Genomic DNA, 101,784 nt, shown 5'->3' on the forward strand with positions numbered 1-101,784 from the left:
GTACTTTAACAACTAGCAACGTTCTTCATCAATACATGGTGTTTCTAAATAAGTGCGACAAACTTTAAGGGGTAATTGTGCATGAAAAAATAATGACCGTTTGATTTATAAACATATGTCTGCAAATGCTTCGTTTCCGAGATACGGGATGTTGAATTTTTTCGTACAAACTGACGATTTATTTATTGCTCGAAAACCGGTTGAGATATGCAAATGAAATTTAGTAAGTTTTAAGAGGTAGTTATTCCGCATTTTTTGGCATACAATTGAGAATTTTATATGCACCATTGGCGTGCATACGGGTAATATGACCCGTATGTATGCCAATTGTGAATATAAAATTCTTAATTGTATGTTAAAAATGCGCAATAACTACCTCTTAAAACCTACTAAATTTCATTTGCATATCTCAACCGGTTTTAGATAAATAAATCGTCAGTTTGTAAGAAAAAATTCAAATTTCCGTTTCACGGAAACGAAGCATTTGCGGACATATGTTTATAAAACAAACGGTCATTATTTCTTCATGCAGAATTACCCCTTAAAGTTTGTTGCACTTATTTAGAAACACCCTGTATTGATGAAGAACGCTGCTAGTTGTTAAAATACCTAACTTTTTTATTATCCAACATAAGCGAATGAATCAAAAAGCAAAATATTAAGAAAGCCCAAGGCTACAGTTTAGTTTTAATTTCAATATTTTGTATACGATAGAATATTCCACATGGTGTTCCAAACTTTGAGGAAAAAACACACTATCATTGTTACACCCGGTATATAATGACACTTATCTGTTTAGTAAGAATATTATTACATCGATATTCTTGAAGAATAAAACTATAACATATTAAAAAAATCACTAAAATCGGACTAATAAAGCTATAACAGGTTTAGGAAATACGAGACATCAAAAATGTCAAATTTTTAAATGCTTAGTATATTTCTGTTAGCAAAAAATGTGATCATTCACAAAGTTGAGCGTATATAGTATATTATACCATAGTATTAATGAGTGGTATCCTCATTGTTTTACATTTTTGTTTCCATCTGTTAAAGCACTTTCGAGGTATATTTTAAATAAAGTGGGGTACAGGCAACATTATTGCTTCAATCCATTTGATATTACAAATCCTGTTTTTATTTATGTCCTTGTTTTTATTTTTGTTATCGGTTGATCGTACAGTATTTTGACGGCTCGTACAGTATTTTGACGGCTTTTGTTAATTATATATTAATATTCGTGCTTTCCATTTATTGACAATGCTTCTTCAGTGAAACGCTATCGTAAGCTTTCCATAGGTCAACGAACAACATATGAATTTCTTGATTCTGTGCCATCTTTTTTTTTTTTCTATTTTCTGAGTTAGGAGAAAATATGGTCAATAGTGGATAGACCCGCACGAAATCCTGTTTGTTCTTTTGCTTATTATCTTACGATTCATTTTTGTTTTCGGCTGCTGAGATAATATTACATAAACTAATTACAAATACTTTAGAACAATTCTTTATTACTTATTGACACAGGTGGTATATAAAAGTATTCCTACTATATTATTTTGGTAAAAACTAATAAATTCTCTCAAAATCTGTGTTGAATTTAAAAGGCATAACTTAATTTAAAATACATTCTAACTTGGTTTCATTTATTAGACACTAAAACTAAGTATTAATCAGTATTCTAAATCTAAAATAAAAATACATGTAATAGAGAGTGTGTTTAAGATTTTGATTAATTTCCATCACCTATCAAACACATATCAGTTTCAGGACCTGGTATACTTAGAGTTATTAGACAAAAGTGGTAATGGTACATAAAACTACTTGGAGCGCTTGCTGGAATGGTACCATTGAACGTTGTAATATCAAAATTAGGCAAATTGGTGTTTAGAGTTACATTGGCAAAGCAAGGCATCTCTACGTTGACAAACTTTTTCTCTTCTTTGATAACTAGTTCTTCTTCTGTTTTGTTTTGGCACAAAATGTCTTGTTCGATGTTTTCCTGACACTCTATTTGGCTCGTCTGGCATGTAGTATTGTACTGCTCGCAATAAGTTGTAGCTGTTAGAGGTTTTATACACATGACTTCACCGAAGCCGGTACAGATAGTGACTAGCTCTGGAGCACATACTACTGTCGCATTATCAATACACGGTATCAGGGCTGTTAATGGTAGATTCAATTCACCAGATGGAGTTTGGGTTGGATTGTCGTAATTGTATGATTGATATTTACGCATCATGGGTATAACTGTAAGGTTCCAGATATAGTTTCCTGTAAACAAAATATAATGTTATAAACGTTCAGGTAAATTTCTTTGGTTTCTAGGAAATTTAAAAGTATTTGAATTTTTATTTCTCTTTTTTTTAAGAATAGCGAATAAAAACTAATAACAAAAATCACTTCAATAGACGAAAGTTAAGCATTACTGATACTGTACAGGATTTATATTAGCATCCAAAAAATAAGAGTAATCCATATCGATTTAATTTTTAAAGTCTCAAATATTATTTACATGTACTGTTTACATTACGTAAATGGGTGACATTGTTTCTGCAATGTAGTCCACTCGTTTTAAAAACAACGGAGTCAGCAATTATGTTACTATTAGTATTTTCACGGTCACATTCAGGTGGAGTCGATCATAACAAAACAATTACGATTTATTTATAGATACGGAGAAAGTAAAGAAGAGATTATTCATTATTCAGACAGCGACGTGGTTAGATCAGATACGTTGTCCGCCAACTAGTTACTGTCGTATTTAGTGTTCTAAATAAATATATGCTGGTAAATAGTGTTTTAACAAATCAACCAGAATAGCTTTTCAAGGATGATGTCAATAGCGTTTTCAGGTTTAACACCGGACAAAGCATTTCTTTACATGGACGATATAGTAGTAATAGGAATATCAGAAAAACATCACTTAGACAACCTAAAAAGGACATTTGAGACATGTCGAAACCTCAATTTGAAACTTAACCCAGGAAAATATCAATTTTTTAGAAGAGAAGTCATATTTAGGACATGATCTTTCTCAGGAAGGAGTATCACCAGATAAAGCAAAATATGCAACGATTGAACAATACCCGACGCCTAAGACAGCAGAAGAGACAAAAAGATTCGTAGCATTTTGTAATTGGTATAGACGTTTTATTCAAAATTTTGCTGAAATATGCAGACCACTAAACAGATTATCGAGAAAAGGAGTAGAATTTTTTTGGTCAAAGGAATGTGAAGAAGCATTCAATAAGCTCAAATTACCTTTGATGAAACCACCAATCTTAAAATATCCAGATTTCAATAAACAATTATTCCTAACGACGGACGCATCCAACGAGAGTTGTTCAGCAATTTTAAGTCAAGATTATAACGGAATAGATCTACCGATAGCATACGCATCAAGAAGTTTTAGTAAAGGAGAATGTAATAAACCTATAATCATTAAGGAATTACTAGCGATTCATTGGGGAATTAATCATTTTAAATGTTATTTATATGGAGCACCAACATTTTTGGTAAAAACGGATCATAAACCATTAACACATTTATTTTCAATGAAGGAATAAACCTCAAAACTTACAAGGATCAGATTAGATTTAGAGGAATACGATTTCGAAATAGAGTATATAACAGGGAAAAATAACTACGCAGACAGTCTTTCAAGAATAACATTGCATCAACTAAAGAACTTATATACTAGCTATAACACGAGCTCAATCAAGAGAAAAGGAAAAAGAAGCAAAGCAAACGGAAGCAGAAACTAAATTTACATTACAGGCAGAAGCCCCCAAACAAACAGTAAGAAAGGTACTAAATAATTTAGAGGCGCATAGACTACCAATTTTGCCCTTTGGAGCAGAACTGATCTCACCGAGACTGAGCATCAGGGCCAAAAACAAAATTAAGTGCAGCAAGAGCATGGCCACAGGATTCAATCACTTCGATTTAAATCAAATGTTGGCACAGCTGGATAGGCTGGCGGTAGAGAATGCAGTACGTAAAGTAAAGATATACGTAAATGATATTATTTTTATATTGTGCACAATTGATGAATTTATAAAGGAAGGAAACAAAATATTGAAAAATGTAGAAATATACATATGTGAAGTACCAGAAACAATAGAAGATGGCAAAGAAAAACGTAGATTAATAGAGGCATATCATAATCACCCGATGTTTGGCGGACACGTAGGGAATAATAGACTAATAAAGAATCTAAAAGCAAGATTCAGATGAAACAATTTGGAAAAAGTCGTAAGGAAATACGTTAAACAATGTCATAAATGTCAAATTAACAAACCGAAAAGAACACATGTCGAAGAATTCGTGATATCGGACACTTACAATCGGACACTACAAAACCATGGGACATAGTGTACATAGATACGATAGGTCCATTCACTAAAAGTAATGAAGGCAATAGATACTGTATCACAATGTTGTGTGAACTGACAAAATACGCAGTAAGTATACCAGTGTGCAATAAAGAAGCCGAGACAATAGCCCGAGGAATTTTTGATCATTTTATACCAACATACGAACTCATGAAACAAATAAGAACAGACCAAGGCACAGAGTACAAAAACGAAGTAATGAATGAACTAACAAAGCTGTTAAAGATAGAGCACAACTTTTCAACGGCATACCATCCACAGTCCATTGGAAGTTGTGAGAAACTGCACAGAACATTAAACGAGTACGTAGGAGCATTCATAGATGAAGACAGAGAAAATTTTGATGTGTGTTGCTGAATGTTCACATACTGTTACAATACAACCCCTAACGCGTATCATGGTTACACGCCGTTTGAATTGCTGTTTGGCAGGAAAGTTAACTTACCAGAAGACCTTACACGAGAGGTTCAACCATGTTACAATATAGATGCCTACTGCAATGAGTTACGATACAAGCTACAATGCGCACACGAGAGAGCTAGAACCTGCTTACTAAAGCACAAACAAGAGCTGCAAGAAAAGAGTAAGCTCAAAGCGACGCCACAACACTTTAAAATAGGAGACCTAGTCCTGGTAAAAAGAGAAGATAATGGTAAGTTTGATAGTCTGTATGTAGGCCCCTTCACAATAACAGAGGTAAATAACGTTAATTGTAAAATTAAAATGGAAAATAATAAGATCAAGGAAATACATAAGAACAGACTATATTTATGCTTACAGTCCAAGGACACAGTGAGTGACAGGTGAAAACGGGAACAATGTTGATATCGAATATTTATTTTTCTTTGCTTTTAGTTATTAGTTATACGGAATAGATATTTAATTTTGTATTGTTTGAAACACAGTAATCAGTTGGTGACGTTGTCTAGAAAAATTTTCTTCTTTGTCGGAAGGGCAGAGAAAATAATGTACATCTCTCAGAAAATTTTTCTTGTAAGGGATAGGAATGTACAGGATTTATATTAGCATCCAAAAAATAAGAGTAATCCATATCGATTTAATTTTTAAAGTCTCAAACAAATATTATTTACATGTAGTGTTTACATTACGTAAATGGGTGACATTGCTTCTGCAATGTAGGCCACTCGTTTTGAAAACAACGGAGTCAGCAATTATGTTACTATTAGTATTTTCACGGTCACATTCAGGTGGAGTCAATCATAACAAAACAATTACGATTTATTTATAGATACGGAGAAACTAAAGAAGAGATTATTCATTATTCAGACAGCGACGTGGTTAGATCAGATATGTTGTCCACCAACTAGTTACTGTCGTATTTAGTGTTCTAAATAAATATATTCTGGTAAATAGTGTTTAACAAATCAACCACATCATCGGGGGTAACAACCCCCAGTACCAAGATATTTTTTTATAAATTTCATTATAGTTTTTCTTTAGTTCAATGTTTTGGGTCAAATCTTTAGACGTTCATTTGACTGCCTTTTCTTCAATAGACCAGGGCGCATCTGTAAAAATATTAGTACATTTGGACGTTGAGAGGTGACTCAAATTTTTTTGCAGAAATTGCTTAAAAATAACTCCGATAATAATATTTGAGTTCTCCTCCCTCTCAAAAAGGTCCGGAACATTGTTTAAATAATCAGAATGTCAAAAAATGAAGGAAAAATTCGATTTTTTTCTTCGTTTTTGATTATAACTTTAAAAGTATTCATTTCCGAGAAAAGTTGTACTGACATAAAAGTTTCGTAATTAAATGTCCTACAATATGGAATTGGTTAAAAATTTAAAAAATAGTCACCCTTGTTGCAAAATTGCAATAATTGCGAAAAAACCATACAAAAACAAGTATTCGCATTTTACGTTTTTCAACCATTTATGCTACACTTAGGACCTTCATATTTCACCCAGAAAAACTTTATGATACAGTAAAACAATACTGTAAATTTCATTAAGATCGGTTTAATAGATTTTGCAAAATAAATTCTGCAATCCAGCTTTCGCAAAAAAGAATTATTTTTTCAAAATGTTACAGGACTGAAAATAAAGCAGATAGCAAGTTGAATTTTTTTTGCGTATAGAAATGTACTGTACCTTTCATTTGCAATTTGCAAAATTAAAAGCGATTAACTACCACGGCGTCAGGAATCTTTTTAAATAAATATTAATTATTGGTGCTACGCGCAGGACAGCGGATAGTTTGCTCTGATTGGGCATTCCAAAGACCTTTGATAATGATTGATACATTTTAATTTTTATTACATTTTGATATAAATAAATCAATTTGTTTATTGCAAAATAAAAACACATACTCTATCCTTTGAAATATCACTTTTTTTAGCAAAAACTTTCTTTGTTCATATATTTTAACTTAGAGAATAAAAGTTTATTATTTTTAAACATGTTCAATTGTTTAAACTATATTTCACAAGCAATAATAAAATTAGTTTGATTTTTGTGGAATTAAAATATTAAAATACAACAAAATATAGAGCAAGAAAATAATATATTAGATAAAGATTGGAAGAAATTTTTGTGGAAATCAACTGGTGTGAATCGAACACCGCTGTCCTGCGCGTAGCACCAAAAATGAATGTTTATTTAAAAAAATTTCCTGGCGTGGTAATTAATCGATTTTAATTTTGTAAATTTCAAATGAAAGGTACAGTACACTTCTATAAGCAAAAAAAAATTCAACTTGCTATCTGCTTTATTTTCAGTCCTGCAACATTTTAAAAAAATAACTTTTTTTTTGCGAAAGCTGGATTGCAAAATCTATTAAAGCGATCTTAATGAAATTTACAGTGTTGTTTAACTATAAAAATTTTCTGGGTAAAATGCGAATACTTGTTTTTGTATGTTTTTTTCGCAATTGTTGCTATTTTCCAACAAGGGTAACTATTTTTTAAATGTTTAACCAATTCTATATTGTAGGAAATTTAATTACGCAACTTTTATATCAGTACAACTTTTATCAGAAATGAATAGTTTTAAAGTTATAATCAAAAAGCCAATAAAAAAATCGAATTTTTCCTTCAAATTTTGACATTTTGATTATTTAAACAATGTTCCGGACCATTTTGAGTGGGAGGATAACTCAAATATTATTATTTGAGTTATTTTCAAGCAATTTCTGCAAAAAAATTTGAGTCACCTCTCAACGTCCATCTCAAAACAGATGCGCCCTGGACTACAATGCAAGTGAATGAAAATTTGCAGACATATGCCTTCGCGGGAATAATACACGAATAGTCAATAAAAAAATTTTTTGTTTGTTAATTGTTTAAATAAAAAAAACGATTTTAATGAAAAATGCTTAAATTCTCTTGTTTTTTACAACGAAGAAACTTGAAACTTTTACAGATTGTAGCTGATTATATGAATTACACATAGTTTCACTTTTTACGTTAATTGTTTACGTTATGCTTCATAAATAAACAATATACTTTCAAATTTTTTGCCGATTCCGACTACTTTCATGTTTGTACATCATATGTTTTATACATATATTTTAATAAACGTGACGATATATTTTAATAAATATGAATAAAAATGGTATACATTTTTATTTTATATTATTATATATTTTAATGTTTGAAAAGTGTAAGACTTATAGAATAATAATAAGTAAAAAATAAAAAAATATGAAAAAAAAATTTAAGAAACTCTTTTTTTTAATTACGATTGACTAAAATTAAAAATATTACAAAAAATTCAACTAAAAAGCAAAAAATAAAAAAATTCAAACTTGAAGGATTATTCGAAAAAAAAAAACTGACAGATTAAATATACAAAAATCTCACATATTCGTTAAAAATAACTAACACATTCATTAAAGAAAAGCGTAGGACGAAAACCGTTTATTCGATGAAGACGCGCCCCATGCTTTTCTTTAACGAATGTGTTAGATATTTTTTATTTTTTAATGAATATGTGAGCTTTTTGAATATTTAATCTGTCTAACATTTTTTTTTTTCGAATAATCCTTCGAGTTTGAATTTTTTTTTATTTTTTTCTCTAGAATATTTGTGCATAACAATTATATTAGATGCTATCATATTATTATGTAATTATTCGATATTGTACATAAATAATTTAATATAAATATTAACTGTACCTACATCTTGTACGAAAATAATATGTATAATCTTTTTATACAAAATTTATAATAAATGAGAAGATACTAACCTGCCAAAATATTCCTATAATTAAATTTCTCCAAAATGCTCTCATCTGAACACTTGCTGTATTCTGGTCCCGCTACAGCCATAGTAGTTACACAGTACTGATAATCATCACCTGTCTTTGCAGCTCCAGGTTCATTTAATAGATTAATATCAACACTGAGATTTGTATAACACGGCAAATTAACTGTTGTTTCTGTTTGTTGTTGCGTAGTATTTTGACAAAGTGGATCAGATTTGTCTGCGCAAGGTATAGTAGTATTGATACACATTGCTTTTTCATCAGCACAAGGGGCAGCTTGCGACATGGTGACAACACACAAAACTGTATTGTTTGTAGTACAGATAGCAGTTGCTCCTAAACAATAAACATAATTAGTATATAACTAAACTAAGAAAAAGAACTAAACTAAAGAAAACTAAATTAAAATAACTTAGAAAAAGAACAAAACTTGAGAAAATAATTGCAACAATATAAATGCATAGATAGGTGGTAGAAGAAGCACTGAAGGCCGGAAATTAATAAAGAACATACGGAAAGAAAAAGGGAGGCACATCATATTACAAATAACAACAGAAAAATAGGAAAATTCTTCGAAAATCTACCAGAATGCTGAAAAGATTTAAATGCTGCTTATTATACAGCATATTTGTTTGGTAACCGGTGTGAATTGCTCGAACGCAATTGCTTGAAATCAATTACTCGAAATCAATTGCTCGAAAACTAATTGCTTGACATGAAAATTGTTCGAAATACAAATTGCTCGAATAAAAAAGAAAATTATATAAGTATCTAAATATTTATACATAATACAAAATATAGACATAAGAAAGATATGGACAAATTATGGGATATTCCACGTATATAATCGTATATTAATATTTATGCTGAAATAATAGTTATTACAAATCTAAAATAACTTTGAACTTTGGAAATAAAAAGGAAAATAACGGTTTTGATTTAGTCTCATTATGATAATTAGGAATTATGATAATTCCAGGTATTAGGGAAGGATTAAAATCATTACCTTAATTTTATCGAAGATTGGCATCGCGGATGCCAAAATGCAAATAAGCGCTGATAGGTTATTGCGTTTAATGAATAATTATTATGAACAACAAAAATAGTATATTGTACAACAAGTGAGAAAAAAAAAACATATTTCTCACGAGCGAAGAAGTTTGTTGGCACGAGCCGAGACACGAGGCGAGGGAGAAATATGTCATTTTCTCATGTGTTGTACACTGTACTTTTCCTATGGATGCGGTTTTGCCAAGAGTTCAAACTTCAAAATTAAATAATTTAGGTGCTTTTAAGTATATTATATGCATAAATTGACATCTATATATATAAAATTCTAATTCGCAGGCTTTGCTACCGTACTCCTCCGAAACCGCTTGACCGATTTTCATGAAATTTGGCAGGTGGACTCGACTGAACATGGAGTAGGTTGTTATCTATATTTCATGTCCGTACGTCATAAGGGGGCTTTTATATCTTTAGCCGTTATTTTTTTAAAAAAATTTCGTGGTTTAACATCTATATATATAAAATTCTAATTCGCAGGCTTTGTTACCGTACTCCTCCGAAACCGCTTGACCGATTTTCATGAAATTTGGCAGGTGGACTCCTTGCTTAATTGCGAAAAGAACGGCGTATAAATCGTCTCTCTAGCTCAATTAGTTTCCGAGATAGCAAAACGAGGCCGTAGGATAACACGAGAGCACTAGAGACAACACTAAGCACACGAAACGAATGAGCGAAAATTGTACTAAAATCCGTGAAAATATAAAGTTTTTAACTTTACGATTACTATTTTTAATGTACAAAAAATATTTTAAAATTTTGCCGAAGGACCAGATCTCTGGTATAACAATCAAATTTTGGCGGAGGTGCAAATCTGGTATAATCGAAATTTTGGCGGATGCTTTTGGTGGAGGTTCGTAGTTGCCAAATTTAGTCGCGTGTTGGCTGCTGTACGATACGTGACGATACGATATCTGAAAGTTATGACGATTTGTCTTTTGTAATAAATGCAAGTTTATTTTATCTTATATTAAAGAAAAAAAGAAACACAGATATTGGATACATCCCATCATAAAGGAACGAAATTATAAGGAATTTTGTTACACATTATATAACGAAATTAATATAATAAAGGCCCAGAGAAGTTTTTTAATTTTACAAGAATGTCTAAAAAATATTTTCAGGAGTTATTAGTAAGTATAAAAGAGCCGTTTTCAAGAAATAACACCATTATGAGGGAAAGCATATCACCTAAGAAAAACTATTTATAACGCTAAGAGGCTGTCCATTCAATGGTACGCCACTGAGCAAATACAGGTGTTAAATTGATGCCCCTCTATTATACCCAATTTATTGGGCTACACATAGTGATGTTTCACAAATTATTATTAACAAAAAAATTATTCAAATTAAAGGCACAGTACTTATCGAGAAAGACGAAAACCAGAATATACAAAACCGTAATAAGAGCAACAGTCACCTGCCGGATGTGACACATGGGTGCTAAATAAAACAGAAGGAGAAATGATAAAGAGTTGAGAACGGGCTGAGAGCTATTTTCAGGGAAAATAATACAGATACGGAAGACGGCTGGCATAGAAGCAGCAATCAAGAATTAAGGATACATTACAAGGAACCAAGTATAACAAGATAAACAAAGTCATAAAGAATCAGATGGGCAGGTCATTTTGAGGGGATGGATAAGGAAAGAATGCCAAAGATGGTACTGCTAAGAAGACCAGTTGGGACTAGGGACGAGGTAGACTAGGACTGCAAAAAAGTTTCAGGAATATAATAGTATCGATGAAAATTACACACTGGAAAGGAAAGGCGAAAAATAGGATATAGTGGAGAACTAGAGAACTGGAGAAATATTTTACATACCTAGACATCAAATAAAATTATATATAAGTTATTAGTATAAACTGTATTGTGTAAAATTTGAAAAAAAAATTATTTTTAGTAGATTACTTTTTTCCAGATAGAAATATTGTACCTAATTAAGTTGCTCTTTAAGCTATAAGATAAAAAATTAAAAATAAAATGAGTCCCATATAAAAATAATTTGATATGGGAGTAAAAAATTCAAGGCAAAATATAGTTCAAGTCTGTAATTTCCATCATTAAACAAGCTTTGGCAACACTCACAACAAAATTCGCTAGAAAACAGCTCAAACGTCTGTGTTATACCACGATACACGCATTTATGATATGCCGTCGAAGTCGTAAAACCGATTGGCGACATTAGGGCGAGATATGGTTTCTAGGATGGGTCGCGGTAACGCCGCTGCAACGAAAATTTTAAGAGCGCCTGGTGTGTGTCACTGCATCAAAGTATAGTAAGGGATGCGTTGCTTTCGACATTTTAGCGGGGGTTCAGTCGACGTACGCCGTTCCGTCTGTGTTAGCGCATACTCCCTACTGAATTTCGAACATAATGGTACTATTTTTTTTGTCTCTAGCGCCGTCCGTTTCCGAAATAGCGAACCGTAAGCAGTAGAAAAATTCTGAGCACAGAAGAAGAACGAGCGGGAAATTTTATAAAAGAAAAGTGCAACAGTTTAACTTTTGAACTCAAATTGAACAAAATATGAATTTCACATAATTTGTCCTATTAAATGTACCTTTCCGTCTAATTTTTTTCTAATTTCCAAATATCATATAATTGTCCTATTAAATGTACCTTTTCTTATATACCTACAAATTTTGCATTATTGTGAATAAATATTTAGACATATAATTTTATTTTTAATTCGAGGAATTTGTATTTCAATCAATTGTTATGTCGAGCAATTCATTTTCGAGCAGTTGATTTTGAGTAAAATTATGACACATTATCTAATTATGACACACTATCTAAGGTGCAACGAAGTTCACCGGGTCATCTAGTAAAATATATATGCATGTAGGTCTTTAACATTCTTAAAATTGATATACTTTATTTAGTTAAAATTCTAATTAACAGTTATTTTTAAACAGTTCTGAAAGGTAATTCCTGGTAAGTCTTGCACACATTTTGTTTGACAACATTAATTGTGTTTGTATTATGCATGTTACCATGGAAACTGCTATCATAATATGTATGACGAACCGGCGGAGAACCCGTGAGAAAAATTATTTCTCACTGCGTGAGAAATGTTTCATTTTGAATGTATATAAGTAGTGAGAGAAGTTGCATATTGTATAGCATCTATAGAAAAATAATATTTATGTTACCTGGAATATTACATAATTCGTCATATTAAAAGTATCTTTCTGTACATTTACGCATATGTACCGGATGTCACAATAAGAATGGCTCTCGGCCATATCTCAGGAACCGTTTATAGTACAGCTTTGAGAAAAAATATTTATAACAAAAGTTGCCTCAAGAAAAGCCTGGAAAATATTTTCATACCACCGCTAGAGGGCGTAATTGAATATCAAAAATTCAAAAACCAAAATTTTACAAAATTTACCTAATGAAAGGGCACTGAAAATCCAATCATCGTTTTCTTCATAAAATTCTGCGCAAATTTGATTTCACAAGTTTAAGTCTACCTTTGCAAATAAGAGGCGGGGGTGAGTGGGAACCTTCTTATGAAAAATGGCTGTAAGTCCGGTTTTGCTAAATCGAATTTTGCATACTTGGTCTTGTTGAAATCAGCTCTTTTTCGTCAATGTAAGTGTCTTATTTTCTAAATAGCGTAATAAGTAAAATGCATGCTAGGAGGCGGTTTTTAATTATTTTCAGAAATCTAGATTACAAAATCTGTAATCTGTATTACAAAATTAGACCAAATTAGCAACATAATACCGAAAACCGCATGTCGATACCTATTTTCTATCTCGAGATATCATAAGAAACGTGTAAATTTTAAACAAAACTGTTAATGTCATCGGTAAACGAAGTTAAGGAAAAGTAGTGTACTATGGAAAAAACAAAGAAACATTTTCCAGATGTAAACGTATATAATTAATTAAAACAACAATAAGACAAACAACACTATAAAATATAACAAAGAAATAAAAGCAACTACTTACTTAGTGACGACCTAAATGTTCAAATTGTTGCTCATAATTTTCGATGATGCATTTACTCATTTACCGCTCAGCATTTACTCTTTCAAGAGTAGATTGAACAGCAGTCTCAATTTCTGCTTTCGCAATGCTTTGAATGGCGTTTCGTATTCTCTAGATTCTAGATCATATTTTCTCGAGTAGTGAGCCTAGCGGCAAAAACAAGGTCTTTAATCCGTCCCCATAAATAAAAGTCTAAAGGCTGTATGACACTATGCATTTTCTTGTATCATTTCTAATATCGTTTCTGATATCGTTTCTTGTATACACTTGTATCATTTCTTGTACGTACATTTGTGCCCTGTATGACACTATGCAAGTTCTTGTATCGAAAATTGTATGAAATTCGGCACGTGATTGGTCGAAATTCTGTTTGTCACCCTGTGTCACGTCACGTTACATTGATATGGTAGAGTACTGCGTCTACAGCTGATTTTAAGAATTTTATAAAATTTATAAACTTTTAATTAACATTTTAATAAATGTTAACCAGAATTTTACGTTGACTGTTTGAGGTTTATTATTTGTGTTTTTATTTTGTTTTGATATTTGTGCTAAAATATTTGCATTAGAATTATCTTCAGTTTGATCCACATTAGGAACTATTGTATTTTCGTCTATTAAAAAATTATGCACCATGAAACCTAAATTTATAGTTTGAACTTTACTAGGAGCTAAATATATGGTTATTAGTAGAACAGTAGTCCATACCAAACGGTATATTAAGTATGAATAAAATATTTATAAATAATACCTACAAAAACACAAATAAATTCATCAATACATGATCCCATTTTCATTTCAGCCGCCATTATGAGTAAGTAATTATGACATTTTAGATGTTTTACCAGCAGGTTTTACGTTTTTGCTCTTTGCGCAGAAATTGGCGCAGTTCTTGTACAAGAATCTGTGCCTGACACAAATTCTTGTATCGTTTCTGATATCGTTTCTTGTATCTGTGTATGACACTATGCATTTTTTTGACATATCAGAAACGATATTAGAAATGATACAAGAAAATGTATAGTGTCATACAGCCTTAAAACAGTTAAATCTGCTGCTATTTAATCTACTCTTGAAAGAGTAAATGCTTGAATCGAAAATGATGGGCAACAATTTGAACATTTAGGCAGTCACTAAGACTAAGCAAGTAGTTGCTTTTGTTTCTTTGTTATATTTTATAGTGTTGTTTGTCTTATTGTTGTTTTAATTAATTATATATGTTTACATCTGGAAAATGTTTATTTGTTTTTTTCATAGCACACTACTTTTCCTTAATCTCGTTTACCGGTGACAGTAACAGTTATGTTTAGAATTTACACATTTCTTAAGATATCTCGAGATATAAAAAAGGTATCGACATGCGCTTTTCGGTATTATGTTGCTAATTTGTTCTAATTTTGTAATACATGATTAAAAATGCATACTTGTATTTAATATTTTCCAAAGAAAACTAGATTTCTGAAAATAATTAAATAACGCCTCCTAGCTTGCATATTACTTATTAGGCTTTTTCGAAAATAAGACACTTACATTGACGAAAAAGAGCTGATTTCAACAAGACTTTAAACTTGTGAAATCAAATATGCGCAGAATTTTATGAAGAATACGATGATTGGATTTACAGTGCCCTTTCATTATGTAAATTTTGTAACATTTTGATTTTTTAATTTTTGATATTCAATTACGCCCTCTAGCGGTGAACCTACAATTATGAAAATAATTTCTAGGCTTTTGCCGAGGCAACTTTTGTTATAAATATTTTTTTCTCAAAGCTGGACTATAAACGGTTCCTGAGATATGGCCGAGAGCCATTCTTATTGGGACACCCTGTACATTTAGGTATATATTTTGAATTATTGTGAATAAATATTTGGATGAATATATAACTATATTTTTTATTCGAGCAATTTGTATTTCGAGCAATTCTCATGTCGAGCAATTAGTTTCCGAGCAATTGATTTCGAGCAATTGCGTTCGAGCAATTGACCTAGAATCTATTTGTTTACTGTGATGTTTGTAAAGTCGAAATCTGATAGATTCAATATTTACTAACGGGAGAAATTTTAATCTCTATTTTTCTGTTGATAGTAGTTATATAAATGTGAATATCAACCCTAATAATATTTATATTAGCATATTTTTTCACTTTATATCATTACCTGTACAGACTGTTGTTAAATTTCCTTCGCACATAGTTAAGAGATTAGAGGGTAGCTTGATTTCCTCTCTAGCTTCTGGTGGTTGATTGTAGTAATTATACACATTGTATGGTCTTTTCTGTCCCACACCAAAGATCCCTTTCACCAAACTAGAAGTTACGTGGTAAATGGCCATACCAGTTAAAATGTTGCCAAAGGTGCTACCGCCACTAAAGAAGCCGGATTTCCTTTGCATACCTATAAAATTATTGGTTATATCAATGTTATGAAGAAAATCTATAAACGCATTCATTGCGCATGACTTGGATCGGTAGCGCTTAACTTTTTATGCTAGTGATTCAGATTCGAGTTGAGGTTAAGACCTGAATTAAAAACATCAGTACGCTCTTAGCACTGGAATAGGTGCCAATTTTTGACGAGCGTGTCAATAAAATATTGTAGGTATGTTTAAAAATCAGAAAAGTAATCAAACAACCAGAGACCGAGACAGATTCATCAGAAACAAGACCCGATAAAACCACAACACAAATACTACTGGAAACGACAGAGATGAGAATAATGAGAAAAATTACAGGAAATACGCCGAGATCGAAATAGCAGTGACGACAGAAGAAAATGTAACGTACAGTGTATAAACGAATAGGCACTAAATAGAAAAAATAATGGATTAACCACATAAGCAGAATAGGAGAGACACGTGTGACGTGTGATCAAAATAGCAAGAGACAAATCATAAATACGTAGAAGAATCCGCAAGTAAACAAGCAGAATTGTTTATTAAGAGGAGAAGGAAGAAGAAGATGTTTAAAAAGTGTTTCTCGTTTAGTTTCGGCCAGTTCGTTGGTTGGTAATTTCGTTTACGAGTAACGATCAAAATCAACCTGGCCCTTCAGAAATCAAAACAAATTAAATTGCATGACAAAAAACATGTGTTTTATATATCCATTGAGTTTCCACATAAACAAAGGATAACCTTAACTAACATTACTGTTTAAATAAGTTAACATTTTTGGAATAAAGCTGCCACTAGAGTCGGCTAGTAGTGTGTATATTAGTAGATTATTATTAAAGACTAAAACAAATATTGTTTTCCACCTACCTCTACCGAAAGTATACTTTTCCGGACCTGATTGTAGGGAGCAAAATTGTACTTTTCCTCCCTAGGGAGGAAAATATTTTTCCTCCCTAGGGAGGAAAAGTAAAAGTGACGTCATTGTATTTAATTCATGAAATATAACTTATTGACGCCCTGTACAATATATATTTTCTATTACGTAAGTATCTATATATTTTAACGTTTATTTAAAAACACTCTGTATTTTGCAGAATGGTAAAAAACAGTAAATTGTTATTCTGATTTAACAATGTTTACATTAATAATTTGACTTATATTTGACAGTTGACAGTTATATTGTACCTACTTGTTACTTTTAGTTCTAATAAATTTTGTTGGTTAGTTACATAAATAAATTAAGTAAAAATGAAAAAAATACTTGTTATTTGAGGAAGGTGGAAAAACCATATGTATAACATGGGAGTAAAGTGCCTTTTCCTCCCTTGAATGATTACTGCCCTCCGCTACGCGTCGGGCAGTAAACTTCATTCTCGGGAGGAAAAGTAGCACTTTCCTCCCTTGTTATACAAATAGCTATTGTTACATTTGGTATGGTTTTAACCAGTACCGTATTTCCCCATACGTCAAATACGCAAAGGCGTCAAGCGGCAAAATATAAAAAGAAACGAAGACGTACATCTTCAATACTAAATCAAATAAAATGCATAGTTAAACATGCGCCGTCCACTAATTGAATTTGGTGGACATTTGTGCTGCTGAATGTGCCCAAGAAGGTGTACCTAAGATTTTTTGAAACGGTGCAGAACCTATAGGTTATACCTACATTTTTCTCAGCATCTACTCGCCGTTGGTAAATTTTACTTTTCGATTTAAAAACAAATTTCTTTCGAGAAGACGTAATTTCTGAAAAAAATACTCTATCAAATTAATATGCTATTATATATACGGGCTCATAATTTGGAAACCACTTTTACTAAAGCTTTGCTTTGCTTGGCGGAGCGTTACTTTTCAACACTTAAAACGGTTAAAAATGTACTTAAGATCAACCATGGAGCAAGACTGACTCAATTCCTTGACAATATTGACAGTAAAATCTGATTTGACAATAACCTTAGATTAGATACGATTATCAAATCATTTGTATCCATGAAATCTCGACGACAGTAATGTAATTATTATACTGATCTACATGTATTTTTTGAATAAAAATCAAGTTTGGGAGTATTGTTTCTACTTACCTAGTTAACCCATTAACCGCCAAGCAAAGAAATACTGCAATAATATGCAGGGCCGCCGAGAGGGATGAGCGGGCCCCGGTAAAAAGTGAACTGGCGGGCCCTTATAAAAAAGTGAAGAGCGAAAAAAATTGTTCAATTTTTATAGAAATAAAATTATTAATAATAAATAGTAAGAAACATTTCAAATTTAAATTTTATTAAATTTTGATTATATTATTTATAATTGTGAAAATATTTATAATACAGGTGTTTTCGAGTTTTCTGATCGGCAAAACTGTCTCTAATTTTCGAAAAATCGCATGATTTTGCTAAATCATTCTCAATTCACAAAGTTGATAGGCAGCTAACCGATCCTGTTTCATTGTAGCTATCATTACCTCATAGCATTTTTTATGCGAAAAAGAAAACTAAAGGATCTTTCTGCTTCTTCTGCTACTGTCACCGGTAATGTGCAAAATATTCTTAAACGATTCAAATTTGAGATGTTTAATTTTATTAAGCAAATCTATTGGAGAAAGTTGAGATTCACCAATATTATCCGTGTACCTATATCGCTCTCAAATGAAAAATTTCATCTATCAATTCTTCACTGATGTGATCTCTGTGATTTATTGCTGTTAAAATTTTAAACCAAATCGACTAAAGGTCATAATATTAAATATAGCCGGGTATCAATTAAACGCATTATGGATATAAAGTGAAGAGCAAAATAAAACGGGAAAAATTACGTCTTTGGTCAGGTCGATGTCGGGCCCCTTACATCGCCGGGCCCCTTACATCGCTGGGCCCCGGTAAAATGTATCGGCTGTACCGCCCTCTAGGCGGCCCTGATAATATGTAATATATTTTATTAACCACAGTAAAAAAACTTAAACATTCGTAAAAAAATTGTTTTATATTTTGATAATGGCAGGTGGAACAACAACAAAATGGTTCGTTTTCGAACCTTTGGCGGGACTGAGATATAAAAATTCAACTACAGAATTTTATTTTTTGTGAAAAGTCTCAAAACATTTAGAGTGTAAATGGACCTGGCATTTTTGATTGCCTACATCCCTAACATTGCCTACACCTTCTTCAGCTTCTTTGTCAAAAACGAAGTCGAACGGCCCTCTATCTTTTTTAGAAAATATTTTAGATTACACTTTTTCCAGTTTACACTTTTCAATCCTGTATCTCGCACTGTGCCAGTTGCATAAATTCGCCAAATCGACATATTGTCTACAACACTACACAACCTGCCTTATGTAGTCCAGCCCTAGATTATAACAAAACTGAATACCAGAATACTCGTCTTTGTAAAGGTAAGTACCCACTACGTTCGTAATTGCACGGTCCGGGAGCGCCAACCATCCACTATGTTCACGAACCTCTGGCACTCCCTGCTACTGCTCCAATCGATACGGTATGCGCTCCTCTACACATAAACCGACACCAATTGGAACACCGATGCGGAGCGCGCACTGTTTCACGGTCCGGGAGCGCCAACCATTCACTCTGTTTACAAACCTCTTGCGCTCCGCGCTTCCTGCAACTGCCCCAATCGATACGGCATGCGATCCTCTACATATAAACCGCCACCTATTGGACCGCCGAGGCGTAGCGCACACTGTTGCACGGTCCGGGAGCGACAACCATCGACTATGTTCACAAACCTCTTGCGCTCCCTGGAACTGCTCCAATCGATACGGTATGCGCTCCCTTACATGTCACAGATTGGAGCGCCGAGGCAGAGTGCGCACGATTGCACAGTCCGGGAGCGCCAAACGTATTCACTATGTGGAGCAGTTGCAGGAGCTCGGAGCGCAAGCATGGTGGATACGTGCTTTTACACATAATAAAGAAATATCCCAACAAATTACTGCCTGTGCGTCACCTTAAAATTCCTGATCAGTCAGGATTATAAGTCGACTTCCGCCAATGGTTCGTTATCGAACCATTATTTTCAAACACGAGATTTGATGACTCAGAATTTTTTTTTTGTATTTTTATAACAATTGCTGTACAGATAGGTTAAAACAATATTGTTTTAATTTATTTTACCACAAAAGTGTTATGCCAATAAAATTACTACAGTAAACATAAAGTTGTGTCGAAGGATTGAAAATCTCGGACATTTAGAAAATATTTTTGTGATAAAAACATGAGTTTGGAAATTAAACAAAATTAAATTTAGTTACACTTATATCTTCTGGTTGCTTAAAAAATACAAAGATTTAAAAAAATTAACGAATTGTCAAACAAAAATGGTGCGTTTTCGCACCATTGGCGCTAAATGGGCTAATAGGGGCGGCAATTTTAACTAGCGTACGGCGGAAAATTGGTAAATCCGGCACTGGTTATAACTCCATATAGTGATAACATAACGTTTATAACAAAATCTATAATTTTTTATGTGATACAGTGATAACTTACCGTAGCCTCCATAACCACCCATACCACCCATTCCCATGCCCATTCCCATTCCCATGCCATATCCTCCCATACCTCCACCATAGCCGCCACCCATAAATCCACCTCGTTGCATTCCTCCATAACCAGAATATCCGGGATTGGAATAACCATTACCCCAACCTCCGTAATTTTGACCACCGTAACCTCCGTGCTGTCCTCCCCAGCCGCCATGTTGTCCTCCCCAACCGCTTTGTTGCTGACCTCCCCAACCACCGTGTTGTTGATTACCCCATCCTCCATGTTGATTGCCATAACTGCCGTGTTGTGTACCCCAACTTCCATGTTGATGAGGATACTGACCGGAATTTGGCCAAGAACCATGTGGTTGGTTTCCTGTAGGATAGCTATGAGTTTGGTGATGGCCAGCTATAACAAGAAAGTATTTATATGAGAACTTTGTAAGGTCTGTTATAACTCCTTTGCAAATCGTTTGCTCTTTGAAACTTAGTCTATCGTGTTGCGTGATATTGCATTCTATAATAGGTCACAATATATAATGACAAATTAAGATATAACTTGCATGTTAGTCAAAGTAATGAAGCTTAAAATAGGACAAAACCTCACAATTTTTACAGAATGGATCGACTTGCTTTAAAATTTGAAAATGAGTAGTGGATAGTCCAAGGATCAAAATCTATATCATGCCAAAAGGCGCTTTTACCATGGGGGTGGTTGCCACCCCGTCTCGAGGGTGGAAATTTTTATGATATTTTGACCGCAAGAGTTGGTAAAAACATTCATTATAAGCAAAGAACCTTCTATACATTTTTTGGATAAAATTAATAGTTTTCGATTTATTCTCTATCGAAAGTGTTAGTTTTATATCGAAAAAAATCAATGTTTTTAATCAGTTTTCTGCTGATAACTCAAAAATTTTCGTTTTATCAAAACAACTTTACTTAAAAAACTGTACCTTTTGAAAAAATACACAAAACCGTTTTTTTTTTTATTTTCTTTAAGACCAATAGTAATTGAGCTATACTTTATTATATGTTGGCTCTTCTTCGTCAAATGCTAAATATTGTAGTTTCAAAGTCAAAGGAAGGATAAACTATGCGTTTTTCAAGGATAACTTGTTGAAACTAATTTCAAGTATTTAAAAATATGTATCCCCAAAAATAAAAAAATCTCTAGTTAAAAAAAATTAAGTGACATAATGAAAATAATGTCAGTCCCTATTTTTTTCAGTAAAAAAGTGATCGTAAACAACCCCCTAATCACCACCCTAATTAAAATTTGTCATTGACCTAATTGGGTTTTCTTGATTTATACATTATTAATAGATTCTAGAAGTTTGATTGGCTTAGAATGATTAGTTTTAAAAAATGGAGTTTAAAGCGAATAACGAGTTTTTATAGTTTGGTAAAAAATGCCCTTTTCTTCAGAATAGAAAGAGTAGCATCAGAGATACGAAAAAATATTTAAATATGAAATTGTAGCTTATTTAATTTCCAAGAACTTGGTTTGAAAAACATTTTTTTATGGTGGCAACATTGAGTGAGCTATTGACAATTAAAACTTGTAATATCATGCAAAAACCAACTTTACCAACCCTTTCAATGCCACCTCTTTTTGTCACTGAAAATTAAAAAAAAATTAATATTAATAACCTTATAGATCTTGTAAAAACTTACAAAATTCTTTTTTAAACAACTTTCTAAGATAAAAAATAAAAAAGTTACGGTTAAAAAATCAATATATTTTTTTGAAAAAAAAAAGGAGAAATCCAATTGGAAGCATAATAATGTAAGTTAGCGGTGTTTTTAGTCATTGACCTTATTTATTCTTCTTTATTTATGCATTATTAATAGATTCTAGAAGTTTGACTGGCTTAGAGTGATTAGTTTTTTAAAAACTGAAGTTTAAAGCAGATAACGAATGTTTGCAATTTGGTAAAAAATGCCATTTTCTTCAGAATAGAAAGATTAGCATCATAGATACGAAAAAATGTTTAAATATGAAATTGTAGGTAATTTAATTCCCAGGAACTTGGTTTGATAAAATTTGTTCTACGGCAAAAATTGAGTGAATCGTAAATGATACCATCGAAAAATATTGATTTTTTAGATATATGTAAAACTAACACTTTCGATAGCGAATAAATCAAAAACTATTAATTTTATCAGAAAAATGTATAGAACATTTTTTGCTTAGAATGAATATTTTTATTAACTTTTGCGGTCCAAATATAATAAAAAATTTCCACCTCCGAGATGGGGTGGTAACCACCCCCATGGTAAAAGCGCCTGTCAGCAGCAAATAGATTGTGATCCACTACTGACTATCCACTACTTATTCTCAAATTTTCAAGCAAATTGATCCATTCTGTAAAAATTGCGAGGTGAAAAGCTTTGGCTCCTGGACTATGGTGTGTATCTTCCAGACTGGATAAAGGAGGAAAGAAAAAATGTCTAAATAAAAATTTAGGATTTTTATTTTAATAACTTCGGTTTTATTACCAATTATTTTCGCACGCAGATTTTAGACGCGTTTACCGCGGCGGTTGTAGCGCAGTACTCTTCAAGAGATAGAAATAAAATTGATAAAACTAATTTACAGAATGGTAGGGGAGCCCAAGCGGGGATTTTTGTACTTACTCGAGTGCGTCAGATTATTACCTGGGGAGAAACCTTGTACCCTGACAATGTACCTCTACCATATATTGGCTCTTAATTCAGGGGAGTTCGTTAAGGGGGGGGGGGCGAAAAAATCTATCCTTAGAAAAACTCGAAACCGTCAGAGTAAGATAAGGTAAGTTAAGTACATGCTAAACAGTGTATATTTAAAAAATCTGACGATTTGAGCGAGGCGTAAGGAAATGAGTGAATCAGAAAGTTTTACAAGAAAAAACAGATCGAAAAACTAAAAAATATGTTCTCAATATTTTTCAAAAATCTATCGAATTATACCAAACACGACTTTAGACGGAGAGAGGTGGGGGTAAATTTAATATTTTAAATACGAATCCCGCGATATTTCGCGAAATGAACATCAGATTGAAAAACTGAACATCAGATTGAAAAACACGTGGGGTGGGGGGTTACTTTAAAATCTTAAATGGGAGCCCCAAGTTTTTATTGCAGATTTGGATTACTTATGTAAAAATAAGTAGCTTTTATTCGAGACATTTTTTCGAATTATGGATAGATGGTGCTATAATCTAAAAAAACCATTGTTGGAAATGGAAAATTAAATTAAAAATGGAAAGTCCCCACTAAAATGGAAAACTTTGCTTAACTTTTTTTGGTTTTAGGACCTATTCTTCACAACCCAATAGGTCCCCAAAGCGCTCGAGTGACTGCAAATTTAGCATACTTTGCTCCCCTACCATAAATGTCTATGGCGCAAGTCCTACCCAAAATCAATTTTTACCTCACAATTGTAAACTCACATACCGTTTAGATGAAAATTTTGGGGGTCCAAAAACAGTAGTTGTTATCACTGGTTATGCTACGTGTCCATGTGAGTTATATTTGCTGTGAGTTATACGTTACTATCCGGCAGTAACTCGCAGCGACAGCTAGATCACGTGGACTCGCAGAAGTCGAAACAATTTCGTATTAGTTGAGAATGCTCTCGGGAAAAACATGGCGAAAAACTGAAACAAAAGACGAAGTGTTCCACAAAATAAAATTTTGTGGAATACTCGATCTACAAACTGCAGAAATTATGGTATCAATTAACCGACTACACGATTGGCCCTAAGTGCTAATAGCTTGCCAAGACAAATTAATATTTTTGACTCCGAAATTAGTTTATTTAAAAAACGACTAAAAAGTATCTAAAAATAAGTTTGTTATAGTTTTGTATTATTCTTACAGTGTTTGTTTTATTCTGAGATGTTCGATATTTTAATCATTTATTGTTATTAAGGTGTAGCTTTGTAAACATTTTATAAATGGATGATGTTAATAAATAAATAAATAAATAATTAGTTAACCAACAACCTTTACCACAAATCATCAAACTTTTGCTATTTGGGTGCAAATTTAAACGAAGAGTAGGAACACTCGACATAAGATGGTGTGGCAATGGCGTCGAAGTGGTGTGGTGACCAAGTGGCAGGAAGAATTGCTAAACCTGTACAAACATATGTAGTCGCACGTAAAAGGTCCCACATATGTTTATACAGGTTTAGCAATTCTACCTGACACTGGGTCACCATAGCACTTCAACGCCATTACCACGCCGTTTGGTTGAAACGTTGGTGAACGCCTTGTCTAACAGGCACCCTGTGCTACGTAGTTCTCATTCCGCAGAATGGCGCAGAAAATCTCACGGCACGTGGAGATAAAATCCACGAACTCTGCAGGAAAGAAACACGTCACCTAAGGACGGTAGGAGCAAACTGCGTTTCACTTTGCGGTGATCCAGTCACCAGCAGTTTTTTCTCACCATGACTCACCTGTCACACCCCACCAAGCAGCGTGTCAACTTGCGGTCGGCCTAAAAGCATAAAAATTCAAAATTATTATCTACCTTGTTTGTTTCCTTGTACGTTCCATCCATTTGGATTTTGTTGGTTATTTCCATAGTGAGGACTGCTTGCCGGTTGTTGATGACTTACGTGGGAAGTTTGTTTCTTTATTGTATCGTGTTGAGGAGCCGACGCCTTAGGGGCTTGTTTGTTCCCTGGTATGTTCCATCCCATCGCATTTTGTTGCTTGTTTCCATGGTGAGGATTGCTTGCCGGTTGATGACTCACATGGGAAGTTTGTTTCTTTATCGTATCGTGTTGAGAGGCTGGCGCCTTAGGGGCTTGTTTGTTTCCTGGTACGTTCCATCCAATCGGATTTTGTTGATTGTTTCCATAGTGAGGATTGCTTGCCGGTTGATGACTCACGTGGGAAGTTTGTTTCTTTATCGTATTGTAGTGAGGGGCTGGCGCCTTAGGGGCTGGTGCGGGAGCGTGAGCTCCAGTAGCCAGCGAAGGTGTTTTTGAGGACGATGAAGATGATTTCTTATTGCTACTCCACCACCAACTAGATCCACCTGAAACTATATAAATATTATAACTAGTGTTGGTTTTAATTTATTATAAAAAACAATAATAGTTATAATATTTATATTGTTTCAGGTGGATCTAGTTGGTGCTGGAGAATAGCAGCAATAAGAAATCATCGTATGTTTGTAATTAAAATATTTAAAAGTTCTCCAATCCCATTTTTTTAATTTGCGTGTTTTTCTGGATTTTGGTCATTTTCCATATTTTGCTGGTCTTTGCTAGGTCACATCTACATAAGCGAAATTACTAACACACCGATTTTGGATGGTAAATTTTATACCGGCCGGCGGCCGTCCAAATTCCAATAGTGAATCGCATGCGAGAAAGGGTCATTGCACATACGCCGATCGCTGATCGGTGCCGGTAAAATGCCGGTAAGCAGCCGTCCACTGCCGCTGTATGTATTTTGTGCACATCGACACTCGACCAGGACCAGGAAGTAGTGACGTATGTGACTATGCATAATATAATGCGGTACTGCAAACACATCGATATTTTATCGGACAAATCGGTGAAATTGTAAGTAATACTTTGTTTTAATTTTAGTTTTGGTATATAGGTATAATTACGATTATTACGATTATGATTTTGGTATATACAGTGCTAGTCAAAAGTCCGTACCCCCTCGTATCTTTTGAACGGTTATATTTATAATAGTGAAATTTGGAGGGAGGAAATAAACGGACGTAGGCTTCTCAACTAGTCATGTCAGGTGACGTAATAATGACAGATGACTTTACAGCGCCACTGTGACAGATAATTTTAAATGGGACCTTATGGCAAGTGATACCTCGTTTGAAAGGGATTGAGAATACCTATTCAGTCATACTAATTTTGTTTGAGCTTAAGCTCATTTTGATGAATAAATGAAATAAATATAAAATTGTAGTTTCGCATTTAATTAATAAAAATTCAAAATTCCGCCTATGGTTGCTCGTCAAAAAGGTTCACGTTGACGTAAAAACTACTATAGTATAGTATAACTAGACCCAAACCCAGACATCCAAAGTGAAAGTTATCCTTTAACACCAAATTGTTCTACATGGTCCACATAATAATGTTCAGAAAAAAGTCACACCATTTTGAGCGTCGGATTTGGGGGGAGAGGGGGGAGAAATCTGTAAATTCGTAGTTTTTAGGTTTATCGTCAATATTTCTAAGACTATGCGGCTTAGCATGAATAACCTTCTATACAAAAATGTTCTACAATAAATTTGAAATAAAAAAGGTCCTTTGCATAATCCTTCTAAAATGAACGGTTCAAAAGTTACGGAGGTAGTATAGTATAATTGGTCCAAAAAAAAGGCCAGACATCCAAAGTAAAAGTTTTCCTTCAACACCAAATTGTTCTATATGGTCCATATATTGTTCAGTAAAAAGTTACACCATTTTAAGCGTCCGGTTTGGGGGGAGATGGGGAAAAAGTAGGTAAATTAGTATTTTTTTTTAATTTTTTCGTCAATATTTCTAAAACTATGCTTTTGCAAAAACAATGTTCTATACAAAAATGTTTTACGTGAAATTTAAAACAAAAAAGGTCCTATACATAATTGTTATAAAATCAACGGTTCCAGAGTTACTGAGGGTAAAAAATGGAGGTTTTCGATACTTTTTATATTCTTTGGGCAATTTATAGAAATATTCTTTAACAGGATTGTGTTTTGTAAATAAAATTTGCTATTTCACTGGTCGATGATATGTTAGTGATAAGCCATTAAAAAAACGTCAACCTCACCACCCAAAATCATCATCAATTGCCCAGATAATATAAAAAGTATCGAAAACCTCCACTTTTCACCCTCCGTAACTCTGGAACCGTTGATTTTATAGCAATTATTTATAGGACCTTTTTTGTTTTAAATTTTATGTAGAACATTTTTGTATAGACCATTGTTTACGCTAAAGTATAATTTTAGAAATATTGACGAAAAACGTAAAAAACTACTAATTTACCGACTCCTCCCCCATCTCCCCCACCCCAAAGAGGACGCTCAAAATGGTGTAACTTTTACTGAACAATATGTGGACCATATAGAACAATTTGGTGTTGGAAGAACTTTTACTTTAGATGTCTGGGTTAGGCCTTTTTTGGACCAATTTTACTATACTACCTCCGTAACTTTGGAACCGTTCACTTTAGAAGGATTATGCCACGGACCTTTTTTATTTCAAATTTAATGTAGAACATTTTTGTATTGAAGGTTATTCATGCTAAACCGCATAGTTTTAGAAATATTGACGAAAAACCTAAAAAACTACGAATTTGCCGATTTCTCCCCCCCTCTCCCCCCCCCCAAATCCGACGCTCATAATGGTGTGACTTTTTTCTGAACATTATGTGGACCATATAGAACAATTTGGTGTTGGAGGATAACTTTCACTTTGGATGTCTGGGTTATGCCATTATTTGGATCAATTATATCATACTACTACTAGAGAAGTGAAAAACGTCAACTTTTCGTCAAACGAAACTTCAATATTCTATTTATATAATTTATTCACCAAAATCAAAATGAACTTAAAACCAAAAAAATTAGTATGACTGAATAAGTATTTTGAATACCTTTCAAACCAGGTATCACTTGCCATAAGGTACCATTTAAAATTAACGGTCACAGTGGCTCTGTAACGTCATCTGTCACTATTACGTCACCTGTTATGACTAGTTGAGAAGCCTGCGTCCGTTTATTTCCTCCCTCCAAATTTCACTATTATGTCGAACCCGCTTATTAGAATACCTGTTAAAAGAATATCCCGCTTTAAGGAATAGAAATTTGCGGTCCCGTAATGTTTCTACTAGGCACCAATGATCGGTTATTAGAATATCCCTCTTATAAGAATACTTTTACTTGACACGAAGGCTATTCCAATAAGCGGGTTCGACTGTATAACCGTTCGAAAGATACGAGGGGGGGTACGGACTTTTGACTAGCACTAGTAGCACTGTATATATAATTACGATTTGGGTGATTTTCTTGATAATGATGTTCTTATTTCGTTAGTGGAGGCAAGACCTGTTTTGTGGGATAAAACTTTAGATAAGTTTAAGGAGAGGAATCTTAACAGGGATGCATGAAGAGAAGTTCAGCGCCATGAAAAACGATTTTGAGATTGGATATGGAGGATAAAAAAAATTGTTTAGGATTCATTATTATTCAAGAACCTCGTGTCACGACAACAAAGCAACTGATTGTTTGACCGATAAAACTCGGGTGATTCTGTACTACCAGTAAAATATCAGCCGATTTGATACTGGCCGTCTAAAATCAGTGTGTGTGCAATTAGCGTATTATCTCCTATTACAGTGTCAGTGTCCTTGTGTTTATGAAAACTGTCGTAATTATATTATGACGAATTACCGACCGCAAGTAACAGGTTGCGTCTCGACAGCCAGACATGTACGAAAGCATCGGGAAGAATAACGCAGCGAACAAGCGAGGAAAGGTTTTCTCGAGAATGTTCGGCGGACAAGGCTACGTGCTATGTCCTTTAGTACCTTAACCATTGTTTAATTAATAAGACCACTGTCGATGGAATAATTCATATTTATTACTCACATGGTATTCAATACATTTTACATTCAGTTTTCTACAACTACCCCTTGCCCCGTTGTTGTCTGCTCTTTCTGTCAGTCCGCATGGAACATCATCGCAGAACAGTAAATGCCAGATGGTCATCTCTCGCAGAGCTACCAACTCACTTTAAGCTGTGTTTACACTTAAAACATCCCAACTTATCACTACGCATTACTAGGGATAAGCGGTTCCATTTTTCTGGAACGTTCAAGAACATGTCTGCTTTTTTGTATTCAATAATATAAGGATATATATTATATAAGGACGCGAACTTGTAGGAGTATTTATTTATTAAGTTAAATTCGATCTGTAAACTTGTATAAATAAATTTCGTATGAACGAATCACTCGTTTTATTGTTACAATATAGATATAATTACAAGCTTACAACCCGTTCAATCTTGATTGTATTCATGATTGTTTTGTTGCCTATCCAGTATGATGATTTTTTTCTTCAATATATTATTGATACTAAAGCTATGGTGAGAATAGGTAGAGATATATGACAAAGGCATTTGATATTGACAATGGAGTTAGGCAAGGTGATGCCTTATCAACAACACTTTTCCAACAACGCCTATATTAATACAAGATCTATGCAAATATGCGCATATGCAGATGATGTTGCCATAATAAGCCGCAACAAAAGTGTACATACATACATAATCGGTTACCTCTTTTACCATTAGGTGTCGAGGATTCCTCCTTTATATAATACTCTCTGCAAATTTACGCCACTTCTTCCTATCTGCTGCTAAAACTTTTGCTTCTTGCCACGATGTTCCTCTTTTCTTGAGTATTTCGTTTACAGTAGTGTTCCAGCTTTTCCTTGGTCTGCCCCTCCTGCTTTTACCCACTGCTTTGGCCTCCCATGTCATTTTCACTTGTCTCTCACCACTCATTCTTATCATGTGTCCAGCCCATTTTAACTTCTTTTCTTCAACTTTTTCGTTGAGCGATTTTACCTGTAATTCGTGTCTTATATCTTCGTTTCTTCTTTTGTCTAATCTTCTTGCTCCCACCACTTTTCTTAAGTATCTCATTTCTGTAGCTTGTAATCTTTTTCTTTGTCTGTCATTAAGTACCCAGTTTTCTGCCCCATATATTGTAATTGGCATATATACAGTTTTATATACTGTCATTTTGGTTTTCCTCGATATTTCTTTTTTGTTTAGGAAATTTTTATACAGTGAATAATAAGTTCTCGTTGCCAATTTTATTCTGTTTCCAATTTCATCTTCTTGTGTACCTTTGTTGTTTAACATTATTCCCAAATACTTAAAGAGGTCTACTTGCTCGATTTTTTGCCCTTCGATTTCAATATTTACAGTTGCTTCTTTGTTGGCTATTGTCATTACTTTAGTTTTCTCCATATTTATTATTAAGTTGTAGTTTTTTAGTTCTTCAGCCCAGATTCTAATGTTATCTGCGAGAGCCTTTTCAGTTCTTGCAACTAATACAATGTCATCAGCAAATGCACAATTCAATTTTTATTTGTTGCAAATTTCTATACTCTATAGTAGTGTAGGAAACAGAGGATGAACCTTGCAAAATGGACACAAGTCCGGTTTTATTTTTTTTCTGGCATATCAAGGGGTGCTTATTATAAGACTAACTTTTTCTGAAAAAATTTCGCCCCGGAACCCCCCTTTTCACCCCTTTAAAGGGGGTAATTTATGGTTTTTGCAGAACGTAGCCCTTCCTGTACCTTTTACAAAAAATTTCTTTTATAGAAATATGAAGAGGACTATATTTTCTACGATTTATTTCCGACAGCATCTCTCTATCATCCACCGTTTAGCAAGGGTGGCGCCCCAAAGTTGACAAGTTTTTAAAAAATATGTTTTTAAAAAAAATATATTTTTCACTAACTGTAACGGAAATTAAAAAGAAATGCTGCGGAAATTATTCACAAATAGATGTTTGATTTTTTGGTATAGGTTTCACTTTAGGGTAATTGCCCTTTTTTTAATTACAGGGTGTTACATTTTAAAAAACCCCTTTTTATACCATCTGAGCCGTTTATGCTAGAGTAAAAAGACTTTCAGCGATTACCCATGTACTGGTGTTATTTACAAATTTGTATAATGCACCCCCATTTTTCCCCGGAACCACCCAAAAAAAAAGAAGAATTAATAAATAAAGTGATTTTCTTGGAATCCTTCACACACAATGCCCTTCATTAATATGCTTCATATATCATTTTGTGCAAGTTATTATTACCCATGCATGGACACTAAAAGCGATTTCCTAGTACAACCCCTGTAGCCAAAAACAATAAATAAAATGGGGGGTTGAAATTTTTTTTCTGTTTTTTGCTTTTTGATCCATATGGGCATATGCTTCATCAATAGTGCTTTTCAAAAATATATATGGTTATTGCAACATCCCTGCGCAAACCACCCTTATCCTTGAAAATATACTGCAGAAACTACCCCTATACCTTATCCAGCATGTTTTTACGATTTTCTCATTACCTATTCATTTTTTTTAAAACAAAACTTACACAAGGTTAAAGACCACTATTTACTCTAAAAATGAGGTCCTATTCATTTTTTTCGTTTAAGCAACCGTTACGGCACAGTGGCGCCGTAAACCTCATATATGCTTTAACGGGCTCCAGTTTTTGTTTATTTTTTCGTCATCTGTTTGTTTTATTGATAAAGTACTTATGTAAAATAAAACAACACAGTGTAACCTACAAATCATGACCTATGCACATTTTACATTCTTTGCTCCCCAAAGCTACAGTGGTGGCCCAAAATAAATTTTTTCATATTTTGCCACCTACACACATTTTAATGCGTTAATGCTGCCTTAATAGCACAATATTCACCCCTAAGTGGTCGCTAAGCAGTGGCGGATCCAGGGAGGGGTGATGGGGGCGATCACCCCCACCCCTCTCAAACCAAGTGATATTATATTTGAAGATTATAAAAATATTCATTTATTTTTATAGAAATACTTATATTATTATTATTTTTATAAGAATGACTTTTATGCTTTAGCGACAGTGGCGGATCCAGAATCGTTAAGAGGGGAGTGCCAATTGGTTAAATCTCTATAAAAATAAATGAATAGTTTTATAATCTTTGAATATAATATCACTTGGTTTGAGAGGGGGGGGGGGGGAGGTGATCACCCCATCACCCCTCCCTGGATCCGCCACTGCGTAGCGACCACCTAAGGGTAAATATTGTGCTGTTAAGGTAGCATTAATGCAATAAAATGCATGTAGGTGGCGAAAATATGCAAAAATTTATTTTGGGCCACCACTGTGGCTTTGGGGAGCAAAGAATGTAAAATGTGCATAAGTCATAATTTGTAGGTTACACTGTGTTGTTTTATTTTGCATAAGTACTTTATCAATAAAACGAACAGATGACGAAAAAAAAAACAAAAACTGGAGCCCATCAACGCATATATGAGGTTTACGGCGCCACTGTGCCGTAACGGTTGCTTATACGAAAAAATGAATAGGACATAATTTTTAGAGTAAATAGTGGTCTTTAACCTTGTATAAGTTTTGTTTAAAAAGAATACATAGGTAATGAGAAAATCGTAAAAACATGCTCGCCAAGGGATAGGGGTAGTTTCTGCAGTATATTTTCAAGGATAGGGGTGGTTTTCGCAGAGATGTTGCAATAACCATATATATTTTCGAAAAGCACTATTGAGGAAGCATATGCCCATATGGATCAAAAAGCAAAAAACAAAAAAAAATTTTTAACCCCCCATTTTATTTATTTTTTTTTTGCTACAAAGGTTGCACTAGGAAATTGCTTTTGGTGTCCATGCATGGGTAATAATAACGTGCACAAAATGATATATGAAGCATATTAATAAAGGGCATTGTGTGCGAAGGATTCCAAGAAAATCAATTTATTTATTAATTCTTCTTTTTTTTTGGGGTGGTTCCGGGGAAAAAATGGGGGTGCATTATACAAATTTGTAAATAGCACCAGTATATGGGTAATCTCTAAAAGTCTTTTTACTCTAGCACAAACGGTTCAGATGGTATAAAAAGAGGTTTTTTAAAATGTAACACCCTGTAATTAAAAAAAGGGCAATTACCCTTAAGTGAAACCTATACCAAAAAATCAGTCAATTATTTGTGAATAATTGCCGCAGGATTTCTTCTTAATTTCCGTTACAGTTAGGGAAAAACATATTTTTTTTAAAAACATCTTTTTTAAAAACTTGTCAACTTTAGGGCGCCACCCCCGCTAAACGGTGGATGATAGAGAGATGGTGTTGGAAATAAATCGTAGAAAATATAGTCCTCTACATATTTTTATAAAAGAAATTTTTTGTAAAAGTTACAGGAAGGGCTACGTTCCGCAAAAACCACAAATTACCCCCTTTAAAGGGGTGAAAAGGGAGGTTCCGGGGCGAAATTTTTTCAGAAAAAGTTAGTCTTATAATAATCACCCCTTGATATACCAGAAAAAAAAATAAAACCGGACTTGTGTCCATTTTGCAAGGTTCAACCTTTGTTTCCTACACTATAGCGCATTTTTTAGTTTTTTTCCAACACTTTTTAATAACTTCATCCATAACGGAAATAAATAACAGTGGGCTCAACACTCCACCTTGTCTAATCCCGTCGTTATTAGAAAATTCGCCGGAGATTAAGTTACTTGTCCTGACCTGGTTTTTTGTGTTGACATACAAACTCTTTATTACACTTACAAGTTCTTCATCTACTTTCTTGTTTATCAGGATTTGCCATATTCCTTCTCTATTGACCATGTCAAACGCCTTTTTCATATCTAAAAACGCCAGGTACAGTGTATCGTTTTCTAACAGTGTTTTTTCAGTAATTTGCTGTAGTGTGAATATATGATCTTGTACGCTGTGTAATGGTCTAAATCCACTTTGTATATCCGCCAGTCGAGGCTCAACTATTTCTCGTAGTTTCTTTTCTAGGATAATTTCGTAGATTTTCAACGCTGAGCAGAGAAGTGATATACCCCTATAATTACTGCACTCTTTCGTGTCTCCCTTTTTGTGTATAGGCAGTATTATTGAAATGTTCCAATCCTCTGGGATTTTTTTGTTTGTCCACGCTAAATTTAGTAGGTCATGTAATTCTTGTTTACCCTGTTGTCCAAGATATTTCAATAATTCAGCATCTATTCCGTCGATCCCTGCTGCTTTACCAACTTTTAGTTTTTCTAGTGCATCTTCAACTTCTTCCATCTTTATTTTAGTTTCATAAACGTCTTCTTGCCCTCTTTCAGGTGTTTCGTCTGTTATCTGTGTGCGATTCTCTGCTGTTGTATTTTCATTGTTTAAAAGTTCCTTGAAATATTCTCTCCACCTTTCTATAATGGGCTCATCCTCAGTTATTATATTTCCGTTTCTATCTTTTATGTGCTGTAGTTTAATTTCCGTTTTACTTCTCATATTCTTTAATACTCTATAAAATAATTTTGTATTTTGGGTACTATTTTCTTCCATAGTTCTTCCAAATTCTTCCCAGGCGTTCTGCTTTTCTTGTTTTATCCTTACTTTAACTTTGTTGCGCTGTTCCTTGTATTTATCCGTATGCCTCTTGATTTCTTTTTTGTATGTACATTTTCTATAGCCTTTTCTTTTCTCTGACTTCTTTTTTAATATCGTTGTTCCACCAGCTTGTCTGCTTTTTATGATTATTTCTTCTGGTATACCCGCAAACTTGCCCTGCTGTTTCTAATAGTATTGCCTTAAATCTGATCCACTTTTCTTCCACATTTCTACTTTGTCTTCTCTTTTCAATCCTTGCACACTGTTTTTCTGTTTTTTCTATATACTCATTTCTTGTTTGCAAGTTTCTCAGCTTATAGGTTCTTATTCTTCCGCTATAGTTTTTGTTTTGTATCTGTTTTCGGTCCTCGACTTTGTTGTTATTCTTGAATACTCCTTCTAGTAGATAATGGTCACTACCTATATCATAGCTTCTTTTCACTCTGACATCTTTAACTTTACTCCTTTTTTCTCGAGGAACAATTATGAAGTCTATTATTGATTTTTCATTTCGCTGGGGCATTGATCTTGTTATCTTGTGTATTTCCTTGTGTTCAAAGAAAGTGTTGGCTATAACTAAATCATTATCTATACAAAACTCTAGCAATCTTTTCCCGTTTTTATTAATTGTGTGTTCTCCGTGCCTACCTAGAGCTCCTTTCCATTTCATGTTTTCGTTTCCCACTCTAGCATTGAAGTCTAGTAATATTATGAGTGTTCCCTCATAATCTTCTACTGTCTGCTGTAGTTGTTCCCAAAATTGATTTTTGTCGTTTGCTTTGTCACTTTCTCCAGGTGCGTATATTACAATCAAAGTTATAATATCGCTTTTACTACAATTCATTGATACTTTCAATAGTCTCTCATTGATGAACTCCCAATTTCTTATACCTTTTACTTTATCTTTGGGTATCAAACAGGCTACTTCTGCTCTGGCCCATTCAGTTTCCTTTACACCACTGTATATTAATAGATTTCCATCTCCTATTATTTGTGTCCCAGCTCCCTTTTTTTTTGTCTCAGTGATGGCTATTGCAGCATAGTTTGTGTTGCTAAGGGTTTCTACTAATTCTAACTCTTTTCCACTTATTCCTCTAACATTCCATGTCGCTGTTCTCCATACCTCTTCTTTCTTATCTATAACTTTCAGTTCCATTTCTTTTTCCGTTTTCATTGCCGAATTTGTCATCATTTTGTCCGCCTCTGCTTTTATTAGTTTTTTGGATTAGCTCTGTTGCTCTCTTTTTCAATTGTGCCAGTTTCCATATTCCATTTCCATATTTAATCATTTATAATGATCTTCTGGTATTTAACTTTTACAACATTACCATTTTGCCTCTGTTCATTTGCATATTCTCTTAGTTGTTTTTGGATCTCTCTTTCTTGGATCGTATAGTCATCATCAATAAAAAGTTTTCTTCCTTTAATATGTCTTAACTTGTTCTTATTTTTCATTATGTCTGCTTTATCACCATATGTACTCAATTCTAACTTGCACATTCTCTTATTCAGTTTCGTTATCTCTTTTATCTCACACTTTGTTCCAAGAAAAGTTTGCAACTGATTCTCTATATCTTCTTTTAGTTCTATAGTATCTCCTGCAGTTTCAAATCCGGTGATAATAATGTTATTTCGACGTTCTTTTTTTCCATAGCTTCAAGTTTATATTCTAGCACCCTGATTTTAGTTTTCATTACTTTATTTTCTCTTCTAGTCTCTTTTACTTCTTCCAAACTCTGCTTCCATTCACTTGTTAAATCTTTGACAATTTTTATTAATTCTTTACGCTCAGTTCTCATTTCTTTCATTTCATTTGCTATCTCTCTCATTCCGTTTGTTACTTCTTTAACCATCTCGCTCATTTCATCCATCCGTATTCCTCTGATACACCTATGGAATGTGTAATATGTGTTGCCTATCTGCTAGCGCCAACGATCATCTACAATTCAACCTTGCGGATAGATAAATCGCTACCAACAGATAAGTCGCCACGTTATTTTGATTTCAGCCTACCTCGAATATTATTAGTCCTATTGTGTCACTAACACTCTCAGCACTTTGTTGTAGTATATTATTTGCTCACAGTTCACTCTTACAATTTCTAATTCTCGATATTTCCGAAATTCGGATGAAATATCAGAGCACTCAAAATTGCGTTATTTATCAACACAGTGGCGTACCTCTTTTTGCAACAAAAGTGTATTAAGCGAAAAAGCTATAGAGCTGAAACGGGAAGCTGCTACGTTTGACCTATACAGTGATGAGCGCGTTAGTAACCGGCAAAATAACGCAAAAGATGGAAAGCATAATACATTGCGAAACAAAAAGAGATGAAACTAGGGGAGGTGAAAATTATCATTATAAACGTATAAATTAAAAATACTAAGTTTTCAATCTAATAGCACATAAAACAACATCCAAAAATGTTATCCCACATCCTACCAGACTGAAAGCAATGGGGACCGTCTCTGGTAACACCTCCGAGGCTTCTACAATTTGCAAGCCATAACGGATGCTGAGACTAAGGAAAATGAGGAAATTTTACAATTTATAATTCACGTCCCATCTGCTCAGCGCGGTAAAGTTCCAACGAGAATGGTTCCCTTCGTACTGCAATCCGAGTAAACATGTAAATAAAAAATGAATAACCATTTTCAATTTCGTTGCAACACGAAATTACAGCCGCATCATTATTTCAGTTCAACCAGAGAGTGCAGCAAGCACCTCTACCGGTTTCGAAACTTATTAGTCTCTCATCAGGAGGCACATATTATGCTGCTCTCTCTGACCCAACCCAAACAAACCCCGGCGTGCAGTCACGGATTGCAACGAAGGAAATGGCACGAATGCTCTAGCGGCAATTGCTAGCAAAAAACTAAGTTTTCAATCTAATAGCACATAAAACAACATCCAAAAATGTTATCCTACACCCTACCACACTGAAAACAATGGGAACCTTCTCTGGTAACACCTCCGAGGCTTCTACTCTACAATTTGCAAGCCATAACGGATGCTGAGGTGTTACCAGAGAAGGTTCTCGTTGTTTTCAGTCTGGTAGGATGTAGGATAACATTTTTGGATGTTGTTTTATGTGCTATTAGATTGAAAACTTACTTTTTTGCTAGCAGTTGCCGCTAGGGCATCCGTGCCATTTCGTATCGCCATGCGATAATGGCGCGAGCGTAAGACCTGATTGATTTTGTAGCAATTGTTTTTGTTCAATATCTACGCCATTTTCAACTTAAATTGTTCCAAATATGATTTCCTACAATTTCTTTTTAACAATTTTTTTCATGCGGTTGATATTTTCCGAGTTAAGTGGGAAAATAGTAAAAAGTGGTTGGGGTAGCATAATTACTGAATTTAATCTTTTTTCCGAGCTGTCCCAAATTTTATAATTCTATCCTTTAGGGTAGATCAAGAGTAGTGTAAATTTAAAATCTCTACTAAATTCCGCGGTTGCATTAGCCGCCATATTGATTTTAAAGGAGAACCTTTATAACGGTAGGAACTAAAATTTTTGGAAACGCAGTTTCCTACAATTTCTTATCAACAATTTTTTTATGCGATCAATATTCTCCGAGTTAAGGAGGAAAATAGTGGAAGCGGAGGGGAAGCATAATTATTGAATTGTCTCATTTATTATTAACTTTACGACATAATTGTACATAAATAAAAATAAAAAAATTATATTTTATAAAATTTTTGAAACTTCCAATGAAACACCAACCAAACTAAGTACATAAAAGACATAAATAATAACTTATATGCATTAAGTTCATTTAATTTTATTAACTAGCGGGTTTTATTGGTTGAATTTGTCTGTCGATAATTAAGTTTCATGTCAGCTAACATATTTTAATATTTCAACAATTTTTTTTAATTTTGGACCCCGTTGGGGGGAATTTTCCCATTCCCCCCCTCTTAGACCAGCCACTGGTTCTCTCGAAAAATTGTAGTAAATCGTAATTGCAACAATTTCAGTCCTTACACTTTTTGTCGAAATGTTGAAAAAGGGGAAGATATTGAACAAAAACAATTGCTTTAAAATCAATCGGGTCTTACGCTCGCGCCTTTACCGCATACGTACTACCTTAAATATTAATTTTATCAAAAAAATGAAGGAAATCAAAATTGTATAAAATTTAATTCTCTTTATTTCTGTATAGATTAAAACTTGTTATAAAAGTAATAATAAACGAGATAATTCAATAAATCAATAATTATGCTTTAACTGTCACTGTTTTTTCCCATAACTCGGAAAATATGGACCGCACGAGAAAAATTATAATAAACGAAATTATAGAAAACCGCATTTTCAACAATTTCAGTTTCTACATTTTTTGTCGAAAAGTTGAGAATGGTGGAGGTATTGAGCAAAAACGGTTCTCGTTTAAAATCAAGATGGCGGCTAACGCAACGGTCAAATTCAGTCGAGATTTTAAATTTATACTACTATTGACCCCCCCTAAAGATTAGAAAAATAAAATTTGGGTCAGCTCCTAATGCAAGGTCAAATGGTATCCCGACTGGGCTACTAGGCTCAATAATAAATGACATCAACACCAATCAAGAAATACAATCACGGATTCTTAGCGGTAATAAGTATTTTTATGCATACAAAGAATTAATGAAAAGTAAGTTACTGAATCGTGAGTTTAAGCATATAGAATCTTCAAAACAGTAATTAGACCAATGGTCACATATCGAAGTGAAACGTGGACCCTCTCAACCACTGATGAAAATCAACTAAAAATATTTGCGCAAAATACTAAGAAAGATATTTGGACCAACATATTGCAGCGATGGTTCGTGGAGAATTAAAATGAACCACGAGCTGGATGAACTAATGCAGAGCGCAGATATTGTTAGATTTGTTAAGTTTCAAAGACTTAACTGGCTTGGTCACTTAGAACGAATGCCAGATAATTGGGCTGTGAAAGTAATCCAGATATGGAAGGAAATATAACAAGAGGAAAGCCCCGTAAAAGATGGATAGACGACGTATAGAGGGGTCTTAAAACCATGAACATCAGGCAGTACCGAATCCGACAGGGCAGAATGGAAGAACATTGTCAAGCAGACCAGGACCCACAAAGGGTTGTAGCGCCATTAGAAGACGAAGATAATATCTTATTATTTACTGAACTATTTGTCTTTTATTTTCAGCCAATTTTATGAGATCAATTATCTCTTTTGTTCGCAGACTGTTCGCAGAAGAGCTGTGTTATCAGCAAAAAGCAGACTGTTTATTTTTTGGTCATTTATTTAAGTATCTTTTTCCCATCATTCAATAGCTTTTCTCATATATTTTCGTTACGCAGTAAATAGTCCTGGCGACTATATACATCTTTGCGTGATACCTTGTGCTGGGTAGAATTTATTTCAAAGTGAGTCAAGCACTTTTACCGGTATGTTTTCCGGTAGTGTGTTTCCAAAACTTAGTTTAGTATAATTAAGGGAAATCAGGTGTTGAGGTACACCTTCTTCTTTAAATATTTGTCATTGTGATGTTTCGGCTAGGTTCTTGTTTCTTGTATAGTGTACAATTTTCTCAGGCTCAAAAGTTTTTTTTCTTCTGAATCACGGGAAAAAACTCCTTTTTGTCTAAAATTCTTCTCTCTGTTTTACATATGAAGAAACAGGAAAAATACGCAAGATAAACAGTACATTCAAACTCAAATATTATGTCTATTTTGTACTACAAGTTGTTACTTATGAAAATAAATAGGATATTTTGAAACGGATATTCGCACACTTCCAATGAAAATGTTCTCCAAATGACTTCATAACGTCTGCTCATAAACATCATAAAGAAGAGAAAAACAGAATACTTCGGCCATATAATAATTAGAGGGCCTAAATACCATCTACTTCGCCTTACAATACAAGGAAAAGTGGAGGGAAAGAGATGGATCAGTCGAAAGAAACTTTCATGGTTGCGTAATACTAGACAATAGTGTGGTTCCACGCTAGAAGAATTATCTCGCGCAGCAGCCGATAGAGAGTGGTTTCAGGAACTTATAAACATGATGACAGCCAACGTCTGAATACGGACACGGCACCTGAAGAAGAAGAAGAAATGGATTATAAAATCGAATTGAACTGAAATATGAGTTTTGTGCAGAATGTACGGTATCTGGGTATACTTAACACTTTAAGTAGATAATACAAACTTATTACACTAAAAAATCTTGCAAAGCATAAGAATCGATACCTTGTTTGTTCCCTGGTACGTTCCATCCAATAGGATTTTGTTGGTTATTTCCATAGTTAGGATTGCTTGCCGGTTGTTGATGACTCACGTGGGAAGTTTGTTTCTTGATCGTATCATGTTGAGGAGCTGGTGCTTTAGGGGCTGGTGCGGGAGCGTGAGCTCCAGTAGCCACCGAAGAGGTCTTTGAGGATGATGAAGATGATTTCTTATTGCTACTCCACCACCAACTAGATCCACCTGAAAATATATAAATATAACTATTGTTGTATTATATAATACATTAAGAGTAAGTGCAACTGGCATTGAAAATCAAATCGACTACGTCCCAGCAACCAAAGATTTGGTACAAAATATACTGGACACGATATCTTACAGAGGGTCAAACGCGGACACGGACCACTTTCTGGTAATAATAAAAATAAGCGCGCTGAGATGGAAAAAATACATCGAGCTAACAGTGAACTCTAATAAATGAAATCTATAAGAAGCATTAGAAGAGACTGAAATAAGAGAAAAATTTGAACAACAGATGAATGGAAATGAGGAGCACACTTTTAAACATAGATATAATAACCTGTAGATTAGACTAGCTATAGGCCGTTCTGTGCATCGAGGTATAACGCCGATATCGAGGACGCCATTGGTCAATATTCATTTTGAGTGTCTAGCCATCTTTGTTCGTAATATGAGCGGTATCCCTTAGTAAAAAGATATAGATAGACCACCGATCAACTGCCGCGCGTTACGCTTTTTTGCTCAGTATGCCTTGTCTACGGTTAACATGTTTATCCACTTTATGCACACTTTATCCACAGTATGCACTTTATCCGTATTTTCACATTATAACTTGGAGGAGGCGTTGGATTCATCAAAACGTCATTTATTATTTTACATAATCCTAGACATTCTAAGCGTAATATTTAACTTATATTTTTGGCTTCAAAAATGACCTAGACAAAGCATTTTGTCCATTAGCGAGAGACAAACAAATAGCATTACTTTATGTAACGACTTTATTTTGCATTTTGTGTAACGAATATTTTAACAAAAACTCCTGTTTTTATACAAGGCTTGTGCTTGAAACAGGAAGAGGTGTGAACTGACTTTTTAAAAAATACTGATTTCAGAAAGGACCACTCATCATGCTTGGCTCTGATTCGATTTTGTATGACATAAAACCAGCACTTCCACTCAAAAAATTTATAGACATCAATGAAGCCAAAAGAATAATCAAAACTCAATGCAAAAAAACTGCTGGGGAAAATAAAATCTTGTATAAAACAGAGGTTTTGTACAAAAATGATGGCTCTTCTAAAAAGTTTTTAAGTTTATTTCAACCAAAGGAAAAACTAAGTAACATAATACTGCCGGGAATGCCAATGAAGCAAGCTGTTAAGAAGAAAAAAACTGGATATCATATCACAACTTTTAGTTATAGACGGAGGGCTATAGCCGAAAAATCATCGTCATAAGTAATATGGAGTTTTTCCTATGAAATGTGACCATTGTATATTGACAATTATGACCCCTTTCAGGCTGACACCTGAGTGGATACAGGAAGTAGCAATAAGGGATGAAAGGGGAAAGTTAGTGCAGTCATTAAAGGTTTTCACCTCCTATTTTGTTAAACCTCCATCGATTTGCATGAAAATTAGAGCTAGAGTTAGTTAGAGCATATCTCAAGAAACAAAACTGATTTGGTGCCATCTTGCACTTTTACCCTGGTGGTGGATACCACCCCTTCCCGCGGGTAAAAACTATTTTATTAAAAATAACCCCACAAATCGATAGAGGGACAAATTTTAAGTAAAATTTGTTATATCATGTTATTAAAATAAATCAATACTTTTTGAATGTAGTAATGAAACAAAGACTTACTCAAAATCATTTAATTATACTTTGACGACCGGTTTCGATCTCTACATTATTCAGATCATCTTCAGGTCGGCGTTACAAGTAGTTAAATGATGCCGTTACAAGGGATGCGTTGCCACTTAGTTGTTAACATGTTAATACGTTCAACTTGTGCTATAGTTATTAAAGATCAATACTTTTTGAGTTATTAAAGATCAAAGATTTGTCTTTTTAAGAGCATATGCGTGAAGTTGCGGATGATAAAAAAACCATTTTAATTAATTGTATTCTAGTAAAATATTATTTTTATATTATTTCGATATTTAATTAAATTTTCTCTATTAATATAAACTGAATATGTCCAGAATCTGGGGGTGTCCAATAATGGGTACATTTGACATGTTCGAATACACTTTTTCTAAATTTATAATATCAAAATAATATAAAAATAATATTTTAGTAACATACAATTAATTAATATGTTCTTTTTATCATCCGTAACTTCACGCATGTGCTCTTAAACAGACAAATCTTTGATTTTTAATAACTCAAAAAGTCTTGATTTATTTTAATAACATGATATAACAAATTTTACTTATAATTTGTCCCTCTATCGATTTGTGGGGTTATTTTTAATAAAATAGTTTTCACCTCCGAGAAGTGGTGGTATCCACCCCCAGGGCAAAAGTGCAAGTTGGCACCACATCATTTTTATTTCTTGAGGTATGCTCTAACTAGTCACCAATTTTCATCGAAATCGGTGGAGGTTTAACAAAATAGGTGGTGAAAACCTTTAAAGACTACACTAACTTTCCCCTTTCATTATTTATTGCTACTTCCTGTATCCACTTAGGTTTCAGCCTGAAAGGGGTCATAATTATCAATATACAATAGACACATTTCACATGCCAAACTCCATATTACTTATGACGATGATTTTTCGGATCTAGCTTTTAGACTATTAGTTTATCAGAGAAAGAATCGGCGTTAGATCCAGAGGTAACTTGGTTAGATCCAATTTTGAAATATTAGTATCGTGATAATATAATTGAAAAAGAACAGACCTGCGATCAATGTGAAGATGGAAAAGAATATTACTGCCTTCTGGAGTACGACATACATGTCATATTATGATTTTTTATTTACTATATAGCTCTCCAAACACGCAGAAATGCTTCAGTTCCTCTTTTTATTTTAATTTTATTTTAATCATTTAGGGACAATCAGACTATATATAATATGTCCTATAAAGACAATCAAATGTTTTGTCCATCAAGAAATTTGTATTTTGCAAAAAGTAATAAAGATTTTTGTTACTTATAAATAGGGCAAATTAATAATAAAAAAGTACCTTTTTTCATATTTTGTGTTTTTTTAAAACTTTATTAATAATGGAGTGGCAGTTTTTCTCATTTCCTGAAAAATGTAAAAATGTCTGCTCTTCAAATATATCCAACATTATGAATTACACAGGTCTACAGAAAAAAAATTGTTTTGGTGACGTGAATCTTTAAGCTGATTTTTACTATATTAGGGGCGATAAATCGAAATATGGATTTCGTTTTTTGTATCAGCTCTAGTTTTATGGATATGGCAAATTCCGAAATTACGAGTTTTAATATTTGAGATAATGAAGAATATGCTATTCAAAGGAATATACATTGTTAATTAAACTTATTCCTTAGTATATATTTGTTGTTCTCACTGTATTATGCCGCATTTATGCAAGAAATAATACTTTAATGTCGTTACATTACTATTTTATAAGGAAATAAAACAGCTTGGAGAGTATTTTTAAACTTTCAAAATTATACATTTACCACTTGTAAACCCATTCAGCATCCACCTAATAATGGCTCATAACCTATGGGCCATGCTTCGCCTACATAGGAAGGAAGCTGGCCGAGATAAGTATGGAAAAACTTAAAGATGGAATCTTTGATGGACCACACATCAGACTTCTTACAAAGGATCCGGCTTTTGTGGGGTCAATGAATAAGGTAGAGAAAAAAGCTCGACTTTCATTTGTGGACATTATGAAAAATTTTCTGGGAAATCACAAAAGTGAAAACTATGCTGAGCTGGTAAACCGTTTACTGAATAACTTCCAATCACTTGGATGGAATATGAGCATCAAAGTCAACTATCTTCACAGCCAGCTGGACCGTTTCCCTGAAAACTTAGGTGACACAGGTGAGGAGCAAGGCTAGAGACTTCACCAAGACATAAAAACCATTGAGAACCGCTACCAAGGAAGATGGGACACCCACTTGATGGCAGATTTTTGCTAGGATTTGAAGAGAAACTGTTTAAAAGTTCATTCCGGGAAATCACGCTAGCGAATCTTTCGTTACGTCAAGTAAAGTTTTTTTTTCTATTTTGTTAGTTTTTTTCTCAAAACTAATTGTATGTCTGTTTCATTGTACAAAGGGTTTTATTGTAGTTAAATGGCTTAATTCGCAGACGACATAGTTTTGTTCCCTGACAACCTCAAGGAGATATGTGCAATGCTACATGAACTTCAGTTACTGTGTGCCAGGGTAGGTCTTAAAATAAACATCTCCAAAACAAAATTCATGACAAACCTTTTACCTAGCGGAAATATCAATATTGGAGACAACGAAGTAGAGCTAGAGGAAAAATACATATACTTTGGACACGAAATAAAGATCACAAGTGACAAACCAACATGCGACCTACGAAGAAGAATAAACCAAGCATGGGCAGCCTATGGAAAACTCAAAGACATCTTTAAAAGCGATATATGTAGGTATCAATTTCTTTAAAACGTAAAACATGTGACCAATGTGTGTTGCCTGTGGTGACTTATGGTGCCGAAACTTTGACATTGACAGCTACAACCTTTAAAATGCTGCAAATAGCTCAGAGGAAAATGGAAAGGTCAATGCTGAGTATATCGTTTCGTGACCGAGTTGGAAATTAAGACTTAAGACTAAGAACATGAGTTACCGATGTAATTTCCCGAATTGTCACCCTGAAATGGAACTGGGCCGGGCACGTCACCCGAATCAGTGATGGGAGGTGGACGAAGAGATTATTGAGTGGAGTCCGAGATTAGACAAAAGTAGTAGAGGAAGACCCCTACTCGTTGGACTGACGATCTCAAGAAAATGTCAAGAAATTGGATGCCAACTGCTCAAAATTGACCGCAATGGACAAAAATGAGGGAGGCTTATGTCCAGCAGTGGACACAAAGGTCTGGAGGAGGAGGAGGAGGAGGATGATGATGATGAAATGGCTTATAATATACGTATTTTTTAATTGTGTGCTTTTTATTTCAATTTAGTATATCCATATCAGCAAATTCGTATTTAAATGCATAAAAGCTGGCATGACCTACGTTATCTTGAAAACTAGAGCTGATACCGCAAAAAGAAAGCCATATTCGGAATCAGCACTCCAAATATACTTAAAATCAGCTCTAAACACTTTGGCACCAAAAACACTGTAGGCCTGTGTTATGAGTCAATCCATAAACATAAAAGAATGATGGCAAGAACTAAAAAGCAGCATAAATGAAACAAGAAATGACATAATAGGAAATAAAAAACAACAAAAATTAATAAAAACTAGTACGGTCATGACTATACTAAAACTGGAATCATGACATGGATCAACAACCCGCAAGAAAAAAACCAACGCAACAACTAAATAGAAGAAAAATGACTGGTTAGGTGAAAAGCATGAGGATATTGAATTAGACAGAAAACATCATAAAATAAAACAATTTTACAAAAAGGTCAGAGCAACAAAAAATAAAAGGACTAAAGAACCAAAAAGGAGAAACCGTATTTGATGGCCAGCAGAACATGGGAAGAATATTACGAAAAACTGCTATTCACTACGGAGGAATCACTTTCATCTATAACGACACCAGTAAGTGATTAAAAAGTAATTACCTACGTTATACTGTTTGTCTAGGTTTTTACCCATATCGCGATGCTTACGTTAGAAATTCTGAAGTATGACAGATAATTTGTTATTATCAATTATTCTGGAATTAAATACTAGACCCACGGGCATTATTATTACCTATAGTAGTCATACACCCGAAGGGAAATAGGAACCCAGGAATCCGAATACGAAACGAAGGAGTCAGGTCAGGTTCGAGAAGGAAGCAGAGAAGATTGGGCTCCTAATCAATGAAAATAAAACTAAATGTATGTATATGAGCCGCAATAACCAAAGCAGAGACAGAATCGGTCAGAACATCACCATCGATGACTTTAACTTTAAGCGCGTCAGAGTATTTAAGTATCTTGGAACAAAAATAACTGAAGAAAATTACGGAACACAAGAAATAAACAATAGGGTACTCGCCGGCAACCGATGTCTTTCTGCCCTTTAAAACCTTTTAAAATCGAAACAACTAACAAGACGTACAAAAATACGTAAGTATATAAAACAAATATAGGACCCGCTGTGATGTATGGAAGCGAAACGTGGACGATAACAAAGGCAAACGAAGAGAGACTACGTGTTTGGGAAAGAAAAATCTTACGAAAGATCTTTGGGCCTGTGCTTGATAAAGCAGCAGGACAATATAGGATAAGAACTAACAAAGAGCTCGAAAAACTATACCTAGACGCCAACATTCATAGACGACCAAAGAACAGTAAGGTTGGTATAGGAGGAAGTGCCAAGTGGAAAAAGACCACGTGGACGCCTTTGGCTCCGGTGGCGAGATCAGTGATGGTTTAAGGCATCATGAGGCCCTAGGGTGCCATAAGAAGTAGGCCCCTTTATAGCGACCATTTACTTAAAACAAATTTACATGGTGTTTTGGAAGTAGTTACTCCAAAAATAAATTACGACAATGTAAAAAAGATCATTCTTCTTTTTTTACGTCTATTACTTTGCTAAATATTTAAGTAAAATAACTATATCTGATAAATTTATAGTTGGAACTTTCAATGTTTACTAGCAGCACTAACGTTCTAAAATTTTGGACCACATAATGGTTAAAAGCGCTATTTTACTTATTCATTTTCCTATATAACATTTGTACTGCTTCACAGCATCAAATCTAGTTGACCATCTAGTATACAAGTCTTTTGACCGACATTTCACAACAACTTCTCACTAATAGTCCCTAGCTAATATGCCAAAGAAAAAAAGGGGTATTGTTAATATTGTGCCGATATGTGATTTTGCCCTGGGTATAAGTGCCACCCCTTTGGGGGTGAAAAAACATACATTCAAAATAAGTGCGGGAATGGAAAAACTGATTATGTAATTCTTAGTAACTTTTGTTCTATAGAGTTTTTTACTAAATCAATAATTTTTGAGTTATTTGCGAGTGAATATGTTCATTTTTCAACAAAAAAAAAACACGTTTTTAGACGGATTTTCGCAAATAACTCCACAATTAAGTATTTTATTGAAAAAACATTCTTAGGAAAAATATATAGTATATAAAAGTATGTATGAAGTATGTAGACCCAGTATAAGCAGAGCTGGAGTTAATGAAAAGTAGATTCTTATTCGGCTAAATCCAAATCAAATATTTCAACGCAAATAACCAAAAAATGAAGCACTTTTCGGTGAAAACCTATCACAACTTTTTTAAAGTGTTAAAGAAGCTTTATTTTTGTTTTTTTTTTAAACAAGTTTTTAGTATCAAAATTAAGCAAATAAAGCTCAAAATAATGTTGATTCCTTTTTTTGGCAAAAAATCTTGAAAATCACCCACTAGTTTGTGCTTATATAATATAAGTTTCACCGGTTCACAGTACTTATATGTCAAAATACTGGGATTTAAAGTAAAACGAATTTTTTTAAATTTTGAAAAAAAGTCTTTCTTTTCAAAATAACTTAAAAATTATTAGTGATACCAAAAATCTTAGAGTAAAAAAGTGTAGGTTTTGCTTTTCTGAATATTTCAGATTTTTGCTTTTTTGGAATAAAAATTGGTTAAGATATGACTGTTTTGCATACCCTGGGTAGAGAATTTTTCATTTATTAAAAATTAATAAATGAAAATAGTTTCTATCCTTGTGGGATCGGTACTCACCGGAGGGACCGCAGACGTTCGGATACAATTAGCGTCTCTTTGCAAAAACAATAACGTCGACTTTGCTAAGTAACAAGATATTGACTCAACACACACACTACACATTACACTAGGTACCTGATTGGAAAAATCCACTGTACCATGCCAATGGTCATTAGTTGTCGATGGTCAGTCGAGGCATTAAGCTAAATAAAAAAAATGAATACACTCGTGATTAGTGACTTGTTCAAGGCCTTTCTACTACAGCCCTTTTATAAGTAAGCACTTTATACCGATAAAACTTACAGAGCATATAAACAATACATAAGTAAAATAGCTTGTGAAGCGGTAAGGATTAATTTCATTTGGGATGCTAATTAGGGGGTTATTTTCCCCAGTTTTTTTTACCCAAAAAAGGGATACATTTTATTCTGAACGTATCTTGCTTACTTTTTATGCTGCAAACTTTTTAAAAACAAGAATAGCTTTTTTAAACATTTAAAAAAGTTATGATGAGTTTTTCATGAAAAGTGCTTAATTTTTTGATTATTTCGCGTTGAAATATTAGACTTGGAGTATGATGAATAAGAACCAACTTTTCATAAGCTACAACTCTTCTTCTACTGGGTCTACAGACTACACACATACACCATTTTTTCAATTTTTTAAAGCTATATTTTTGCTAAGAATATTTTTTTCGATAAAATACTTACTTACGTTTTGAGTTATTTGCGAAAAACCGTCTAAAAACGTGTTTATTTTTGTTCAAAAATGAACATATTCACTTGCAAATAACTCGAAATTTATTGATGAAAAACTCTATTGAAGAAAAGTTGCTTAGAATTAATGTGTTTATCCACTTCCGGACGTATTTTGACGGTATATTTTTTCACCCCCGAGAAGGGGTGGACTCAACCTTAGAGCAAAAACACACATCGGCACAATATCACTTTTTTTCTTTGACATGTTAGCTATGCGTATGCCAAATTTCATGTCAATCCAAGCTCTTCTTTCAAATCTAAAGGTTCTTTAAAATCCGGAGGTTTTGCAATATTTTACCGTGAGTGAATGAACTATAAGGCCCATCGGTGGGTAGAAACTGAAAAAAAAACGTACCATACCAAAATAATAACCAGATTCTAACCAAAATTTGCTTCCAAAATTGATTACTAAATTGAGAGAATGATTAGAATATGGAATATAAACATGGCTTTGAAGTCGGTTATATTTTCCTGATATTTGACAGAAGACAAAGCAAAAAACTGAGTTTGATTGGAAATCATAAATTAACCATTCTCTTTTTTTTTGTCTCAGTTAGCCCTATTTGATTTATTTAACATTTTATATATTTTTTAAATTACTGCTTAAATAATTCAATATTTTAATTAATGCTTTGAGCGGGATGCGGGCCGCATCAAGTGCCCGGGACCTAGGTGAAAGCTATGGGCGTGGAGAATTGGATAGATATTGCTCAAGACAGAGAAGCGTGGAGGCATGTTGTCGAGTCGAATAACCCACGAAGGGTTGTAACGCTACAGCCACAGAGCAAGTATAAACGCATTTAAAATATAAATCGTTTTGTTAAACCGTTTTCCAACAAACACCCTATATATAATACACACCTGATGTACTTTTAGATCTAGATCCTCCTCCTCTTGATCCTCCACCTCGCTTTGCATCAGAGTCGTGTATGCAAGCAATGAGCAATAACACACAACACAAAATTAACAGGTCAGAAACTTTTATCAGCATCTTCATATTTAATATATGAGATCACTGTTTAATATCTTATTCGCTGTATTGCGTTCCCGAAGATGATATTTTTTTAATACGTATTCTGTCACTCAAAGGAGACCACTGCTATCTATTATTGCGAAAATATCTTAGTGGGTATCAAATAAATGGCGTTAACGAAGTATTTCCTCTCCATGTACTTTGACTCAAGTTGCGGTTTAGGGATTCAATTGGAAATGTGAGGTCCGTGATGTGATTTAAGAGAGGTGAAACAAACAAGGCAATTTTTCTATTTGAAAATGAAATTATTCCGCGTAATTGGTGTATTTTTCAACTTAACTGTTAAATATTTTCATTTCTAAGAAATGCAGTATGTCAGAGAGAACATGGTTAAAAATTACTAACCGTCTTCATCCCTGTAGCTTAGATTATATGTATATACAATAATAATAATTATAATATGTATATTAAATGAATCAAAAAACGAAATCTCTTTACTGCTCTCATCGATTACAAGAAAGCGTTTGATTCAGTGCCGCATGGATGGCTTATAGATATACTGATCATATATAAAGTAGATGATAATATAGTGACCTTTTAAAGCATATTATGACGAAGTGGAAGACTTTCAAACAGCTGATGAAAACAATATCGAAACTGAAGATATCCAACTTAACCGGGGGCTTTTCCAGGGGGACTCGTTGAGTCCACTTTGGTTCTGCCTAGCGATGAACCCACTATCTCAGCTACTGAACTCCAGTAACTCAGGTTTTAGCATCAAAAATAACTACAATGTGGTGGCGAAGCTTAATCATCTGTTGTATATGGATGATTTAAAACTAATGGCTTCCAGTCGAAACCACCTAGATCAGATGCTGAAAACTGTAGAAACTTTTTCAAATGACATCCGTATGTAATTTGGATTAAACAAGTGCCGTATTCTAAATATAGTCAGGGGAAAGGTTCAGCCCGGAGGTTTCGATATGCAAGATGGCCAAAACGTCGAGGCTATGGGTGAAAATGACATATAAATATCTCGGAGTAAAGCAAGCAAGGGGGTGAAAGAAAATGACGTATGGCGCAGAAGATATAATTTTGAACTCTACGCAGCATACAATGAACCCGACGTCATAACATCTAGAAAGATCGGACGTCTGCGCTGGATGGGCCATGTTGAAGGATATTGGAGACTGAAACACCAAAACATATAATGAGACAAACACCAGTAGGGAGAAGGTCAAAGGGAAGACCCAAACTTACAGATATACGGAACAAGTGGAACAAGATCTGAAAACACTTGAGATTACCCACTGGAAGAACAAAGCAAGGAACAGAACAGAATGGTGGAAAATCCTAGAACAAGCCAGGACCCAAAAAGGGTTGTCGAGCTACTGATGATGATGAAATCAAGCACGGAAAACTGATCATAAACAACTGAAAACCGAACTAACTTCTGAGTTCGTACGAAGAGTGAGACAGCTAAATCGGTCATATCTTAATAGTAAAAATTTGTTTAAGGTATTGAATACGTACGCCTTTTCCGCGCTTAGCTAGTCATTTGGGATTATAAAGTGGTCAAAAACGGATATTAAGAGTCTTCAGCGAAAAGCAAGAACACTTCTAACAAAGGCACAAAAACATCATCCACGCAGTGCAGTAGAGAGAACAACATTACCGAGATACCTAGGAGGAAGAGGACTCATAGACATAGGTGAGCAACTGGTTAAACAAGTTACTAATCTAAGAACTTATTTTCAGGCGCAGGCTGAGACATCTACTTTACGTCGTGCAATATGCGCAGTAGATGACAGCACTACCAATCTAATGAAGAAAAAATGCGAACCTGGATGGGTAAGCCTCTGCATGGGCGGCATCTGAATGAGGTTAGCCAAGAACATGTCGACAAATCAGCGTCGAAATATTGGTTGACGTCACGAAAGATATTTCCCGAGACGGAAGATTTCATACTTGTTATTCAGGATCAGGTGATTCTAACTAGAAATTACCTGAAGTATATTGTCAAAGATCCTCAAGTACAAAACGACAAATGCCGTTATGGACGTCAAGCCCAAGAATCCATTCAACATCTTACAGGGGACTGCCAGGCGTTTGTCGGAACTGAGTATAAAGAGCGCCATGACTCAGTAGGAAAGATTCTTCACCAGGAACTAGCTAGAAAACTTGGACTCCTCCAGACCGACCATCTCCCTTATTATCAATACGTCCCTGATAGAATGCTTGAAAACGACACCTACAAACTATACTGGGATCGGACTCTGCTCACAGATCGACGAGTGGCACATAATAGACCGGATCTCATATTATTTAATAAACTTATTAGGCAAACAACATTAATAGATGTGGCGATACCTAACAACAAATAAATAATCTGCTTGGTAAGTACAACGAAAAAATCGAGAAAATCAACGAAAAGTTCTCTGCACAGTTGGACGTGGACGACTAACATTCAATTGTCTTGCCACATCCCATATTGGCTTGCTTCATTTTCCAGCAATGTAACAATCTGAACAGACTTTTGATATTTTTCTATCGTTATTAAAAAATACACTTCACTGCATGGAAGTCAGTGTAATAGGTACCTACTAAGATATCTCAGAAACTCTTTACACCGTTCTCAAAACCATCAATTACCGCGAAGCTTCGTTGATTCGTAAATAATGAGATCAGATCATTTTATAGTTTAATAGATTTTGCGAATTTGTTTATTCTACGTGATAATTCATTTAATTTATTTAACATAAATATTTTTAAAGAATATATATAAAAATACTCTAAACGCAAAAAGTATCGCATAATTTTTGAAACAGAAAAAAAGCTTAAAAATAATTTTTAATTTTTAGTAGAATGTTATAATACCCATCTATCGTCTTCTTTAGGTGTCTACAAACCCATAACATTTCAAGTTGAAGCGGGGTTTTGCCGAAAAAAAAACAAGAAACAAAACGTTGTTGAATATTTATGTTGGACATTTGTGTTCGAGATTTTGATGTGTGCACTATTTCTGCTTGAGTTTTCAATGAGGAGGTGCGTTCTTACAAAAAATGAGTAATATAACGTCAGAACAATCATCCCAAATTGTAGGTTTAATTGGAGATGGCCGATCGCAGCAATATATTGCTGAAGTCATGGGAATCCACCAATTTAGCGTTTCAAGAGCTTTAAGAAGGTATAGAGAAAGTGGAGGATACACAAAAAGACCAGTTCCAGGACTTTCCAGGTGCAAGAACCCAGCAGATGAACAGCTAGACAACTGCAAAATGATCTTTCCACAGCCCGTGGCCCGTAATGTTCGGTGTTCGGTTCGTAAAGTACCAATTCGGTTAGAAACAGATTAAGGGAATTTGGAATCAGAGTCAGGATGACTGCTATTGCTTCACTGTTAACGAGGGCACACCGTATGTCACGTTTAAGTTTTGCACCAAAACATGTCGATTGGGATATTAACGACTGGACTAATATTCTCTTTATTGATGAGTCAAAATTTACACTTTTTGGATCCGATAGACACTTTGCACTGTCGGATCCACAAAGTGCACATTTTGACCCCTCAGCAAAAAGAATATTAGTCCAGTCACTTATATCAAAATCGACATATTCTAGTACAAAATTTAAACGTGCCATACAGTGTGCCTTCGTTAACAGTGGAGCAGTAGCAGGCATTCTGACTCTGATTCCAAATTCCCTTAAACTGTTTCTAACCGAATTGGCACTTTACGAACCGAACTTACCGAACATTACGGGCCACGGCCTGTGGAAAGATCATTTTGCAGTTGTCTAGCTGTAACATGATGTGTACGCAAAGTCTGAAAATGTAAATAACGTTCATCTGCTGGGTTGGTGCACATGGAAAGTTCTGGAACTGGTCTTTTTGTGTATCCTTCACTTTCTCTATCCTTCTTAAAGCTCTTGAAACGCTGAATTGGTGGATTCCCATAACTTCAGCAAGATATTGCTGCGATCGGCCATCTCCAATTAAACCTACAATTTGGGCTGATTGTTCTGACGTTATATTACTCATTTTTTGTAAGAACGCACCTCCTCATTGAAAACTCAAGCAGACATAGTGCACAGATCAAATTCTCGAACACAAAGGTCCAAAATAAATATTCTGCTTTAACAACGTTTTGTTTCTTGTTTTTTTTTTTCGTCAAAAACACGCTTCAACTCGAAATGTTATGGGTTTGTAGACACTTAAAGGTGGGTATACATATGCGCTCCGCTCGGTGTGAGAGCGGGTCGCGCGCAGCATGTTTGTTAGATTAGTACGTGTTTTCAAGTGGCACACAAACGGCTCGCACACGGCGCACCACGATCTAACTTCTGTCGGCTTTTCAACAAATGCTTTGATTGTTCGCAATACGTATTTGGACGGGTTTGCGAGTGGTTTGTTGGTTTTAGGGCGCCTGAGTTGAATATATGTTAGTAATGGAGTGGTCGGAAGGAAATATCAAACTTATTGATGTTTACCGTGGAAAATCATTATTGTGGGATCCTCAACAAAGGACCATTTAAAAAAAAAACTTAAAGCCGATATCTGAAGGGAAATAGAAGCTGAAATAGAAAATATACATGCGGACCAATGTAAAAAAGGTCATTTCATTGTTGTCTTCTTATCGGCATGAGAAATACAAAATTAGATTTACTATTTTATTTGGGCATAAGCCACAATTCGAGTTTGAAATCTAGCTTACTTGAAGTTTCGATTTTCACTTTGGAATTCGTTATCAATATAAGAAAAACATTCATAAATTAAAAATTTAACTTTGTTTCTGGTGAAGCAACGCAGTTGGAACAAGCAGATATATTATCATTGTGTCACCGGAAAGCGAAAAAAGTAGTCCCTAAAATTTTCAGGAATGAAACAATCCCTTATAATTCGAGAATTTTTACGATTTTGACAAGGTAAACATTTGGTCTTAGGTCGCACCTACATTGGATCCGTTATTCTCCGATCCGATCAGATCAATCAGATCAGATCAGACCCGATCCGATCCGATAGGCGGCACCTACATAGGGCTTTTCATTCACAGTCATTTTTTTCGAGCTTCTGTCATATGTCGTATTATCCGTGTATAATAATATTATACACAGATTATACAACGTATGACAGAAGCTCGAAACAAATGACAATCGATAAAAAGCCCTATTGGATCCGTATTTCTCCGATCAGATCAGATCCGATATAGACCGATTTTCCAGCGAGGGTGCCTACATTGGTTCCGTTAACTTCCGACCACCGACCACCGACAAGAGTTCCGATGAAGATGTGTTAAGGAGATGATGACATTGAATATATTTAAACATGTTAAACATTCATTTAAACTTGCAACCAGCTTGCAACCAACTTGCAACAAACTTGCAACCAACTTGCAACAAACTTGCAATTAACTTGCAACCAAATTGCAACTCAACTTGCAACGAATCGGAATGAAACCAAACACTTCTCGATGAGAATAGGAGAAGCTACTCCCGACGTCGGCCGATATCGGATCTGATCTGATCGGAGAAAAACGGATCCAATGTAGGCACCCACATTTAATACTAATTATCTACAATTACTAAAGGTTCGTAAGTTTCCTCTGGATTGCGGAAGGTTCGTCAAAGTCAAAATGAAAAATTTTAACGAACATTAACCGCGCCACGAACGCGCGGCGCTAGCACGGCGCGGAGTTCGCGGCGCGGATATCTATCTCCGCCTTAAAGAAGACGATAGACGGGTATTATAACATTCTGTTAAAAATTAAAAATTATTTTTAAAATTTTTTTCTGTTTTAAAAATTATGCGATACTTTGTGAGTTTAGTGTATATTATAAAAAATATAAAATTTCTAGGTGGCCCGTTTTCTCTGACGCATATTATAAAAAAATTAAATGACTTGCTAAAATAATTATATTGAAATGATATTGAAATGAATATCACATATCCCCCTCTGTAACTCAGTGGTAAGAGCGCCTAACCTTTGGATCGAAAGTTCCGAATGGTAGTGAGTTCGAATCCCACCAGGGTCAGGAATTTTTTATTATAAATTAATTTTAAAAATTAATTATAAATTAATAAATGAAAATAGTTTCTGTCCTTGTGGGATCGGTACTCATCGGAGGGACCGCAGACGATCGGATACAATTAGCGTCTCTTTGCAAAGACAACGACGTCGACTTGCAAAGTAACAAGACACTTACTCAACACACACACTACACATTACACCTGAGTTAGTGATAAGTTATACAATTACGTGGCTAAAGGTTCTAGTTCTAAACCAAGGCCAGAATCAGAGAAAAAAAATATCACATAAAAAAGTATAAAAATGAAAATGTATGCTTTCAAATGACTTTGACATAAATCAGGAAGCTGGAAATAACACATAAAAGCATGTGTTATTTAGGGAGGACTAAAACAAGGAAATAATAGAAATTGAAAAAGTTAAAAGAAAAAATAATGTAGTATGATAGGATACACGAAGGTGTATTATAATGGAAAAGAACTGAAATGGGATAAAGAAAAACGTGAATATACACGCTTCCTTCTTCTTTCGGAGCCATACTAGGCTCCACTAACATTGCAATTACAGTGGTCATTGGTTCACGATCTTCAGCAAATCAGAGTAGTTGTTCGGCACTGCGTATTCGTATCCATTCGCGAATGTTCTTGAGCTATGAGATCTCCCTCCTTCCAATTCCTCTGCGGTTCTCGATTTTACATTTCATGATAAGCTGAAGGATTACGTATGTACTGGTCTCCTCTAAGAGCATACCCAAGGTATGACATTTTTCTTATTTTAATAGATTTCAGTAACTCATGAATGTTGCTTTATTTAACACAGCTTCGTTGGTCTGCATCTCTATCCAGGGTATTCACACGGTTCTTCTAAGCAACCACATCTCAATCACCCCTAGGCGATTGATCGTAAAGTATCAGTGTCGTGTAACAACCTTCTAAAGAAGACAAAGGAGTTCAAAATGAAGTCTTCTTCTTTTTGTGTAGACATGACTGTCTGTTTTTTCAATGTGCCTCGAGTAAGTTGCCATTCCATCGTTTTCGTAGTATTTCAACTGATCGTTGCCGTCTCTCGCCATATTTACTATCTACTCTCTTTGGTATCATTCGGCTTATGTGGTCGTTCTATTCTACTCTGCTGTTTTTTGCCCAGTCATTAATGTTGCCCACCTTGCATCTCTGTCGTATATCTGCACCTCCAGCTCTATCCCTAGTGTCTTACCATTGATTTTTCGAAGGGTTTTTAAAAGGAACTCAATGGATGTATATGATTATTAAGTAACGAAAAAATAATAGCTTTTAGGAAAAAGAAATAAGAGAAGAGGTCAAAACACAAAAAGCTTCTATCTATTCAGATAGAAGCTATGTGGGTAACAAGAAAAAGAAGCGTCTATAGAGCAAATCAGAAGATACTACCAGAAGGAGCAAAGGAAATAGAAAAGAAAAAATAAATAAAAGGACTTAAAACGATATTGAGAGTAGAAACAAAAAACAAAAACATAAAATAAAACACAATTATACAAACTGAGGTAATAAAATTCTACCTAGAAACAAAAAGACGACAAAATGATGGAAGAGAGAACACTGATCTGTAGGTCAGATAATTATTATAAAATAATGTAGGGAATGGGAATGGATCTAGAACTATTGGATGCACAGGAGGCATAGTAATAGGGTTAAGGGAAACAGAAAACGAGCTAGAAATAACCAATACAATATCTGATATTATCTGATAATACTTTCAGGTGTCAAAAATCTGTCAAAATGTTAATCTGTCAAAAGATAACATGAGTAAGTGTTTTAAAAGATGCAAGAAATTTATTCCTTTATTTAGTCGTCTATTTTGCAGCGAAAAACATGAAAACGTAGCACTTAAACGATTTTTCGGTTTCATATTTGGATTCTCTTTAGGAATATTATTTTATAAGTTTATTTTAGTGGATTTAGACTTTACCGAAGATTCTGCCATAATAGTTGGAGGTACAATATGCTTCATGCTAGCCTTTGGATATGCTTTTTCTTCTCAAATTAGATGTATTACTTGCCTCACATTCCCAATTTTTGGTGGAAAAGCTGGAAGGGGAGTCCTTAAAGCTTTGGTTATTGCTTTTGTTATATCAGGTAATTTCGCATTAACATATTTAAACACTAGTCGAGGAAATAAAATATTTTGGCTCGCATTTTTTTCGTCCAGCATGGATTTACTTGAAATTTTCACAGATGGTAGGGAATAGTCCAAGGATCATTTTCTATATCATGCCGCTGTACGCTATCTCGGGGGCGGGAATTTTTTATTACATTTAACCATGTAAATCAATGTAAAAAGCAATTCTAAGAAAAAAATGTTTTTTACATTTTCTTCGTAAAACTAATATGTTTCGAGTTATTGCGCTTGAAAGTAACAGTTTTTCGACGAAAAGATCGACTTTTTTAGAGGGTTTTTTAAGAATACCTCGAAAAATATGCATTTAATCAAAAAAACTGTGAATATCAAAATTGTATCTTTTCGTAACACAAATCAAATTCTTTTTCTGTAATATCTTTAAGACCAATATGGCATGTTAAAAGTTAGCTTTTTTCGTCAAATGCACAATTTGAAATATTAAAAGCCAAATAAGGGAAAAACTTTGTATTTTTCGAGGAAAACTTCAATAATATTTTTTTAAGTGTACAGTTGGACCTTTCAAAAAATAATAATTAAAAAGTTTTTAGCATGAAACTTTAGCGACCTATGATCAAAAAAAGTCGGTACCTGCTTTTCTCTATGAAAAAATCAGTGAAAACAACTCCCTAACTACCCTCCTAATTAAAAATTGTTCTTCACCTTTCTGTAATTCCTTTCATATTTGTATTATCAATACACCCAAGAAGTTTGACCTATTTAAAAGGCCTAATTTTAGAAAAATTGGATTTTAAAGAAAAATTTATTTTTTGCAATTTCATATTTTTCACCTTTTACTTCAAAATATCTCCGAAAACACTGGAGATACGAAAAAAATTATGGACTACTAAATTGTAGCTTTTTTAATAACTTAAATTACCATGTACATAGATTTTCATTACAGTGAATAGTTAGCGAGATATAGCTGTTTAAAATCTCTATTTACGAGCAAACACCCCCTTATTCGAGCCCTTTAAACCCACCCCAATTAAAAACTAAGGGATCTTACGGAATTTAGTTTACACAGTCTTATAGCTCTTCAAAAATCCTACAAAATCATTTTTGAAAAAACTTTTAATCGCCAAAAATGAAGGAGCCATGTTAATATAACGAATTTTTTTTTCGAAAAATTCGAATTGTCCGCTTATGGATCATTTTCAATGTATGTATAATACCACACAACCGGTTCGTATACTGGAAGATCACTAAAAAGCTATTTTTGTAAATTCGTATTTTTGTGTAAATAAATGTTTTTGTAATTCTTTAATTCTACTTTTTTTCTATATAGATCTATTAAATTATATACTTATAAAAATTGTAATGTTATTAAGGGTTGAAATATTATGATGTTATATCCTAAAGCATAAAACAATCATTATTTGACCAATCAAAACCAAATTTTACACATATTCAAGTTTAAATTGTTTTTATATAATTTTTGACAATAAGGGGTAGTTTACACCCCTAAAAATAATCAACCCCCTTAAGCATGATATAGAATATGAAGTACAGGGCTAGATGATCCTAATCGCAAATTTTTATGTAAATCGATGCAAGCCGAAATTATTCTTTTAGGATAAGCAAATTTTTTATACATATATAGCTCCAACAAGGGTGGTTTTAAGAGTTGAAATATTATGATAGTATATCTTAAAGCATAAAACAATAATTTTGTAACTAATAAGAACCAAATGTTGACAATATTAAAGTTTAAAATGTTATTTTATAATTTTTTACAATTAGGAGTAGTTTTCACCCTTAAAAAACCAAACGCGTACAACGGCTCAATATAGAAAATAAACTAGAGGGTGTAATGAGCCTAATCCCAAATTTTTGTAGAAATCGATGCTGGACAAAAAATTGCGAGGTTTTGCCATTTTTTCAGTTTCATTTCCTCGACTACACCTTATTCTTTATGGTTTATCAGAAGGTTTATTTGATATTATTATGAATAAAAGTAAAATATTTTCGTTTTTGTTCGGCCATTCTGTATATATTTTATAAATAAAACGCTTTTTAGTTAATTACTTAACATAAATGACTCAATAATCTAATGGCTTATATTATTTTTTTCGCAGGTCCTATTCAAAATATAGGCAATAACGGTAAAGAAGTAGTACGTGTTTTTGCTTGCACTGCTGCTCTTACTTATAACATGACTAAAACAAGATTTGAGCTGATGTTCAAGCCATTTACACAAGCAATTTTTGGAATGAAAGCAGACATGAATGAAGTCAAAGATACGTTGAGATCTATTAAAGACGTCTCAGCACCTATAACCGGAGAAATTGAAGATGACCGTGAAATGAGAAAGATGAAAGAAGAAAACGATTATTTGGACATTAAACTCGGAGATACGAAAAGATCAAAAACAATCGATGAAAAGTACAAAACAAAAGGTAAACAAAATAATAAAAAATAGAATATTGCCCCTACCCTTCCTCCAATAGCTCTATATCCCGAGTTAGCCTTGGCTTCTTGTATACAATATACACGGTCCTGACAATTTTTAAAATCTGAAGATCTGATGAATAAATACTTGAAGCCCAGGATAAAAATACGATATGCGGCAAAATAAACAGTACTGACATTCGTATGCCTCAAATTTATATGTGTCATGCGCCGAAACGTACTGAGTGCTTTCCGTGGGTCCACACGAGTCCCGGTGAATTCGTAACTATTTTAATCCCCCATCCTAATTACAGGCCAACTGGCAACTCTGGCGCGCAGATAATTTTTCAATATTCCACTAACTACCGGTGAATTTGTAACTTTTATTTTTTAAGTAATGTTGATAATCTAATACCGGTATTCCAGGTATGTACCTGTATAAATTACCCTCTTTGAAGGTGGTGTAAATGATATTCATTATTTATGTATTGTCTCTTCGAAGACTTACTAGAGAAAATCCAAATAAATTTTCTGAAAATGGCTGAAATTCTTGTAACAGATTTCGTAATGAGTGAACGTGAGTGAAAGTTATTGGTGGTAAATAATTTTAAATTTCACTTAAAAAAGTGCTAAAAAGTGGAAAACATTTATGGTACTGTTCTGCATCTGGTTGCAAGTCAACCTGTTATACCGACGGTAAGTTTTTTTTTTTAATATTTTGAGTATTTTTGACATTTGACATTTTGCAATTTTTTGTCTACCAGTAAGAAGAAAAGCATTTAAAACAAAATTTAAGATAACCGCATTATGGTGCATGTATAACAATTTAAACAAGGTTCTATAAATCTTGCTATACTTAAATGTTGCTTATAAAACTATCAATTAAGTCAGTTAAACGTTAATCACTCATATACAAATAGAACTTCTATCTCGATATTACGTGAAATAGCCCAAAGAAATGAGTAAAAATACACAGTTTTTATGACACTCAGTGTAACTATACATGTAACAATTTCTATATGTTTTAATTTCTGTATGGATAGAATAACAAAAAATTTATGTAAATATGACCAATTTATTTATTTATTGACAATTTAAATGAAAAATATCCGATTTTAAGAATTTTCGTCTATAAGTTACAACATTTTACCAAAAAAAAAAACAGAAAAAAGAACCGATTAGTTTATTGAAATAGCTTTAAAATGAGTTGAAGTAAAATAGAATTGGAGCTTTGTTTATCAATAAACATTAATGAAAAGTATACATTTGTGACAGGCTTGATCCGTTACTGCTCAAAAAATTTATTTCCTAAGTTTTAACCTAAGTACCTGAGGTATTAGATTTAATCCATGGTTTTGAATTCACCTGTAGAAGGTTTCGAGTTGGCAGGTTCAGGTAGTAGAAAAGTTACGAATGGCCGGTGTACATTTTAATTTGAAAAGGTTTGTCATTAAAAGTTGCGAGTTGGCGAGTGTCCCTTTCCGTACGTCGTTATAATGTATGTGAATATCGTGATCATGTTAGGTGCTTCAGAATGGTTCTCAGTTTTGCAGAAAATTTTTTTTATGATGGAATACTATTTTCGGTTATACTGAAAAGGTCACGAAAACGTTTCGTGACGAAAACGAAAAGTTTTCAGCAAGACGGGACAACCTGACATACTCCTAGGGAGTCTCTTCGAAAACTGGGCAATTATTTTGGGAGTTGCCACTAACGCCACCAGATGAGTACATATGGGGAATACTGAATGAGTCGAACAGATCCACCGTCTGAAATTTCGGAATTGCGGACTAAAATTAAAGATTTTTTAGAAAGATTTAGAAATTTGTCTTGGGAGGGAAATTTGCCTTATGGGGGAACTTCTAATGAAAAATCAACCAAAAGCATAGGCGTAACCAGGGGGTGGTTTTGGGGGTTATAACCCCCCCCCATTTGGATGTACTTTGCGCTCTATACGCTTAACACCATTAGTATTCCATACCCCCAGAGACCATCAAGTAGTTACTTCAGGGTAATATGCTAGAAATAGACCATGTTCGGGACACTCAAAGATACAGGTAGCTGACTACTTTTTCAGTTATTGTAGACCTATAGGAAGAAAACCTACCTGTTTCCTGCCTAAAGTTCGCGTCCGTGTTTTAATTATTAACAATTTAGTGCAAAAATTGCGATTTTTTCGATTTTTTGTATCCCATTCAAAAGCTAAATAGTTGACATAAAATTACAAAATTTAATTTTTTAGAACATTAAAAAACCTTCAAAATGCCGATTTTTGAAAGTTAAAAAGTTAATTTTTTGCTACGCAAACTGCAAAATAAGTGAAAATCGTTATTAAATAATGTTAATAAATTTTTACTAAAGCTACCTTAGAAATTTAGTGTTTCACCCAAAGTTGGGTATTGGCGTATGGGCTATTCCACGAATATACGCCTGTCTTGGATTATCGCGACAACGAATATTTTAGTGTGCAACAGAAGAAGTGTGAAAATAAATGGCTCTAATAATTGTTCCAATAAACAACAATATATTTTGCAATTGACTTTCGTTCTTCATAATTTGCACAGTAAAATATTCGTTGTCGCGATAATTCAAGACAGGCGTATGTTCGTGGAACAGGGTATACTTAACAAACCCTCAAAATTTGAGACCGATCCATTAAATTAGTTTAAGAGTTATTCTAATTGTTTATCCCAGAGACCTTTATTTTGCAATAACATAAGACAGAAAATAATGAAGATAGGGCAATTCTGCGTATGCCAAATGAAAGTAGAAAACTGATGCTATCAAAATGTACTAAAAAAGATAAAAAATTATCTGATATAGTCAAAAATCCTAATGGCAATTTTGTGAAATTTTGTAGTTTATAAACATTTAGAATAACTTAACTATAAAAATATTGTCCGTAGAAAAAATCATTTTACATTAGAAAAGCTGATATTTTACACCAATTTTTAAAAATGTAGTCCAATTGGTGACTAGTCGTGGTAAGTTAAGGTGGAGCTGGGAGCCGACAAATGCACGAGTTCAAAAACTAAAAAAGGCAACTTAAAACTACTATCATTGTCTATATCTCGGGATCTACTGAATATAATTTGATCGTTCTTTTTTTAATTTGTATGTAATTTTTCTGTACATTACAAATATGCAATTTGTCTAGACATTTATTAATTAATAAACAGTCTAATTTGCTTAAACAATTTTTGAAGAAATAATAATTTTTTCCCAAAAATCCATGATTTTAATTATACTATCGTTATTAATCATAGAAAAAGTTAAGGTATACTTTAATAAATAAATTATCTTCAATAAATAATTATCTAATAAAAATCATTTATGTATTTATTAAAGTGTACTTTAACTATTTCTATGATCATTAATGATACTATGAATAAAAAAATAGATTTTTGTAAAAAAAATATTTTTTCAAGGAATGCTTAAACAAGTTAGACTGCTTATTAATTAATAAACTTATAAATAAATTGCATATTTGTAATGTACGTAAAAACTACATACAAATTAAAAAAAGAAAGATCCAAATCCATTGAGTTGATCCGGAAATACAGAAAATTATATTCGTTTGAAATTGCTTTTTCGGTATTTTAACTCCGTGGATTTGTAGGTACCCCCTAGTAATCGTTTGAACTATATTTTTGAAAAATTGTAGAGGTACGGAAGGTACAATGTTTGTGCAAATTTTTTAAGTAAACATACAAATCCCATTCTTTAAAATGGCATTAATGCGATTCTTTAATTATTATCAACAAATTAGCTGTGAATTAAAAAAAAAAGTCATATGACTAACTTTGTTCCAAATGAACCCAGACTAATTTTTTATTTAAAAATTCGTGTTAAAATACTATCTTTTCGAATATATAAAAAGATTGTTTCTACGGACAACATTTTTAAAGTTATTCTAAACGGTTATAAACTACAAAAATTCAAAAATTTGGCATTAGGATTTTGACAATATTAATTATTTTTTTATCTTTTTTTAATATATTTTGATACTATCACTCTTCTACTTTTATTTGGCATACTCATAATTGCCATATCTTCATTATTTTCTGTCTTATATTATTGCAAAATAAAGGTCACTGGGATAAACATATAGAATAATTCTTAAAATAATTAATGGATCGGTCTCAAATTTTGAAAGTTTGTTAAGTACGCCAATACCCAACTTTGGGTGAAACACTAAAGTTCTAAGGTAGTTTTAGTAAAAGTTACTAACAAATAACGATTTTAAATTATTTTGCAGTTTGTGTAGCAACAAATTAACTTTTTACTTTTAAAAAATCGGCATTTTGAAGGTTTTTCAATGTTCTAAAAAACTGAATTTTGTAATTTTATGTCAACTATTTAGCTTTTGAATGGAGTGCAAGAAATCGAAAAAAATCGCGATTTTTGCACTAAATTGTTAATAATTAAAAAACGGACCAGAAATATAGGCAGCAAACATGTAGGTTTTCTTCCTATAAGTCTACAATAACTAAAAATGTAGTCAGCTACCTGGATCTTTGAGTGTCCCGAGAAAATCCTTATTACTCTGGACTAGGTTGTAACCCCCCCCCTTAGGGTCATCCTGGTTACACCTCTGACCAAAAGACATAAAAAACATAAGATTACATAAAAGACATAAATTATAATAACTTATAGACATGAAGTTCCATTAGTTTTCCCAACTAGCCTGTTTATTGGGTTGAATTTTACTCTGGGCTAATTAGCAAAATTCATGGAAAAGTTATTTACCAGCAATTTTATTGCTGGAATCGAATTATAAGATCCTATATATTAATAATATAGGTATGCAAAGTCCGCAGATAGTGTGCTACTTTTTTTATTAACAAAATGGCGCCCCCAAATCGTGTTGTTTTCAATTATTGGTCTATAACTTCGAAGATTTTAACTTTACAGCAAAAACACTTAAATAAAAATTCACCCCAATTTAATTCTACATAGAGGCATGTTTTTCCCGATTTGCTCCGACGAAAATTTTCCTCGGAAAATGTGGGTTTTCCCAACAAAATCTCTAATTTTCAAATAAAGTTTTAGGTAAGTAATTATTAATCAATAATTAAATAACTTAGTGAGATCAAAGCTTTCTTGGTATAGATTGTAATTCCAGAAGCTGGTGAAAATTAAACGAATATTTTAGCAACAATTCAATTGTTAATTAACAATTTACGGTCGCAATAATAACCAAAATAATTATGATACATTGATCAAACTTATAAAGATTATAAAGCTGAGATGCTTATTTAATATTTTATCGACAAAATATAAATTTTTCGTTTTTTTTTTGCATAATCTTTAAATTTTGAAAAAAAAATAGTTATAATACGCTGGTCTAATTAGTAAAGTACAAAGAAAGGTTATTTACCAGCAATTTTATTGCTGAAATGGAATATTATGATCCTATATATTAATAATATAGCTATGCAAAGTCCGCAGATAGTGTGCTACTTTTTTTATTAACAAAATGGCGCCCCCAAATCGTGTTGTTTTCAATTATTGGTCTATAACTTCGAAAATTTTAACTTTACAGCAAAAACACTAAAATAAAAATTCACCCCAATTTAATTCTACATAGAGGCATGTTTTTCCCGATTTGCTCCGACGAAAATTTTCCTCGGGAAATGCGGGTTTTCTCAACAAAATCTCGAATTTTCAAACAAATTTTTTGGGCAAGAAATTATTTATCAATAATTAAATAACTTGGTGAAATAAAAGCTTTCTTGGTATAGATTATAACTGCACAAGCCGGTGAAAATTAAACAAATATGTTAGCAACAATTCAATTGTTAATTAAAAATTTACAGTCGCAATAACAACTAAAATAATCATGAAACATTGATTAAACTTAGAAAGATTATAAAGATGTGATGCCTATTTAATATTTTGTCGACAAAATATAAATTTTTAATTTTTTTGCATAATCTTTAATTGTTTAACAAAAATAGTTATAAACAAATTAACATTTCTCAGAAATTGTTTATTATATTATAATTTTAAAAAATGCTTAAAATGCGTATTTCAAAGGTCTTGAAAACGAATGATTTAATATTTTTTTCCAACCATTTGCAAAAAAGTTATGAAAGAGCAAAATAAACATACGATTACTCCGTTTTTTATAATATGTTTAATTGTTTCAAAGCTTAAAAATGAGTTTATGGTACAAACTAATTACTCTCAAAAAATATCAAACATTAGTTCAATGGTTATATATTAATCAAAGATTAAAAATGTCTTTTTTGTAATTTTTAGCGGGAAAATAGGCTTGATACAGAGCCAATGCTTAATTTTATTTATTAACTACTGTACGTCGCGGGCGGTTGTCGCTTCGAGTGAAAATGTTATTAGCTACGGTACTGTATTAGTCTGCTTTCGCGCGTGTAAATTACAAAAAAAAATATTTATAATCTTTAATTAAAATGTAACCATTAAACTAATAATCGATATTTTTTGTAATTAATTAGCTTGTACTTTAAACTCACTTTTACGCTTTGAAAGAATTAAAAAAAGTATAAACAACATAGTAATCGTATGTTTACTTTGCTATTTCATAACTTTTTTGAAAATGGCTGCAAAAAAGTTTTAAAGCATTCATTTTCAAGATCTTTGAAATACGCGTTTTACCTATTTTTTAAAATTGGAATAGAAGGCAGTTTTTATCGAGTTGCAGCTTCTTTTTAATATGTTTACATAAAAATTTTATGGGGGTTTTGTTCCTTTAAACCCCCCAAATGTTTGTGTACGCTCCAATTAAACTATTACTGCGATACCATTAGTTAAACAAAATGTTTTTAAAACTTTTTTGCCTCTTTGTATTTTTTCGAGAACGCACCTTTTATCGAGATATGGCTTCTTTTTTAATACGGTTCAAAATATACCTAAAAATGTAAATCATACATAAATTTTCATATCATTACCACAGTTTTTTGCTCATACGAATTGTTGTATAAACCTATATACTGTGTTATTACCAAGTCTCCATAATCGTACTTAACCATACACAAATATGTGGTGGATTTGACAAATATTCAAAATATCTCGATAAAAACTGACTTTTCGAAAAAGTACTAAGAGCCAAAAAAGTTTTAGAAATATTGTGTTTAAGTAATGGTACTACAATAATAATTTAATTGGGACGTACACAAAAGTTTGGGGGGGTTTAAAGGAACTAAACCCCCATAAAATTTTATAGGGTGTCCAAATTTCCCTATAATTTTTTCTTAAGATGCTACTGTCATAAGAATGTTATATGTCCATTTTCAATAAAAAAACTTTAATAGTTTTCGATATATTGAAAAAAATCGATTTTCATTTTGTAACTTCAAAGGGTTGTAACTTTTTTTATATGCACATTTGTACTAAGGTAAGTTAGGTTCAATCAAACTATTTTTGGTCCCAGAATATGTGGTTAAATTTATGACCTGTATTTTCGTTACACCCTGTATAATCATAAGCTTCGATTCCAGCAATAAAATTGCTGGTAAATAACTTTTCCCAAAAATGGCCTATTCTCCGATAATCAGCCCAGACTATTTGTCTTTCTGTGGTTTCGGTTTCATGTCAGCTAATATATTTTTATGTTTGAACAATTTTTTTTTTCTTTAATTTTGGACCCCGTTAGGGGTGAATATTTCCTCATTTTCCCTGTACATCCGCCACTGGCCAGAGGGCATCTGTAACATCTGTTTTATTTTGAACGTGTGTCGTGAATAATGTTTTCAAAGCTATATCATGTAAGTATATTAGATATATAAATAATCATAAACACTTCAATATTCATTTCAGTACTGTTTATTTTGCCGCATACTGTGTGTATGTACTTACTGTGAGTTAAGATTATTTGTGCGTGTATAATGGCTTTGTCAATATTTTTTTTTAAATGAGAATAATGGGCTAGCACATCATTTAAAAGGTTATTCAAGTTATATTCAGTAACATTAACGCACCTACTTATTTATACAGGTTGGCAAAAAAATATTTAATTTTTATGTATGCAATTTGTATAACACAAAATACATTTTATTGCTGATAGAAAACAGAAAAAAAATGTTTATTTGACAAATAAACATTGCTTTTCGGTTAAATTCAAGAGGCAGGTGGGTAGAACCTTTAGCATTGAATTTGAGCGAAAAAAAAATTTTTTATTTATTAAACAAAAATATAATTTGTTCTTGGCTTAAATAAATATTCAACTTGGCCCCTACCTGCCTATCAGCAGTAATAATTGAACGGAGAACGACAATGTTGATGAATTATATGGATAATTTCTGGAGTTAGTATTATGAATTTCCAATCTAATTATATTTTTTAAACCTTATAAATTTTGTGGTCGATCGATATAAACTTTTGATTTTAAGTAAACGTATAGGAAAAAATCAAGTGGTGTAAGATCTGGAGATCTTAGGGGAGGATCCAATATCTGCAGTTTTGTCGCTTTACTGTTCGATGTATACAGAAGGTTGCTTTATAATAAAAAAAGGATTTGGCGAGTGCAGGTTGGATTTTGATTAATCTTTCTTGAGTATTTGTTGCATTTTATTATTAATAAATAACGTATTTTCTTCGTGGTAGTAATGAACTGTTAAAAATAGTACTTACCAAACTTAATATTTTTTTGTATTTAGGTGAGCAGATCGAAGCCGAACGCTATGAAAAGATGTATATGGAAAAGATAGAATTGAGGTGTGAAAATCAGTTCACCAAGGCATCCAATAAATGCAGGGAAATGTTTGCAAATGCTTACGATACGTGTTACGATACGGTTACCTGGTTAGCAGCTTGGTTATTGTGTTGGCCGATGAAACTGGATTTTATTTGTAATATTGCTGAAGCTCTAGGTGGCAGTAAGAGATGTGATCCCAGAAAGGACATGGATCCAGGTAAGACGATGACAGTGTACAACGAAAGTAATTAATTTAGGGAAATTGTTACATTAGGTACATATATACAGTATAGTGCAAATGAAATACTATCCAGTCCGTACGACATAGATATGGGCACCCCACAAGGAAGTGTCTTAGGTCCACTAATTTTCTTAATTTTTATTAATGATCTTCCTTCTTATATATCTGAAGGCAAGGTCCTTATGTATGCGGATGATACGTGTATAATTCTCTCTGATTTTACAGAAAAAGGCTTAAATGAGAAAATAAACATTGTTCTTAACGAATTTTCAAAATGGTATCATAGTAACAAACTCATGATAAACTATGATAAACAATCTCCGTCAACTTCCACACTATTCAAAGATTTCCACCGGACTGTAGTTTTTTGTTTAATAATGTTTTAGTAACACCAACCAAGTCAGCAAAGTTTCTAGGAACAACCTTAGATAGCAGTTTGTCTTGGGTACCACAAATAAATATTACTTGTAAAAAATTAAACAATTGCTTTTATCTTCTGTTGACACTAAAACAAATGTTGGATAGGAATACATTATTATCCATTTAATACTCTTATGCATATTCCGGTATTTCATATAATGTAATAGTATGGGGCCAATCGATCGATGTTCAGCGAGTTTTCGTTCTCCAAAAACGGCTGATTCGATTAATATTCGACTTACCAGTCCGAACTTCATGTCGAGATACTTTTAGACATTTTAAAATCTTAACAGTCCCATCTATTTACATCTATAAATTAGTTTCATATGTGTTTAAGAAGAGCTATAATTTGTTGAAATTTTCGGATCTACATTCATACAATACCAGGCATAAGGACAATTTTATTTTGAATAAAATATACCACAATTTTTCAAAAAAATCACCTTTATACTCAGGTATCTCGTTATATAATATGCTACCAGAACAATTAAAGAGCTCAAACTCAACAACTCTGTTTCAGAAAAAACTTAAAAGATTACTGGTAAATGGATGTTTTTATTCCATTCAGGAATTTAAAGACAGCCGTATGAACTACGCCTAGTGTAATTTATTTATAATCACTGTTTTTTGTGTTATGTGTATTTTTGTATTGTTATCTGTGTTTTGACTATGTGTATGTTGTGTATGTTAACACACTATATATTTTATATTTACATGTAATTAACTTAACTCATTACTTATTATTATATACGTATTATATATTTTGACACGTTCAATCTGTATGTTTACAGCGTAAAAGGACTAAATAAATTTGATTTGATTTGATTTGAAAGGAATAAATTCGGTATTTCGTAAGCTGGAGACTTTAAAGAAAAATCCTGAAACCGGTCGATTTTTATTTTTAAATTATGATCATTTGGCAGATCTAACATACTAGTGACGTCATCCGTTTTAGCTTGATGACGTAATCGGTGATTTTTTAAATGAGAATAGTGGTCGTGTGCTAGCTCATTTGAATGTTTATTCAATTCTCTTTTCAATAATATAAACAATAACATAATTCTTCTTCTTCTTCTAATGGCGTTACAACCCTTTGTGACTTTTGGTCTGCTTAACAATGTTCTTTCATTCTGCCCTGTCAGATATTTTGCTTCGCCACTGCTTGATGTTCATGTTAAATCCCCTCTACGTCGCCTATCCATCTTTTACGGGACTTTCTTCTTTTTCCTTTTTTTTGGGAAATAGAACAAGAGGAAGAAGTACATTACTATATTTATTTATAGGTACATAAATAAATTATGTATAATAAAATATAACATCACTGTACTCACATGATGTATAACATCAGCACTCGCCTCTTGCTCCTCAAAAACTTGCCCAAATATTTGTTAATCAATACAGTTAAGTATATGCCTTCCATTTCCGAATAGCAATAATGGAGCTAAAAGTATGATAGTACATAAATACATTTAAAATAATTCCTTGTCTCGGCATCATATCGGTTTACTATACCGAGACCTGATGATGATTTGCATATTGTAGAAAGCAAAACCGGTCATCTGGGGTAAATAAAAGTGATTGTGAGGAAGTCTATAATTTATTTCATTTGATATTCTGTTTATCTTTATATAAATCATATACAGGGTGAGTTTTTAGTGGGGGATCGGTCGATAATTCCATTACGGTATAGAATATCGAAAAAAGTTATTTAGAAAAAATGTAGGCAATGATATTCTCCACGCTTGGAAAATACGCCCATTTCTACAGGGTGATCAATAACAGCGTGGTATATCAAACATATAATTTTTTAAATGGGACACCCTATATACTTTTTCATATTTATATTCCCCTCATAATTCTTGTTCATATAATATAGGGTTTTGCATTACTATACAGAGTATTTAACAAGTTATGACCATTTTTATTTCGAAATCCCTATGAGATTAACACCCTGTATATAAAGAAGTAATTCATAGACAATAATTTGTTTTATGTAATAAGATAAACATTATACTGTAGTTTTTAAATTAAGTCCAATACAAATCATTGACGAATTTTTGTATACAGGGTGAACTACAAAACCAAATTACGATTTTCTCTATTTTTTTAAATGGATCACCCATGGTGATCCAATGGATATTTTATTTTTCAAAAATATTTTATTTATTATACTCTTTCATTTTTATATAGCATTCCCTATATCTAAACTTATTACTTTCGGAGATATTTTTAGTTTTCTTCAACTTTCGGGAATACATTCAATTTTTCTAGTAGAAATAAGTTGGTATTGAATGATAATTAAACAAAATTATTTTTATTTAATAAATCACTATCACAAAATATAAACCATAGCAATATGCAATGAATGTATCAATAAATGTGATATTAAGGAATTATCATATTTCCCTAATATACAAGAATCATACAATTCCTACAAAAAAAATATAGGTATGTTGTGTATAATAAAATTACAAGATTATTTTGATTTAATAAACAACTCACACAAAACATAAATCAAAACAATATACAACTAATTTAATAGTTTTTAGATTATTATATCAACAGCATTCTAAGCCAAGAAGTTTTTACTAACACATTCCTAATAGCAGATTGTGACCCGCAGTTATTAATAATATAATTTTCATATTAAATTTCATTAATATGCATCAATAAGAAATCCCTACTTTATTAACACTCAAACTAGGTGATCTATAAATGTTTAAGGTGATATTGTTAGAGATTATGTGATTGGTCCACATTTTTTGACGGTTGAGGTTTTTATACGACGGTGCTCCAGTTCTTCCAAAATTGATTTTTTTCAAGTGGGGCTATATAAAAAACCTTGTATACTAGAAGCATCCAACAACGCTTGATGATATGAAAAATGGAATAAAAGAAGCTTTTAATAATATTGACTTACAAAAATGTTAAAAATGTGGCTCGGTCATTTGAATATCGGTTACAAAATTGCATAGACGTTGAAAGTGGTCATTTTCAACATTTACTTTAGACTTATATCCTTAACATCACATTAATTGGTACATTCATTAAATTTTGTTATGGTTTATTATTTTTTTGTTAGTTATTTATTGAATGAAAATATTTGTTATATTATTACATTACACTTATTTGTTAAGTTATTTATATTTATAAGAATATGTATGTAATTGAGTGTATTCCCGGCAAATGAAGAAAACTAAAAATATCTCAGAAACTAATAAGTTTAGGTATAGGAGATGCTATATAAAAATGAAAGAGTATCATAAATACAATATTTCAAAAAAAAATAAAATATAGGGTGATCTATTAAAAAAAAAATTGAGAAAATCGTAATTTTGTTTTGTAGTTTAAAAGTGCTTATAAAAATGAATGTTCTACTAAAAAATTCTTGGCTTAGAATGCTGTTGATATACCAATCTAAAAACTGTTACATCAGTTGTATATTGTTTTGATTTATGTTTCATGTAAGTTATTTATTGAATAAAAATAATGTTGTTATATTTTTATATACAATACAAAGTTTTGTTTGTAGGAATTTTACGATTCTTGTATATTAGGGAAATATGATAATTTCTTAATATCACATTTATTGGTATATTCACTGCATATTGCTATGGTTTATATTTTGTGTTAGTTATTTATCTAATAAGAATAATTTTGTTTATTTATCACTCAATACTAACTTATTTCGACTAGAAAAATTGAATGTATTCCCGAAATTTGAAGAAAACTAAAAATATCTCGGAAAGTAATCATTTTAGATATAGGGAATGCTATATAAAAATGAAAGAGTATATTAAATACAATAATGTTGAAAAATAAAATATAGGGTGATCCATTTAAAAAAATAGAGAAAATCGTAATTTGGTTTTGTAGTTCACCCTGTATACAAATATTCGTCAATGATGTGAATTGGACTTAATTTAAAAACTACAGTATATTGTTTATCTTATTACATAAAACAAATTATTGTCTACGAATTACTTCTTTATATACAGGGTGTTAATCTCATAGTTATTTCGAAATAAAAATGGTCATAACTTGTTAAATACTCTGTATAGTAATGCAAAACCATATATTATATGAACAAGAATTATGAGGGGAATATAAATATGAAAAAATATATAGGGTGTCTCATTTAAAAAATTATATGTTTGATATACCACGCAGTTACTGATCACCCTGTATAAATGGACATATTTTTCAAGCGTGCAGAGTATCATTACCTACATTTTTTTAAATAACTTTTCTCGATATTTTATACCATAATGGAGTTATCGACCGATCCCGCACTAAAAACTCACCCTGTATGTATAAACAAGATACATACAAATAAATTTTTAGGTTTTGGTGAAGGCTACTCATACCTCAAACACTCAAGAACATTTTTATTTAAAAATTTCAGAGACGTAAAATTACAGTATAAATTGGAACATATAAAAGCGCTTAAGGATATCAGAGACGCAAAAGATACCGCGAAATCCATATGGCATGAAGTAAACAGCAAAAGAAGAATAGTGTTACAAGTTCTTGTAATAGCTAAAAGGATGTTGGCATTCATTTTCCTTAAAATTTTATTAGAGTCCCAGAAGTATCATGACAAATACTTGAGAGATATTGAATTTGATAACGTATATATTTCTAAGTACTTCAGAAAAATCGATGCCCGTAGGGACTCACAAGAAAAACACACCTTGTTACCACTAAAAAAGATTGAAAAGAAAAAGCTAGTAGATCCTTGGTCAACTGTTCCCCTGAAAAGTGAAAGAGCCCGAATTAAATCTGAGGCAGTTGTAATGTTGCTAGAAATATTAACAATCACTATTTTGGTACTATTAGACCGATTATTTTACGAAGCTTTGGATATAATAAGAAGGCATGCCAGGATTGATTATCTTCAAACTGGACATCACGATTTAACTATAGATGTAAAAGGTAGGAATTTATTTTTATATTATTTTTATCTATAAGTACTAGAAAGTAATGATGAAATAGATAGGGCTGTACTCTCATTTATTCATGCACTGATAATGTCATCATCATCGTCAACAGTGGTAGTGCAGATTACTTGTATCTGACATTGTTATTAGAGAGTGATGTTAAAATAGATAGGGCTGTATGCTGTACTCTCATGTATTTGTGCACTGATAATGTAATCATCATCGTCAACATCGCCTTTTGGGGGTCTCAACCTTATGAAATTTCCACTTCACATTCTCTATACTATTGCTGCTTAGATTTGTTAAAACTTCCGTAGTTCCGTTACTGGTTTGAACTGATTTATTACATACAAGAATAAAAAACCGCTAAACGCCGTAAAAATGAGTGGCGCATACAATATTTTAGCTACAAAAGATCTGATATATCAGATATATGAATATTACGTGGCGCGAAAATGTATTTTCATTTTGATGCAAAACAAAATTCTAGTTTTATTTCAAAAGATTTTTCCATAATGTTTGCTAAAGGGCCTAGCCGGGTAAGATGATGAAAAGTGCCCCCAACTCGATTCGAATTCCATATAGGTCACCGTTTAGCATATATAGTGAAACTAACTTTCTGAAATTTTTAGCCCCCTAGGTGGTCATGTGACCCACCTAGAGCCTAATTAGGTTTTTTATGTTTTTATTTTTTATCTCAGCCGCATCGAGAACTAGCGAAAAACTTTAAATAAAAAAGTTGTAAGCTTTAAAAAGTTCTGTCCCAAGAAAAATTTATTTTTAATTTTTGGCGGGAAATTTAAATTTAAAACGATTTTAAAATTTTAAATGAGTGTAAAAAATAACTAAGACATTTATTTTCACGAAAAAAATATATAACGTGTTTTTTGCATACTGTTTCACCCTGAATTTTTAAAAAATTTTAAAATTGGTGAAATGCACGTTTAAAAATAAAAAACCGCAAATGTAACACCGTTACTGGAGTACGTAAAAAACTGAAAAATAATTGGGGTTTGCTTAATAAACTTTTTTGTAACGCCATCCATTTTCAAGATACAGGGCGTTGAAGAAAACAAAATTTTACACATTTTTTACGATTTTGCCGAAACTACTGGCAACATTGTAATAAAACTTGGCGGGTTTTAAAAGGTAGTTATTGTGCATGTTTTAACATACAATGAAGGATTTGATATTCATCATTGGCGCGCTTAGGGGTAATGCTCTGAAATTTTCAAAGAAAAAAAGATAGTACGCCACTGACATATTTCAAATTAACAATCATTTTTGAATTCCTCGTTCAATTTGCGATAAAAAAACTATCTTCTCATTTTTTCATACCAGGCGCCGTTTTGCTGCAAAAAATTAAATATCTTAACGCTTCCAAAGTAATCGAATTAGTTTTTATAATGGATGTACGAGTTTATGTAGATGTAGAAACTACTAATACAGTCGAACCCGCTTATTGGAATAGCCTTCGTGCCAATAAAAAGTATTCCTATAACCGGGATATTCTAATAACCGATCATTGGTCGCTAGTTGAAACGTTTCGGGATCTCAAATTGCTATTCCTTAAACCGGGATATTCCTTTAAGAGGTATTCTAATAAGCGGGTTTTGTAACGGTTCACGTTACGAAATTAGATCTTTAAATATTTTTATAATTATTTTCTTTTGATCGCTTAATTAATTTCTCTAATTTTCTCGTAAAGGACTACTTACGTGACGTCACAGTTCAGCGTCTACGGAATATAAGTACTTGTCGAATCGTTCCGTGACATGTAATTCATGTTCTGTGGTCGTTTGAGGTTCTCCTCTTTGAAGGAGAGAGGAATGATCCACACTTGGCTTGTGGCTGTGAGGTGGGTAGTTGGTACCATAAAATGGCGGTTGATTTCCATCATAATTACTTTATTTAACATCAAGCAATTTTAAAGTGAAAAGTTACCAATGGTTGTCTGGAGTGAGGAGACATGTGTGTAACACAACTCCTCTTGGAATCTGAATAAAAATCATCGGTAATAAAATCTTTTTTTTATAATAATTTTTTTGTTAGCCTTGTGATTTCTGTTTCTTATGGAATATTAAAATATTAGTCCCATTGTTAAACTTTCTTAGTCCATCTATTAGGTGAAGTTTATGTAGATTATTTCGATTTTTATTTAATATTCATTCAAGGGAAATTCTATGTATATTAACATGTTTTTGGTTTTTACATAACCAAATATTTTTGAAGTTCTCAAATTAATATTGAAAATAATTATCATTACTTCGCTGTAGGTTTTAAACTGATTGAGCATCCAATATTTTTATAAATTGTCAAATAACTATCTTTTGCCTGGTTTCATACCATTTCATTAAGGTATATAATATGTGTGTAGATGGCTATTATTATATTAATTCTATAATTATAATATTATTATAATATTATATATTAATTAATATATAATATAATATTATTATAATATTATATATTAATTAATATATAAAATAATATATAATCATATTCTCTCAGATAAATCATATTTTATGTTCCAATTTCAAATTCAATGTCATTATTTGTTCATGTCTTCACACCCAAAATAGTTCAAGGTTACCTGAGATTAGTTTTTGTTCCATTTAAATGGTCACTTTTTCAGTATCATTTCTTCTTAAAAAAGTTTTCTCATTTATTTCTTCTCTTTACTTTTTAACTCATGTTTATATGGGAAATAAAACTGGGAATGTGTTTTTAGCCATTTGGGAGAAACCATCCTGTGAAGTCGTAGCCCCTTGACCACCCAGGGAAACCATTACAGCCACAGTCAAGTCATCATGGGAGTATGTCATTTGGGAAACACACTTTGGGACGTTCCAGTCCCATTTTCTGTCATCTTTCCACCTGCACCTACGGATAGGACAGCTTAGCACTCTCTGTGTGCTCATTTTATGGATTGCAGCATCGAACTTTATCTGGAAGTCGTTCGATGAAGAGATTTGTTTGGGAACATTTAAGTTTGTGTGGATTTGAGTAACTATTGTGTTCTATATTCCAGACTTTTGGCTTAATGCACTATGTTTATTAATTATTTGTTTTCAGATTTAACTTACCCTTTTTTTCTTTTATATGAAATATTTGTATATTAATGTATTAGGTTCCCAAACTTATTTACGATCTACGGTAAGTTCTTGTGCACAGGAATTAGCCTAAAAAAAATTAGGTTTTATACTTTATTATTGCTTTGATATTTATTGTGTAATATTACTTGCTTGTTTCCCAAATATTTTATTATTTATTCGCTTTACTTCATTTGTTCGGTTAATTTGTCTCGGTATTTATTTTAACTTCATTTCTATAGCGTTTATTCATTAATTTGGGTTAATTCATCATTGTATTTTCTCTTAGTCAGGCTTGTGCCTATTTATTTATAATATATTTTCCATATTTGTCGGTTTTAATTTAGTTGTACGCAGCAAGCGTACTATAAACATTTGGTAGAAGTCTCATGTGAGTTGTCCCTATAATATATAAGTAAGAGGTATATATCTTTTTGTACATACATATAGCAGGACTGTTGTTATATTGTATATCATATTTAACGATAACTTTTGTCATGTTAGAGTCACATTACATGCATTATTTAACTCAAAGATTGTCAAAAATCTAGGTAGTTATTTTTAATAAATATTTACTTATTTTGTATATCATTTATTCTTATTTCCTTTATATTTTCATCTACTTATATATTTAATATTTGACAGCAGTGTAAAATACCTGGGAGAGTGATCGTAAGCTCATTTTCTTGGCGCCCATGATTTGTTAGTGTTATTTAAATTGTTCTTCTTTAGCAATTATGTTCCTTACTTCATTTTCAGTACATTATTCTTATTTTAGTATTTACCGTTTCTAGTCATCATTATCTGCTTTGAGCTACTGTTCTTCGACAGGCATGCAAACGAGCCGTATCCATCCTTGAGTGTCCAGTTGTTCTCTTGCATCTCTTGCTAGCCAACTCCATTCAGTTTGCCTATATGTCTATTCATACTTTTATTACTTCAGCCTCTCCAGCGAGAAGCTATTTTCTATTTATTTTCATGTTTGTTTCAATTAGGTACACAAAATATCTCTTCTTTTTCTTACTTCTGTTGGAGTATATCATTCTCTTTGCTTTCACTCCAACAGAAGTTCTTTCAATTCGTTACAGTTTGACTAGTAGTATTTTATTTCATAGAAGTTCGAATACTTTGTAAGGGTTAAGATGTTTTATTTTTTGAATAAAAATGGCGCGTCATATGAAAAAATAGGACGATAGATTTTTTGTCACAAATTAAAGGAGGAATTCAAAAACTATTGTTAATTTGAAATATGTCAGTGGTGTACTATCTTCTTTTCTTTGAAAAGTTCAGACCATTACCCCTAAGCGCGCCAATGATTATTGGCGCACAAATATCAAATATCAAATCCTTAATTGTATGTCAAAACATGCACAATAACTACCTTTTAAAATCCGCCAAGTTTTATTACAATGTTGCCAGTAGTTTCGGCAAAATCGTAAAAAATGTGTAAAATTTTGTTTTCTCCAACGCCCTGTATCTTGAAAATGCATGGCGTTACAAAAAATTTTTATTAAGCAAACCCCAATTATTTTTCAGTTTTTTACCTACTCCAGTAACGGTGTTACCTTTTTTGAAAAATATGTATAAAATTGTATCAAAAAACGAAAAAAAAAACCGAAAAAATGCGATTTTTATTTTTATAGGTGCGTTTCACCAATTTTAAAAATTTGAAAAAATTTAACGTGAAACACTATGCAAAAATACACGTTAAATATTTTTTTCGTGAAAGCGAATGTCTTAGTTATTTTTTTATACTCATTTAAAATTTTAAAATCCTTCTAAAATTTAAATTTCCCGCCGAAAATTAAAAAAACCTTATTTTTTTAAAGCTTACAACTCTTGTATTTAAACTTTTTCGCTAGTTCTCGATACGGCTGAGATAAAAAATAAAAACATAAAAACCCTAATTAGGCTCTAGGTGGGTCACATGACCACCTAGGGGGCTAAAAATTTCAGAAAGTTAGTTTCACTATATAATATATGCTAAACGTTGACCTATATGAAATTCGAATCGAGTTGGGGGCACTTTTCATCATCTTACCCGGCTAGGCCCTTTGAAGTAAACGCGCCACAAAAGAGTTTCAAAATTCAAACTGTATCAAAGTTACTCTTTTATGGCGCGTTTTACTGTAAATTTAGCAAATATTATGGAAAAATCTTTTAAAATAAAACTAGAATTTTGTTTTGCATCAAAATGAAAATACATTTTCGCGCCACGTAATATTCATATCAGATCTTTTGTAGCTGGAATATTGTATGCGCCACTCAGTTTTACGGCGTTTAGCGGTTTTTATTCTTGTATCAGGAGTTTTTCAAAGTTACTTATAAATTAAACAAGAATAAAAAACCGCTAAAAGCCGTAAAAATGAGTGGCGCATACAATATTCCAGCTATAAAAGATCTGATATGAATATTACGTGGCGCGAAAATGTATTTTCATTTTGATGCAAAACAAAATTCGGTAAAAGTCTAGGAAAAGTGCATGCTAAATTTGAGGTGAAATTAGAGAAATTTTATTATGTATGCCTTTGTACTCACTTAATAATGCTGTTAAAAATACGATACGTGTATTTCAATGCATATTTTTTCTATAATTAGTTCAATTCTCATTTAAAAATTCCTTTTTTAACATAAATTTTCAAATATATCCCTCCATCTTGATTGTTTCCTTGTTAATGTCATGTCACTTTTCTACCAATGTTGCCATATTTTCAAAAAATATTATTTCTTGCAAAATTTTGTAATAATTTAAATATAAATATAAAGTACCGTTTTTATAATAATATTCTAGAATGACTAAAACGGGCAGATTGCAATTGTGCGCAGCGGTCAGGGTTCTCAACAGGGTGTCTAAGTTTTATTTACTTCTTATTCGTTTTGAACGGAAATTTTGCTAATTTAAAAAAATTAATATATTATATATTATACAGTACAATTTTCAAAGGAGGAAGACCTAACCCTTCGGTCCAAACCTAACTTTCGGGTATTAGAGTGTAGAGTACCCCAGGAGGTATTTGACCGCTGCGCGCAATCACAATATACCGACTAAAACATAACCTGACCAAACCTAACCCAAATTAATCAAAAATAATATATAAAGAACATGGACGTATAAATAAAGACGATTTTATTTTTATACGTCCGGGTGAGGACTATCTCAGGGGGAACACCATTGCAGGTTAGAAAAATCAGGATAGGGTCTTGGAATCTTGGTAGTCTTACAGGTAAGAGTCTGGAGTTAGTGGATGCGCTCAAACGAAGAAGAGTTCAAATTGCTTGTATTCAAGAAACTAGGTGGAAAGGACAAAGGGCGAAAGAACTAGGTGATGGATATAAATTGTGGTATGTAGGGAGTAGTAACACTAGAAATGGAGTTGGTATAATTGCTGATAGTGAAATGAAAGATAACGTAGTAGATGTTGTAAGAACGAGTGATAGAATGATGTCAGTGAAATTTGTAATTGATAAAGAGGTATTGAATGTTGTGTGTGTGTATGCTCCTCAAACAGGTCTGGGTGAGAATGAAAGAAGAGCTTTCTATGATCAATTGGGAGACATACTGAGTGATATTCCAGCGGAGGAGAAAGTTATAATAGGAGGTGATTTCAATGCACATGTGGGCCAAGCCAAGACAGGATATGAAACAACACATGGGGGATTAGGCTTTGGAACTAGAAATGAAGCTGGAGATGACATGCTAGAATTAGCAACAGCATTGGATATGGCGATTGTTAACACATTCTTTAAAAAGAGAGAAACTCAACTTATTACCTACAAAAGTGGACAACATCAATCCCAAATAGACTACTTCATGATAAGGAAAGAAGACATACGTGAATGCAAGGACTGCAAGGTAATAGTTAGTGAGACAGTAAGCCAACAACATAAGCTGCTTGTTCTGGACATCGAAGTAAAAAGCGAAACTAAACAAAAATATCGGAGAGGACCACAAAAAATCAAGTGGTGGATGCTAAAAGATGAGAAGGAAGGTCTATTCAGGGAAAGAATAGTAGAAAAAATATGTTTGAACATGAAAGGAAGCCCTAACATAATTTGGAGAAAAATGGCCAATATTATTAGAGAGACGGCTATTGAAATACTTGGGAAAACGTCAGGAAAGCAGTTTGAAGATAAAGAGACTTGGTGGTGGTCAAATGAAGTACAAGGAAACATAAAAGAGAAGAGAAAATTATATAAAAAGTGGCAAGAAACCAGATCGGACATAGATCTTCAAAACTATATGGTCGCCAAAAAGGAAGCGAAAGTAGCAGTAGCAAAAGCTAAAGCAGAAGCGTATTCAAACCTATACGATCAACTTGATACCAGGGAAGGCGAAACGAAGATATATAAAATAGCCAAACAGAGAGCAAAGAAAGCAAAAGATTTTAATCAGATTAGATGTATCCGAGATGAAAATAATAAAATACTAGTTCACGAAAGGGATGTCAAAAAGAGATGGAGAAAGTACTTTGACAGCTTATTAAATGAAGAATTTGACAGACAGCCTGTAGAGTCAACGGAAACAGTAGCAGCAATGGTCACCAAAATAACCAACAAGGAAGTGGCTCAAGCGCTTCAAAAAATAAAGAAAGGAAAAGCGGTAGGACCAGATGATATTCCTGGGGAAGTATGGAGAGCATTGGGAGAGACAGGAACAAGGTGGCTAGCAGGTCTATTTAATAGAATTATGGAAGTTGGACAAATGCCAGACGAATGGAGAAGCAGTATACTGGTACCTGTTTACAAAAACAAGGGAGATATACAACAATGTACAAACTACAGGGCTATAAAACTGCTTAGCCACACCATGAAAATATGGGAAAGAGTAATTGATAGACGGATACGTGAAGAAACCGAAATATCCGAGAATCAATTTGGCTTTATGCAGGGTAGATCAACAACAGATGCAATTTTCATTATAAGGCAGTTGATGGAAAAATACAGGAGTAAAGAAACAAACGCTCATATGGTATTCATTGATCTTGAGAAAGCATATGATAGAGTTCCTCGAGAGATTCTGTGGTGGGCACTCAATAAGAAAGGAGTCCCTGGTGAATATGTAAAGATTGTGAGGGATATGTATGAGGGAGTAACGACTAGTGTTAGGACAGGTGTGGGAGAGACTGATAAATTTCATGTGAAAGTAGGATTGCATCAAGGTTCTGTGCTTAGTCCGTATTTATTCTCATTAGTTTTGGACCAGATAACAGCGAAAATACAGGGTAACATTCCATGGTGCTTAATGTATGCTGATGATGTCGTGTTAGTAGGAAATAGTGAAAGAGACTTAGAACAAAAACTGGAAAAGTGGAGACAAGCTCTGGAGGAAAAAGGTTTAAAACTTAGTAGGACAAAAACAGAGTATTTGGAATGTTCATTTAAAGATGGAGCTACTACAAATAAAATGGTATCTTTGGATGGTGAAATGATTGTAAAAAGCAATAGTTTTAAGTACCTAGGATCGGTATTACAGAGTAATGGAGAAATAGATGGAGATGCATGCAGTAGAATTAGGGCTGGATGGATGAAGTGGAAAGAAGCGAGTGGTGTGTTGTGTGACAGAAAAATTCCAATGAAGCTGAAGGGAAAATTCTATAAAACAGCCATAAGACCAGCTATGATGTACGGAACTGAATGTTGGGCAGTGAAAAAGAAAGAGGAACAGCGAATGCATGTGGCGGAAATGAGAATGCTTAGATGGATGAGTGGAGTGACAAAGAAGGATAAAATTAGAAATGAGTATATTAGGGGAAGTCTAGGTGTGGCACCAATTGATGCCAAAATGAGAGAACATAGGTTAAGATGGTTTGGTCATGTTCAACGTCGAGACGTTAACCACCCAATACGAAGAATAGCTGAAGTGCAGATTCCTGGAAGGAGTAGGAGAGGAAGACCAAAGAAGAGCTGGGGGGAGACGATAAGGCAGGACATGTTGGTAAAGGGGATTAACATTGATATGGCCCAAGATAGAATTGTGTGGAGAAATGCAATTAGGGAAGCCGACCCCGCATAGGGATAAGGCAAAGAGAATGATGATGATGATGATGACGTCCATGATAAAGAAGTTAGTAACTGAAAATTAAAGTGACTTATTACCTTTTAAATATTTCTTAGTGACTAAAACATAACCTGACCAAACCTAACCTAAACTAACCGAAACTAATATAAACATAACTGATGAAGACAAAATTAAAACAAAATAATATGTAGTTTTTTACATTTTTACAAAATTTTGCAAGACAATATTTTTGAAAATATGGCAACATTGGTAGAAAAGTGACATGACATTAAGGACAGAACAATCAAGATGGAGGATATATTTGAAAATTCATGTTAAAAACAGAATTTTAAATGAGAATTATAGAAAAAATATGCATGGAAATTCGGAAGCCGTGATTTTTTTAGCATTATAAAGTGAGTACAAAGACATACATAAGATTTTTTTTTGTGTTTCCACCTTCCAATTTCCGTTCCCATTACCTAGACATTATCCCAAAATTCTAGTTTTATTTTAAAATATTTTTTCATAATATTTGCCCAATTTGAAGTAAAACGCGCCACAAAAGAGTAACTTTGATACAGTTTGAATTTTGAAACTCTTTTGTGGCGCGTTTACTTCAAATTTAGCAAATATTATGAAAAAATCTTTTAAAATAAAACTAGAATTTTGTTTTGCATCAAAATGAAAATACATTTTCGCGCCACGTAATATTCATATCAGATCTTTTGTAGCTAGAATATTGTATGCGCCACTCATTTTTACGGCGTTTAGCGGTTTTTTATTCTTGTATCAGGAGTCTTTTTATTCTTGTATTAAGTTATTTATAAATTAATTGTATAAAATTGAATGCAATGTTTCTCGATTACACGTTAAGCTTTATAAATGGTCGCCTTTGTCGCATTATCTCCCAAATGATCTAGTGTCCATCGAATGTACACTAGATTTTTTTTCCATTCGAAACAGATTGAAAGAAATATTGGGATGGCCGGTAAATGAACTCGGATTGCCCGTTGCCAGATCAAATTAGCGTCGTAACCACTACAACTACATAAACCATTTAGGGAATAATCGTTAATTAGATTATACTTTTGTAGCTTAATAACTTCTAAACGGCTTAACCGATTTTGTTCACTAAACATGAGTTTGAAACGTATTGACAAGTAGTAGCTTATGCGTCTAAGGTATTACAAGAATTATTGAGCTTGAAAAACAGTTTTTCCCATAAGAAATAGATTTGATCATACTTATGAAGCCTATAACTTAAAAATTCGAATTTTCCCGGATATAAGGTATACACCGTTAGATTAGCCAAGAGCCACAAACGCTCAGTTATTATCGTAATTCGTAAGTTGAAATTTTGAGTAATTTTCGAAAAACCAAAATTTTCAAAGTTTAGTTTTTCAGTTTTTTGGCTATACTGAGCCGTGTGTATGTCTGATCCTTACAGCTTAGAAACCATTTGAAAGATTAACTCAACACTATTGATTTGGTGTATTTACTGTTTTCCTGTTTCTTCTTGAACCGAAGATATATACCGCCAATACATATGCCGTTTTGTACTTACCAAGTCCTATAGCTGGCTTATGGGTAGTCAAAACTCACAAACTACACCGGTTCTGAATCGCCCTCACCCCTCTTCAAAAACAGAAAAAAAATTCAGATCGGTTTAACTTTTCCACACGCATACATACATACATATCCACATTTTCCCTTTTTTAAATAAAAATTGACTCATTTTTCTGAGCTCGGTAACTTTTGAACGGTATAGCCGATTTTCAAAATTAAACATGCGTTGGAAAGGTAATGATTATTACTGACTAGTAATGACTATTAGAAGCCGCAAAGGTCGGAGTTAAATTTTCGAAATTTTTGGGAGTTTTGGGGACGAGAACGAAAAACAGACCCTAAATAGGAAGGGCCGTAAAATCCACACCCTTTGACCAAAATGGATGGTTGACAATTGACATATGAATGGGTGAGTCTTTTTCTGAACTTTAAGATGGGAGTTGGCCCAATTTTCAATTCAGTCAGATTTAGATAATCGAAAATTTCGTGTATACAGGGTGATTGATTAGTAGGGTAAAGCTCAATAGCTCCGCTATAGTAATAGATAGCAATAAAAGTTAATAAAAAAATGTTAATAAAAAAAAACTTTGAGCTTCACATTACAAAATTAGAATATTACAGGGTGTTCGATAACACAGGGGCAGACCAAACTTATGTTTTTTGAAAAGGAACACCCTATATTTTATTTTATATTAGAAATCCTGTTAACTTCTCCATCACAAAAATATGAAGGTTTGTAATGTTATACAGGGTATTTACAAAGTTATAACCAATTTTGTATGAAAATCGTAACAAGTTCAACTCCCTGTATAAATAAAAATAAGCACAACAGCAATGGTTTATTAAGGCCATATTTTTTTATTTATTGTCAAAATTTTTATTGATTATAATATAATATAATGTAATATTGATAATATTATTGATATTGCTAATTTTCTTTATATCAAATACAGGGTGAGTCAAAACGCAAGTACATTATTTTCTCAGTAATGTCAAATGAAACACCCTGTATTTTATATCATTATTGAAAAGTAACATTAACGTACTTTAATTTTTATATAACAATTCCTATGCCCAAATTTATTAGTTTTCGAGATATTTTCATTTTTCAGGGCAATTTATTTTAGGTGTTTAAATTTATCTAAATTTTAAGTAAGCCATGACTGAATTGACAATTGAAGATTACCGATTATCAATCCGGTAATCAATGTAACACTGTAGCAAATAAAGAAATAAAAATAATTTATTAGTAATACATTTTACAAACAAAAACACAACCACTACATGCAACATTTTTGAAACAATTAAAAACTATCTTTTTATGTAAATGCAACAAATAAACAAAGAAAATTAGTAATAAATTTTACAAAAAAACACAAACACAAAATAGAATATTTTGTGAAGACAATTAAACACTACTTTTGTATGTAAATGTAACAATGTAACAAATAAAGAACGAAATATAATTTATCAGTAATACATTTTGCAAAAAACATGTTTGAAAAAATTAGAAGCTACTTTTAATAAAATATTTTTAATATTTAATAACACAAGGTGTTCAAAATTATCTTCTAACACATTTATGTACGCTTAAAAACGATCATTGAATGAGCTACTTACTCTACGGAGCATTTGTAAATTAACACATCGAAATACACTTTGTATTCTATTTTTCATCTCATCTCTTGTTGTTGAAGGTATTTTATAAACTTCATTATTAACGTAACCCCAAAAAAATCAGTCCAGTTTATTAAATTCTGGTGATTTGGGTGGCCACGCTACTGGTCCATTGAAAAATGAAAATATTTTGAAAACTAATAAATTTAGACATAGGGAATGTTAGCTAAAAATTAAAGTACGGTAATGGTACTTTTCAATAGTGATATAAAATACAGGGTGTTCCATTTAAAATTACTGAGAAAATAATGTACTTGCGTTTTGACTCACCCTGTATTTGATATAAAGAAAATAAGCAATATCGACCATTCTTGAAAATTTTGACAATACGTTAAAAATATGGCATTAATAAACCATTGTTGTTTTGCTTATTTTTATTTATACAGGGAGTTGAACTTGTTACGATTTTCATATAAAATTGGTTATAACTTTGTAAATACCCTGTATAATATAACAAACCTTTATATTTTTGTGATGAAAAAGTTAACAGGATTTCGAATTTAAAATAAAATATAGGGTGTTCCATTAAAAAAAAACAAAAGTTTGGTCTGCCACTGTGTTATCGAACACCCTGTAACATTCTAACTAATTTTGTAATGTGAAGCTCAAAGGTGGCTAAAATTTTTGTTATTAACTTTTATTGCTATCTATTACTATAGCGGAGCTACTGAGCTTTACCCTACTAATCAATCACCCTGTATAATATAGTGTCGCGTGTAGGGGGTGTAGGTGTGCGCCACTGGCGAGAACTGCCGTTCTCTGGTAATGTATGACGTTAAATGCAATGTTTCTCGATTACACGTTAAGCTTATTAGTCCTGTCGCCAGGGGGGGTACAACGGCCTCCTGTATTCAGATGGACTTACCCAAGTTTTTTTTATGTATTTTGACCTGTAGAACACGAATTTTTTGGGTAACAGTTGATCCGGATGTCGATAAGATTGTTATAAACCAAGAAGTTGAGGAATCACATAACAGCGATTTCTCGCAAAACAAAACATTTTTTTGTATTTTTTGGGCTATTTTAACCAAAAAATGTTCCTACAAATTTTTTCGTAGGATGCATAGTTTTCGAGATAAACGAGGTTGAACTTTCAAAAAATCGAAAAATTGGAATTTTTGAACCCGAAAAACTTTTGATTAAAAAATAAAATAGCAATTCTGCTTACCGCATTTGAAAGTTCAAGTCAAATTATATCGGTTTTAATTATTTGTATTGCCAAAAATGTATTATTTTATTGTTAAAACAAAGCTATAAACACCTAGTGCTTGAGTGATGTTTCAATTATTTCTCATTTAAAATCGAACGAGTACGTAAAGGAGGTAAAAGTGCAAGCGGGGCTATTTCTAAGTAGCATGCAATAAAACGCATGTATTAGGCACGGGAAACAGTATGTGTTTATAGCTTTTTTTAACAATCAAAAAATAAATTTGTAGCAATACAAATATTCAAAACAGATATAATTTGACTTAAACTTTTAAAGGCGGTAAGTAGAATTGCTATTTTATTTTTTATTCAAACGTTATTCGGGTTCAAAAATTGCAATTTTTCCATTTTTTGAAAGTTCAACCGCGTTTATCTCGAAAACTATGCATCCTACGAAAAAACTTGTAGGAACATTTTTTGGTTAGAATGACCCAAAAAATACAAAAAAAAGTTTTGTTTTGCGAGAAATCGCTGTTATGTAATTCCTCAACTTCTTTGTTTATAACAATCTTATCGACATCCGGATCAACTGTTACCCAAAAAATTCGTGTTCTACGGGTCAAAATACATAAAAAAAACTTGGGTAAGTCCATCTGAATTAAGAAGGCCGTTGTACCCCCCCCCTGGCGACAGGACTATATAAATAGTCGCTTTTGTCGCATTATCTCCCAAATGATCTAGTGTCCATCGAATGTACACTAGATTTTTTTTTCTATTCGAAATAGATTGAAAAAAAAAATATTGAAATGGCCCGTAAATGAACTCGAATGGCTCGTTGCCAGATCAAATTTAGCGTCGTAACCACTACAACTACATAAATCATTTAGGGAATAATCGTTAATTGGATTATACTTTTGTAGCTTAATAACTTCTAAACGGATTAACCGATTTTGATCACTAAACATGAGTTTGAAACGTATTGACAAGTAGTATCTGTTGAATCTAAGGTCATCTATTGTAACTGAAACTATTATAGGAATTATTGAGCTTGAAAAACCGTTTTTCCCATAAGAAATAGATTGATGGATTCGACCGTTACTTGATGGAAGTTCATTTTATTCCTGTTTCAAAGAAAACCAAATAGCCGTTTCAATTAAAAATAAATCAATAAAACATGACATAATATTTACAAAAGCAGACAAAGGTAACACTACTATTGCTATCGACAAACGAGACTATAATAACAAAACAATAGAATTTTTAACTAACCAAAACAGTATAAAACTAAACAAAGACCCCACAGAAAAATACCGAAAACAAATTAAACTAGCCATTGAAAATTCAAAATCAATACTAAATCCAACAGAACAGAAATACCTTAATATTATGAACCCACAACCTCCTAAATTATACTCTTTTATTAAACTACACAAACCTGACCACCCAATAAGACCTCTAGTTTCTTTTTATACAGCTCCGTCATATAAACTTTCAAAAAAACTGTCAGATATTATTACAGAATACACTAAATTTTCACCTAAATTCACCGTAAAAAATACACTAGAACTAGTTAATAAAATACAACATTTTCAATTGCCCAACAACTCCAGACTAATTTCATTTGACGTAAAAAATCTTTTTCCTAGTGTTCCTCCTACAGAAACTTTTGTTTTAGTTAAGAATCTTTTAGACCATAATAGTACAAATCCGATCATTGCATCTGAAATTTTACACCTTCTTGAAATTTGCATAAATCAAGACTATTTTGAATTCAATAATCAAATATACACAAACAACAGTGCAGGACTTATTATGGGTAATCCTCTAAGCCCATTGCTATCAGATATATTTATGAACCAACTTGAAACAACAATTTCTAAACATCCCGTATTTAAACAGTTCTTATATTGGTGGAGATACGTGGATGATATACTAGTATGCTTTACAGGAACTAACAGACAACTTGACCAATTCCTATCATATATTAATTCACTTCATAATAATATTGAGTTTACAATAGAAACAGAACAGAATAACTCCATAAACTTTCTAGATGTAACGATTTCCAGACTACACAACAAACATGAGTTCTCCGTATATCATAAACCTACCCATACTGACACAACTTTACACAATTCATCATCCCATCCTACACAACACAAATTAGCAGCCTACCATAGCATGATACATAGACTGACAGAAATTCCCATGACAAAAAATAACTTCGAGATAGAACTAAACATCATTAAACAAATAGCAGTAAACAACGGCTATAACGAACAAACAGTTAACAAAATTTTAAACCAAAAACTCCATAAGAAAGCCCTGAAATTAGTGTATCCACCACCACAGAAAGAACCCAGTACCTTCTGCTCTCTCACATATACTGGCAAGATAACAACAAAAATAGCCAGATACATAAAAAAGAAAGGAATAACACCAGCTTTCAGAACTAACAACAACTTAAGCAAATATATTAAGAACAATAAAAGTCGAAAGAGAAAGCAACTACAGAGTGGTGTGTACAAACTAACTTGTGGTGACTGTCCGAAAACGTACATCGGTCAAACTGGCAGAACTTTTGACAAACGGATAGCAGAACACAAAAGGGCATTCAACAATAGAAAAACAGACACTTCTACATACGCACTTCACCTTCTAGATCATAATCATTCTTTCAATGAAGAGTTTCAAATTCTACATATTCAAAATAAAGGCCTTAAGCTATCTTTTTTAGAATCTTTGGAAATTAATAAACTGAAAAATACAGATATAATTCTGAATGACCAACTCGAGACAAACAGCTCCCCACTCCTCAACCTCTTCAGTTGAAGACTTAAAAAGGCAAACACATTGTAAACTATATCACTTGAGAAAGGCACTCCGCCGAAACAGCTGTAGTCACTTAGTTATAATAAATTTTGTGGAAGTATAGAAAACAAACGTTTTCGTGTTTTATTGTTAGATAAGAAATAGATTTGATCATACTTATGAAGCCTGTAATTTAAAAATTTGAATTTTCCCGGATATGAGGTATACACAGTCAGATTCGCCTAGAGTCCTTCTACAAACGCTTAGTTATTGGCGCAATTCGTAGGTTGAAATTTTTAGTAATTTGTCGAAAAACCAAAATTCTCAAAGTTTAGTTTTTCAGTTTTTTGGCTATACTGAGCCGTCTGTATGTCTGATCCTGGCGGCTTAGACATCATTTGAAAGCTTAACTCAATACTATTGATTTGGTGTACTTGCGGTTCTCCTGACTCTTCTTGAACCGAAGATATATACCCCCAAAAAATATGCCGTTTTGTACCTACTAAGTCCTATAGCTGGCTTATGGGTGGTCAAAAGTCACAAACTACATCGGTTCTGAATCGGCCCTGACCCCCTCTTCAAATATAGAAAAAATTCAGATCGGTTTAACTTTTCCACATAAATACATACATACATAATACATATTGACAATCATTTTCCCTTTTTTAAATAAAAATTGAGTCATATTTCTGAGCTCGGTAACTTTTGAATGGTATAACCGATTTTCAAAATTAGATATGCGTTAGAAAGGTAATGATCAGTACTATCAGAAGCCGCAAAGGCCGGAGTTAAATTTTCGAAGTTTTTGGGAGTTTTGGGGACGAGAACGAAAAACAGACCCTAAATAGGAAGGGCCGTAAAATCCACACCCGTGGACCAAAATGGATGGTTGACATATGAATGGGTGAGTCTTTTACTGAACATTAAGATGGGAGTTGGCCCAATTTTCAATTCAGTCAGATTTAGAAAATCGAAAATTTCGTGTATATATAGTGTCGCGTGTAGGGGAGTGTGGATGTGCGCCACTGGCGAGAACTACCGTTGTCTGGTAATTGGTTCTTTGCTCTGTACATCTACATATCGAATTACCTTTTCTATCGCCAATGCTACGTTGAATAGCTGTCATGTCAGTGGGTCGTTTTGTCTAAGGTTCAAAACAGACGAACCACTCTGCATCACTACTCTGTGGATCCACAAAGTAGCTTCCGATTATTAGTCGTAAATTCTTATGTAAATTAAACGTGCCATTCCATATTTATGATCGACAGTGGCCGGCGACAGTGGCTGGCCACGGTCGCCGATTCTCGCTACTATGGCGTCCATTACAAAATCATTATAGTATGATAGAATTGATCCAAAAGATGGCATAACCCAGACATCCAAAGTGAATGTTATCCTCCTACACCAAATTGTTCTATATGGTCGACATAATGTTCAGAAAAAAGTCACACCATTTTGAGCGTCGGGTTTTGGGGGGTGAGGGGGAGAAATCGGTAAGTTCGTAGGTTTTTACGTTTTTCGTCGATATTTCTAAAACTGCGCGGTTTAGCATGAATAACCTTCTATACAAAAATGTTCTGCATTAAATTTTAAATAAAAAAGGTCCTCTGCATAATCCTTCTAAAATGAACGGTTCCAAAGTTACGGAGGTAGTATAGTATAATTGGTCCAAAAAAAGGCCTAACTCAGACATCCAAAATAAAAGTTTTCCTCCTACACCAAATTGTTCTATATGGTCCACATATGGTTCAGTAAAAAGTTACACCATTTTGAGCGTCCGGTTTAGGGGGGGAGATGGGGGAGAAGTCGGTAAATTAGTAGTTTTTTTTACGTTTTTCGTCAATATTTCTAAAACTATACTCTTTAGCGTAAACAATGTTCTATACAACAATGTTCTACATAAAATTTAAAACAAAAAAGGTCCTATACATAATTGTTATAAAATCAACGGTTCCAGAGTTACGGAGGGTGAAAAGTGGAGGTTTTCGATACTTTTTATATTTTTTGGGCAATTGATGATAATTTTGGGTGGTGAGGTTGATGTTTCTTCAAGGGCTTATCACTAGCATACCATCGGCCACTGAAATAGAAAATTTGATTTATAAAACACAATCATGTTAAAGAATATCAGTAGGGAATTGCCCAAAAAATATAAAAAGTATCGAAAACCTCCACTTTTCACCCTCCGTAACTGTGGAACTGTTGATTTTATAACAATTGTGTATCAGACCTTTTTTGTTTTAAATTTTATGTAGAACATTTTTGTATAGAACATTGTTTACGCTTGTTTAGAAAGAACATTGCGCTAGAACATTGTTTAGAAATATTGACGAAAAACGTAAAAAAACTATAAAAAAGATCAAGGCAGGTTTTGTTTATATTTGATTCAGAGTTGGACCACCATCTCCATATAGCTATTTCAGCATCCTTATGCCTCATAAGTGAAGCTCAGAAGTCTCAACTCTGAAGGAAATACAAACAATTCTGCCAATTTAAGGCAAACCATCGCAATGCAATGAACCCACCTCTGAGATGCAATTTAGCGACATCTCTCGTATTACGAGGAAAACAACGAAAAGCCCCAGATACAAAGTTTACTACCTTTTAAACAATTAGAATAATTGAAATAAAAATATAATAAACAATATTGTAAATCTAAGACTTTTCGTTAATAAACTGCTTTCTGGCTGCATCCCGTATCTCCGGATTTTACAATATATAATCACAAGAGACGACGAAAGTAGGAGAAAGCAAATAGAGGACGCTTAGGCCACGCATTTACCTTCCCTTCGTCAAGGAAAAGGACCGAAAGACAGTTTCTAAATACTCAAACTGAGTAAAAACGAAAAAGATAAAAAATAAAAAAAAAATAAAAAAGGTCAAGGCAGGTTTTGTTTATATTTGATTCAGAGTTGGACCACCATCTCCATATAGCTATTTCAGCATCCTTATGCCTCATCAGTGAAGCTCAGAAGTCTCAACTCTGAAGGAAATACAAAAAAACTACTAATTTACCGATTTATCCCCCATCTCCCCCCCAAACCGGACGCTCAAAATGGTGTAACTTTTTACTGAACAATATGTGGACCATATAGAACAATTTGGTGTTGGAGGAAAACTTTTACTTTGGATTTTTAGGTTAGGCCTTTTTTGGACCAATTATACTATTACCTCAGTAACTTTGAAACCGTTCATTTTAGAAGGATTATGCAAAGGCCTTTTTTATTTCAAATTTAATGTAGAACATTTTTATATAGAAGGTTGTTTATGCTAAATCGTATAGTTTTAAAAATATTTACGAAGAACCTAAAAAACTACGAATTTACCGATTTCTCCCCCTCTCCCCCAAACCCGACGCTCAAAATGGTGTGACTTTTTTCTGCACATTATATGGACCATATATAATAATTTGGTGTTGGAGGATAACTTTCACTTTGGATGTCTGGGTTTGGGTCTAGTTATACCATACTATTAGGGCTACAAAAATCGCCTGTTTTAGCCACTTTGTGAATCCATAGAGTAGACCTCTGTGTATTTCAGTGGAAGTTAAGCTGTTCTTCTGGGTTTTTACTTCTTAATATCTGTTTTTCAATGTGCCTCCAGCAAGTTATCGTTCCATTGTTTTCGGAGTCTTCCCACTGATCGTCTTCCTATTTAAAAACCGCCTCTCGCTATATTTAGTAGACTATTTTTTGTCATTCGACATATATGTATGCGGTGGCGCCCAAAATCCCGACAGCCAAAATCCCGACAGCCAAAATCCCGACGGCCAAAACACCGACACGCCAGAATCCCGACACGCCAGAATCCGGACAGGCCAAAATCCCGACATGCAACAATCCTCGCATAAGCAAAAATCCCGACCACTACATTCTGAATATTTATTGTTTCCTTTTCAAATGCAATACCAAATCATATTATACAGTATTGAAATTGAAAAATTAATTACTTACCTACTAATAAGTACGGGCATTAATTATTATGTATTTTAAAAGAAAGAATCATTAAACACTTCATTTTATAATATAAAACTATACTTACCTACTGAAATGTAAGGTTGTTAGTGACATGATAATATCTATTATATGAAAGTAAACTTGAATTCAGGATTTGAGTATACATACATATATTATTGGACTATATTGACAAAAAAAATAATTTAATTCTTATACCCATATTACAAATTTTATTTAGAAAATTAGTTCATATTAAATGGTAAATACTTTTGTTTAGTAACAAATAAAAAAAAAGATGGCCATAAACAAAAAACCAGAAATAAATGTAATTATATGTTAAAAAGGAACTTATCAAACCTGTCGGGATTCTGGGGTGTCGGGATTTTGGCCTGTCGGGATTCTGGCGTGTCGGTATTTTGGCCGTCGGGATTTTGGCTGTCGGGATTTTGGCTGTCGGGATTTTGGGGTAGACCCATATGTATGATTCTTCATTTTACTCTTCTCTGTCTTACTCTACACTACCTCCGTCCACTATCTACACCTCTGGCTATGTCTCATTGGACCCTCTTACCATGGATTTTTCTTAGAGTTCTCATCCCTGCTGTTTCTAGCGTTCGTTTTGTTATCTCTGTGTCGGTACGTATTTCTGTTGCGTATATCATTATTGGTCTGTTAACTGGTTTGTAAATTCTACCTGTTATTGCTTTTCTGATATTTTCATTTCTCCATATTATATCATTCAGGCATACTGCGGCTCTGCTTGCTTTATTCACTTGATCTTAGACTTTTATCCGGTCCTTCAATTTACAGCTTAGTAGGTTTTCTGTTACAACCTTCAATTTTGTCTTTTTTGGGGGAAATTATCATGCATGTGGTGCAGCATACGTTATAAATTAATCTTCATTTTGAGAGACCAGTATTGCACCTTCTGCATAGCAGATTATTTTAAGTTGCTTTCTGCCACGTGGTATTCTTTTTTCGTTCTTACCTTTTCTTTTTTATTACTTTAACCATGATCAGGTTGAACAATAGCGGGCCCAGTCTTATCTCATTGCCAGCTTGAATTTTTTCAGTAAGTTCTTCTACATTTACTTTTATTGATTTTTTCTGGTAGATATTTTGGATTGTTTTGATTATTTCTATCTCTCTTGCATACAATTAGTGGATAATGTCCTTTAATTGGACCCTATAAAATACCTTCTTAAGGTCCACTGAACATACATATGCCGGTTTTTTATATTCTAGTAATTTCTCTTGCACTTGCTCATTATAAATATAGCGTCATTGCATGATCTTCTCAACATGAAACGTTGTTATGTTGAGTGTCAACTGCGTTATTATAATATAAGTATTTTTTTTCAGCTGAACGTAGAAATATTTATTTTTTAATTTACAATGTTAACTTTTTTTTATATTTATTCTTCTTCTTCTTCTCGAAGCACTACAACCCGGGGTGGGTTTTGGCTGACTGCACAACTCGCTTCCATCATGAACGGTCGTCCATGATGGTTGGGTCAGTGGGTAGCCCCATTGTCCTTAAATCTGACCATATTATCTCTCTATCAAGTACGTTTCAGCGCCTGACACATACAAGTTTGAGGCATACGAATTTCAGTTCTGTTTATTTTGTCGCATACCGTAATTTAGATTTAAATTTTTAGGCACTGGAATGATAGCGTCTCTATTGAGATCATTAGTTAGAGGTTTCAATGTTAAAAAACGTATTAGAATAGAACGCACCAATGAAAAATGTTTACCCAGACCACGGTTACTACTCAACTACTATTTGTATAAAATATATGGTACTTACTTGGCCGTAGTCATAATGATGTTTTTACAAGCTTATTGCCTTAGACTGAGAAGAGTACTATGTTCATATTTTTATAGGAAAAGAGAAAAGAAGAGAGTTTTATATCTTTATAATGAAACTTTAAAGCGAAGGAAAGGATTTTTTAGGTAACGTTTAAGAAATTTTCACTTCTCAACTACATTTCTATCTTATTTTAATCTTGCTATATACAGGGTGTCCAGAAACTCTACCGACAAGCGAAGGCAGTAGATTCCTGAGATAATTTTAAGACATTTTAGCCCAATTTACCTCGTCCGAAAATGCTTCCTAAGGGAGCAAGAGCTCTTTGAAGATGGCGTCTTGTAATTAGTTTTTCTTAAATACCTCCAGAACGTTTCTATTTAGAAAAACGAAAATTGGTACGCATATTTATCTTTCAGAGATAAATTGATTCCATCCATTGCGAATTTCTAGTACCAGTCATAGGCGTCCGTTTTGGGTAGGGCAACGGTTATTTTAACTTTTTTGCCTTCAACTTTTAAGCATTTTTGATACTGGGTTATTAAATTGTGAGGTATTCTAGTACTAAAAGGTGCTCTTGATTTAAGTTGGTAGGACACACCGTTTTCTAGAAAAAAACGATTTGAAAATTTTTCGTTTTTTGAACTTGAAAAAAAAATTAAAAAATTAAAAAAAACGATGAATTTTACCAACTTAAGGCAAGAGTAACTTTTAGTACTAGAATACCTCATAATTTAATAATCTAGAGTCAAAAATGCTTAAAAATTAAGGACAAAAAAGTTATGCGATAAAATAAACGTTGACCTACCCAAAACGGACGCATATGACTGGTATTGCTGTTACAAAATCTCGTGAACCTAATTCATTCATTTGGTGACGTCAATATACGAACGAAACGATTGAATCCGACATTGCTGAAAATATCACGGTGCACATGGGACCCTGTCGCGCAATTCGCAGCAAATAAAATAGTCGTATGTTTTTAGGCTTCATTTTATTTCGGTTATACATACGTATTTTCAAGGTTCACGAGGTTTTGCACCAACTCTACTAGAAATTCGCAATTAATGAAATCGATTCATCTCTCGAATATAAATAAACGTACGTATTTTCGTTTTTCTAAATGGATTTTTAAAATTTTTTTTGGAAATTCAAAAAACGAAAAATGTTCAAATCGATTTTTCTAGAAAACGGTGTGTCCTACTGACTTAAAACAGGAGTATCTTTTAGTACTAAAATACCTTACAATTTTATAATCCAGTGTAAAAAATGCTTAAAAGTTTAAGACATAAAAGTTATGCGATCAAATAACGGTTGCCTTACTCAAAACGGACGCCTATGACCGGTACTTGACATTCGCAATAAATGGAATTAATTTATCTCTGGAACATAAATATATTTACCAATTTTCGTTTTTCTAAATAGAAGCGTTCTGGAGGTACTTAAGAAACACTAATTACCAAACGCCATCTTCAAAGAGCTCTAGCTCTCTTAGGACGCATTTTCAAACTAGACGAATTGGGTTAAAATGTCTTAAATATATCTGAGAAATCTCCTGTCTTCATCTGTCGGTAGAGTTTCTGGACACCCTGTATACACACTCTTGTATATAAAGACCTTCACAGACGTGGCTCCTTTACGTATACCCTACTGTATTTATTGGCCTTTCTCTTGTACTCCTTACTGTCCACGACTCTTATTATTGGGTAGTTGGCTAGTTCTCTCATTAATAATTAATTCTTAAAAAAAAGACCAAGTTTTCAATCTAATAGCACATAAAGCAACATCAAAAAATGCTACTCTACTCGTATATCCTACCAGATTGAAAACAATAGGAACCTTTTCTGGTAACACCTCCGAGGCTTCTACAATTTGCAAGCCATAACGGATGCTGAGACTAAGGAAGATGAGCGAATTTTACAATTTATAATTCACGTCCCATCTGCTCAGAGCGGTAAAGATCCAACGAGAATGGTTCCCTTCGTACTCCAATCAGAGTAAACATGTAAATCAAAAATGAATAACCATCTTCAATTTCGTTGCAACACGAAACTACAGCCGCATCATTATTCTAGTTCAATCAGAGAGTGCAACAAGCACCTTTACCGGTTTCGAAACTTATTAGTTTATCATCAGGAGGCACATATGCTGCTCTCTCTGACCCAACTAGGACAAATCTCGGCATGCAGTCACGGATTGCAACGAACGAAATGGCAGGGATGCCCTAGCGGCAACTGCTAGAAAAAAACTAAGTTTTCAATCTTATAGCACATAAGGCAACATCAAAAAATGCTAGTCTACATTCTACCAGATTGAAAACAATGGGCATCTTCTCTGGTAATACCTCCGAGGCTTCTACAATCTCAGCATCCGTTATGGCTTGCAAATTGTAGAAGCCTCGGAGGTGTTACCAGAGAAGGTGCCCATTGTTTTTAATCTGGTAGGATGTAGACTAGCATTTTTTGATGTTGCTTTATGTGCTATTAGATTGAAAACTTAGGCTTTTGCTAGCAGTTGCCGCTAGGGCATCCCTGCCATTTCGTTCGTTGCAATCCGTGACTGCACGCTGTAGTTTGTCCTAGTTGGATCAGAGAGAGCAGCATGTGTGCCTCCTGATGAGAGACTAATAAGTTTCGAAACCGGTAGAGGTGCTTGTTACACTCTCTGATTGAACTAGAATAATGATGCGGCTGTAGTTTCGTGTTGCAACGAAATTGAAAATGTTGATTCATTTATGAATTAATTCTTAGTTCTCAATTAGGTATTGAGGTCGCCCAAATAATGGTCGTCACGTTTTTTAACAATATATAATTGATTATTTTTTAGTCTGGATTTGCTTTTAATTCGCCTTCATTTCGTTTCATGATTCTTTTTCAGCCACTTCTGAACCTCGTTGCTTTCATCATCTTTGGTAATGCCACGCAATGATTCTGGGCCTACAAAAATTTCTATAGAGCTTTGCTTTGCTGAATGAATCTGCTCTTTTATTCCCATGCAAGCATGTATAACCCTATATTAAAGACATTTTATTGTCTTTTGCCAGGTTACCATGCCTTACATACTCGACCTCATTGGTTCTTTCTATGAATTTTCAAGCCACCGAAGACTTGCTTTGACCTAAACAGGATTCCATTTCCTCTCATCTTTGTTCCCATGTTTAGTTTTTATACCATAACCATTCTTTTAAAAATACTTTATTTACTGTGATATTGGTTTTTGATCGTCTAAAGCTAAGATTTTGAGAGCTAAGCCATTTGTGATACGCTCGTTTCTTTATCTGTTCTTGTTGTTGGAGTTCATCACTCCAAAATATGCCCTTATTGTCTGTTTACTTGGGTGTCTTGTATTTTCACTTCAGATATTATCTATCTACCTATAATAATATAATTAATCACTTATTTTAATTTTCATGTATTTTTATGTACCTACCTACATTTTTGTGGGATAGATACATACATACATTTATGATTTTTAGGTCAAATTAGATTTTAGGTGTACATAGGTTTACCGTTTATAAGTCTATTTTCGTTAATATTTGTCACTTCTGCTCCAAAGTTTTTTCAACGTGGATTTAACGTTAATTAAGATTAAGTGATAAATAAGAAAAGTGTTATAATCTTTTAGATTCATGAGGAAGAAAATTAGAAGGATGGTAAGGGAAAATCGATTAAAAGAAGACTTTACCGGCATTCAAATTCTTCGAATAAATCATCCTAAAGCATGCGACTGGCTTCGAATATTTCCATTTGCAAGAAGAAAGTGTCTGATTTGTAAAGAACCTGAACCTAGAAAATCTAGCAATTTGAACGAGTTTGTCGAATGTCCTAACGAATTTTGTCACTTTATTTATTGCAGAGAGTGCTGGATTGATATGGGTCAGGTCTGTCTTGCATGTCAAACAGAAACAGAAGAGACTACTAGCGGCTTTGAAGATAACGATACTGACGAGGACACTGATTTTTAATTTTTATAGATATTTTAAGTTAACTTGTAGCATATGTTACCTTATTAATATATTTGATATTTTGCCATTATTATTGTTGGAAGGTTAGTCATTTCCACATAAGAATACACATATCTATCACGAATGGTGGAATAATTGGTCAAGTTTTTTGTTAAGAATTGCTGTCACAAGCTTTTTTGAGGTCCTTATACACAATGTGAGGTTCCTGGATTCTTTCTACCTTTTATCTATTCTATCCTGTAGCACAGGATGGAATAATCTGCTTCTTCTTCTTAAAGTTGTAGCACAGGATGGAATAATCTGCTTCTACTTCTTAAAGTTCCTATCCGTTCCGGATGCTGGCGATCATCATGCCTATCTTGACTTTGTTTACCACAGCGCGGAACAGTTCAGTGGTAG

The 101,784-nt window shown here is 33.2% G+C and overlaps 2 protein-coding genes across 4 annotated transcripts; one reads left to right on the forward strand and one right to left on the reverse strand.

The window, feature by feature from the left end:
* Window positions 1–1,488: 1,488 nt before the first annotated feature.
* LOC114331857 (filaggrin-2-like) lies at window positions 1,489–50,709 on the reverse strand. 3 transcript variants are annotated; one of them, XM_050642974.1, is made up of 7 exons: window positions 50,408–50,708; window positions 40,919–41,155; window positions 25,094–25,612; window positions 20,576–20,980; window positions 15,848–16,084; window positions 8,604–8,957; window positions 1,489–2,271 (listed from the first exon to the last, which is right to left on the reverse strand). In XM_050642974.1, the coding sequence occupies exons 1-7, from the start codon at window positions 50,541–50,543 to the stop codon at window positions 1,730–1,732; spliced, it is 2,430 nt and encodes an 809-aa protein (XP_050498931.1). In that variant the 5' UTR covers window positions 50,544–50,708; the 3' UTR covers window positions 1,489–1,729. The 3 variants fall into 3 exon arrangements, with proteins under 3 accessions (XP_050498931.1, XP_050498932.1, XP_028137335.1); XM_050642975.1 differs by lacking the exon at window positions 40,919–41,155 and having other exon boundaries at window positions 25,094–25,606; window positions 50,408–50,709; XM_028281534.2 differs by lacking the exon at window positions 25,094–25,612 and having other exon boundaries at window positions 50,408–50,691.
* Window positions 50,710–58,318: 7,609 nt separating this feature from the next.
* Window positions 58,319–101,455, forward strand: LOC114331855 (protein sneaky). The gene is made up of 6 exons (XM_028281531.2): window positions 58,319–58,656; window positions 60,775–61,095; window positions 69,724–69,978; window positions 74,767–75,357; window positions 97,273–97,567; window positions 101,046–101,455. The coding sequence occupies exons 1-6, from the start codon at window positions 58,323–58,325 to the stop codon at window positions 101,383–101,385; spliced, it is 2,136 nt and encodes a 711-aa protein (XP_028137332.2). The 5' UTR covers window positions 58,319–58,322; the 3' UTR covers window positions 101,386–101,455.
* The last annotated feature ends 329 nt before the right edge of the window (window positions 101,456–101,784 follow it).

Source organism: Diabrotica virgifera, chromosome 2 (assembly GCF_917563875.1).
Source record: "Diabrotica virgifera virgifera chromosome 2, PGI_DIABVI_V3a".
In the NCBI taxonomy this organism is placed as follows: Eukaryota; Metazoa; Arthropoda; class Insecta; order Coleoptera; family Chrysomelidae; genus Diabrotica; species Diabrotica virgifera.

Coding starts and splice junctions, on each gene's coding strand:
- LOC114331857 (XM_050642974.1), bottom strand. CDS start 50,543: ATGAAGATGCTGATAAAAGTTTCTGACCTGTTAATTTTGTGTTGTGTG. Junction 41,156..50,407: donor TAGATCTAAAAGTACATCAG/GTGTGTATTATA, acceptor ATATATTTTCAG/GTGGATCTAGTTGGTGGTGG. Junction 25,613..40,918: donor CGTACCAGGGAACAAACAAG/GTATCGATTCTT, acceptor ATATTTATATAG/TTTCAGGTGGATCTAGTTGG.
- LOC114331855 (XM_028281531.2), top strand. CDS start 58,323: ATGAGTAAGTGTTTTAAAAGATGCAAGAAATTTATTCCTTTATTTAGT. Junction 69,979..74,766: donor CAGAAAGGACATGGATCCAG/GTAAGACGATGA, acceptor ATAAATTTTTAG/GTTTTGGTGAAGGCTACTCA. Junction 75,358..97,272: donor TTTAACTATAGATGTAAAAG/GTAGGAATTTAT, acceptor TTAAATTTTTAG/GCACTGGAATGATAGCGTCT.